Source organism: Macaca nemestrina, chromosome 16, assembly GCF_043159975.1.
Source record: "Macaca nemestrina isolate mMacNem1 chromosome 16, mMacNem.hap1, whole genome shotgun sequence".
NCBI lineage: Eukaryota > Metazoa > Chordata > Mammalia > Primates > Cercopithecidae > Macaca > Macaca nemestrina.
The window spans coordinates 70,376,368-70,520,546 of record NC_092140.1 but is presented as its reverse complement, the minus strand read 5'-3'; the positions used below and the strand labels follow the sequence as shown (position 1 = coordinate 70,520,546).

The 144,179-nt window shown below is 34.7% G+C and overlaps 2 long non-coding RNA genes across 2 annotated transcripts; both read right to left on the bottom strand.

Moving 5' to 3' along the window:
* Window positions 1-33,542: 33,542 nt before the first annotated feature.
* LOC105485591 (uncharacterized) lies at window positions 33,543-58,773 on the bottom strand. Its single transcript, XR_989699.3, has 5 exons — window positions 58,647-58,773; window positions 53,950-54,120; window positions 40,190-40,266; window positions 38,077-38,608; window positions 33,543-33,691 (listed from the first exon to the last, which is right to left on the bottom strand). It is a non-coding gene; the product is annotated as an uncharacterized lncRNA (long non-coding RNA).
* Window positions 58,774-63,280: 4,507 nt separating this feature from the next.
* Window positions 63,281-134,505, bottom strand: LOC105485590 (uncharacterized). The gene is made up of 3 exons (XR_989697.2): window positions 134,338-134,505; window positions 64,393-64,477; window positions 63,281-63,398 (listed from the first exon to the last, which is right to left on the bottom strand). It is a non-coding gene; the product is annotated as an uncharacterized lncRNA (long non-coding RNA).
* Between the last annotated feature and the right edge of the window lie 9,674 nt (window positions 134,506-144,179).

Below are 144,179 nucleotides of genomic sequence, written 5' to 3'. Positions count from 1 at the left end.
GATACTTTTACTACAGAATTGATCTCCTTATATATTCTGATTATCAGATGGATGGCTTGCAAACAGTTTTTCCCTATTCTGTGGGTTATCCCTCCAGTTTCTTGATTGTTCCCTTTGCTGTGAAGAAGCTTTTTAACTTGATGTGATCCCGTTTGTCCATTTTTGGTTGGTCGTGCATGCTTGTGAGGTATTACTCAAGAAATCTTGCCCAGACCAGTGTGCTAGAGAGATTCCCCAATGTTTTATCTTAGTAACATTTAAATTCATTTGTATAGCATTCTTCCCAAAATAGGACTGGTATAAGTAAAAGCATTTTTCACATAGTAATTACATAATATATTTTATTTTTTAATTTTAGCTTCTCTCTTGAGTTATAGAGAACAGAAAAGTGTGCACATGGCTTTAAATTACCCCCACTTCTATCATAATTTTAGAGAAACTTTGATTTCAGAGAGATTTTGCATGAGGAAGGAGATATGGAAATTGAAAAGGGGGAAACAACAGCCTTAGCCATCTATGATGCAGAAGTATATACTCAACAATTAGAAGGCTAATACCTTAGAAACTTATGCACAAAATCAGCAAGACCCTGTCAATGATTAACTAGCATGATATTATTGCATCTACCCTCATATCTTCAGGTTTAATAAATGAGTTTACAGAGAGATACATGATATCAGATACCACTAATTTAATTCAAAATGTGCACATAAATTTGAAAATATTTTAACCCTGTTATTTTATTTTTCATTTAAAAATTTTTGTTTAATGTAAATCTTAGAAATATACATTCATTACCTTAAGTAGTATTGCTTATTGTCCTGCCAGTTGACAAACTCATAATGGAGAATGAAACTCTAATTGAGAGTCATTATGATCAGAGAAAAACAGTTGCTATTGTGTTTGTTCAAAAAAGAGGTGCAGACCAAGCACAGATCACCCATGTCCATCAGTAGCAGCATTTGGTAAAATGACTACCACTTTGTTCACTGTTGCTTTTATTGGGACCATCAGGATTTACTTTTTATATTCCAACATGCCACCATCGTGTCTGTAAAGTTCATCTCGTTATATATAGTCGTTCGATAATATATGCTGAAGACCTGTAGCCAGAAGTCTTTTTCTCTCAGTTTAGCTTCATTATCAAGGCTGTTTGGTCATAAGTGGCAGCTATTTCTGTAAGATCGTATAAATTTTGGAATGATAGGATTGCTGTTTAGGAAACAGTTTTCAAGTATCATTTATAATCACACATTTTTCTTTCTGAGTGGTTTGGCTAGTCAATAATCGTGTATATGTTGAACAAAACTCTACATTTTAATAGAAATGTGTATAAACTATTGGAGTTGGGGAAAACTGGGTACAGATAGCCATGGTATTTAGAAGGAAGTTCCTGTAGCATTCTAATAACACCTCTAGAGTGGTCATGAAGGTTAAGACATTTGCACTAAAATTGAAAGATATTATGAAAGGCCTGGAAAAATAATAAGCTAAATGATGGAATTAAGAAGTTTACAATTATTGGTCTGGCTCTCATCTCACCCCTTTGATAACTTGAACTTCAGTCACATCTTCCAGTTGTGTTAATAGCCCTTCAGGTTGGAATAGTACTTATCCCAGGGTACAACTGTGAAATCCTACTTTCTATTTAGCACTCTGCTCAATACTCCACCTTGCTAATTTTCAGAGTACCTGTCAATTGTCCCCCCTCTGATAAATCAGACTATTTTTATTCTCTCGTAATATGTAGAGATATTTTGTTATTTCAAATGAGTAAACATTGAATAGATTTGCCCAGGACTTCCATGTAACAGAAAAACACTTAAATTTTGCTTGATAAATGCTGAAAAATAATACTGATATTATTATAATAAAATAATAGTTTAAATAGTTGAATAATATTTGGCATTTGTATAAAAATTACTTTGCTATGGAAGACGTTGTAAACACATTATTTATGTTAGTATACTCAATTATTACAACAACCAGTAGGACATTATTGTTCGTATTTTTCGGATGTAGAAAAGCAGAAAGTTTAAATAATTTTCTGAAGTCACAGAGTTAGTAAGTGCTAGAGGGATGATTAAGACTTATAAACCATGGTCTTAATGATTATACGACTATTAGATTTGTAATTTTATTTTTTTTTATTTTGCTAGCAAATTCTATGAATTTTTTTGATAACTGAGAGCTAATGTGTTTTAATGCATTTGTAAAACACGGTACCAGCTTATTTGTTTTAAATTGGCCAATATTATCGAGGAAAATATTCTGTTGCTATTGTAAAAACTCCTCAGAATACAAACTCTTGGTTCTGCCTACAGTTGTAACTGTTCTATAATGATACACTAAATTTTCTAATTTTGAGAATCCTACGCTATAATATTCTCTTTTAACTCCAGTCAGTTAAGTTTTAAAGAAATGAACTACTCTTACGTTTGCTTTGGAACGGATCTAGTAGCATCCAACACTGATGAGTTTCGTAATAGCATTACCAAAGTTTAAATCAAGGGCGTCACCCATCACCCATATGTCAGGAGCTCAGACGAGCGCGGGGAGAGTTGAGCTGCTGGGTGTCAGAGTAACTGAACACGGCAACAAGCCAAAAATGAAAAAGATAAGCCTTTAATCACTTGTTGCTATGGTATATATAAGAGGCTAAAGCCAGAGAAAACAGTCACTTCCCCTCCCTGACAGCTCGAACCCCCTGCCATTGTTTTGCCTGGAATGTTGAGTTGTGGAGGACCAGGAGAAGCAGCAGAGACTTGGGGATTATTCCATGGTTTTATGGACCCTGGGGTTGGAGAACGGTGAGAGAGAAGGACCCAATGGAAAAGCACTGGGTATTGATCCAGAGTGGGAGAGATGTATCAAGATTTCCCCTTTCTTCCCGCAAAAGGAAGTCTCCATCCTGTAAAGGTCCTCTGCATAAGGCTTCAGATAAAGAGACCAACCTAGGAATGAAAATACCAGGTCTAGGGAGTAGGAAGAGCCCAGCCAGGGGAGCTTAAGTCCTTTACTGCAACTGCCTTTAGGGACTGCGGTGCACTGATCGAGCACCAAGTCTTGAGGGGAGAAAGCAGCTTTCCCCTTTGTTATTGCTTAACAATCGCACATGAAATTTAACCAGGAGCTGGATTCCTGTCCATAGTAATAACAGTAAAAATAACATATACTTATGTGTAACTCATTATATTCCAATTATTATTTTAAGACTTTATATTAACTCCTTTTAGTCTTATTTACAAATCTACAAAAGTGTTATTATTATTAAATCACTATTATTAATGAGGAAACTGAGAAACTTGCTGTATAAAAAGTTACTTGCTCAAGTTCACAACCTGGTAAAAGGAGAAGCTTCAAAGATCACACATGATACTTCAAAATAAGGTTTCCTGTAATAGTAAGCACTCAACAGATTTATTTAAATTAATTAACACTTTAATATTGAAAGAAAGCACTTAAAAAAATCAGTCTGTCTTCAGTGAATTATATTTCTTTGAATCTAATCAACTATCCAAAAGTACATTGCAGAAAGACAAATATAGAAAATGTATATGATAAATTTGGAAAAGTGAATTAACAATTTTATGATTTTTATAAAACTGTTGTAGTGAAGTTGTTGCTTCACTATCAAACTGAAAATGTAGTAAGTTCAGGCCCTAGGACTCTATACAGATTATCAGATTTCAAAAATGAAAACATTATTAAATCTCTGTCAAACTACTTTTCACCCTTATATCACTAGATTAAATAAATGTGATTTTGTTCAGGAGTCACATATTACAGTCATGAGATAATTTTGCTTATTTTAATTTATGCTAATTAGGAAAACTATAGTTTAAAAAACTTTAAGTTACTACCCAGTGTCACAGTTATAGGGACCTAAGAAGCCTGGCCACTGCGGTGGCCCATGCCTGTAATCCCAGCACTTTTGGAGGCCAAGGCTGGCAGATCATGAGGTCAGGAGATCGAAAGCATCCTGGCTAACACAGTGAAACTCCGTCTCTACTAAAAATACAAAAAAATTAGCCGGGCGTGGTGGCGGGCGCCTGTAGTCCCAGCTACCAGGAGACTAAGGCAGGAGAATGAAATGAACCTGGGAAGAGGAGACTGCAGTGAGCCGAGATTGCACCACTCCACTCCAGACTGGGCAACAGAGAGAGACTCCATCTCAAAAAAAAAAAAGAAAGAAAAGAAAAAAAAAAAAAAAAAGAAACCACAGTCTTTCATTTTTGCATAACTTGAAGTTAGCTTCGTGTAGAAATACTCAACATTTTTTTATTCCTGATATAAGTTCTATTGCTTTTCCATTACATTTTGGGGATTTAACACATTCAAATTTGTATAATACGGGTTTTTAATAGTCTTTGGATAGGGGAAAACATTAAGCTCTATATTTGAATATGCTATTTGAGCAAGAAGTTATCTGAAACAACAAAAAAAAGGAGTTTTAAAAATAAGATGGGGTATTTTAAAGAATAATGATTTCAATACTTGATATCTAGGAAAGAATTCTTGGCTTTAGTTTGTGTCTTGGGCAACACGCTATTTTAAAAATATATTCTGTGTTGTGAAAATTAGTGTTATTTTTGAACATCTGATGATATTAACTGACCTCAGTTTTAAACCAAGAACACAAAATAACCTTTTAACTGAAGCTTAGAGCGGTCATAACAGAGACTTTGAATAACTTCAATTTGTCTTTGAACACAACCTTTGCAGAACGAACACAAAAATGCTCCCAGGCTCCCTTTCTATCTCTTTATCACGGATGAATGACTTAAAGATCACATCATCACAAGCCTCAGAAGTAGCCTTTAACTGAATGGTGGAAAAAAATCCACTAAAAATTGCCTGCTCAATTTTTATATGAAGTATGAGGAACTTTCATTGATTTCTGGGAATAAATGCATTATTTAAAAGTTAATTTTACAAAAAAGGTGCTTGTGAGATGGAGCAGATTCAAATAGGCCACATGGCACTCTTTTTCTTATATCTATGAAAATGTAACCAGACTTTTTTTTTTTTTTTTGATTTTTAGATTTTAGGCAACTGAAATTACTATGTAACGAATAGAAATACCATTATTGAAATAGGTTCATAAGTTATATTCAATTAAGCAACAAATAATAGAATCAATATTTCTTGCCTATAAATATTAGGCAATTTTTATTGTGAAAAATTTTAACTGTAAGTATATCTTCTTGTCCACTATAATATTCATTACAGCAGTGATTCTGATGCTTTTTATTTGTGGGTTTGTTTTGCTATTTTATTTGCTCACATTTATGAATCTGGCATTTAAACTGTACTTGGAAAAGAGCAGGTGTTTAGGTCTTATTTACTGAATCAATGAAATAGAAAATAAAATATAAAATTAGTGTTTATTTTTATCTGCAGAATAAAATATTTGAAAAATATTGATTATATATACGCCCAGGCAGGGTGGCTCATGCCTGTAATCCCAACATTTTGGGAGGCCGAGGCAGGTGGATCACTTGAGGCCAGAGGTTTGAGACCAGCCTGACCAACATGACAAAAACCCCGTCTGTATGGGCGTGATGGTGCACACCTGTAGTATCAGCTACTCTGGAGGCTGAGGAAGGAGAATCACTTGAATCCGGGAGGCAGAGGTTTCAAGGAGCCGAGAACAAGCCACTAAACATCAGCCTGGGTGACAGAGCAAGACTGTCTCAAAAAATTTAAAAAAAAATTTTAAGTACACCCTTAACCTTTTAATTTTTATTTTAGAAAACAGTAAAATTTGTCATTTTGCTAGATTCTCATAGAAACGCAACATGAATATTCAACTTAAGGTCAGAATCAAAATACAAGTACTTATTTTCCTGTGTATTAATATTTTAATGTATTTTCTAGTTAAAAATACATCAAAGTAGATAAAATTAAAAATGAAACTAACACATAATATTCAACTTAAATTTTTAGCAAGAAAGTTAAAAGATGAAAACATGTGGGAGATCCCATCTTTATAAAACTGTGGGTAGAGAAACTGAAGTTATCAGGAACTATTACATTTTAAAATATAAAACTTTAGTGATATTTTGAATATTGCTTGCCAATAACACATTATAGTTTTAATTTTCTTCTTCCTGTATGCACTTTGCTTTAAAGAATAAACTGTTCTAATATGTCTACTACAGCACTGTGCTATTATTTGTATCAATTTAAATTTGTTTTCATTTAATAAATCTATTTTTATTTCTTAATTGCTTTGAGACAGAGTCTCACTCTGTCACCCAGACTGGAATGCAGTGGCATGATATCGGCTTACTGCAACCTCTGCCTCATGGGTTCAAGCGATTCTCCTGCCTCAGTGTCTCGAGTAGATGGGATTACAGGTGCCCGCCACCACAGCTGACTAATTTTAGTATTTTTGGTAGAGACAGAGTTTCACCATGTTAGTCAGGTTGGTCTCGAACTCCTGACCTCAGGTGATCCACCGGCCTTGGCCTCCCAAAGTGCTGAGATTACAGGCTTGAGCCACGGTGCCCGGCCTATAAATCTATTTATATATGCAGAATGTTTTTTACTGTGGTGAAGATAATTGATTGCATAGGATGTATCAGTTTTGTAGTAGCTGACGAGTTAGGAAGCAAAACATTTTAAATTATCTTGGGTTATATTTTCAAGTTTAATAAGTATCAAGAAATCTAAACATATGCCTCAAAGAAAATGATTAGAAAAAGTTATCCACTTTCTACAGAATGATATGGGTCATTAATAAACACTTGGATAGTTTTCTCAGAAGGAAACTGAGTATAAAAGTCTCTGATCATATGAAACTATTGATCCAAAACTGCTAAAATCTGAACTTTTGAATTTTCTAATGATTTATTGTTGTCTTTGTTAAGCTAACTTGACACCTACTTTACTGTACTTCCTTCTATTAAAAAGATACACTTCTAAAATAACTTTTTGTTCAGGAAACATAATTGTATCCATTTACAACTCCATTAAAGCTTATGATGAAAAAAAGTTGTTATATTCTGTGCTTTTATTGTTTTTAAACTTTTCTAAATTCATCCCTTGGATAAAAACAAACACTTATTTATATCATTTGAATCCTTTGTTTTCAAACGGTTATATTAACCCTTGATATCCATGCATGATTAATAAATATTTTTTCTTGTCCTCATTAAACTGCTGGCTCACCTTTTAGAAAAATGTATTATTTTACTTTTATTATTAAGGTACATTATTTGAAGAAATATATGTGGGTTCATGTTGTGTATGTACATGCATAAATGTACATGTACATTAATTAATATAAATGATAACATAAACATTTACGAGGAAATAAATCACTGATTTCCACACCAACCAGAATAACGCATTTGAAAGTCTATCTTCTTATATCACGCAAAAGTAATCTCATATAATTATAATTCTATGGTTGCTAAAATATAATCCCCTGTCCGTTTTACCTAAAATTAAACAATAAATATTTTCAACATTATTATACAATATTGTAACTGTTCTATTTTCTTTAAGAATATGCAATAACTTATTTAGAAAACTGCATTTTTAAGGTGCTTCTATTTATTCAACGTTATAGTTACAACTAAAACAATTGCATTTCAAATTTTTGCATTTTTCATCTTTTATTATAAGATATGCTCTCTAGAAAAGATTGTTTTATTTTCATTGTCATATTTAGTAAGTGCATAGTTTAACACATTTTAACAGCTTGAAGACAAAACAGATAATAAATATAAATGTATGGTTTTCAATAGGCATATATTATATTTACAATGTATACTTTTTAAGATTACACATGCTCATCAGGCATATGCAAGTGAAAATATATGTGTGTATCTTATTTATTATATTTTTATATATTGTATATGCATATATTAATCTTATACCAAAACCGAAAATGCCTCCATTTTAAATGATTATATCATAATTTCAATATAGCATATTTCATATTATAGAAATAATGAGTACCATTCTGTATACCACTGCAGTCAACTGAGATGTTAATAACCATTTAAATAAGAAAAGAATACTTGGATATTTTTAAATTACCTTTAATAAATAATTTTGGGCTAATAAAGTAATATAAACAATTGCTACAAATGTGAATAGTATCAAAATTATTACAACACAAAATACTAAATTTTATGGGATGCAGACAAAGCTGCGCTTTGAGGTAAATTTGCCATCCCTTTCTGTCTCTTGATAAAACATATTTATAGTTTATTTTCTTGCAACAACTCTCATTATATTTATACAATATAAATTTTATTCCCTTGTTATTGCTTTAACGGATCATATTCATCCTTTCTTATACTCTACTATTTATTATTTTAAAATCTGTAAAGGAAAGACAGTGCCTTACTCATTAGATTATTTTTAGAATTTAATTAACAAGGAAAATACCTGGAATGACTATAACAATTCTTGGAAAATGTTAAACTGTTAATAAATATCTGCTATCATCAATCTTGAGGAAAATAGGAGTTAAAACTATATTTATACAAACTATATTTATAAATACAAACTATATTTAGCTACTTACAGTGCTGATTGTGTCCTTAATAGTTTATATCAATTGTTTCACATGTATACTCTGTAATATTATCTATATCCTCCTGTAATTATTAATGTTTTGCCTTCATGAATTACAACACATTTAAATTAATGCAGAACTAAATAACTATCTTAAATGCTTACCATCACAACTCTGTAGATTATATACTATTGAGGTATAATATGATCATATATGCTTACTTATTTTAGGGAACCATCTGGCTTAATATCATGTAAGTAACCTGATTTTTCTGTTCATATGTTTTTAGTGTTTTAAAATTTACATTTGTATTCACACTCACAGAGGATCTGTTTTGAAATTAGCCTCTTGTAAAAATCATGTTTTTATAGAGAAAATGTTTTGTTCAAATCAGATTTTTACAGAATAAGGTAGGTAATGATGACGACAATGACTATATGTACTCACCTTTCTGCTTTGATTTGTTATTCAAAATCGGTAATTACACATAATTTAGTGCTTGATGCTCTGACATGAATCTTCGTTATTTTCTCCATATCATTTTACTTTATTGCTACTGATCCCATGAAATTAGAAGAGCATCTCATATTTTTCCTAGATATTGCACATTTGAGCTTCCACTGAAACAAATTACTACTTACATTCTTCAATGGAGATAAAATTTTACTGCAAATAATTGCAATTCTTCTTTATTTGATAAAAATTCCCTATAGCTCAAAGTTTTATTGTTGTTTGTCGTTTATATTCCTTTTTTTTTTTTTCTATAGAAAACTCAGGTATTATTCCAAATGTATGCTTCAGTGATGTATGCATAAAAAAAGAGCTCATGCATGGACATAATATTTTTCTTGGCTAGCCAAAGAAGTAGCCAAATATCCATATTTTGTAAAATAATCAAAATTCTATATTTCTCAGTCATAGAAAATAAGGTGGTGGCTACTTAGTAATTCAGATAAGTTAAACTAATGTATGTCTTTTTATCTTCTGTTCCCTGATAATTAGTAAAACCTTAACTCCTAATGATATCCGTCATGTCTTATGAAGCAATCCAGATTTCACAGCCATTCCTAGACCCATTTCATGTTAAACCTCTCTCTGTACTTCCTATTTCATAATGAATCTGTATAATCATGAAACATCTTGTTATGTGTATATGTAAAGGGTAATTTTAATTTGATTGCATCAATGGTAAGACATTCCCTCTTAGAACCATCTCATTACCTTATTTTTAAGAATGATACCCTACCAATTATTTATCTTTGAGAGGAATTTTTAGGAAAAAAAACAAAAAAAATCAGTCCCTTTTAGAGGTGGAGCTATGTAGCCACCTATTTAAGTCTACTTAAATGACATTTTTATTTTTAATTTACAACTTTCCATATATTTTGATTGTTCTCCATTTTCTGCACATTGACAATGTACAATACACATATAGCGCCACTTAGGAAAAAACAAATGTGTAACATCTACACTTATTCATATAGCAATGTATTATAAATACGTACATTACAAAATATTTGAAGTTATAAGTATTTCATGATATTAACTTTTTACTGCTAATCAATGGTGAGCCCCATAGCCTTTCTGAACGTACAGTTTAATAGTTTGAAGAAAGCTACAATTAATTCATAGTATAAAAAAGCCTGAGTTCATGAAAAAATTTCAATTATATCATGTGTATTTTTATGGATGTGTTGAAATAAGAGGAACGAGAAGCAGTAAAGATTTTCATCAGGACTTTTATCTTTCAAACAAAAGGCATTATTTGAGTTACAGAGAAGAAAAACAAAATTTTAAAATATACACTTACCTGATTTTACGAACGTTTTACAATAAAAATTGCAACAGAAGGATTCCTAACACATTCATTGTGTTAATAGTCTCCTAAACATTAATTCATAAAATTTAACTTCTCTTAATGTGATTGTGTTTTAATGGTAGGTAGACCATGTCAACCAACATTGTCATATAAGCTTATTTGAAAGCTTGATTTTCTGCACGGTGACAATTTACAATCATCCAACAATATTTTAGAGAAGTACAAAGGGTACATCAATTCTTTTTTCTCTTGGGAGGTTCAGTTTACACACTCTCCTATATTAGCAGAGAAACTTCCTGGATAAGAGAGATTGAAAATTTTTGTTGGTTATTATTGCTTTGTTTTCTTAAACAAAAACTTACTGTGATCCTTTGATGAAGTAAGATTTCCATTCAGTCAAAGGAAAAAAAAAATGGTGTCAGGGTGAGAAGAAGATTAAAAATGAAAACCTCAAGACAGTTTTCTCCGGTACTCTTGTAGAAATAAAGGTTTTCCAACGTATTTTGTCTGCTTATTGATTATCATTTCATCTGGAGCTTATGTCCAGTTGATTTGTTCCAAAAATTTTCTCCACGTTTTCTTTGTATTGCTTGTTTTTGGACTTGTCTTCTACATTTACCTGCTGAGTTTTCTGCTAGTTTATCTTTGCAACTCTTTGAGATGTTTCTTATGTCCTGGATTTTCCTGCATTTGGCTTTACTCTGCCTACTAAAATAGTGAATTCCCTGGGAAGACTTATTTTTTGTGTGTGTTCACTGAAGCACATATGTATTTTTTCTGTGTCTAGAGAGAAATAATAGCAGTTTAATATTTGCTGAGCATCATAAGGCAGACATCCTTTTTCACTCTTTTTACAACACTTAAAATGACAGCTGGTATGGAATGTGACATAAAATGTTCTCTTTTTAGAGTTATATTGGTAAAAATTACCTTGTTAGAAGTCAAAGGATGCTCACAGATTTCTATTTATATACTGTTTCAATTCCCAATCAATTTTCACAGGCATTATTTCATTTCCACATCACAGTAACTCTGTTAAGTTGGTTAAGTTGAAGTTAGGCATGATGACATTATGTATGTTTTAGAGACAAGAAAATTAAGTCAGGGAACCAAAAAAAAAAAAAAAAAAAAAAAGTTCGCTGAGAGTCTGAGCAAGGTAATGTCAAAGTTTACGTTATAATATATGTGTCTACTTTCTAAGAACACTGGTATGGTTTTAGGTCCCTTTACAAACTCTATAGTAACAACCAATAAAAGTTTGAACAGTATTTGAAAATGCATATGATTTAAATTTTATTTAGAAGGTAGTTGTGAGCTGTTCTATTTGAAATAAATTTCTTCCTTTAAAAACATATTGAAGCAGAAATAATAAAAAGCAATATTAAAGGAGCACATAAATTTTATGCCAAGTTTCCCAGCTATTCATGCAAAACAATCAACCACCAGATATATCACTGAATCTACAAGTTTTACAGCTATTTGTGCAAAACAATCAACTGCCAGATTTATCACTGAATATAATTGATGATAAACTGAATGATTATCAGAGTCATAAGTGAAAGTTTTAATCAATTATTTTGCACTGTTTCTCTTATATTTTTCCAAAAAAATTGAAGTTTCTTTTTGTTGTTCTTTTGAACAACATAAAATGTTTCAACTGAAACACAAGTTTTTTCAAGCGGTGAAGACAGGAATGCTCTATTCTGGTCAGCTTTTATGTACCCAAATATATTTCTGAAATATACTGCTACAACCTTAAATATAGAAAGACAAATTTATTTTTAATTTGAATTTGAATATTTATTACTTTTTTCTACTAACACAATTTGCAATTAAAAATAATAATTATATATTGATACGCCCAATTAAAATTCACAGTACATAGAAAATGCTAATAGATGTTCAGGAGTGAACACAAATTAAAGATGGACAAGAATCAGAACAATCAGTAGCGTATATGCTTTGTAGATGTGGTAGACTAAATTCATGTTCACAAATGTTCACTACCCTCTCTGTGCTAAAAGAATGTACTTCTGCCCTTTAAACTAGCTTTTAGATAAATGATTTGATTTGGCTCAGTTAAGGTGTGCAAAACTGCCATTACTCGATTTTATACCAAAGTTTTGAGATTCTGAATACAATTCACCATGGTATCTTTTCCTTACTGTTGTGATCATGAAAACACATGTAGAGATGGAATCACTATCATCCTTGGTGGCTGAATGACAAAGATGAGCTTCCTCATCAAATTGTTATGGACATGTAACATATGCAAAAAGTACACCTGATTGTGTTAACAAATACTGTATTTTTTCAATTTGCTACAACAACATTATCCAACCTATAATGAGAGAAACATGAAAAAATCAAAAGCTGCTTAGGGAAAATCTGGTGAAGGGGTATCTGGACACTAAGATATGCCTATTGAGAATTAATGCAGAGTGCCTATTTTTATTAATTAAATGTTTGGAATAGTAATAATATATATTCTTGTACCTCTTAATTTAATTTAGTAATAAAATTTGACCTAAAATGTTTTTATTTACTCATAATTGATCGTGGCCACCCAAATCTATTTTTTCTCATAATTGTATAATTTATTAATTCATGATTATTCTAAAGCTGGGATTTCAGTATTATAATCTCCAGAATAGAGAGAAGTTTCTATGTCATAGTTTACAATGAAAATACGTTTGAAAGAGCTAAACTTTCTCATTAATCTGTTATTGAGACTTCATCTCAAAGGTTTTCTTAATATTTGTTTTGAATCTGGCACTAAGATCACAGAATCTTGACAATCTTTCTCTTGTCTATTGTTCCTTAGATCCTTGTTTCAGCTACTAGAGCTTAAGATGTGCAGAGAATTTACTATCCCAAATCTGCAATTAGCAGTGACAGAACTGCCATAATAAAATCTCCAATTAGGTTCATAACAATTGGGTTTTGCCTTGATGTCATGAGGTTTATTCAATAAAATTTAATTAATTATATAGAAATGCCTGTTCCATCTGCAACTGAAATATATAGTCAGGTAGCACACACCCACACCACCTCCCAAGCCCCCTACTATCCGCACACACACCTCACCTCTGCACAAAATCTTCTGAAAACTGACCAGCCCTATGAAGTATTTCAGATGTGTCTTCTCAGAAATCATTTTGTCTGTGTACAGAAAAGGTAACTTTAAAATATGAGAGAAATCAAGATAACCAACACGCAAAACACAACTCTGCTTACAATATCGACTATGATACAGCACAAACTCAGTATATTTAATTTCACATAAAAAAAAACATTATTTCAAAGATACAAGTGTAACAAGCACTCTATCGTTAATATCTGAGGAATTACCTAGGAGCCTGCAGAGACACATGCTGAGTAGCCAGGCATTTCCTGTTGTTGTCAAGGTAACACGTTATCTTGAATTCCTACTAACAGACTCCTTCTAGATTATACCACAGATAGTAAACCTGCTACCACCCACAACTAATGTGAATGTCTTGATGTTATGCACAGGAGGGCTAATCGATATAATAGTTCTTTTGAAATAGAACTAATTATTAGATAACTCAGTAAGGTTGTGTAATTTCAGTAAATGTCTGTGGTCTTAAGGGAAGTTACAGGTTCACAATAGAAATTAAGTAGAAGTCAGTAAGTCATGGAATAAAAATAAAAAAGGAGATAAAAGAGGAGAAATTGCATTCTATTTAATTTTTTTACTCAATAATGTTAAAACTTGAAATAAGGCTTTTTCCAATTTCATTTTCATATGTATCTCAAATTAATTGAATTGAATAATTTGTAGAGTTAATGATCTTCAGAGGTCGTATAAAATATTTCATTGGAAAGATGAGGAAACGGAACCTCAGGATGTTTAAATTGAATAGGTCATCAATCTATTTTAAAAGGGTCAAATTCTAAAGCCTTAGCTTTTATATGTCCTACTCAAATGTTCTTTCACATATGTAAAACCCATTTCAGTAACTCTGGAAATTGACATTAAGAAAGAAAAGATATTTTCACAGATGAAGAGAAACTTTGCACAAAAACATTGGTGTTTACATGATAAAATGCAACTGAAGGAATAAGATAAATAAAATTATCATTCCATCCTAAATACGACCGCATTGGCATGGGTCAGTTAAAAACACACTATTTTTTTTTACCTAAAAATACTACATTTCTCCTATCTCACAGATATTTTAGAAAAAATCTAATCTCCTCCTTAAATTTGTTTATTCTATAAAAAGTAAATGTGCATTGCTGTTAACTTGAGACTGCTTGGTACTGAATGAATCTATGCATCCCAAAAGTAGTAATGATGACTTTGATGCTCTTGTATAAAAATAATCATTCAGTATAATGGTTTCATATCTTTTCAAGATTTAAAAATTAGAATTTTATAGGATCAAAGACATTAGATTTTGTAGGTGAGATAAAGAGAAAGATGGAGAAAACATATATTGAATAACTTCTATATACGAGACACTATGCTAGTCATATTACATCATGTTGCTATTTAATAGTCACAATTAATAAAAGTTACAAAACAATGTGTGAATCAATAAGTACTGAGAAAATCATGCCAATATTTAAGATTGAGCAACATTTACCTTGTTTAGAAATATCCTATTTTGAACTAGGAATTTGAATCCTTTCAAGGAAAAAAATATATTTTATTAACAACATCAATTAAAGTGTTATTTCAAGTAACCACTCATACTACTTAAAAACGTTTTTAATAATGTTATGCCACATTGAAAGGCATTATATAATATGAAATGTAGGTCTGAGGAAACATGAAGAAGAGGTTATTTATAAATAAAAGTTGAGTGACAGATAACAAGATTACACAAAGCTGTAAGTTGTACAAAGCTATTTCTAGGAAACAAATACAAAGAGAAATGGCAAAAAAGAAATGAACATTATCAGATATACATACAGGAGAGTGAGTATATTGGAAAATAGCTTTCAAAGATAATTGCTGTGCTCAGATTCTGCAAAATGAAGCCTGAGAAGATTAAAAGTAAGTAAAAGCAATAAGACATGGCTGATTTTACTTTTTCTTTTAGGATTGCAAAAAAGCAAGTATCTTAAGGAATATACATCTAGTGTCTATAAACTTTCTACCTGTACCCTTCTCACTGGGAAGTCAGGATGTAAAGAGGTGTGACTCACCGGCCGGGAGGTCTACTTCTAATTTTGAACATTAAAAATTTTACCCTCACAAAGATTGCTAATTCTGTTCATGCTGATGATGAATAATTTTGCTAAGTCATATAAATCCTACCAACAGGCACATGTGTACCTTTGTTATTTTTCCTGTGGTTGCTAAATTGATTTTTTTGTTTTCGTAATTACAAAAGAAGCTGTTTCTTTGTATCTATTTCTTTTGGTGCTTTTTTACTTTTTAGCTCACTACTTAACTTTTATTCTTAACATTTTCAACAAATTTTAGATGTAGGGATCATGAAGTGACAGAGTAATTAGGAAAATAATGAGATGGTTTCATTATCCAAACAAGGGAATAAGTTGGTTGTATTTTATCTCCTACTTAGCTCTGTAGAGATCCTTCTAGTTTCTGCCTTGTTCAGTCAATATCCAATTTAGTCTCAGGATAACTCCTTGTTTGTAATAACTTCCTAATAGGAGAGAATGTTTGAATTGCCATAGATAAATCAGTGAATTTGGTGATAGAGGGAAAACAGAAACTGAATCTCTACTCTTATTCCGTGTTAGTAATAGACTATCCATGTCATTTCAGGCAACATATTAGCATGATATTGTTGCTTATATCTTGTGAAATTTATTCTTCAAGGAAGAAGATGAGGAAGTCGTATCTTCAGCATTTGTATAAGGAATTCCTGTAATATAGGGTGAGAAGAGCTTGAAAAGACCTCTTCCTATCTGATATTAGAATAAGAAGAGCTTCTCACTATTTAACAATTGCAGCTTAGCATCAGTAGCAGAGTATATTATAGCTATTAATATTAAAGATTTCCTGATCCCTAAATTGTATTTACATACCCTGTACATGGACAAGGACAGGTAATTGTTATGGGCCTTTGGCTAAAAGATGTCAGTAACTGCTGATTGTAACAGGCAGAAGTTTGGATTCTCTAAGTAGTGCTTACAATTTAAATTAAATATTGGTAACAAGACTCTTGGAGTAATTTTGAAAATAGGTCCACACATTCTTTGATATCATTTTCCTCAAGAGGTGAACCCTAATTCTCTTTTGTGTACCATCTAAACTTAGTTACTTGTGTCTAGTGAATAGAATATGTAAAAGTATAGGAGGCATTTCCAAGATTAGGTTACCTAAGACTTCAATATTCCTCTTGGATCTCTCTCTCTCTCTCTCTCTCTCTCTCTCTCTCTCTGTGTGTGTGTGTGTGTGTGTGTGTCTTTCCCTCTCTCCCTCTGTCATAATTCTAAGAGAAGCCAGTTGCAGTGTTGTGAGGGCAGTCAGGTAGTCTACACAAGGCCCACATGTCAAGGAACTAAACTCTGCAGCCAACAGCCAGCAAATGTGTGAGTTAATTCACATGCGGATGTCCCGAAACTGCCAAGAACCATATAAGTAAACTTGGGAAAGTATCCTCCCTAATTTGAGGTTTGAGATAACTGCATCCCTGTTCCATAGCTTGATTATAATCTTATGAGAGACCCTGCTCTGGAATCATGCAGCTAAGCTACTTGTAGATCTCTCATAGAAACTGAAACAATAAATATTTATCATTTTAAGGAGCAAATTTGGAGTAATTTGTTTAGCAGCAACAGATCACTAATGCAACTTCCAAACTATTCAAGACAAATGAAATAAAGATCTCTTTTCTAAATATCATAATTTTTAAATTCTAGATTTATTATGATTTAAATGGGATATACTGGTGAGGCTTAAAGTTTTCTGGAAACTAGACTAAAAACAAGATTATAACAACAAAGAAGCTCTCAGTTCTCTTCTCGTATGTGACATATATTTAGCTCCTCATCCAATTTAATTTAATGAAAGAAAAGCAATATACTTGGACTATATACATGATTTTGTATACATATATATATATTTTTAAAATTCACCTACATGTTCTCTGATCTTTTAATCACAACAGGCAATCAAGATTTTATTCTAACATAAACATAATTTCCTGTAGCTTTCATAACCCTTATTCCAATATCAAATTTTTGTGTATATCTGATGCCTTTAAAATAGTTATATGAAATATTTAAATAATTTTTCCCTCTACACTTTTTACCTTTCACTAAACAAATCTGGATATCAGATAGAATGCTGATTCAAAATAAATTATACTATTTTATTCTACTAAAATGACTAGTTTATTTCTCTTAAGAAATGAATGAGAAGAAAAAATAATATAAAGAAATTAGTGATGTGGCATTTTGGGTGATATTTCTAATTTATTTATTGGTATTTAACAAGGATTATTCAAGAGAAAAAAAAATCCTATCCTAAATCACATTTCAAAATAGGACATTTAAAGAATAAACAAAACAAAAAAGAACCAAGGAAACCCTCCTGTAAGCTGTATGTATATAGTCGTGTGCAGGGATGCTTATTATGCAGAGCAGACAAAACAGGCATGCAATTTGCTTGTCTCAAGATAGATTTGAAAATGGAGAGTTCCATTAAAATGAAAGAACAATGTTTTTGCAGTCAGGGTCCTTGAAGCATTGTGGGTGTTGATTTTCTGTTCGCAAGTCTTTTTTTCATCCGTTCTTGTGTGTCTGTGGTTTCTTCCCTCTTTTATGATTTGTCAGTGGTGCTGAATGCTGATGAAACAATACTTGGTATAAATATCCTAAGGCAATCATTTTTCAGATTATAAATTTAGGATTTGAAAACTTACGCTTTACTTTTATGGGTACAATTTTGTTCAGGTTGCTTAATTACATTTGGTTGCCCTGTGATTCCAAGAATAGTTAGGAAAGAAGCAACTATGATATGCCAAATTTAATGTGTATACAGGAAAAAATAATAAAAAGCAGACATAGAGCCGGGCGCGGTGGCTCACGCCTGTAATCCCAGCACTTTGGGAGGCCGAGGCGGGCAGATCACAAGGTCAGGAGATCGAGACCACGGTGAAACCCCGTTTCTACTAAAAATACAAAAAATTAGCCGGGCGCGGTTGTGGGCGCCTGTAGTCCCAGCTACTCGGGAGGCTGAGGCAGGAGAATGGCGTGAACCCGGGAGGCGGAGCTTGCAGTGAGCTGAGATCCGGCCACTGCACTCCAGCCTGGGCGACAGAGCGAGACTCCGACTCAAAAAAAAAAAAAAAAAAAAGCAGACATAGGAAAAATTCAGAAACATTTCAGGTAATTTTTTGTAAAATTTTCATGGAAAACAACAATGTTATATTTTGTTTAATATAAAATAAAGGTTTCAATGAAAGAAAGAATATTGTTCAACATTGATTACAGTGATTCATACAAGAAAATTAACAATATTAGACAACAGAAGATCAGACTGAAATATCATATTGCCATTTATTAAGTATGTCTTTGAAATACCACTATTTTTTCAAATACCTTCAGCATGAAAATGAGGTTATTGATAGCTACACTTTTTTCAAGTTTTTTTTTTTAATGCCAAATTATGTGATTTATAAATCTCAAAATAATCTAACTTCAAATGACAATGTTTACACAGATATCCAATAAGGTCATTCAGTCCAATAACATTAAATTTTAAAATTATAATTAAAGGTATATATGAACATAGTTTAAAAATTATACTTAATAAAATCCACCTTTTGTTGACAAAGGGTAGAATTCTAATCTGCTCCTTTCTTTTCCACTATTCCTTTTTTCAAATTCCAAGTAACATGAAACACTGTTATTTTGCCCAATATCAACTTTAACATTATCTAGTAACATCGTGTATCACAGAGGAAGCTTTACATCTTTTCTGTCAACAATTTTTTAAACCACTTTTTTTTTCCTTTTATTCAATGAGATTCATCACAATTGTTAATTAAATCTATAATCAATGCATATCTTTTAATACAATTATAGTTCACTTCTGAGCTAAAGTATGTCATATATTGTTTTTTTCACTGCATATGTCTTTATTTTTTCTAAATTTAATATTTTCCTTTCATGTATTAACTTAGTTTATAACAGTTACATTACTATTTCAGCTGTTTCACCAGATCTGCTAAACACATGCCAATATTTTCAAAACGCTTAACTGTGTAAATTGTACTTCTTCTTTTTTTGTCTTAGAGTCCTCCCTCTTGAATTCTTATTATTTTCTGCTTAATTTGGACTCTGGCCTGATGAACCACTAATGCCACGAAATGGTCCTTTCATTTTGGGGACTTTTACTTCATAAGCTCTTCGGTCGGAACTCGTGTTCACTGGTTACTTGCGATACTAGTTCCTGGTCAATTCATTGTTTGATAAGGCACAGATTGCATTAGATTCCAAGAAAGAGTGCATGGGCGATCAATTTTCTAGTATTTTACTTTAATTTTATATATTCACCTGGGTTAATAGCTGATATGGATAGTGGGTTGAATGCCAGCCTCAAAAAGATATATCTGTGCCAACCCCCATAATCTGTAAACGTGACATTATTCAAGAAACTAGTCTTTGCATATGTAAATTACACTAAAGATTTCCAGAAGAGATCATCCAGGGTTTAGTATGGTTTCTAAATATAATGACGGGTGTTCTTGTGAGAAAAAAATGTAGGGAGATTTGAGATTCAAACATAAAGGGAATAAGGTCATGTGGAGATGAAGGGTAAAGATTAGAGTCATGCAGCCTGAAGCCAAGAAACATGTGAAGCCACCATAAACCAGAAGAGACAAGGAAGGATTCTCCCGTAAAGCCATGGAGGGAGCATGTCCTTCCCACCTTGCTTTTGGACTCCTGGCCTCCATAATTATGAAGAATGCATTATTGTTGTTTAAAACCACCACATTTGCAGCTTGGTTATGCAGCTCTAGAAACAAAGTAAAATAAAAATTTTATGTAGAAAATGTTTTCAATCTTTCACCAACTATTGTATTTTACATCATTTAATCTTGTTATATCAGAATTCAACATTGTGTTTGGAAAACCCAAGAAAGTGTGATTTTCAACAATTTGTATATAATATAAATTTTGTTTTGTTTCTCTGTAAAAGCTTTAAGACATTTGCTAACTCTCATGTCTGGAAATTGAATACTAATAGCTTTGTATTACTATTATTGTAATTGAGATTGGCACTCATTGGATAACTAGAAAACTCAAATTCTTCATTCCTAGAAAATTTTCTGAATGTTCGTTTGAATTAAAAGTATCTACTAGACTTTTTCTCTTCCTTCTTTCATTCATTGTTTTTATTTGATTCTAGAAGTCATTCCTATCTCATTGCTTCTCTCAATTTTTATTATTTCTGCCTTTTGCTTTATTTTAAATTTTAGAAAATACTGAGTTTTATACATTGGATGTGGTATTGCTTTAATTCCTACCATTCTATTTTTAAAAAATAATTTAACTTTTATTTTAAGTTCAGGGGTACATGTGTAAGTTTGTTATATAGGTAAACTTGTGTCACGGGACTTTGTTTTACAGATTATTTTATCACTGAGGTATTAAGCCTAGTATACATTAGTTATTTTTCCTGATCCTCTCCCTCCTCCCACCCTTCACCCTCCAGCCTCTGAAAATCCCCAGTGTATGTTGTTCCCCTCCATGTGTTCTCATCATTTAGCTCCCACTTGTAAGTGAGAGCATGAGGTGTTTGGTTTTCTGTTCCTGTGTTAGTTTGCTAAGGATAATGTCCTCCAGCTCCATTCGTGTCCACAAAAAGTACATGATCTCATTCTTTTTTTATGACTGCATGGTATATCATTGTGTATATGTACCACATTCTCTTTATCTAGTCTATCATTGAGGGGCATTTGGGTTGATTCCATGTATTTGCTACTGTAAATTTCCAGTTCTTCAAGTCTGTGTCTCCCACACACACTTGGTTTCTTTACCTGAAGAAATCTAACTGAAAAGTGTCCCAGAAAATAAATGTTTATCACTAAAGGGTAGAAATTAGAGCTTGAAAGTGGAGGGAAAAGATTTAGAGGCCTAACCAATACCAGTGATGATTTTCTTATTTTCTTTCCTTTCCTAATACCTTAGTCCTCTAAGTTCTGAGACTTTGAAAGTTTCTACCAGTCAAATTGACTTAATTTTCCTTTGGGAACTGTTTTATAAAAACCAAGGTTCAGTTCATTTTTTTCTCTCCTTCATATTAGTCTTTGACAAGTGATCTCTAGCACTTCTGTTAAAGATTAAGTTGTGTCTCATTTATTTTGGAATATTCAGTGCTCAGCACACTTTTTGAAACAGCAGCTTTAGTATACTTACATTATGAATTGTTACAATATGTTTTGTAGCCCATAAGTCTTTAAGCTGGAAAACATGGTGTAACCAAAATAAAAAAAAAAAAATAGTTTTATTATAAATTAATTCACGTTTCTTATTTATACTTAATAATAGACTATTCAAAGAGAAATGCATGTCAAATGAGAGCCAATACATTTTTGATAATAATATTGAAGAAATAAATTTATCTAAACTCTTTTTTCTTGACATGTTTTTTTGATAGGCTTTAATGGGATATGATTTATATAATGTTATGATATTTTAAGTGTACAGTATTAATGCTTTTTAGTGTTTTTACAGTTACATATTGATATTCATAATCTAACTTTAAAATATTCCCATCATTTCAGAGTAAATTTTATCTTGTTTGCATTCACTCCCCACCATCACCTAGGCCCTAGACATCCATTAATTTATTTTCTGTCTTTCTAAATGAGCCTTTGCCATTATCCTTAGCAAACTAATGCAGGAGCAGAAAATCAAGTACCATACGTTCTCACTCATAAGTGACAGCTAAAATGATGAGAACACATGGATGTGTACAGGGGAACAACGCACACTGGGAACGTTTGGAGGGCGGAGGATGGGTGGGGAGAGAGGATCAGGAAAAATAACTAATGGGTACTAGGCTCAACACCCGGGTGGTGAGATAATCTGTACAACAAACCCTTGTGACACAAGTTTACCTATGTAAAAAATCTGTACATGTAACCCTGAACTTAAAATAAAAGTTAAAAAAATGAGGGAAAAGAAGCAGTAAACCTCAAAAATATTAAGCTAAGTAAAAGAAGTGGCTTTCAAAAATATCACATAATTTATAATAACACTTATCTAAACTGCTTCACAAGGAATATACTTATTCTATTACTAAGAATGAAAAGGTACAAATAAGTCTAAAATTTGGGAAATTATGGGATGATGTATTATTACGTACTATAAAAGTGATCTCCAAATAAAGATGCTCCATGCATAATTTAAGATTCGACAGGAATTCCACCAAGGCTTTACTAAAATCATTAAATCTACACTAAGAATCATGTAAAATCTATGCAAAATGAACATAAAATATTTTTGATTAACAATGAATGGCATGTTTTCGGATAAATTAGCATATATTTGATTTGAAATATAAAGAATAATAGAAATATGAAAAAGTAATAAATTCAACACAAAAATGTGACGTGATGAAACTTCCTCCAGTGATTCTAGATATTATGACTATTTCAGTATGAAGAAAATTATCAATGGAAACATTGCATCAATTAAGTGTTTTTTGAAAAGTAATGTAGAATTAGAGATAAACCAGAATTAAAAATGTATGGGTTTCAGAAAAAATAAAAGACTGAATTTGGTAGTTAAATCAGTTATAATTGAAGACAGAGTAAGATAAAAATATCTAAGTTTTTTTTTTTTTTATATGAGCAATAGTAATTTAAAAACCACAATAAAAAGACAACTCCCAGGCTACTTTCACCGTAGCATCATTGCAGAGAAAGCAATAATGTCAAGAATGTGGAATATATCTACTTAAAAATAGCAAATAAAATATTTCATAAGTGTCATGGAATAGTGATAACAAATTCAAATTGACTCAGATAAAAGCAGAGCCTTGTGGATATAAAACTGACTGAACTATAACAAACAAAATGTCAGCGTATTTAATGGAGTGCCACAGGGATCAGTGTGAGGGCTGATCTTATTTAACAACTTAATTAATGATCTGGAAGATGGAGAAAACAGTATGTAAATGAAATTTGTAGCTGATATCAAATTGGAAGTTTTGCCAACACTAATTAAGATAGCAAAGTTGTTTTAAAAGAGAAGGTAGAGAGGTTAGAAATACAAAGAAGTAAAAGTAAATCATATGTTGAATTTATTAGAAGAGAATAACCAATAAACTTTGAAAAAAATGAATAATATTTACCTCTAAAATACTGGAAAGAAAATAAGAATGTAAGAGAATTTTAAAAATCAAACTGCCAAAAAGTACTTTTAAAAATTTGATATTTCTTGAGGGTTCAAATAATCTAAAATATGTAATCTCTATTCTCAGATTTCAAGGTTGATAGCTCTATATTAAAGTTCAGAAAACAATATAACTAACGTAAATTCAATAATAGAAATAATGCTGAAGTTTTATAGGACTTACTTCTTTATGACAGAAACAGTAAATTTGCGAAAAACGTATTAGCAATTAATTCAGTTTAATATAGCTACTACAATATGATTTACAGCTGTATGATACATTCGCTTCCATCAGTAAATGGGTTTTTGTCCACATCAATAGAGTTTCTTTGATAGGGAATCCCTAAAATAAATTTTTCTTGAATAGATGTTTTCGGCATATAGAGTTGCATTATTCAATAAGGTATCACAAGAAGATAAAATACTTCAAATTGAGAGAGATGCATTTTTATATGAATGCTGCATACCATGAAGAAAACATCATCATCTTTCTCTGTAAATGAGATGGATATCTAAATGTATAACATTGTTGTAGAGATTAAGAGAAGCACATTTTAAAAATGCCAAATACTATGCATGTCATATTGTTGGTGTTCAATAAATATTAGCTCCCTCAGTTTGGAATTTATTCCTGCAGTAGAACCAATAAATCTCGTGGATTGCAAACTGGTTGAAAACATCAGTGGAGGCAATTTTATAACTTTTCTTACAGAACGATGTAATTGGAAAAAAATCTAAAAAATGTCTATTCAAGTAGAGTCAAAATGAACGTGTGTCTCTTTACAAGTAATTATTGAGTGGACACTATGGGTCAGGCACTATTCCAGGCATTGGAAACTCAATGGAAAGAAAATAAAACAAAAAGTATCCTGTCTTCCCAGAGTTTATATTCTACAGGAGGGAAGCAGACACAATCCAATAAGCAATCATTTACATATGTGAATCTGTAAGTGCTATGGAAAAAGTACATCTGTGAAATGGGGGTGGGGATGTGGAATTCCCACCCAGCAATGGGGAAGGTGGCTTATTTGGGAGATGCTCAGGAAGGTATCTGAGCAGAGGCCTGGAATAAATAAGCAAATCTGCAGGTATTTGTGAAGAGGAATTTCTGCCAAGATGAGAGCCAAGACAAGGACTCTGAGATAGGTAGTGTGGTGTTTCCTGGCACCTGTAAGAAGGCCAAGTGACATGGAGCTCACAGAATAAGGAAAGTGACAGAATAAGAGGGAGAATAGACTCTGCTAAAACTGGTGCTATTTAGACATTAGTAATAGTTCCATATTAATGTTGATAGTTAGACATTATTCCAAGTACAATAAAAAGCCATTGGAAGACAGGAAATGGAAGGGTGAAATTGTTTTCCTTGATTTTTTTTTTTTAATGGATGGCCTCAGCTGCTGTGTCGTAAATAATTAGAAGTAAATCATAGAAGTAAAAGTTCTAGCAGAGAGACCATTTATGAGTCAATTACAATAATGTAGGTGCCCAAAAATAATGGAGGAGGTAAGAAGGCATCAAACCCTGGAAATGTGTTGAAAATAAAACTCAAGCAATTTACGTATTTAATAGATGTGGAGTATAAGGAATCAAAGATCATTGCAGAAATTTATGCTCAGCAACTAAAGAACAGAGTTTATGTTTATTGAAGTGGATAATACAACAGAAGGAGCAGGTCGATTGCTTATAGGAGGGTGGAAATCAGCACTTCAAATTTGGTTATAATGTATTGACTTTTAAGTCATCCAATTGGAAATGTGAATGAGGAAGTAAGCTACACAAATTTGGAGTCCAGGGAAAAATAGGGCTTCAAGATATAAATTTGGGAGTTAACAGTTTATAGAAAACTTTCAAAACCTTGAGATTGACTAAGCATAGATAGATGAGAGAAGAGGTCCAATACCCTGGACACTCCAGAGTATAGAGATTAAGAGATGAGGAAGCACCAGGAAAGGAGATTCAGATATGCGAGAAAATTTGTCTCTCTGCAATGTATCATTTCATTATAAATTACGTCAAGAACACGTGCTGCTCTAGAGGCCTGGTAAAACGCAAAGGAAGAAATGGTCGAACTTTGGTTTCAAGATGGAATTTTGGAAATGGAAGTGAAGGGAGCAATTATAACAAACTTTTAATTGTCTTTTTCTATGGGGAGCAGAGAGATGAGGCTAGAGAGGTACATGGAATCAAGAGAGTTTTACAACATGGTGTGACATTACAGAACGTTTTAGGATGAGTGATTCTATGAGAGGGAGCACTTGATATCTCAGGTGAGAGAAGATATAACTTTTGACCCTGGATGTTAGTATGTGACAGGAAACAGGACTCAGTTGACAGGTGGGCAGAAGGTGGGGTGTGTGGGGAAGAAATTTGTTTGTAGATGTGGGGGTGAAAGCATATGGATATTATCAGAAAGTTAAAATGTGGCAGAATGTTGGGGGCTTGAAGAAGGAGGAAGTGTAAAATCTCATATAGAACAGAATAATCTAAGGAAATGAGATGTCATTGTCCCCCACACAAGACTTTATTAGAAGACACAATTTTGAGTTGCAGCCATGCAGCATGGCTTTACTGTTTTCTACAATCTCACTTAGCTGCTTTGGTGCAGTTTCAGAGAGACTAGGATTTAACCAGAGTTATGTGAGAAATGATAGAGGGTACAGGATATTAAGAATATATTCAGGACAATTTTTATAATGTTGTGCCATGAGCTGTAAGCAACATAAAAGAAAGGAATGATGACAAGACACAGTGAAAGCTTCTGTAGCCTTAGTAAATCTTTTTCTTACTGTGCATGCACATGGCTGTGCAATAACAAACATTATATAATGGATATAAGCATTCTGAGTGCTGTTCACAGCTGAATTATTTTTTATTTTTATAAAACTTCATAACGATACACCATAATTTGCAATACTACACATGTGCTTGCTATTGGACAAATCTAGCTAGGTATCTGAGAGACATATCATTTTAAGAAAACCCCACTATCCAACATTCTAGCTCGGTGGAATCTCTGCTCCAGATGCTTAGGAGTTAATTTATCGCCAAGAAAAGGGTGCAACCCTAAAAGGCAGATTCCTAACAGCTATGCCTATGTTGCAGATACAAAAAGAAATTTGCTGCCAATAGTTCATGAGTTACAATGGATTCAGTGAAAGTGTTTGAGGGGTTGAAGATGTGTAGGTTACATGGGAATTATAGGGAATGTACAAATCTTGATGAAGAGGAACTTGTTTGGATCATGGATTTTAAATAAAAAATATATATTTTATTTGTAGGGAATTTCTGATATCACAGCTTAAGTTCTCTGGGAAGACAACCCCAAGAGTGAAATCAGAGTGCACAACACTTATTAAGGTGCTTCCTAGTGATCAAAACCTGTGAAAATGAGGGGAAAGAAACAGGGTTGGGCAAAAAGAGAGCTCTGGCTGCAAGGCAGATCTATCAAAGGTCTTAGTTCATTCCACTATAGCCACTAGAGCTACATGATCCCTCTAGGCGCTCCGAGTTGGGGAGAAGGGTAGGCCTCTTTACCCTTGCCTTCCTTGATCAGTAATTTGTGGTAGGGCCGCCCTGTGAAGGAAACGTGAATTGGGCAAAGCAGCTGTCCTCTGTGTAGGAAATAACTAGAGAGGACTGACAGATGAGACCCATCTGCTAGCAGAACTTCCAGAATCTGGGGGGGACAAGTCCCTAATGCAGAAGAGAGATCTGAATGATGTAGCAAAGCATCCAGCACCTTTAATTTCAATGGGCAACGCCCTAGCACTTCTTTTTTTTTTTTTTTTTTTTTTTAATTTATTTTTTAATTTATTTATTATTATTATACTTTAAGTTGTAGGGTACATGTGCATAACATGCAGGTTTGTTACATATGTATACTTGTGCCATGTTGCTGTGCTGCACCCATCAACTCGTCATTTACATCAGGTATAACTCCCAATGCAATCGCTCCCCCCTCCCCCCTCCCCATGATAGGCCCCGGTGTGTGATGTTCCCCTTCCTGAGTCCAAGTGATCTCATTGTTCAGTTCCCATCTATGAGTGAGAACATGCGGTGTTTGGTTTTCTGTTCTTGTGATAGTTTGCTAAGAATGATGGTTTCCAGCTGCATCCATGTCCCTACAAAGGACACAAACTCATCCTTTTTGATGGCTGCATAATATTCCATGGTGTATATGTGCCACATTTTCTTAATCCAATCTGTCACTGATGGACATTTGGGTTGATTCCAAGTCTTTGCTATTGTGAATAGTGCTGCAATAAACATACGTGTGCATGTGTCTTTATAGCAGCATAATTTATAATCCTTTGGGTATATACCCAGTAATGGGATGGCTGGGTCATATGGTACATCTAGTTCTAGATCCTTGAGGAATCGCCATACTGTTTTCCATAATGGTTGAACTAGTTTACAATCCCACCAACAGTGTAAAAGCGTTCCTATTTCTCCACATCCTCTCCAGCACCTGTTGTTTCCTGACTTTTTAATGATCGCCATTCTAACTGGTGTGAGATGGTATCTCATTGTGGTTTTGATTTGCATTTCTCTGATGGCCAGGGATGATGAGCATTTTTTCATGTGTCTGTTGGCTGTATGAATGTCTTCTTTTGAGAAATGTCTGTTCATATCCTTTGCCCACTTTTTGATGGGGTTGTTTGTTTTATTCTTGTAAATTTGTTTGAGTTCTTTGTAGGTTCTGGATATTAGCCCTTTGTCAGATGAGTAGATTGCAAAAATTTTCTCCCATTCTGTAGGTTGCCTGTTCACTCTGATGGTAGTTTCTTTTGCTGTGCAGAAGCTCTTTAGTTTAATTAGATCCCATTTGTCAATTTTGGCTTTTGCTGCTGTTGCTTTTGGTGTTTTAGACATGAAGTCTTTGCCCATGCCTATGTCCTGAATGGTACTACCTAGGTTTTCCTCTAGGATTTTTATGGTATTAGGTCTAACATTTAAGTCTCTAATCCATCTTGAATTAATTTTCGTATAAGGAGTAAGGAAAGGATCCAGTTTCAGCTTTCTACTTACGGCTAGCCAATTTTCCCAGCACCATTTATTAAATAGGGAATCCTTTCCCCATTTCTTGTTTCTCTCAGGTTTGTCAAAGATCAGATGGCTGTAGATGTGTGGTATTATTTCTGAGGACTCTGTTCTGTTCCATTGGTCTATATCTCTGTTTTGGTACCAGTACCATGCTGTTTTGGTTACTGTAGCCTTGTAGTATAGTTTGAAGTCAGGTAGCGTGATGCCTCCAGCTTTGTTCTTTTGACTTAGGATTGTCTTGGAGATGCGGGCTCTTTTTTGGTTCCATATGAACTTTAAAGCAGTTTTTTCCAATTCTGTGAAGAAACTGGTTGGTAGCTTGATGGGGATGGCATTGAATCTATAAATCACCTTGGGCAGTATGGCCATTTTCACGATAATGATTCTTCCTATCCATGAGCATGGTATGTTCTTCCATTTGTTTGTGTCCTCTTTGATTTCACTGAGCAGTGGTTTGTAGTTCTCCTTGAAGAGGTCCTTTACATCCCTTGTAAGTTGGATTCCTAGGTATTTTATTCTCTTTGAAGCAATTGTGAATGGAAGTTCATTCCTGATTTGGCTCTCTGTTTGTCTGTTACTGGTGTATAAGAATGCTTGTGATTTTTGCACATTAATTTTGTATCCTGAGACTTTGCTGAAGTTGCTTATCAGCTTAAGGAGATTTTGGGCTGAGACAATGGGGTTTTCTAAATATACAATCATGTCATCTGCAAACAGGGACAATTGGATTTCTTCTTTTCCTAACTGAATACCCTTGATTTCTTTCTCTTGCCTGATTGCCCTAGCCAGAACTTCCAGCACTATGTTGAATAGGAGTGGTGAGAGAGGGCATCCCTGTCTTGTGCCAGTTTTCAAAGGGAATTTTTCCAGTTTTTGCCCATTCAGTATGATATTGGCTGTGGGTTTGTCATAAATAGCTCTTATTATTTTGAGGTACGTTCCATCAATACTGAATTTATTGAGCGTTTTTAACATGAAGGGCTGTTGAATTTTGTCAAAAGCCTTTTCTGCATCTATTGAGATAATCATGTGGTTCTTGTCTTTGGTTCTGTTTATATGCTGGATTATGTTGATTGATTTGCGAATGTTGAACCAGCCTTGCATCCCAGGGATGAAGCCCACTTGATCATGGTGGATAAGCTTTTTGATGTGTTGCTGAATCCGGTGTGCTGGTATTTTATTGAGGATTTTTGCATCGATGTTCATCAGGGATATTGGTCTAAAATTCTCTTTTTTTGTTGTGTCTCTGCCAGGCTTTGGTATCAGGATGATGTTGGCCTCATAAAATGAGTTAGGGAGGATTCCCTCTTTTTCTCTTGATTGGAATAGTTTCAGAAGGAATGGTACCAACTCCTCCTTGTACCTCTGGTAGAATTCAGCTGTGAATCCATCTGGTCCTGGACTTTTTTTGGTTGGTAGGCTATTAATTATTGCCTCAATTTCAGAGCCTGCTATTGGTCTATTCAGGGATTCAACTTCTTCCTGGTTTAGTCTTGGAAGAGTGTAAGTGTCCAGGAAATTATCCATTTCTTCTAGATTTTCCAGTTTATTTGTGTAGAGGTGTTTATAGTATTCTCTGATGGTAGTTTGTATTTCTGTGGGGTCGGTGGTGATATCCCCTTTGCCATTTTTAATTGCGTCGATTTGATTCTTCTCTCTTTTCTTCTTTATTAGTCTTGCTAGTGGTCTATCAATTTTGTTGATCTTTTCAAAAAACCAACTCCTGGATTCATTGATTTTTTGGAGGGTTTTTTGTGTCTCTACCTCCTTCAGTTCTGCTCTGATCTTAGTTATTTCTTGCCTTCTGCTAGCTTTCGAATGTGTTTGCTCTTGCTTCTCTAGTTCTTTTAATTGTGATGTTAGAGTGTCAATTTTAGATCTTTCCTGCTTTCTCTTGTGGGCATTTAGTGCTATAAATTTCCCTCTACACACTGCTTTAAATGTGTCCCAGAGATTCTGGTATGTTGTATCTTTGTTCTCATTGGTTTCAAAGAACATCTTTATTTCTGCCTTCATTTCGTTATGTACCCAGTAGTCATTCAGGAGCAGGTTGTTCAGTTTCCATGTAGTTGAGTGGTTTTGATTGAGTTTCTTAGTCCTGAGTTCTAGTTTGATTGCACTGTGGTCTGAGAGACAGTTTGTTATAATTTCTGTTCTTGTACATTTGCTGAGGAGTGCTTTACTTCCAATTACGTGGTCGATTTGGGAGTAAGTACGATGTGGTGCTGAGAAGAATGTATATTCTGTTGATTTGGGGTGGAGAGTTCTATAGATGTCTATTAGGTCTGCTTGCTGCAGAGATGAGTTCAATTCCTGGATATCCTTGTTAACTTTCTGTCTCGTTGATCTGTCTAATGTTGACAGTGGAGTGTTGAAGTCTCCCATTATTATTGTATGGGAGTCTAAGTCTCTTTGTAAGTCTCTAAGGACTTGCTTTATGAATCTGGGTGCTCCTGTATTGGGTGCATAGATATTTAGGATAGTTAGCTCTTCCTGTTGAATTGATCTCTTTACCATTATGTAATGGCCTTCTTTGTCTCTTTTGATCTTTGATGGTTTAAAGTCTATTTTATCAGAGACTAGTATTGCAACCCCCGCTTTTTTTTGTTCTCCATTTGCTTGGTAAATCTTCCTCCATCCCTTTATTTTGAGCCTATGTATGTCTCTGCGTGTGAGATGGGTCTCCTGAATACAGCAGACTGATGGGTCTTGACTCTTTATCCAGTTTGCCAGTCTGTGTCTTTTAATTGGAGCATTTAGTCCATTTACATTTAAGGTTAAGATTGTTATGTGTGAACTTGATCCTGCCATTATGATATTAACTGGTTATTTTGCTCGTTAGTTGATGCAGTTTCTTCCTAGCCTCGATGGTCTTTACATTTTGGCATGTTTTTGCAATGGCTGGTACTGGTTGTTCCTTTCCATGTTTAGTGCTTCCTTCAGGGTCTCTTGTAAGGCAGGCCTAGTGGTGACAAAATCTCTAAGCATTTGCTTATCTGTAAAGGATTTTATTTCTCCTTCACTTATGAAACTTAGTTTGGCTGGATATGAAATTCTGGGTTTAAAATTCTTTTCTTTAAGAATGTTGAATATTGGCCCCCACTCTCTTCTGGCTTGGAGAGTTTCTGCCGAGAGATCTGCTGTTAGTCTGATGGGCTTCCCTTTGTGGGTAACCCGACCTTTCTCTCTGGCTGCCCTTAAGATTTTTTCCTTCATTTCAACTTTGGTGAATCTGGCAATTATGTGTCTTGGAGTTGCTCTTCTCGAGGAGTATCTTTGTGGCGTTCTCTGTATTTCCTGGATTTGAATGTTGGCCTGCCCTACAAGGTTGGGGAAGTTCTCCTGGATGATATCCTGAAAAGTGTTTTCCAACTTGGTTCCATTTTCCCCCTCACTTTCAGGCACCCCAATCAGACGTAGATTTGGTCTTTTTACATAATCCCATACTTCTTGCAGGCTTTGTTCATTTCTTTTTCTTCTTTTTTCTTTTGGTTTCTCTTCTCGCTTCATTTCATTCATTTGATCCTCAATCGCTGATACTCTTTCTTCCAGTTGATCGAGTCGGTTACTGAAACTTGTGCATTTGTCACGTATTTCTCGTGTCATGGTTTTCATCTCTTTCATTTCGTTTATGACCTTCTCTGCATTAATTACTCTAGCCATCAATTCTTCCACTTTTTTTTTCAAGATTTTTAGTTTCTTTGCGCTGGGTATGTAATTCCTCCTTTAGCTCTGAGAAATTTGATGGACTGAAGCCTTCTTCTCTCATCTCGTCAAAGTCATTCTCCGTCCAGCTTTGATCCGTTGCTGGCGATGAGCTGCGCTCCTTTGCCGGGGGAGATGCACTCTTATTTTTTGAATTTCCAGCTTTTCTGCCCTGCCTTTTCCCCATCTTTGTGGTTTTATCTGCCTCTGGTCTTTGATGATGGTGATGTACTGATGGGGTTTTGGTGTAGGTGTCCTTCCTGTTTGATAGTTTTCCTTCTAACAGTCAGGACCCTCAGTTGTAGGTCTGTTGGAGATTGCTTGAGGTCCACTCCAGACCCTGTTTGCCTGGGTATCAGCAGCAGAGGCTGCAGAAGATAGAATATTTCTGAACAGCGAGTGTACCTGTCTGATTCTTGCTTTGGAAGCTTCCTCTCAGGGGTGTACTCCACCCTGTGAGGTGTGGGGTGTCAGACTGCCCCTAGTGGGGGATGTCTCCCAGTTAGGCTACTCAGGGGTCAGGGACCCACTTGAGCAGGGAGTCTGTCCCTTCTCAGATCTCAGCCTCCGTGTTGGGAGATCCACTGCTCTCTTCAAAGCTGTCAGACAGAGTCGTTTGCGTCTGCAGAGGCTTCTGCTGCGTTTGTTATAGTTTACTGTGCCCTGTCCCCAGAGGTGGAGTCTACAGAGACAGGCAGGTTTCCTTGAGCTGCTGTGAGCTCCACCCAGTTCGAGCTTCCCAGCAGCTTTGTTTACCTACTTAAGCCTCAGCAATGGCGGGCGCCCCTCCCCCAGCCTTGCTGCTGCCTTCCCGGTAGACCACAGAGTGCTGTGCTAGCAATGAGGGAGGCTCCGTGGGTGTGGGACCCTCCCGGCCAGGTGTGGGATATTATCTCCTGGTGTGCCTGTTTGCTTAAAGCGCAGTATTGGGGTGGGAGTTACCCGATTTTCCAGGTGTTGTGTGTCTCAGTTCCCCTGGCTAGGAAAAGGGATTCCCTTCCCCTTTGCGCTTCCCAGGTGAGGTGATGCCTCGCCCTGCTTCAGCTCTCGCTGGTTGGGCTGCAGCAGCTGACCAGCACCGATCGTCCGGCACTCCCCAGTGAGATGAACCCAGTACCTCAGTTGAAAATGCAGAAATCACCGGTCTTCTGTGTCGCTCGCGCTGGGAGTTGGAGACTGGAGCTGTTCCTATTCGGCCATCTTGCCATAAATCGCCCTAGCACTTCTTGATATCACTTTTAAAAAAGTAAAAGAAGGGAAAATGAAAGAAAGAAACCTGCAATTTATGATATTTTGCATGTAAATTGAAAAAACTACTTAGGTCCTTTCTGAATTCTTATGACAAAGAATCTTATGATAGATGCTTATGACAAAGTATCTATCTTAACTGGTAAATTTTTGTCGAAATACCTATTATCATTTTATTAAAAAACTAGTTGACAACAATTAAAAATTCAACTTTAACACCGCAATATTGTATTCATATACTCAAAAAGTTAGATAAATTATCTGAATATTAATTTTGGGTTTAATATTATACAACTTCATGACTCAGATTACATATTTAAATATTTTATATTTTACTGCATTTTTATCTTATTTATAAAAAGCTATTCATCCATTAGAGCTTCTATCTTCTGGCACTAGTAACTACTTTTTACAATGATAAAATACAAAAATGCAATTTAAAATTTATCTTTAAGATTGATAATTACATTCCAGATTCTAACTTATGGTAAAACTATGGTCCAAATCCCATCTTACATTCGCACATCAGAATTCATATATTTAACAAAAAGGTAAATAAATTGCTGGATATCCTGAGCATTATATCATTTTGGGGAACTGCAATAGTCATTGACTGGTCAGTATTTGTATATGTTTGTGGTTGTATTGGATGCTTTTCTTGAAGAACTAGAACATACAATTTAGAGAGGTAAATCAGAATTAATTCATTTTCTAAAATACAGAAAATGTGTGCTCATTAATTTCCTTTTTTTCTTTTTCAAGGAAAATAGCATTTAAAATTAAAATTGCTTTATGAATTGCTTAAAATATCTCAGAAAAAATAATAGCATCAAATTTAGTTAGTTTCAAATTATCTGTGGAGGGTGTTAATATAAAGCAAGATGGAATTTTCATTTGCAGTGAAGTACGCATCTATCAAAGTGAATTAACTTTTCATCTAAACAAGTACCCTTTAATCAATGGTGTTTTCTGAACATCTGTCCAAGTTGGCTTGTTATACATGAGTTTTATCCCTGCCTACAGTTGAGATTGCAAGCTCATAAAAAAAAAAAAGAAAAAAGTGCTGTGGCTATATTTCAGATGCTGCTTTTTCTAGGCTCAGTCTGCCAGACTCCCTTTGCTTTAATCTCACTTATTGTAGGTTGGTTCTGCCTTCGTATTTGTCTCAAGCTCTTTGGCTCAACATGATTGTTAAAGGTTTGACTTATTTTAGCTTACCTCACATGTAAATCCTTCCTCTGTGCTCACAATCTGCCCTGTCTTTTTGGACAGTGATTATTCATTTGTTACACAGATACTTATTACTGATAGTATTGCATCCACACTGGAAATGCAATAACGCTTAATCTCAAAGAGCTTAAAGACCATATGGAAAAAAAGAAATGTAAATAAAAAAATAGAAGTTCGCATAGAATCTTTTGGAGCAGAAAGGGCATTTGACTACCCAAGGTCCTATATAAATTATAATTTATCTATATCCTTCTATGCTTATCCTATAGAAAATATGGCCCAATCAGCAATCTGTAATCTTGGTAAAACTATTGCAACACTTCTTTTTTGGTGGTTCAGTTGGATTTAAGGAAAGCATACTGCAGATAAATACATTCTTCTGACCAAATATCCTTTTATTTTTCTATTTTATTTGTTTTTTAAAAAATAGGTTTAATAAACAAGGCTTTACCAGTCAGTAGTATAATTCTCTTTCTGGTAAGTCATCTGCTGATCTGAAAGGATCATGCTGAGAAATGCCATTTCTTTCTCATTCACTACTGTATTCGTATGCTTCACAAAATGTCTGGCACTAAAATACTTAATATGTATGTTTTTCATGTCAACAAATAACTAAATTAATGAATAAATTAACAGAAGTTTGACTTTACCTTAGAATAGCCACATCTCCAGTTCTAATGCATCACACACACACACACACACAGACACAGACACAAACACACACACACTAGAGATCACTGATCATCAATTTAGGTAAGTACATTTTCATGGTTTTTACTAATTACTATTTGATGTTGCCCCTCAAAACTTCTGAAATGGGTAAGGGAGATGTAATCACTTAATTAATTTAAAGACAGGGTCACATGTACTATTTTATGGCTGATTTGATTCGCTTATCATATTATTGAAAGCTTGAGAAAATCACAATGTTACCTCAGACATAGTGTGATGGGTGAATTCATCAATTTGCAAACAAAAATAATAGACATATTTTCCTTTATGGGCACAGGACTTTCTTAGCACATGGATGCATGAAAAATCAATACAAATAATATATCATCTTCAAATACCAAATACCACAGTCTCTAAAGAATATCTGTTCCTGAAATGCTTTTGCTGCATCAAGAAAAATAAGAATGTTTATTAAAGATGAATACAAGCAATCATGACCAGTTTGGTTATATAGATGATTTGAGACTTCATGTGCAGTGAAAGATAGAGTAATAGATGATGCAGAATCGTCCTGAGGTAATAGAGAACCAAGAAGACAGAGACCAAAGGTAATATGGAGAGGTGAACTTAAAGTTAAATACACAAAAATAAATATGAAGAAAAAGAAAGAAGCTTTAAGGAGGACCACTGGACTAAAAGTGCTGTGATGGAGTATATCTAAATTTTGAAAGAAAATGAGAGCCTTTTTGACTTCAAGAGAGATGACAGTCTATATGGACAGAATTATTTCCCTAAGGTTTTGGGAATGGTCATGTGACAATAAACCTCCTGATGGGCAATCCTTCCCACTTGAGTTTCGAGTCCACATGTTCTGATTCTGGACAGCAAAGTGAAAAGTAGAAAGTGATGCTATTTTCTTTTTAAAATTTGTTGTGCTCACCTACTTAACTTTTCTGGAATAATACCATGTACTGTGACCTATTATTTGCGGTAGCAATGTCACTAAAATATTTTAAACATCATCATTGTTGTTTTTGCTTGGGAGACATTTTTATTTATAGGAATTAAAACATTCTATACCTCAAAATCATTACCAAGGCTTTTAAAGTTTCCCTTGGGCTCTCTAAATATTTTCCGTGTGGGAATAGTGCTGTAATAGTCTTTAAAATATTAGAAAAGGCACTTGTGAGGCTAGAGAAAGTAACTGAGCTAGGAAGTGCTGTGTGAGAAATATCAGTTTCACTGAAAGATCTAGACTGCAGACCTTGTAGAATGGGCCCAGAGTCTACCTTTTATCAATTGAAACTCTCAAGCTTTGTTGTTACTGACATTCAAACATGTCAATTATCTTCCTGATCCTAGCTTTGCTCACCATTAAAATGAAAATAATGATATTCAACTTATGGTTATGAAAAAGCTGTTTTTATTTATTTATTTATTTATTTTTATTATACTTTAAGTTCTAGGGTACATGTGTATAACGTGCAGGTTTGTTACATGTGTATACCTGTGCTCCATCAGTGACAGACTGGATTAAGAAAATGTGGCACATATACACCATGGAATACTATGCAGCCATAAAAAAGGATGAGTTTGTGTCCTTTGTAGGGACATGGATGCAGCTGGAAACCATCATTCTCAGAAAAAGCTGTTTTAAAAACAGTATATGGTAAGCAGACAATACATTCATCTTGTCCCTTGATTCACAATGAAGGATTGATATTTTAATTTTTTTTTTTCATTTTATATGATGATAGCTAAGAAACCTCTATTGAATAATGTGTATGCCAGAATATTATTAGTTGGAGAGATAAAGGCATTCAGAGTAAAGAGAAAGGCATTGAGAAATTGATATAAATCTAAGGAAATGATGCAATAAAAGGACTTAGGCGTATGAGGGGAACTTAAGAAAATGTAATCATTGGAAAAGGAGAAGCAAGTATGGTAACAGGAAGAGTCAAAGGAAATGAAAGAACTCATTGCCCATCAGGAGGTTTACTGTCATATGACCATTCCCAAAACCTTAGGGAAATAATTCTGTTTATATAGACTAATCTCTCTTGAAGTCAAACATTTCAAAATTTAGAAATATTCCATCACAGCGCTTTTTAGTCCTCTGGTCCTCCCTAAAACTTCTTTCTTTTTCTACATGTTTATTTTTGTATATTTAACTTTAAGTTCACCTCTCCACTTTACCTTTGATCTTGTCTTGTTGGTTCTCTTAAACATGAAACTCTTTATGAAATTCTTAATAAAGGCACAGCTTATTTTTAGTATTCACCGCCCTACATTTCTCAGTAAAATAGTTTTATAGCTCAAAAATTATAAATTTAAAAATTCATTGTCATATTATCCGAAAACTAAATATTTTACTTTTTAAAATAAAAAAATAAAAATGCAGCTATAATTTAAAATAAACAGACAAAAATAGGCTTTTTTTAAAAAAACAATTTGCATTTATTTTGTATACCTGTCAAATGTATTCCTTAACAGGAGGCCCCTTCTGCAGCACCAAGCAACGTTTCATGTGGAGGTAATTTCTGCAGATGCTCTAGCTGTCAGGACTGCTTTTAAAAGTTGTTTTTAGGGTGTCATTCGCAGGCATTAACTTATGTTGTGATATTTTCTGCACGTTGACCTCACAACCTGCTTGATATGCAGAACACTTTGGTCTGTCTTCAGAATTTGTTGCTTAAGAATGACCTTGTCTCATGTCCTCTCACTTCACACAGTGTTGGAATGGTATGTGCATTATTCTTGTTGATAGGCTTTCTGAATTTCTTGATAGGCTCTCTGAATTTGGATGCTCAGTTTTTCTTTTTCTTTTTTTTTTTTTTTAGTAGAGGTCAGTCTTCACCAATGGTGAATTACTGAGCGCACTGACACACGTTCTCAAGAGCAGCGACTGTATTTAAACGTGTATGTTCATTTGAATTAGAGGAACTGCCTCATTTTTGATGAAAATGTGCAATTGAGTTTTACTAATAAGATTTATGACTATCCTGTATGAAGAAGGAAAAAGAGCCACTTCAAACTCATATTCTAGTCATTTTTATAAACAAACACTTGGCTTTCTTAAGGAAAATTGTATACAATGTTTACCAAAATTCTAATTACAAAAATAGATCAAATTTATAAAAGCTATGCCATATGCACAAAAAGGTAAAGATATTAAAAAATATGAAAGAAAATTTCACCTTTTACCTATTATAATAAATTTAAATGCCATACAAATAGACTCAAGCAAGTAAAGACAAAATGTAACTTAGTCCATTTAGAGATTAGTCCTGCCTCTGTGGGCAGTGGGCAGATCTAAGAAATCACATAGCATCGAGAGAATACATGTATTTGCTGAGAATCTTTATTTATGTATATTAGATAGTTATACTTTTATTTCATTATGTTGCTTAGTAATGACAAATGATAAGACACAATTTCTCCTCTTAAGAAACTTTTTATATCAAATTATGTTAAATTAAAAATACCATAATCTTCTTAATCTTTAAAGAGATGATCATTTTAGGGGGTTTTTTAAGTGTATGTTTGGCTGGAAATATAAGTCTAAACATGATTATTTAGAGATTTTGTCATGACTGTAGTTTCATAAATACTTACATTACATTTCAATGTATTGCATGTAATATATTACATTTCAGTGTATTTCAGCATTGGAATAAACTCTAAAATGCCATTTTCACTCTTTCAAAATCAGGTTAAACAAAGAGAAATCCAGTTTCAGAGCAGGAAGAAGAATACTTATTGTGTTCAGGTTACATAAATCATGAATCGCTCAGTAGATATTCTGTGTCCCTATTTTATGTCATTCTCTAAATAAGCTATCTTAACCATTTTTTTTAACCTGTTCTTACAACACTGCATCTTATATCACAGAGGCTATATTGTTAATTGGAGTTTCCTGGATCACAGTGTATAGGCATCCCTAAAGTAACCTGTACCACTCTTTATTTTAGTGAGTAGTCTGCATTCTGTTTTGTTTTTTTTTTATTAAAAGCATCTAATTAAAATAAAATAATTTTAAATGCATATATTTAACTGGAAATTCAGGACTGGTTCAAAAATTGAGAATTTAAGAAAAACTTACCACAACGGTACCTTTAGTCCCCAAAGTATTATTAGTGGACTACTTTCCAAAACAGTTATTTGTGCAATGTTTTCAAATAAAAAATAACATTAACAATAAATAAGTGATAAGAAAAACAAACAAGCTAAGCAAACTGAAAACTGAGCTCACAGGGAGAACTGCAACTCCAAATACTGGAGAAAGAGACAAACATTGCTAAGGTCAGCTTACCTGGAGCAGAACCTGTCATGTTTGTAAATTTGTGGAAATACTAAAATGGTAAGTTTGACCAATGGTGAAGTCTAATTATCTAAGTAAGAAAGAGTTTCCTAAGATCATGGACTGAGGTGTGTCTCATACACTGTCATGTGTTTCCCCTCCAGGAACTACACCATGTTCTCATGAAGAGCCAAGAAAAAAATGCCTTATGTCTTCAGCAAGGGGAGGGAAAAATGTAACCATTTTGAAATAATAGAGTGAACTATTTATAGCAAAAACCTACCCTCTGGAAAATGACGTTACCAAAGCTTATAATAGAAGGATCATTATGCAACTCCAGCCTTCATCTTCCTATTTCACCTAAAGGGGAAAGGGAAAAGCAAAACAAAGAAAAGTGTAATTAATAGAAAAAAAGTTACAAGCATGGTCTATGTGAATTCAAACGTACTAATAATTATCATAGTTATACGTAGTCTGAATTCACTAATAAAAGACACAGCCACAGTGATTTTAAAAAATAAAAGACACAACTATATGCTAATGTAAAGACACAAATTTAAAGCAAAAGAGTGAAGAAAGATATGACAAAGTAACAATAGTTTTTTGTTTTTAATAAAAAAAGCTGGCGTAGCTATCAGAATTTCAGATAAATTATACATGACAACAAGAAAATTATTAGTGTCAAGAGAAGCATTACCTAATGATAAGGGAACTAATTCTCTAAGATGGCATAACAATCTTTAATATATATAAATTAACATTAGGTCATCAAAACACATGAGGCAAAAACTTAACAGAAATGCAAGGTGAAACAGGAAGATCCATTATTATAGCTGAAATATTAAACACATTTTTTTTGGTAAATGAAGATCAAATAGGCAAAACTCAGTAAGTATGTAATTAACCTGAATAGTACTATCACCTACTCCATCCAACAATAACCAAATAAGACGTTCTTCTCATGCTCACATAAAACATTCACTGAGAATCTCATCTGGGTCATAAAATATACCTTACCAAATCTAAGGTCATAGAAAATATATGAAGTATGGCTGGTTACAGTGGAATTAAACTAGGAGTAAATAACAAAATGGTAGATACACAATCACAAAATATTTGATGATGAAATAACAGTTCTATATAACACATAGTCAAAACATAAGATGAATTATAATAATTGATTAAAACTAAAAATATATGTTATGAAAATTTGTGTGATGCCACTAAATAATTAAACCATATATATATTTATATATTATAAAAGTAGAAGAATATGAAATTGATAATCTAAATTGGTGCCTTAAAGCACTAGTGAAATAAATAAAATTTAAGCAAAAAGTAGGGAGAAGAGATTTATAATAGAATGTACAGCTACCATAAATTAAATTAAAACCTAGAAAACACTAGAGAACATCAATGAAACTAAAACCTGTTTCTTTAGAAAGATCAATAAACCTGACATACCACCAGCCAGACTGAAAAAGAAAAGTGAAAGATAAGAGAACCAACAAATTACCAATAAAAAATTGAAAAATGGGTCACCTTTACTAATCTCCATGAATATTAATAAGATAATAAAGAATTGTACTGAACAACTCTATACCTACAAATTGAAAGATTACTATTTTTTTCTTTTTTGAGAGAACAGAATCTTGCTATGTTACCCAGGCTGGTCTCAAACTCCTGAGCTCAAACTATCCTCACACTTCTGTCGCCCTAAGTTCTAGGATATCAGGCATGAAACACCATGCCTGGCTCAAATTTAATAATTTTGATGAAATTGAGAGCTACATTAAAGGAAATATATTGCCAAAACTCACATACAAGTACTACCAATCTTACTAGGCCTGCCATGTTAATTACACTGAAACAATAATTTAAAACCTACCAAAAATAAATCACCAAACCCAGATAATTTCACCAGTAAATTCTATAAAACTATTAAAGAGAAAATAGAAACTCTCTCCAAACTATACCAGAAAATACAAGCAGAGGAAATACTTCCTCACTAACCCTATAAAGCCAACAATACCTTAATATGAAAAACAGAAAAATACATTGAAAGGAAACTATCGACCAATGTTTCTAATGAACATAAATGCAAAAATCTTCAAGAATATATTAGCTAACTGAATCAAAAATATTTCAAAAGAATCACACACCATGGCCATGGAGATTCCTTCTAGGTATGCAAGGTTGATTTGATATTTGAAAATCAATTTGTATAATTCAACTGATAAAAGAGTAAACACGAAAAAGCTATGTTGTTACATCAAGTCGAGAAAAAGTATTTAACAAAATCCAACATGGGAACAGTGTTCAGAAATCTAATAATAGAGAAGTTGATAAAAATATACAAGAAACTTGCAGGTAACATCATACTTAATGGTGTGAAACTAGACTATCCTAAAATCAGGAACAACAAAAAAGATGTCCCCCTCACTAACCACTATTCAATATTGTACCAAAATTCCAATAAGACAATATAGAAAAACAGTGTATGGGTAGGAAAGAAAGAATTACAACTGTCCTTTCCATGGATGACATGATCACCTGTGTAGAAAATCTCTCAAAACTGACAAAACCTCCTGCCCAAAGACATGTAAACAATAGCAAAGGAAAGAATAAAAGTCCTCTGGAACCAATAAGCAATTACAGCAAAGTTGTAGGACACAGGGTTAGTACACAATAGCCTATTGATTTTCTGTGCACCAGCGATGAACCATTGGAATTTGAAATAAAAAATATAGCACTATTCATGATGGCACCATAAAAGGGAAATACTTAGAAGTAATTCTAACCAAATACGCACAAGATCTAAACGTGGAAAACTACGAAACTCTGGTAAAAGAAACTAAATATTTACATAAATGGAGGCATATTTTGTGACATGGGAAAAAATTCAACATATTTAGGATGCATACTCTTCCTATATTTATCAACATAAGTCAAAATTCAAGTAAGCATTTTATTAATATTGACAAAATGTTTCTAAAGTTTGTGTGGAAAGGCAAAAGATCTAGAATAGCCAACACAATGACGGAAAAGAACAAAGTTAGAATACTTTGTTCTTTGGGGAATTAGAACACTCCCCAAGTTCAAAACTTTCTGTAAAGCTATAATATTCACGATAATGTTTTATTAATAAAAGACACATTTAAAAAAGAATAGTTGGTTTCGTGCCTTTTTTTTCCCCACAAGATGGCAGATTAGAGGCTTTTAGTGTGCCTTAGCCACTTGAAAATAGCAAGATATACATAAAGATTAAGTCCATAAGCATTTCAAGAAGGAAAGCAGGAATCCACCAGAATCATGGACCCTCCAAATCCCTGATAAGAGAATGTGGGCAAACAGCCCACATGGTGGGATCTGGCTGATAAAAGTGAGTGAAGCCCCAGTACATGAGAGAAGCAGAGAGTCCCCCTCTGTTACTCACCTTTCCTCTGGGGCTGCTCTAGGAAGAGCGCTTTGTTTCTCCTAAGCCCTTCAGCTAACTTGGGGAACGACTTGGAGACACTGAGAAGGAAAGTAATGGGAAAAGCTGCAGAAATTTTCCCCGACCCAGGACCGAGAAGGACACCATTTTTAATCCAGGTGCATATAAGGTAAGTTGTAAGTTGTTATTTGGTTACATGGCAGCATAAACACCAAGGCATTTTATTCTTAAGTCTGAGATTGGAGCACTTGCTTTAGAGCAAGGTAGGGAACACTAAAGTAAGAAATGTACAAAGTACCTCAACAATAGGCACTGGGATTGTGCTGTCCCCCATCACAAGACTGAGGTAGGAGGAAAGCTACTACAACTGTGGCTTCTAGGGGATGACTTGTAGCCAAGGCCAGCATGGTGAGTTGGAACCAGTCTGTATGTGTTATTGCTGGGTGGCCCAGTCTGCTTACCTAGATTGTAGAACAACAGGACTCTTGGTGCTTCCTGCCCTGGCAGAACTCCCAAAATTCAAAGCACCCCCATGCCTGAATCAACAGCCAGAGTCACCCCACCTTTCCTGTGCATGGATCCTGGTGAAAGGGGGCCCTCTCCACTTCATGTCTAGTCATATCCCTAAGCATCTGGGGTATCCCTTCTCCTGGATTAGGAGTTTAGGCTGCCTCCCCATCTCCATGCAGAAATCTTGGGGCCAAGGAGATTTCCCAGCTCCATATCTAGTCACATCTTTGGGTGTTTGGTGACCGCTCACTGGGTTCTGCCTCTGCTCTCTACCTGTGCCTGCCATCAGGGGACCTGTAGGCAGGGCCACCCAGTCCAGATTTTCCTATCTTGCACCCACCACACTCTGGGGCTGAGCAGAAAGCTTAGACAACTGTGTGACATATGGCTCAGCCCATTGCCTGAGACAATAGAGAGCTTCTGCCAGTAAATAAGGAATAAGTGAACACTTAGCTGTGTTGGCCTTAGCTGACTCTTACCCATAATCATTATCTACTGGCTTGTAGGTAAAACCACACAGTCCAATATAAAATCTGCTGACATAGTATATAGGGCTATAGAAACAAAGCCAAAAGACCCTCTCCAACATTCTCTAGAATTGCATCTGCTAGGGAGGGAGGAAAGAGGAAAGGGGAAACAATAATATTATAGAGACAGAAAGAAAATGAAAAAAAGTCCTATTCACATAAAAATAATTACAAATAGTAGAAGTGTCAGCATCTCCAGATGAGAAGGGACCAGCACAAAAATTCCGGCACATGAAAAATATAAATGTACTGACATGGCTGAAGAATTACATTAACTTTCCAGCAAAGGTACCTAGCCAAAATGGAAACTCAGAAATGACAGATAAAAAATTTAAAGGATGGATTGCAAGGAAGGTCAAGAAGATCCCAAACAAGGTTCAATGTAAACACCAATAAACTTCTGAAGTAATTCAGGAAATGAAGAAAGAGTTAACTATTATTTTTAAAAAATCTATAGACCTTCTGGAATTGAAAACTTCAGTTAAGAAATTTCAAAATACAATTGAGTATTTTATCAATACATTTCATCAAACAGAAGAAAGAATTTCAGAGCTTGAAGACAAGTCTTTCAAACTAACTCAGTCAGACAAAAATAAAGAAAAACTAATTTTTGAAAATAAACAAAGTATTTGAGAAATATGGAATTTTATAAATAAACCTAATATATGAGTTATTACATTCCTGAGAGAGATGGAAAAACTAAAGACACCCTTCAAAACACATTTGAGTGAACAATTCAAGAAAATTGCCTTAATCTTGCTAGAGAGGTAGACATAGAGATATAAGAAATTTAGAGAACACTTCCAAAATATAATACAATATTAGCATCATCAATGCCTGTGGACACACCTGACTGCCCAAGTCAAAAAAATAAATAAATAAAGGCAGCTAGAGAAAAAAGTCAAATCATGTACAAGGGAACTCCATTAGGCTAACACCAGACTTCTCAGCAGAAATTTTACAAGCCAAAAGAGATTAGCAGCCTATTTTCAGCATTCTTAAAGAAAAGAAGTTCCAGCCAAGAATTCAATATCATTCCAAACAAAGCTTTGTAAGTGAAGGAAATATAAAATCTTTTCCAGACAACCAAGTGCTAAGGGAACTTGTTACCACCTTTATAAGACATATTAAGAGAGTGATAAATATAGAAATGAAAGAATGATGCCTACCACCACAAAACACACTTAAGCATATAGCCTAGAAACCCCAGAAAGTAACCACACAATAGAAACTACAAAACAACCAGCTAACTACATCATAATAGGATTGAAATCTCATGTATCAATATATCCTTGAATGTAAATGGTCTAGAAGTTCCACCTAAAATTCACAGAATGGCAAGCTGGATAAAAAACAAGACCCATTTTTTGCTGTCTTCAAGAGGTCACTATTCTTACATCTAATAAAACAGATGTTAACCAATAATATTAAAATGGACAAAGGGCATTATGTAATGATAGAAGGTTCAATTCAACAATAAGTCTTAACTATGCTGAATATATACACACCCAACAACTAAGCAATATGCTCATAAAACAAGTTCTTCTATACCTATGAAAGACTTAGCCACCCAATAACAGTGTGGTCTTCAATAACCTACTGACAAGATTATACAGATCATCAAGGCGGAAAACTGATGAAAAATCTCTGGATTTGAATTTGATACTTGACCTAATAAACATTTAAGAATACTCCAAACATCAACTAACCGTAGAATATGTATTATTCTCATCTGCTCACATAGTATATTCCAGTATAGATCACATTCTCAGTCATAAAGCAAGTTTCAATAAATTTATAAAAAACGAAAATTATACTAACCATACTGTCTGATTACAGTGGAGTAAAACTAAAAGTCAATACCAAGAAGATCTCTTAAATCACACAATTCAAAAGATTTAGTTTTATCTTTTTTGTTTGTTTGTTTTTGCTTTAATTTTTTGAGGATGTTTCTATGTTCTTAGCACTATTGGCCTATAGGTTTTCTTTGACATTGTGTCTTTGCCAGATTTTAGTGTCAGGATGATGCTAGCTTCACGAGTTATGGAACACTCCCATCTTCCTTGATCTTTTGAAATAGTTTTAGTAGAAGTTGTAGTATAATTGGTACAAGCTCTTTGTTTTACATCTGGTAAAATTCAACTGTGAGTTCATCTGTTCCAAGGCCTTGTTGGTTAGTAGGTTTTTATTACTGATTCAATTTTGGAAGTAGATACTGGTCTGTTCAAGGTTTCAATTTCTTTCTCGTTTAATTTTAAGTAAATGTGTTTTGTGAGAAATTTGTCCATTTTCTCCAGGTCTTCTAATTTGCATGCATAGAAGTATTCATAATAGTCTTTTAGAATTTTTTGTATTTCTGTGGTATCAGTGTTAAAGTTATCTTTGTTGTTTCAGATTGTTCTTGTTTTGATCTTCTGTTGCTTTTCTTTGTTAATCTAGCTAGCAGTTATTGATCTTGTTTGTCCTTTATAAAGGCAAACTTATAGATTCATTAATTCTTTATATAAATTTTAGTTTTCAATTTCATTCACTTGTGCTCTGATATTAGTTATTTCTTTTATTCTGCTAACCTTTAGGGTAGTTTTCTTTTGTTTTTCTAGTCCTTCTAGGCATGATGTTAGATTGTTACTTCTAGACTTTTTAAATTTTTGATGTAGGCATTTATCTCTATAAACTCCTCCTAACACTGCTTTTGTTATATCCTATAGATTTTGGTATGATGTATTTGCTTTAATTTATTTCAAAGAATTTTTTGATTTCTACCTTAATTTTGTGGCTTACCCAAAAGTCATTCAGGAGCCAGTTATTTAATTTCCATGTAATTGTGTGATTTGAGGGATCTTCTTGGTATTGATTTTTAGTTTTATTCCACTGTAATCAGAGAGTATGGTTAGTATAATTTTAAATGTTTTATAAATGTATTGAAACGTGCTTTATGACTGCTGGAAGCATTCTTCTTGAGAACTGGAACAAGGCAAGGATTTTACTCATACCACTTCTATTCAACATGGTACTGGAAGTCCTAGCCAGAGCAATCAGGAAAGAGAAAGAAGTAAAAGGCAGCCACAAAGGAAAAGAAGTTGAACTAACTATCTGGTTGCCACTGTGATGCTATACCTAGAAAACACTAAAGACTCTGCCAATAGGCTTCAGGAACTGATCAATGACTTTAGTAAAGTTTCAGAATACAAAAATCAATTTACAAAAATTAGTAGCATTTATATCACCAATGATGTTTAAGATGAGAGTAATATCAAGAAAATAAGTACATTTACAATAGACACACCCACACAAAATCCCAGGAATACATCTTACTAAGGAGGTAAAAGATCTCTACAAGGAGAACTACTAAACACTGCTAAAAGAAAACATAGATGACATAAGTGATTTAAAAGGCATTCTATATTCATAGATAGGAATAATCAATATTGTTGAAATGTCCATACTTCCTAAAGCAATCTGTAGATTCAATGCTATTTCTAGCAAACTGCCAAATACGTTTTCACAGAATTACCATAAAACCTATTCTAAAACTTACACAGAACCAAAAAGATCCTCAATAACCAAAGAAATCCTAAGCAAAATAAATAAAATCAGAAGCATCACATTACTCAACTTTATACTGTCAGGTTACAGTAAACAAAACATCATGGTACTATTACAAAAACAGACACAGAGACTAATGGAACATAAAAGATGCGTTAGTTCATTTTCATACTGCTATAAAGAACTGCGCAAGATTGGGTAGTTTATAAAGGAAAGAGTTTTAATTGACTCACAGTTCAGCATCACTGGGGAGACTTCAGGAAACCTACAATCATGTCAAAGGTAAAGGGGATGCAAGCTGCCTTCTTTGCAAGACAGCAGGAAGGAGAAGTGCAGACCCAAGGAGGAAGAGCCCCTTATAAAACCATCAAATCTCATGAGAACTCACTCACTATCATGAGAGCAGCATGGGGGAAACTGCCCCCATAATTCAATGACCTCCACCAGGTCTCTCCCTTGACATTTGGGGATTATGGGGATTATGAAGTTTATAATTCAAGATGAAATTTGGGTGGGGACTCAAAGCATAACCATATCATTATGCCCCTTGCCATTCCCAAATCTCATGTCCTCACATTTCAAAACACAATCATGCCTTTCCAACAGTCTCCCAAAGTCTTAGCTCACTCCAGCATTAACCAAAAGTCCAAGTCCAAACTCTCATCTGAGACAAGACAAGACTCTTCCACCTATATGCCTGTTAAATCAAAAGCAAGATAGTCATATCCTAGATACAATGGAGGTACAGGCATTAGGTAAATACACTTATTCCAAATGGAAGAAATTGGACAAAATGAAGGAGCTACATGCCCTAGGCAAGTCCAAAGTACAGCAGGGCAGTCAAATCTTGAGGCTTCAAAATAATCTACTTTGACTCCATGTCTCACATCCAGGTCATAATGATGCAAGAAGTGGGCTTCTATGGCCTTGAGCAGCTCTTTCCCTGTGGCTTTGCAGGGTACATTCTGCCTCCCACTGGCTCTCACAGGCTGGTACTGAGTATCTGAAACTTTTTCAGGTGCACAGTGCCAGCTGCCAGTGGGTCTACTACTCTGGGGTCTGGAGGATTTTGGCCCTCTTTTTACAGCTCCAGTAGGCAGTTTCCAGCAAGAATTCTGTGCAGAGGCATCTACCCTACATTTCCCTTTCTCACTACTCTAGCAGAGATTCTCCAGGAGGGCTCAACCCCTGCAGCTGACTTCTTTCTGGACATCCAGTTGTTTCCATATATTCTCTGAAATCTAGGTAGAGGAGGTTCCTAAATCTCAATTCTTGACTTCTGTGCACCTGCACGCTCAATGCAATGTGTAAGCCACCAAAGCCTGGGGCTCCTTCCCCTGATGCAACAGCCTGAGTTGTATGTTGGCCACTTTTAGCCACTGCTGGGACACAGTGCACCAAGTCCTGAGACCACACAAAGGAACAAGGCCCTGAGTCCTGCCCATGAAACCATTTTATGCTCCTAGGCCTCTGGATTTGTGATGGAAGGGACCACCATGAAGACCTCTGGCATGTCCTGGAGACATTTTACCCATGGTCTTTGTGATTAACATTTTGCTGCTCATTACTTAGGCAATTTTTTGCAGCCTGCTTGAATTTCTCCTCAGAAAATAGGGTTCTCTTTTGTATCAAACTATCAGTCTGCAAAATTTCAAAATTTTTATGCTGTTTCCCTTTTAATAAATTTGAATTCCAAATCATCTTTTCTGAATGCATAAAACTGAATGCTTTTGAGAAAACCCAAGTCAAATTCTGAATGCTTTGCTGCTTACAAATCTCTTCTCCCAGATACCCTAAATTATCTTTATCAAGTTCAAATTTCTGCAGATCTCTATGAAGCTGCCAGTCTATTTGCTAAAGCATAACAAGAATCGCCCTTGCTCCAGTTTCCAACAGGTTCCTTATCTCCATCTGAGACCACTTCAGCCTGGACTTCATTGTCCATATCACTATCAGTATTTTGGTCAAAGCCATTCAACAAGTCTCTAGGAAGTTCCAAACTTTTCCATACCTTTCTGTTTTCTTCTGAGCCCTCCAAACTATTCCTGCCTCTTCCTGTTACCCAGTTCCAAAGTTGCTTCCACAAATTCCAGTATCTCTATAGCAGTACCTCATTCTCTGTGGCACTAATTTACTGTATTAGTCAATTTTCATACTGCTATAAAGAACTACCTGAGATTGGGCATTTTATAAACGAAAGGGATTTAAATGACTCACAGTTCACCATGACTGGAGAGACCTCAGGAAACTTAAAATTATGGCAGAAAATGAAGGGGAAACAAGGCACTTTCTTCACAAAGTGGCCGGAAGGAGAAGTGTCACCTTAATATGGTTTGACTGTGTCCCCACCCAAATCTCATCTTAAATTCTTATGTGTTGTGGGAGTGACTCAGTGGGAGATAATTGAATCATGGGGGTGGGTCCTTCCTGTGCTGTTCTTGTGATAATGAATAAGTTTCATGAGATCTGATGGTTTTAAAAATGGGAGTTTCCCTGAACAAGCTCTCTTTCTTTTTGACTGCTGTAATTCATGTAAGACATGATTTTCTCCTCTTTGTCTTCCACCATGATTGTGAGGTTTCCCCAGACACATGGAACTGTAAGTCCATTAAACCTCCTTCTTTTGTAAATTGCCCAGTTTTGAGTATGTCATGAAAATGGGCTAGTACATGTTTGAAGTGGGAAGAGACCCTTATAAGGCCATCAGGTCTCATGAAAACTCATGAGCTTCTTTTAGTTTAATTAGAAGCAAAAGAAACTATCAGCAAACAACCTACAGAATGAGGGAACATATTCACAAACTACTTCTGATAAAGGTCTAATATCTAGAATCTATAAGAAAGTTCAACCATTGAAGAAGCCAAAAACTAATAACTCCTTTAAAATGTGGGCAAAATACATGAACAGACACATCAAAAGGAGACATACATACAGCCAACAAACATATGAAAAAATGTCCTACATCACTAACCATCAGCAAAATGTTAATCAAAGCCACAAGAGATATTTTATACCAGTCAGTGACTATTATTAAAAAGTTAAAAAACAATATATGTTGACAAGGTTGAAGAGAAAATAGAACACTTCTTCACTGTTTTGAGGAAAGTTAATTAGTTCAGCCACTGTGGAAATAGTTAGAAGATTTCTCAAATAACTTAGAACTCCCATTGGACTCAGTAATCCTGTTACTGGGTATATATTCAAAAAACATTCTATTAAAAAGACACATGTACTCGTATGTTCATCATAGCCCTATTCACATGAAATCAACCTCACTGTCCATTGATTGTAACGAACATGTGATACAAATAGACCATGAAATACTACACACTCATAAAAAAGAAAAAACTCACATCTTTTACAGCAAAAGGAATATAGCTGGAGGCTATTATCCTAAACGAATTGATGCAGGAAGAGAAACTAAATACCATATGTTCTTATTCATAAGCGGGGGAGCTAAACATTGGGTACTCATGGCTACAAAGACAGCAATAAGAGACACTCTACTACTAAAGTGTGGATGGGGAAAGTGGGGCAAGGGTTGTAACATTACCTGTTAGACACTATAATCTGAAGACCTCTGTGATGGGATCAATTGTACCCCAAACCTCAGCATCACACCATCTGACCATGTAACAAACCTGCACCTGTACTCTCTGAATTTGAAATAAAAGTTGAAATTTAAAAAAATTGAAACAAGAAAGAAAAACCGAAGAGCATGGATAGTCCAGAAATAGACTCACAAAAAAGACAGGCAATTGACCTTGACAAAGAGGCAATGACAAATCAAAGATAAATGATATCTTTTTCAATTAAAGATGTGAGGACAATTTGATGTCCATGGGCAAAAAAATAAATCTACACACAGATCTTATACACTTCACTATAGTTAAAATGGATCATAGATCTAGATGTAGAATGCAAAATTATAAACTTCTATAAGAAAACATAGGAGGAAATCTTCGTGAACTCTGATTGGTTATGAGTTTTTAGACATAATGCCAAAACCGATTCTGTGATAAAATAAATAAAAAACAAGGTAAGTTAGAATGTCTTAGAATTTAAAAACTTTTAATCTGTGAAAGATGCTATTAAAATAGTGGAATGAGAAGTTACAGACAGGAAGCAAATATTTTAAAAAGACATAAGTGATAAAGAACTTGTGTACGATATATACAAAGAATACTTAAAACTTAGCACTCAAAATGACCCAATTAAAAAAAAAATGTATAATCTATCTGAACAGACACATCAACAAAGAAAAAAAAAATAGACAAATTCCAGTTGAAGGAGATTCTAAACAAATCTGACCAATACTTCTCAAAGCTGTCAATGTCATCTAAGGAAAGTCTGAGTAATTGAGGAGCCTAAAGAAACATGATGGGTAAGTGTAATGGGATATGTTAGATGGGATGTTGCGACAGAAAAATATGTTGGGTAAAAAATTCCAAAAGTTGGTGGGGAGGGGGGAACTAAGGAAAACTTCATGAAGTATAGATTTATATTAATGATAATGTATTAATATTTATTCATCAATTGTCAATAAAAGTTCCATACTCATGTGGGGTGTCCGTAACAGGTATCCCTGTGTGAGGGGATAGATGTGAACTCTCTGTACTATATTCTCAATTTTTCTGAAAATCTAAAATTCTTCTAAAAATAAGTTATTAAATAACTACAATTTGATAGCACAACAAGGTAACTATAGTTAGCAATAATTTATTATACATTTTAGAATAACTGAGGGGAGTGTTTGTAACACAAGTAAATGATGAATACTTGAGGTGATGAATACCCAATTTACCCCGATATGATCATTACACATTATACACCTGTATTAAAATATCTTATGTACCCCATAAATATAGACATCTACTATGTACCCATAAAAATTACAAATTAAAAATAATTGGTAGGGAGGGGCCAAAATGGCTAAGTAGAAGCAGCTTCAGTCTGTGGCTCCCACTGAGAAGAACATAAATGATGAGTGAATTCTGCATGGTCAACTGATGCAGTTTCTCTCATTGGAACTGACTAAGTGGTTGGTGCTACCCACAGAGAGCTAGTAAAAGCAGGGTGGTGCAATGGCCCACGTGGGAGCTGTACAAGGCAATGGGTGCTCCCTCCCCTAGCCAAAAGAGGTGGTGAGGGATTGTGGTACCCACTGGAATAGGAGGCTTTTTCCACAGACCTTTGCAATCCACAGATCAGGAGATTCTCTCATGAGCCTACAACATAAGGGCCTTGGGTTCTGAGCACAAAGATAACTATGCAGACTTAGGGAGGCCTCTGGTTTCGGCGACGGCTGGGGCAGACACTGAGTTGCAGAGTTTTTGCATGCTCTGGCTCTCGGAACTCCTGTGAGGCAGGAGATGTTTCCATTTTCATAGGAAGGGGGCTGAAACCAGAGAGCCAAGCAGCCTTGCTCAGCCGGTCCCGTTCACATGGAACCCCACAAGCTAAGACTCACTGGCTTGAAATCCCCACTGGCCAGCACAGCAGCCTGGAGACTGCCTAAGACCACAGAGTTCCCTTGGGGAGGGGTGACCGCCAGGCAGCGACCACCATTACTGCAGCTTCAGTCGTTGGTTTTCCCCTGTCACTGCCAGGGAGACTGGGCAGTTTGGACCAGGAGGAATTCCCCATAGCACAGCACAGAAGCTGTGGCAGATCGGGGTGAGACTGCTTCTGTGGGTGGGACCTGGATCCATCCCTCCTCACTGGGCAGGGCCTCCCTGCTGGGAATTTCGGCAACTCCAGCCAGGGGTTTACAGACAGAATTGTGATCAAATTGGGATGGAGCACCTGCGGGGAGGGGCAGCCATCGTCTTAGGTTCAGGGGGCTTAGTTTTCCCTTCCTGAGAGCTCTGAGGAGTCTGGGCAATATGGACAAAGGAGAGTCCCCCCAGCTCTGCACACCTGCTCTGCCAAGGGGCAACCAGACTGCTTCTTAAAGTGGGTCCCTGATCCCCTGCCCCCTGACTGGGTGAGACCTCCCAACAGGGATTACCAGAAACCTCATACAGGAGAGTTCCGGCTGCCATCATGTCAGTGCTCCTTTGCCACAAAGGTTTCAGAGGAAGAAGCAGAAAGCCGCCTTTGCCGTTCTGCAGACTCCACTGGTGTTATCTCCAAGAGCAGGAAAGATTCAGTGGAATAAGGTCTGGAGCGGACCTGCAGCAAACCACAGCTGACCTGAAGAAGAGAGGCCTGACCATTAAAAGAAAAACAAATAAACAGAAAGCAACAACAAAAACAACATCCACTCAAAAGACCTCACAAACACCCTATCCAAAGGTCAGCAGCCTCAAAGATCAAGGGTAGATAAATCCAAAAAGATGAGGAAAAATCAACACAAAAATGCTGAAAATTCCAAAAGCTAGAGTGGCCTCTTTTCCACCAAACTATTGTAACACATCATCAGCAAGGGCACGGCACTGGGCTGAGGCTGAGATGGATGAACTGACAGAAGTAGGCTTCAGAAAGTGGATACTAACAAATTTCATTGAAGTAAACGATTATGTTCTAATCCAATGCAAAGAATCTATCTAATGAGATTCTTTGCAATGTGCAAATATTTGCACATTATTGCAACACATACCTATTTACATCTCCTCTTTGATGTTTATTAAATATATATAGGACATAAATGAGCTATTATGGGGTTGATACTTTTAGAGAGACAAGTCCCAAGTCCCTCAAAGGAAGTACATTGGAATTTTTGAGATTCTGGATGCCAAAGTCATATTGCCTTATTTTGAATCCCCACTTCATTTTTTATTACTCAGAAAATACTTATTACTAGGAAAATTTCCTTTCTCCATTTTGGTTTTCTCATTTGTAAAATGTTTAAAATAAGATAACCTAACATAGGATGAGTGTGGTGGCTCATGCCTATAATCCCAGCACTTTGGGAGGCCAAGGTGGGCAGATCACCTGAGGTCAGGAGTTCAAGACCAGCCTGACCAACATGGAGAAACCCCGCTTCTACTAAAAGTACAAAATTAGCCAGGTGTGGTGGCACATGCCTGTAATCCCAGCTACTCAGAAGGCTGAGGCAGGAGAATAGCTTGAACTCAGGAGGAAGAGGTCGTGGTGAGCCGAGATAGCGCCATTGCACTCCAGCCTAGGCAACAAGAGGGAAACTCCATCTCAATAAAAAAATAAATAACCTAACGTAAACAATTATCTCAACCTATAAGGTTGTTGAGATAACCACTTGAAGTAATACATACAACATATGTAAAATAGTTTCCAGTACATAGTGCTGAATAAGTATTAGTTGTTGTTGAAGACAAAGACCTTGATTCAGTCGTATATACCAGTACCTGGCAATGTTTGACTTATAGTATGTGTTGACTCTATGTTGTTTGAAAGAATAAGTGCACAAGTTTTAGCTCATTATTGAATGAATAAATACACATTATTCCAACACTCTTGTAGAAGAATTACAATGTCAAAAGCCTGAATTCTTAAAAAGTAAAATATATTGTGTCTTTTTATTGATGAAGATTTAAAATATCTTGACCCTTTACTGCTTTTTGTCTCTAAATAAATCCACATCACATCTCAACTGAAAAAAGATACAGGCAACCTCTCCGGAAAATTTTATGAATGGTGACATTTATGTAAATCTCGCTAATTTAAACAAATATAAGCTATAGGATCCACTACATTTTTTGTTAACCTCACAAATAATTTAGACACTAAATATGTGTGCATGTTTCTGAAGACTGAACATTGTTATCATCTCTAGTAATATTATGTTTTCACAAGTTAAGTAAGTGCTACCCATTCGTGTCTTCTAAGTAAATCTGATCAACCTGAAGAATTACAAGGATATCCTCATCACCTGAATATGAGGATAAAAAAATTGATTTATTTAAAAGGAAAATAAACAAGTTTAAATTTTGTATAATAATCTGCTAATGTTATCAGCAATAGTAAATGTCAATTCATTTTTATTGAAATTGTGTAAATATCCAGAAAGAACACATGTGGCTAATTTGTCTTGTGTCATACTTCAGAAAAGCCTTCAAATTCATCTATATGCACAGCCTTCACGTATTTTGCATCCATATACAAGAGATCCACTCTTTCTGCTTTTGTCTATTGCTAACTGAAAAACTACATAATAGATAATTTCTCAGATCAGCCGATACATTGTTTTTAAGTTAAATTCTCTTTTGAGCGAAAAAATATTGACAAGAAATAAATGAAATTGTATGGTTTGGCTAAGTAATCTGACAAATGGAGATTTTCAACCCAGGACTATATTTTAAATTAGGATAGTGTATTTGTGTCTCCAAAGAGAGGATTATTGCTTAGAATTAAGCAAAACAGGTCAGTTATAAAAGAAAGATGGAGAAAATGAGTGAATGAGTTTGAGGGAAAGTGTAGTCCTTCTTTTGTTGGTGGGACTCAAGATGACAGAGGTCAGTTAGGGTGAAGCTAATTACTATACAATCATTCAATCATGTAACCGTAAATGAGCCAATCTAACAAACAAGAAAGAGCAGTACTGTTCTAGGTAGAAAAGAGGTTCAAATTGTGTGAATAGTGATAACATTGTTCCTGAATATAAATTTATTCTCAGCTGGGCTTTTGTCTGGAAATAATATGGCATCAGAATGAAGAAGAGGATTTTGCTTTCTGATGGGCAAGAATAGATGATATATCAGGGAAGCATCCAAGAGAACAGGAACTAGTGGAATGTTTTTTTGGCTTACTGGAGAAATAGAAGGCTAGGACAGAGAGACAAAGAAATTCTGTACTAGAAAGGTAAACAGGGAATGCAAGTTCATATGCAAATAAGCATAGCAGATGAGTGATATACAAATTCAAATAGAATCCTAGAAAATAACCTCCAAAGAAACATGAATTCAAAATCATATAATTTATTTCAGTTTTTAAAAATTATATCTTTAAGTTTTTGAATATAACTTTTTTTTTTTCCAATTAAGAGTATATTTAGGCTGGGTGTGGTGGCTCACGCCTGTAATCCCAGCACTTTGGGAGGCTGAGGCAGGTGGGTGGATCACTTGAGGTCAGGAGTTCGAGACCAGCCTGACCAAAATGGTGAAACCCCATCTCTACTAAAATCACAAAACTTAGCAGGACATGGTGGCAGACACCTGTAATCTCAGCTACTTGGGAGGCTGAGGCAGGATAATCTCTAGAACCTGGGAGGCAGAGGTTGCAGAGAGCCAAGATCATGCCACTGCACTACAGCCTAGGCAACAGAGTGAGACTCCATCTCAAAATAAATAAATAAATAAAAATAAAAATAAAAAGACTATATTTGCCAAAGGTCTTAGAGAGTCTGAAGGATTGTGTTGCTGAGGCCCAACTAAAGTGATTTAAACAAGTGAGGGTGTTTATTTCTGTCATAAAAATAAGTCCTGAGTAAAACAGTACAGAACTAATCAAGTGGTTCATTGAAGATGTAGGCAACCTAGCCTCCTTCTTTAATTCCTATGCTTTCATTTGTGTCTACTTTTGTCTTCTACATTACTACATACCTGCTGCTTCTCCAGGCCTTCTGTTTAATTTTTATTCACAAAGAAAGAGGGACAAAGTCCATTTAGTCAAATAATTTGGTGTTTTTATTCATGAAAGTATACCCTGCTTTATGCACTTTTGCACATAACTCTTTGGCCCAAACTGAGTAACATGGTCGCCATTAATTGCAAGAGTAGATAGGATTGTGGTGGGCCACGTTTTAAAATGGCTCCTCAGAGCCCCACCTTCTGGTGTACAAGCCAAGTGATCTATCAACTCCTCCCCACTGTGTGGGCAGGATCTGGGAAAATTATTCTCCTGATAGTTTTTGTTTGTTTGTTTGTTTTTTGAGATGGAGTCTTGCTCTGTCACCCAGGCTGGAGTGCAGTGGCACGATCTCAACTCACTGCAATTTACACCTCTCAGGTTCAAGCAATTCTCCTGCCTCATCTTCCCAAGTAACTGAGATTATAGGCATGTGTCATCACACCTGGCTAATTTTTGTATTTTTAGTAGAGACAGGGTTTCACCATGTTGGCCAGGTTGGTCTTGAACTCCTGACCTCAGTTGTTCCACTGCCTCCCAAAGTGCTAGGATTACAGGCGTGAGCCACCAGACTCAGCCTTGATTGCTTTCTTATGTACCTGACTGAAGAAGGGCTTTCCAGCTGGCTATGAAGAAGTAAACTGCTGTGGTGGGAGAGGACTTAAGGGTGACATCTGGGAGCTGAGCGTGACATCCAACCAGAAGCTAGCAATAGATGGAGAAGCTCAGTCCTATAACCACAGAAAACTGAGTTTTGCAGATAAATGAGCTTGAAAGAGGATACCCAGCCTCAGATAAGAATGCAGCCTAGCCAACTTCTAGATTTTAGCATTATGACATTTGTAGTAGAGAACATAGCTGTGCTTTGCCCAGGTTTCTAACTTACAGAAATAGGGAGATAGTACACGGTGTCGCTTTCATCCGCTAAGTGTGTGGTTATTTGTTATGCAGCAATAGATTACTAATACAGGAATGTATTACTTTAACTGGATACTTTGCTGATCCAAGCAAAATTGCTTGATGAGAAGTAGAAAGTAATAGATACTGGGAAGCAAGGAAGCACCTGTATCTAAAAGGTTTTGTACATTTGGTTGTCCCATGTCCCATTCATAAGTGCTAAACCAAATCACTAGCCAGTGTTGGAATTTTTGTTTGGATTTTTAAGAGTTACTTACTGACATTTGAGACTGTGTCCTGTTTTTTCTCTTCATTTTTTCTGTTTTTTTGTTTTTTTTTTCTCTCTTACTGGCTGGGTGTGGTGGCTCTTGCCTATAATCCCAGCACTTTGGGAGGCTGACACAGGCAGGCAGCTTGAGCTCAGAGGTTCAAGACCAGGCTGGGAAACATAAGAAGATCCCATTTCTACAAAAAAAAAAATGTTAAACAAAAATTATCCAGGCATGGTGATACGCGCCATGGTCTCAGCTGCTTGAGAAGCTGATGTGGAAGGAGATCCTGGGAGATCGAGGCTGAAGTGAGCTGAGATCGTGCCACTGTACTCCAGCCTGGGTGACAGAACGAAACTCTGTCTCAGAATCAATCAATCAATCAATCAATCAATCAATTACCATAACCCACCTTGTTTCTTTAATGCTATGGAATTTTCCTATTTGTTCCAATTGTCATATTTTACTTGTCAATTTTCCATAGATGAATGTAATGAATAAATGGGTGAATCGAAGATTAAATGAATTTTTTTTTAAATGTCTAGGTTTATGATGTTTACCATAAAATGACAAAGCTGGTAGCTATCAGTTTTGGGTGGATAAGCTTTATGTAAGAGTTATTAAAAAGGCTAGAGACAATAGCTGATTTCGTGTTACAGTTTTATAATTATTTTAATAAACAATATTCTGAAATGATTAGTATAAGTAGCTTTAGAGAAAGCTTTGAACTGCAGGAAACATTTGTTGTCTTCTTATGAAGTTCAGCAGGCATCCTTTTGGCCCTGAAGTCAGGTGGAAATGTCTGCCCCGCTTCAGGAGAAGTGCAGCTGGAATTCTTGTGGTGGTTAATGTAGGGCACTACCAATGTAATTAGTTTAACCACTTGAGTCCTGCTGGATGAGCCTAGTACATGGGGTTAATCACTTATCAGTGGGAAAGTATAAGACACATGTGCAGGTATAGCACTATCAGCCAGCAGGTGATAGTCTGAGTTATGCGCTCTGCCCTGCCCACTGGGTGGCAGAGCCAGTGAAGCATTCAGCCATTGAATTTCCTGGCTAACTGACTCGCATACCACTCAGGACAAATTAGCCTGTGAATTTCTTCTGCTAGTTTTTCTTAAATGAATGCATCTTGTTTGTTGAGTTTTTTAAAGGTGACTTTTCTCCCAGATTTCTATTGGCACTTATTTTACTTTCTTCACTATCCTTTTAAAAGAAAAACATAAGATCATCGTTGACCCCCGGGAAATGTTAAAAAGGAAACTTTAATTGATATTTACTGCCAAGTTGTCACCAGATATAAATATATGATAATACCTTTTAAGTACTGGAAAGTGAATAAGTCTCCAAAATATTTGTTCAACTCTTTCTTATAAGATACCAATTTGGGCAGATTCTTTATGTTCCAAAAACCATTTTACTAACAGTTGTTTTGTTAGATAGGACAGCCATTGGATAATGACTAAATGCTACTTCTACTCACAAGAATATGAAATATAAAGCTGACTAATATCAGAACAGTCATTAGATACAAATACTGACACAGAGTCAAACATTGTGATATATTCAGAAAGATCAGTTTATATTTCATCAAAGGAATTCCTCCTTCTAGAATTGTTAAACCTGTTATAAGCAAATATGTACCAAAATAATATGAACATGCAAGATTTAGCATACTTGAGAGCTTGAGGGAAATTGTGAACCCTTAATTTTCACTGAGGTACACATTTTATCAATCTTGGCATGTGATGAAAGAATTGAGTCTCATCTCTGGATGTGTTTTGTCAAATATAGACAGCTAATTAGAAATAAAGCTTGTGATGATGTGTTAGACCCAAGTAACCTTTCTTTCAGCTCATCATAAAGACTATTCACTATAATCAGAGGAGAAGATTCTATTTCTCGAGTATGATACACAGTTCTTTTAATATTTCTCACTTTGTCGTGGAGTTAGAGTAAGGAATTTATAGTAAGAAATGGAATTTTCCACTTAAAACTGAGACTGATCCAGGTTGATTTTACAATTTTTATGTATCTATATATCAACTGTAGACATTAAAGTTGAGCATCGATACTCCTTATTCTTTTCTCTTCAGTTTGCTTCCCTGGCCACTTAACATTAAGTGTCATCATTTCACTGACTACAGACAATGAAAAGTGTGTAGAAGTTGTATCATTTCTGAAAGCAAACATTTAATTGTTGGGACTTGATTTTTCCACCTTGATTTCGCTGCTCCTTCAACTGGGAAGTCATTTATTATAGTCTATTTAGTTACAGTATGTGGAGTCACCAGTAGTCTGCATCGCTGACTCACTGTTGAGAAAGCTGTTGCCCTGGACATTTTCCAAATTCACAACAGACTTGAAGTTGTTGAGAAGTGAACAGTGTTGTTACTACTTTTTATACAACAAATCTTTTGAACCTTTGTGTATGTGTTACTGAAGTATACCCTATTCTACTCAGACTGATAAATTGTCAACCCTATTAAACTTCTGATTGTGTAGGGGAAAAAAGTAACTTTTTTTTACAACAGCTGGAAATGTTATTAGAAAATTTCACCATCCTAACTTAATCTGTATTCATTTTAACTTGAAATATAGTTCCTTTTTTCCATTGTTTAGAACTATCTATACAACCAGTATTTGAGCACTTGTCAGATATATTTTCTGAATGCTATTGCTGAAATATCAATCTCCTCTGAATGTGACAGAAAACAGCAATGCTTGACAAGCCATCCTTTGCAACTTAACTTGTATCTACAAGCTGACACAAGACTCTCATTATTTTGTATTTAAAAGCAAATCCTTAGTGATTGCTCAATAGATTACCTCAATCTTATTATTATTCTCATTCATTTATTACTCACCAATGTTTTATTGAGATTCCATTGTGTGTCAAAACGTGTTTTTGAACTTCGGATACGAACAGTGAAAAAGATTGACAGTCTCAAACCATGTGCTCTCTTGCAAGTTTGCCTTTGCATGCCACAGCTGTGCCAAACCTCTAGAACTCTTTGTAAGTGCCAAGAGAAGGAATGCCTGCTATGACATTACATAGTTTAGAAAACATAAAGTCATCTATTCCTCACTTGCCCTTTAAAATAATGTTGTTGTTGTTTTTTGCTATCTACTGCTTCTGTACCCATGGCATTGAACTATTTTTGATGTTTCAGACATCTGTTAGCGAGAAGGTTTTATAACCAGGAGGGTTAGACAGTGCTTTGGAAAAGTTTCAATATTTGTTAATTTTCTATCATCACTTAAGTAAAATTAAAATTACAAATCAAGAACTCATGAAGAAATAAAGGGCCCACATTTCTATGTTTATCTAGTCACTTCCTGACATTCTCCTTCCTGAATTTCATTCTATCATAATATCAAATGGCTTGTAGTCCCGCACCGACATGATAATATTCCACTTTCATTTGTCTGTATCCAAGTTGTTATCACTCGCTCTATAATTCTTCTTAGCCTGTTAACGCCTTATCTTCCCATTCTCATCTTGGGTGTATTTTCCCAATAGAGGCATTGCTGACACAACTAGGCAGAATTAAGTGTCCTGTTCTATGCCACCATTGTCCTCTGCATATGCCTTCAGCACAACAGAGTATCATATATGCAAAACTATGTATTTATCTGTTTGTAAAGTCTTATTAGATTGTAAGCAATTTAGAAAAGGCACTGTTAAAATTGTCTTCAGGTTTTTCAATAAGAAGTATGCTGAGACACCATTATTAGTCAATAAATATTTTTTAAGGCACTGCTTGATAAAAGCTCTTGTTGTTTTAAAGGTAAAAAATATATGGGTGCAATAAATTCTGAAGGCATGATTAGTCATTCATATACAAAAATTTTGGCATAACTGAACCACATTTTTCCTTTGATCATGTTGTGGTATACTTTGCGAGAGGCTGTGATTAAGGATGGAGAGAATATATATTGAAGTCATAAAATCTGGGAGTTGCATCTATCTTTCTCATATTTTACAACTTTTAGAAAGTCATTTTACATCAGTTTTGTCTTCTGTAAAACTGGAATAATTAATAGTAATAACATCCAACATGCATAACATAACAAATAAGATATGGAAGTATCTACAAATCATACTTAACACATACTAGTTTATCTTAAATTTTAAAATAATGTAAGCATAGAATACTGAGACATAAAATATATAAATTTAACATTATTAATATACTGTATCCTGTTAATCTTAATTCTAACACATTTGCCTAAACTAATTAAATTCCTTCTAATAATATTTCCTGTAAGTTATTAACAATTATAAATAGATCCATGACAAACATTTAAATATTCTCCCAGCAAGTGTTCCCAATAAACCTTTCAGGTAGCCATTAGCAATGTCATGTCTGTTTGCAAAATAAAATTGCCTTCTATAGGGCTTTAAAAATCATGGCAGGGTGTGGTGGCTCACGCCTGTAATTCTAGCACTTTGGGAGGCTGAGGTGGGCAGATCAACTAAAGTCAGGAGTTTAAGACCACCTTGGCCAACGATGGTTTTTCGTATCATTGGTTATGGTTGGGGTCCATATGGAAGCAATGACATATATTTTATTTACATTAGTAGAAACCCTGCCTCTACTAAAAAAACAAATATTAGCCAGGTGTGGTGGCACATACCTGTAGGCCCGGCTACTTGGGACACTGAGGCACTGTAATCGCTTGAACCTAGGAGGCAGAGGTTGCAGTGAGCTGAGATTGTGCTAATGCACTCCAGCCTGGGTGATAGAGCAAGACCCTGTCTCAAAAAAAAAAAAAAAGTATAAATATGAATTATTAAGTGTAACTAAAATATTATCATGATCCCACTTGTTTGAAATTTCTAGAAGAAAAAAAATTGAGCCAATTATATATAGTCCAGATGAATTGAAATTATCCTACCTGCCAAGTTAGTTGGGACACTTTTATTTATGTTTATTTTGGCCTCCGTAAAATATTCCAAGTGGTAGTTTTAGTATCTGACATTTGATTCAAGCTACTTTATCTTCCCATTTTTTTCTTGCCTGACTCAAAATCACATTTCAGGTGCTTTTAACATGTGTAAAGATCCCATTAAAACCCACTTATATGGCGAGACTCTCCATTATTAGCCTCCAGAGACCCTAGGAAAACTCATTCATTCATTCATTCGTTCATTTCTCAATTCAATAATTATTTGTTGAATATCAATTGTATGACACGTGCGGATTTAGGTATTTAAGAGAGATTTGTAAATGAAACTGATCTTCCTCCTACATTTTACATTCTGAAACATCTCTATTTGGTTCCTCACTTGATAGTATTTTGTTCTTCTTCCTACTAACATAATTATGATACCATAATTCTAATTGTGATACAATTATGATACCATAATTGTATTTCCTAAGCTGCTCACTAGGTGGCTGCAGCATGCCCCTTTTGCCATGAATAATCGCTTGAAGCGAATTAGGTCGTCCAGGAGCTAGTAGCCTAAATGTGGCACCTGTCGAGTTCTACAATTACATGTAATACATATTGGTACACTTTGATAAAAAGACAGGATGTTCATAAAGTAATGGTTGTACTAGCTACCTATTGCTGTGTAACACATTATTACAAATCATAATGACTCAAAACAACAATTGTCACTTATTATCTCAGATGGTATCGATTGTTCAAATACTTTGGAGCAGTTCATGGTTGTGTCTCAGTATCCTAAGACAGCTGGAGACTTGATTAAGGATAATGAATCTTCTCCAAGTTGGCTTACTCACAAGTCTGTTGGAAGCTGGCCTCTACTTTCCATGTGGACTTCTCCATATTGCTTCTTGAGTGTTTTATTGACATGGCGACTAGTTTCTGTCAAAGCAAATAATTCAAGATATAATGCTTTTTATGACCTAGCCTTGGAAGTCACATACCATCTTTTTTTAAATTCCCTACAGGTTACATATGACATCTCTTCATTGTGAGAAGGTATTATACAAGAGCACGAGTAAATAGGAGGTGAAAATTACTAATAGCCATTTTGTAGGCTTGTTATCTCAATTGTGATGTCATTTTTTCCCCACTATTCATCACCATTAATAATAAGGTATTCATGAAAATGGCATTACTGATAGTGTCAACAATGTGTATTGGTCAAATGGAATAAAAATTATTAGTCATCCCTTCTTTACTTTAATTCTTGAATCAGATAAATCTTTCGAGCAACTTTGAATCATGTCACCCCTACCTCTTATCCCAGCTAATACTTCAATGACCAACTCTGCATAGGTTTTGGCCAGCTTTACACCTTTACACTTGATAAATTTTACAGTTTCTCACCTTTTATTTGCATCACAAAATTCTTACTTTATAGAACCACAAACCTTCAGCTGTGCTTTCTTTAATAATACTATATCATGCCCAAGGAAAAGTGAAGAGCAATATGAATGTGTAACTCAGAATTTGAGAGAGTAAATGTGCATGGGTTTATCCTTGAAATGTGAGGGTCAGATTTATATGAATAAATGCTTTCCCCTTTTATTCTTCCAGGTAAATATTTATGAAATTCATTTCTGTGAATTTCAGAAACTAATCTGAGATCAAGCCTCAGTTTAGCATAACATATGCCAAATCAGGCTACATGCATTGGCAGATGCTTTTGGAAATGAGGTACTAATTTATCCAGTGTGTTAATTTCTAATAGTTCATAGATGCGTCCATCTCCACTAATTGTCTGCAATAGAGAAGGCTGCCTTACCCAAAAGTATGTCCCTCTTTTGAGCATATCGTATCCATTGAATTAAGGGCCACAGTGGCCCTCAACTTTGCCTGATATGGAAAAATTGTGAAAAGTCATTACAGCTTCAGAGCTCACTGTTAGACCAACTGAGACCTCTGTTGCAGCTGCATTAGAGTTTAAATACTCTTTTTATCCAATCCTCATTTGTTAAACAATTCTTAATGAAACTCTTGCATGTCAGTTTCAGAGTTTAAATATCCTCTTTCCAGAGAACACCATCTATGACATTTTTTTTACCAAGATTAGTGCGATGATGCAGACTCTTATAGGAAACTGGGTCACCTACTGGGTAGCTGGCAATGAGAACTTCACCTCTAATGGAGTTAGAGCATTGGTAGATCCTAGTATGTAATTGTTTTGAAATTGTTAAAACATTTACTAGAGATGAAGTAGGACAGAATATCAGTGGAAGGGAATGTGCTCAAATATAAACAATCTCGGGATTTTGAGAGGTATGAGATAAATAATATTTAGAAGAATATGCCGTCTAATGGCTGTTGAATTAATGGTATTTATGTAAGACAAGGGTAGGCTGAAGATAATAAATCACCAATATAAGGCAAAGCATAAATAACAAAGGACCTTTTTGGTAATATATAAAGAAACTCATCTCCTGTAGCCAGAGTCTGGAAAAAGCTGAAAACCAAGCCCAAGACTTAATTATAAGAGAAACATTGCTTCAGATAAGTTGATTCTCAATCATAAAGTTTTTAATGTATTTTTATGGAAAGAGCCTCAATGCAAAAGAATTATGGGTGAGGACTTCTTGGTGAATTAAGCTAAAAATATTCCATCCCCAGTTTTTGATCATCCTGGGCCTGCAGAAGCAATCATTTTCTCCTTGTTAAAATCTGGTAAGACCTTCTTCTCTTAAAGACATGGAAAGGCATCTGTCTTAAAGAACAGCACACATCTTCCTTAAGATCTAACTCTAACTCTTCTTCGGAAACAACATAAATATCCCATGCCAGTGACTATATATCAGAATCAAGAAAGTGCTTGGACTACTAACAGAAGAAAGTGATTAGCCAAAGGAGTTGGAGTACCAAGTCAACATGTGTTAGCAGAAGCTTGGGGACTATGTATGTGACTGAATCCTGAAATTACTGAATCAATGAGAATGGAATTTAAAGTTGAACCAGGAGAGTTTGAAATATGTGGATAGCCTATCCTGATACAGAATTTAATACCCTGGTAAACACCCTGAGAACCAGTGAAAATATGTTACTATGTTGACACTTGGAATCTTGGGAAAAGTGATGACCCATAGTAAGTGAAGGGAGAAGAAAAAGATCACAAACATGAGCATACTCATGGGTACACATTACATACGGTGAGAAAACTCATTAGTTGATGTTTTATTTTGGAAGGTACAAAAGATGCTCTGTCTACACCAAAGCAATAAGGATGCATTGGTAAGAATTTCACTAGTATCATTAAGCTCAATTTTCATTGTTCTCTTTTGATCAACGTTAAAAGTAGGAGATAGCATTATAGAATTGGACTCAGTGATTACAAAGGGCACGGTAGCATTCTAAAATATTAGAGGTCAGATAGATATGCTTAACCATTAAAGTTAAGGAGATTACAATTATTGTAAAGATTGGGATTCAGTGGTCTTGACGTATGGAGAGCAAGAGATGATTAATAGAACATGGCTTCCCAGGATCAAGGTACATTGACTTTCGTAAGAAGTCTGTTAAATCTATATAGCAAAAGCATTCCAGGATGGATGATCAGAAAGCTGAGGGAAGCCACTCCTAAAAGCAGTCAACTCTCTTTTCTGGTTTCCAGTTTTTGTTTGAACTTCTCAGATCTAGAAACTATTGACAGAAGAAAAGGATGGGACCCCATATGAATAAACAATCATGACACAGTGGCGTGTATACATGGTAATAATTTCTCAGTCATTTCCCAAAGAACATATGGACATTCACTTAGTTAACTGTGCCCAAAGGAAAGGGAAATATCCTTACATGTTTAAGAACTATGGACAGAGTCCAATTTGGCATTGATAACCTCGAATGCAAATCATCATTATGATCCTTTTATTAGAATGAGAGTCAATTTAGAGGCCAAAAGTTAAATGGATTCATAGTCCAAATCCAGGTCATAAAGCACATAGTGGTCCATAGATTTGTATATATGTATTTTACATGACAAAAATTTCCAAAGTCTGCATTTTTTTTAACAAATTTCATTTTCATTTAAGGCATGGGAGACAAACACCAGACATCTCATTTCTGCATTCCTGATCTGTTTACATAGGTAAAATTAGCTTTCTTCTGTAAAATTTTAATGTTGGATAAGATTATATGCAATATATAGCTAATATGTAAAAGATCTAAATACTGTTAATAATCTAGATTTGGTGTTTATAGAAACTACAAAAACTCATTACTTGAAATTACAAAATCATGGTGATACTGCATCTATTTATGGTATATCTTTCTGGTAATATATTCAAGAAACAAAATCAATTTGTGGATCTTGATTGGAGAAATTAAATTCATTAGAGGGTGATGAGAAGGCAGCAGTAATAGGGAAGATTGAGGGTAGTACCAGTTATTTGTTTAAGTGGGTAATAAATGGAAAGAATAGGAAAACTTTATAAAACCGTAAAGAATACAGGTTTTCTACTTGGATTGTTGTAGAAAAATAGTCATGAAAATGGAAGTTCTTAGACCCATAAAGTAGGGGATGCATTAGCAGGTAGCATATATAAAAATATGTGTTTCTGAACAAGAGATATAGGATTTAAAACAGTATAATAAGTTTAATAAATTAACATATGATTCATAAAAAAGAATACACAATCACACACTTAAACTTTCTTGTGAGTATTGCAAGTTGGGAATCAAATAGATATCTTTTGCTGTGAGAGTTAGGGTAAATACTGGAAAGTATGAATTATGAATTTGATTAGATTTGTAATTTCTAATACCATTCCCTGATTTATTAATTGCAGAATATGTGCTAGGAGTTAATGTAATGATATTGATATGCCGTTATAACATAAATGTAAACTAATTTTTAACTTGAAATTATTTTTAATTTAGCTTTCCATATAATTCAAATGATACAATTGTACCTAGTCCTGAAATGAGAGAACTAGAGGAGAATTAAAGAAGCTTTCCAGGTAAAATAAACTTTACGTAACTATTTTTCCCAAAACTTTCAAGATATTTGAAACATTATTTGGAAGCATTTTGTTTTCAAAATTTTTACTACTGCATAAATGACTTACATAGTATGTGATAAAGATAACATATAAGACTCATAAGAAAATGATATAATTCAGTTATAAAATTTAATCATAAAAGCAAATATGCTTTCATTTTGTTTGAAAACATATTTATGTCATGCAACTCTCTACATATTACATATATACACACACATACATACGTACACATATACATATATATGATCCTTTTCATTAATCATCAGAAATAATATTACAGTGGTATATTAGAGTCCTTGCAATTACCTCAAGTATTGCTAGAAAGAAATACTTGAGACTGGGTAATTTACAAAGAAAATATGTTTAATTGTCTTATGGTTCCACAGGCTGTGCAGGAAGCATGATGCAGGAATCTACCTGGCTTCTGGGGAGGCCTCAGGAACCTTAGTCATGTCTGAAGGCAGAGGGGTGGTGATCATTTTCATGGCTAGAGTAGGAGAAAGAGAGTCATAGGAGGGAGATGCTACACACTTTTATATGATCAGATATTGTAAGAACTCAGGTTTGTCAAAGATCAGGTGACTGTAGATGTGTAGTGTTATATCTGAGGCCTCTGTTCTGTTCCATTGGTCTATGTATCTGTTTTGGTACCCATACCATCCTGTTTTGGTTACTGTAGTCTTGTAATATAGTTTGAATTCAGGTAGTGTGATGCCTCCAGCTTTGTTCTTTTTGCTTAGGATTGTCTTAGCTATACAGGCTCTGTTTTGGTTCCATATGAAATTTAAAGTAGTTTCTTCTAGTTCTGTGAAGAAAGTCAATGGTAGCTTGATGGAGATTCCCTATTTAATAAATGGTGTTAGGAAAACTGGCTAGCCATATGCAGAAAACTGAAACTTGACCCCTTCGTTACACCATATACAAAAATTAACTCAAGATGGACTAAAGACTTAAATGTAACACCTAAAACCATAAAAACCCTAGAAGAAAACCTATGTAATACCTTTCAGGACATAGGCATGGGCAAAGACTTCATGACTAAAACACCAAAAACAATGGCAACAAAAGCCGAAATTGACAAATGGGATCTAATTAAACTAAAGAACTTCTGCACAGCAAAAGAAACTATCATCAGAGTGAACAGGCAACCTACAGAATGGGAGAAATTTTTTGCAACCTCTCCATCTGACAAAGGGCTAATATCCAGAATCTACAAGGAACTTAAATTTACAAGAAAAAAAAAAACCCGATCAAAAAGTGGGCAAAGGACATGAACAGACACTTCTCAAAAGAAGACACTTATGCAGCCAACTAACATATGAAAAAAAAAGCTCATCATCACTGGTCATTAGAGAAATGCAAATCAAAACCACAATGAGATACCATCTCATGCCAGTTAGAATGGCGATCATTAAAAAGTCAGGAAACAACAGATGCTGGAGAGGTTGTGGAAAAATAGGAGTGTTTTTACACTGTTGGTGGGAGTGTAAATTAGTTCAACCATTGTGGAAGACAGTGTGGCAATTCCTCAAAGATCTAGAACCAGAAATACCATTTGACCTAGCAATCCAATTACTGGATATATACCCAAAGGATTATAAATTATTCTACTATAAAGACACATGCAAACACGTGTTTACTGAAGCACTATTCACAATAGCAAAGACTTGGAACCAACCCAGATGCCCATCAATTATAGACTGGATAAAGGAAATATGGCACATATAGAACATGGAATACTATGCAGCCATAAAAACGATGGTTTATATCCTTTGCAGGGACATGGATAAAGCTGGAAACCATCATTCTCAGAAAACTAACACAGGAACAGAAAACCAAACACTGCATGTTCTCACTCACAAGTGGGAGTTGAACAATGAGAACACATGGGCACAAGGAAAGGAATACCATGCACCAGGGCCTATCAAGGGATATGGAGCTAGGGGAAGGATATCATTAGGAGAAATACCTAATGTAGATGATGGGTTGATGGGTGGAGCAAACCACCATGGCACGTGTATACCTATATATCGAAGCTGCACGTTCTGAACATGTATCTCAAAACTTTCTCTCTCTCTCTCTCTCTATATATATATATGTGTGTGTGTATATATATATATATATCTCTATCTTATACAGTAGCAAAAGGGGAATAGGGCTAAAGCTTTTATGAGAACTCTACTATCATTATCCAATCACCTCCTCCCACCATGCCCCACCTCCAACATAGGATTACAATTCTACATAAGATTTGGTGGGGACATGGACCCAAACCATATCAGGTAGTGATATAACAATTCCAGTAATTGCTTTATATTCAATATATCATAGATCAAAATGAAAAGCATTATAAAAGTTGTTTTCCTTTGAAATATGCAAATACTATGATTTTTCTTTTCACTTTATTAAAAGTAAACTTATTTTATACCTAGGATGACAGCTAACCAGGGAGGTGAAAGATTTCTACAATGAGAATTACAAAACACTACTCAAGGAAATCAGAGATGTTACAAACAAATAGATGAATATTTAATGCGCATGGATAGGAAGAGCCAATATATTTGAAATGGCAATACTGCCCAAATAGCAATTTATAAATTCATTGTTACTCTTGTCAAATATCTAATAACATTCTTCACAGAACTGGCAAAAAAATAAAAATAAAAAAACCCTATTTCGAAATTTATATGGAACTCAGAAGGAGCCCAATGACCAAGGGAATCGTAAGTAAAAAGAACAGAGCTAGAGGTATACCATTACCCAACTTCAAACTATACTATAAAGCTACCATGACCAAAACAGCATGATATGGCAACAAAAACAGACACATAGACCAATGGAAAAGAATAGAGAGTGTAGTAATAATACTACACACCTACAACTATCTGATCTTTGACAAAGTCAACAAAAACAAGCAATAAGGAAAGGACTCCCAGTTCAATAAATGGGGTACTGGGATAACTAGCTAGCCATATGGAGAAGATTGAAACTGGAACCCTTCCTTACATCACTTACAAAAATCAACTCAAAAATTGATTAAATACTTGAATGTAAAACCTAAAACTACTGAAAACCCTGGAAAACCTTAGAAATACTATTCTGGGCATTGTACCTGGCAAAGATTTTGTGACAAAGAAGCCAAAAACAATTGCAACTAAAACAAAAATTGACATGTGGGATCTTAATAAACTAAAGAGCTTCTACACAGCAAAATAAATTATCAACAAAGTGAACAGACAACCTACAGAATGGGAGAGAATATTTGCAGTCTATGCATCTGATGAATGAAAATTTATAAGCAACTTAAACAAATCAAGAAGCAAAGAAACAACCCATTAAAAAGTGCATAAATAACATGAACAGACAATTCTCAAAAGAAGACATACATGCATCCAACAAACATATGAAAGAATGCTCAACATCACTAATCATTAGAGAAATTAAAAGCAAAACCACAATTAGACACCATCTCACATGAGTCAGAATGGTTATTACTGAAAAGTCAAAAAAAAAAAATAACAGGTGCTGGTGAGATTGTGGAGAAAAATGAATGCTTATACACTGCTGGTGGGAAAGTAAATTAGTTCAGCCATTATGGAAAGCAGACTTCTCCTATTCATTTGCAATTCTTGCTTAGAGTCTCTTTTTGAGAACCTTTCTCCAATAACTTAATAAAAACATATATATCTGTGTGTGTGTATCCCTCTGAAAGATACCACACATTTTTCAGAGTTTTTATTATTATATCTCTGAAACTGAGCCCCTAAATTGTACCTCCATACATGATTATTACCATGGGCTAAAGTTCTCTATCTTTAGTTTCTTACAGAAAATTTCTATTTGAATATTATACTCTCAGCTCAAAAGAGTCTGGAATCTAATTTACAATTTTTCTCCTCAAGCCCGCACCTCCTTCTCTTTCAATAGTCTGTTAAATTCAATTGCTTCCTTAAGCAGTCAACACATTCCCTCATTTTAAAAAGCATTTCTTGAACTAGTCTCAATGCCACTAATTATTCTAGCAACTTTAATAAGCCATTCTGGTTTGCAAAAAGCCATTAATAACTGAATCTTATATAATACCACTAAAATTATTAAGTATTAATTTGGTGCTAGTAGGATAATGATAGGTAATTTTCTCTCTTAGAGAGTAGGTGAAAATCACAAATCCGCGGTTAATACTTTTGTATAAAAGTGACAGTTCAATGTAGTTCAAAATCTAAATCATTGATTTAGACATAGATTCAGTAATAGAAGTAGATATTGGAAATTGAAAAATTTATATGCATCAATATAAAAATTTTTGCTATTATATATGCAGAAGACTTCAAAATATATTTCATTAATATCCAACTATATGTCAAACATTCTTCTAAGTACTGACAGCATTACAAAAAGGTAAAAATTGAATACCAAAATCTTTGTCCTCATTTAGACTATTTCGTATTTCTAGAAATTTTAGGCAAACTTTAAAATTTAACAAATATACTTGTTAGTTTCACTTTTAAGTTTCTATAATTCTAGGGTATATTTTAGCTCTAGCTTATACTGGAAATAATAAAATACCAGAATTAATATTTTTAAAAACTATATATATATATGTTATTTAAATGTATTTTATATTTTGATTTTACAAATATCATAGTTTTATTTCAATGAATTTTTATGACAGTGAAACTGTTTTCTAAAATTTCATACATCTTATGTATTCAGTTATTTGGAACATTTGCCCTTTATAAAGGTGAACAATACTGAGGTAATTTTTAGGTTTCATTCTTTATGTGGATGATGAAGGCTTACACAGGGAAATTTTGTCTTCCAAGGGTAAAGGATATGCAACTACCTGTATGTCATTGATCATAAAAGAGGTAGATCATGAGATTCTACTTAACTTAGTGGATATCAGACCATAAAAAGTATTAAGAAAACAATTGTTCTAATGGTGCTTGGTAATTGCTTTCTTTCCAATTATCAAGGAAAGGCAGGCTCAGTTATGCACACTGGTAGTTCTGATTACTTGGAAGTCAGAGGCTGAATGATCATTTGATCCCTTGAGTTAAAGTCCAGCGTGGGCAACATAGCAAGATTCCCCCCCCCACCCACTGCCCCCACAACGCAACTCCTTTCTTTCTTTCATTTTATATATATATATATATATATACACACACACATATATATAAAAACATGTATCTAAGTAATTATTATATTACTATATAATATATATGCATTATATAATATAGTAATATAATAATTACTTAGATAAACGTTATATTACATATATATAAAACAATTGAAGAAAATATGAATGGAATAATCACATCTACTATATATATATATATATTTTTTTTCAGAGTTAGTGCCTCACTCTGTTGCCCAGACTGGAGGCAGTGGCACATTCATTGCTCACTGCAACTTTGAACTGAGTACCTGGGACTACAGGCATGCACAACCACGCCTGGCTAATTTTTAAAATTTTTTGTAGAGATAAGAGCTTTCTATGTTGCCCAGGATGGTCACAAACTGCTCAGTTCAAGTGATTCTCCTGCCTCAGCTTCCCAAAGTTCTGTATTACAGGCATGAGCTACTGCACCTGCTCAAAATTTTTCAAATTAAAAGAACTATAAATATGTAACATGGATTTTAAGATAGTCTTATCAGACACAAACACAAATATAGTATTAATAAAGTAAAACATACATCCAACAGATATAAATTGTAACAAAAATTTCCTAACATGTATGTGAATAACACTTTTTAATATAATTGCTTACATTAAATCTAAACTATAATGTGATAAAATTAGCCAGAACTTGTGTGTATGAATATTTTACTCAAGCCTAAATTTTGTATTGGACCAATGGAATTAAAAAATTAAAGCTGGCTGGGCGCGGTGTCTCACACCTGTAATTGCAGCACTTTGGGAGGCCGAAGTGGGCAGATCGCGAGGTCAAGAGATTGAGACCATCCTGGCCAATGTGGTGAAACTCTGTCTCTACTAAAAATACAAAAATTAGCTGGGCATGGTGGTGCACACCTGTAGTCCTAGCTACTCGGGAGTCTGTGGCAGGAGAATCACGTGAACTCAGGAGGCGGATGTTTAGGGAGCTGAGATCACGCCATTGCACTCCTGCCTGGTGACAGAGTAAGACTCTATCTCAAAAAGAAAAAAAAAAAAAAAATTAAAGCGACAAACTTTTTTTATAATGTCCTAATTTGTGTTTCTCATATCTTGATAATTTTAGAGTGTACTAAATTAAAAACGTAGTAAATGTATTTTAATAAACTTATAATAAAGAAGAGAATAAAATGTTCATTTTTCCATTCATTGTTCGTTTATAGAATGATTCTGAATAATAATTGCCTAAACAAGGAATCAATAAAAAACAATTTTTGTTACGGATTGTGTTAAAAAAAACCCTTCAATTTTTTTAAACTTAGACAATAATGGAAACCAAGGTCCTTTAAATTATTTATTATTGAGCAAAGATTATAAATAATTTCATTAAAACAGGAAATAAACTGGAATTTATTGTGTTTATAAACTTATTATGTTTACTTATAATGATGCAGTAAAAGCACATCAAAGTGTTCAACAACCAAGAAAAATTTATAAATAAACTTATTTATATAAATATATTTATTTATATAAAATTATTTAAATGTATTTATAAATTTAAGTTTATTTGTAAACTTAATAAGAATTATTAAGAATTCTGACATCATCTAAAAGATTACATAGGAATCTAAACAAAAGATAACATTCACCAGAACAAATATTTTTTGATTCAGAATCTTGGAAATGAAGTGTGTAAAATGTCATTTAAGTTTTTTAGAGTAAATAATACATTTTTTCTTCAGTGTTGAACACTTGGATGAGGTTTTATTGCCCAGCTACTGGGAGTGCTGTCAGGAGATAGTCTTCCACTGTCAGCCTCTTCAGAATTCACTTTGGTTGAAAGGAGATATCTCACCTATGGTTGCATCCTTTCAGGAGCAACCCACATCTAATGGATTAAACATCCAAGTAGAAAGACTCTGAGGGTGCATGATCAAGGGATGCACACATGAGAATAGATAAGAGAGAAGTACTGACTTGGGAGCATTTTCGTGAGATACGGGATTTAAGATTGTGGCAAGGACATCCAGGTGATAGTAGCATTAGAGGGCTTCTGGAAGCAAGGAAGAGCTGATGGACTAAGTTAAGTAAAATCTCATGTCTAAATTATTGTGGCAGTCTGCGGATGAATGGAATAAAAGAGTAAAGGCATGGAGCATGGGTATGCTAGAGTGAATATGCTACGTGACACCAGGAAACCCACCAGATGTTTGTTTTCCACAGGCAGGCCACAAGAAGATATATTATTGAATAGGGCTATCAAATAATATACTGATAAGAAAATGCCAGCATCATTAAGGAACTCAGTGGTGTTCCCCCCTTTGTCAAAGACTGATGGTAACAGAGGTTGTAACAGAACCAGGTGCGTTGGGAGCAACAAAATGATAATACCAAACACAATAGTAACCAGGGGGTGGAGCTTAGTACCAGAAGTTAGGTGCATGCAAGTACAACACTGCTCTACTCAACTTCTACCCTCAGAAGAAATGGAGGCTAGATGATCAGAAGAAAGATCATCTACTTCTTGATGATCCTGTTAGTGGCAGCGGCCTACTATTGATGGCAGCGGCAGCGGTCCGTAGTTGCCGCAGCCATCATGCCGGCGGCCGCTGCGCCTGGGAGGGCAAGGCTCAAGACGGGCCGCTGACATCAGCATAAAGTCCCAATGCCTCGTCCAGTTTCCAGATCCCAGTCAGTTTTAGACCCAGAACACTTTGATTGAATGAGAAGCCAGATTCCCAAGAGGAAGAACCCTGTAAGACCATGACGATTGTACATAATGAAACTTCTTTCGGCTTTATCTCAAAGAGACTATAAGTATTTACTTGAATACTGTACACTGGAGGAAAGATAACTACTTAGCCATTTCTAGGGTTTCTGACACAGGTTCCAAAGTGACAGTGATAGTCGGATTCAAAGTGCCATCACGGTGCTTGCGTTAGAATGATGACATATGGGAAACAGGGAAGAAACTGTGTTCTGGGTAAGGTCCAAATCGTAGGTAATTTAATACATTCAGAGAGGGATATATTTTATGGACACATTTTGATCCCTGAATGTATCATTGGGATAGACATACTTGATCTAACTCCCACATTAGGTACTTAGTTTATCTCGAAAGGACTGTCATAGTGAGAAAAGACAGGTAGAAGTCCCTAAAGTGCTCCTCCTATGCAAGCTGAGGTAGTAAACAAAAAAATCACGTCTTAGAGCACAGTGTAACATAGAAGTGTGTGTCACCCTTAAGTATCCAAAAGTATCTAAAGAATGAAAAGTCTTTATAGTCCTTGTCATACATTAATTAAATTATTCAGACAATAGAGGACTTTTGCCTCAGTTTCTGGTCTAATTATTAGAAGAAGCCTACAATTAGTCTCTGCAAGTTTTGCATTAAATTTTGTCTTAAAGCCAGCTTCCTAAAACATTTGGAGATTAGGAAATGCTAAGAACAGATTTATGTCTATATACAGATATATGAATAGATATATGTCTATATGTATATATATGCATATATATTCAAACTAACCTTAATCTAGTTAAGATAAAAAATCATGAATATAAATATTTCTTTAATATTTTAATAAAAATACCATTTTACTATATATTAATGAAGTACTATTATTCTGATAAATCTGGACTCCTGTAATGCGTCTGAAAATTACATGCATTATTTTTCCAAGTACTAAGGACAGCACAAATAATAAAATATATATTGAAACAATAATATGTTTTAACATGTCAAAAACTGCAATGCCATTGTTGCTACTCGCTTGTACCCAGCAGGTCAGAAAACCAATAAGTCTGTTGATAACATTATGCTTGATCAGGTAAAGGGAGTTCCAAGGATGTACTAAACTTATAAAATGACAACAATGGGAGGTTATGACAAATTCCAAATATGAGATATCAAATAAAACAAATCCAAACTTTTGTAAAAAAAAAAAAGTATTTAAAAATATTGTTGCTTTAGTGTAATATTTTGTAGTTCTCTTTGTAGAAATCTTCCACTTTTTTGGTTAGACGTATAGGTGCATAAAGTGCTACTGATTTGTGTACATTGACATTTCGTATCCCAAAACTTTAGTGAAGTCATTTATCAGGTCCAGGGGCCTTTTAGAGAAGTCTTCAGGGTGTTATAGCTATAGCATCATAATGTCAGCAAAGAGGGATAGTTTGACTTCTTTTCCTATTTGGATGCCTTTTATTTTTTAATCTTTCCTGATTGTTCTGGCTAGCACTTCCAGTACTGTGTTGAATAGTAGTGGCGAGAGTGAAATCCTTGTCATTTTCATTTCTCAAGGGGAATTCTTTCAGTTTTTGCACTCTCAGTATGATGTTGACTGTGGGTTTGTAATACATGGCTCTTATTAATTTGTGCCATGTTCCTCTGATGCCTAGTTTCTTGTGGGTTTTTCTTATAAAGTGATGTTGGATTTTATCCAAAGCTTTCTCCAAGTCTATTAGGGTGATTATATACTTTGTGTTTTTAATGTGCTGTTGAATTTGGCTTGCTAGTTTTTTGTTGAGGATTTTTGCATCCATGTTCATCTGATATTGGCCTATCTTTTTTTTTTTTTTTTTTTTTTTTTTTTTAGGTTGTGTTTTGCAAGGTTTTGGTATCAAGGTTCAAGATTATGCTGTCTTTACAGTGTGAGTTAGGGAAGAATTCCTCCACCTTGATATTTTGGAAAAGTTTTAGTAGAACTGATACTACTCTTTTTTTACATCTGATAAAATTTGGTTGTGAATACTTTTGACCTAGGACTTTTTTTGGATGGCAGTTTTTTTATTACTGATTCAGTTTTGGAACTAGGTATTGGTCTGTTGAGGGTTTTGATGTCTTCCTGATTCAATCTTGGGAGAATGTGTGTTTCCAGAAATGTCCACAGTTCTTCTAGATATAGTAGATCATTAGCATAAATATGTTCAAAATAGTCTCAAGAAATTTTGTATTTCTGTGGGATCACTTGTATTGCCACCTTTGTTGTTTTTTATTGTGCTTCTTTGGATTGTTTCACTTTTTTTCTTTGCCAATCTAGCTAGCAGTTCATCAATCTCGTTTATTCCTCCTTTGCATGGGTTTGGGTTCTCAATGTCATCATTTTTACTCTGATTTTAGTTATTTCCTTTCTTCTACTAGCTTTGGGATTAGTTTGTTCTTTTTTTTTTTTTTTTTTTTTTTTTTTTTTTTTTTTTTTCAGTTTCTCTAAGAGTAAACTCTAGTAGTTAATTTGAGATCTAACTTTTCAAGGTAGGCATTTAGCACTATAAACTTCCCTCTTAACATTGTTTTTGCTGCATCCCAGAGATTTTGGTATGCTGTGTCTCTGTTTTCATTTATTTCAGAGAATATTTTGATTTCAGCCTTGATTTCATTGTTTACCCAAAAGTCATTCCAGAAATGAGAGATGAAATGAACAAATTGAAAAAATATTCCATGCTCATAGACTAGAAAAATTAATAGTGTTACAATAGCCATAGTGCCCAAAGTAATCTAGATTCAACACTTCTCCTATCAAAGTACCAATGTCATTTTTCACAAGAGTTAGAAAAAAATTATTCTAAAATTCATATGGAACCAAAAATAGCCCAAATAGCCAAAGAAATCCTAAGCAAATGAACAAAGCTGGAGACATCACATTACCCTACCTCAAACTATACTATAAGGCTACAGTAACCAAAAAAGCATGGTACTGGTACAAAAACAGATGCATAAACCAACAGAACAGAATAGAAACTTCAGAAATAAGCCCACACATCTATAGTCACCTTATATTCATCAAAGTGGACAAAAAAATAAGCAACAAGGAAAGGACCCTATATTCTATAAATGGTTCTAGGATAGCTAATCATCTGCAGAAGAATGAAACTGGACTCCTACCTCTAACCATATACAAAAACTAACTCAAGATGAATTAAATATTTAAGTGTAAGGCCTAAAACTATAAAAATCCTGAAAGAAAACCTAGTAAATACAATTCTGGATATCAGGCTTGGGAAAGGATTTATGACTATGTCCTCAAAAGTAATTCCAAAAAAAAAAAAACAGAAGTTGACAAGTGGAATCTAATTAAACTAAAGGGGTTTTGTACAGCAAAAGAAACTCAACAGAATAAACAACCTAGAGAATGGGAGAGAACATTTGAAAACTATGCTTCTGACAAAAATCTAATATCCAGAATCCATAAGGAAGTCAAACAATTGAAGTAGCAAAATAAAAATAATCTCATTAAAAGAATGGGCAAAATACATGAACACACACTTCTCAAAAGAAGACATACAAGTAGCCAACAAACATATGAAAAAAAAGTCTACATCATTAATCATCAGAGAAATGAAATCAAAATGACAATGGCATATCTTCTTATACCATTCAGAATAGCGGAAACCATCATTCTCAGCAAACTATCACAAGAACAGAAAATTAAACACCGCATGTTCTCACTCATAGGTGGGAAATTAACAATGAGATCACTTGGACACTGGAAGGGGAACATCATACACTGTGGCCTATTGTGGGGAGGGGGGAGGGGGGAGGGATAGCATTAGGAGATACATGTAATGTAAATGACGAGTTAATGGGTGCAGCATACCAACATGACACATGTATACATATATAACAAATCTGCGCGTTGTGCACATGTACCCTAGAACTTAAAATAAATAAATAAATAAATAAATAAATAAATAAATAAATAAATAAATAATCGACAGATATTGACAAAGCTGAAGAGAAAAGGAAATGCTTATATATTGTAGGTTGGAATGTAAATAAGTTCAACTACTTTACAAAGAAGTATGGAGGTTTCTCAGAGAATTTAGAACAGAATTACCATTTGGCTTAGCAATCCTATTACTCAGGATATATCCAAAAGAAAAGAAATCGTTCTACCGAAATGACCCATGTACTTGCACATTAATTGCAGCACTATTCACAATAACAAAGACATGAAATCAATGTAGGTGCCCATCAGTGGTGGATTAGATAAGGAATATGTGGTACAAATACACCATGGAAATTTTGCAGCCATAGAAAAGAATTAAGTCATGTCTTTTGCAAGAACATGGATGAAGCTGGAGGTTATTATCCTAAGCAAATTAGTTCAGGAACCAAAAACCAAATAGTACATGTTGTTCTCACTTATAATTGGAGCTAAACATTGAGTAATCATGAACATAAAAATGGCTACAATAGATACTGAAAATGACTTGAGGAAGGAAAGACGGAGAGGGGTTTAAAACTTTAAAAGGGTTTAAAAACTAACTTGGGTGCTATGCTCAGTTAGTTATGGGATCTTTCATAGCCCAATCTCAGCACCATAAAATATACCCAGGTAACAAACCTACACATGTACCCACTGAATCTAAAATAAAACTTGAAAAATGTATATGTTATTTCAATACAGGGTGGGGTTGCTGTTGCAATAGCTGGATAGGCACTATAACAATAGAGAATGCTTTTTCTGTCAAGATGTGCCTCCATCTCAAAGTCAGGGAGCAAAGGGCTTTTCTTCTATGAGAGAAATAAACAAGGTTAGAAAGAACCAGTTGTATTGTAGGAGGGTGTAGTAGGTTATCATCAAATAGATAAGTAAATAATCGCCTTCCTTCAGATCAACTGATTCTAAGTAGGGCCTTTAAGAAAAGTTTTTATGCCTTTAAGAGCTTAAGGATAGGCCAAATTTTGGCCAAATTTCTGGGGCCTGAGGGAAGGAGAGAAGATTTAGTGAAGTTTAGTCAAATCGTATATTAATATTTTGGCCACATTGTGCTGTGTGTACAAACAGTTCAGCTAATCAGTTATGAAACAATTAATGCTGTGTTTCTCTAAGGATTTTAGGAACGGTTACCACCTAGTTTCCCAGTTCTTTAATCACAAACAGCAATTTATTCACTTCTCCTGCACAAACCCTACTTTTAAATCCATTTGCAATTATAAGAGGTAAAAGAGGGAGGTTTGGCTTTAGATATGCAATAATCTCAGCTATGATTTGACCAAGTCTCAGTATTCCTTTAAAAAATACACCAAGAACTCCAGTGAAGGGCATACAGTATGTTTAATTGAGAGTCAACAATGCTATGATCCATGTAATACTATGAGCCAATTCCCATGTACAGATGAGAAATCATGTCACTTTTATCTTTCCTCTCTTTTTTAACTTAACTTCCATAACCCATTTCCCTGATACACAAATTCTATGGCAAATTCTTTCCTGTACTGCTATAACAAGCCACTATAATTCTTATTTTTACTTTTATTTATGTCAACTGCATTGGTTCTTAATCAACTATGATAAACCATTTTCTTGCTTCTGCTTAATCAGTCATAATTCAATGACAACAAATAACATGTACTGATTATTTACTGTATGTATCAAAAACAGTTCTAAGCAATGTATATATATTAGCTCCCTGAATCTTCATTAAAAACTCTATGAAGCAGTTATGCTCATCTATATTTAAAAAACGAAGAAAGTGAGATGCAAAACTCACCAAGAATCACACAGTCAGTAAACGGTGAAACTAAAATTTTAAAATATATAGACTGCACCAGAGTTTTTACATGTAAATACTATACTACTGTACGCAAGTAACTTTGTCAATTGAAACAAAGTCAGCGCAGCATTTCACAGTTTATCTCATTTAAAAACAGGAAAAAAGAAGCATTTTTAAACACATTCACTTCATATAGGTCCTCAAATCTCCAATGCCTCCATTCCTAAACAAACATGCATCACCTTAAGTTTTATCTTAAAATATCCTAAAATTCATGAATGTCTTTTCTTAAATGCCTCTGGGGAAATTCCTTGGACATATGTTTTCCGGATCTCTCCTAGTGTGCTGTCCTATACTTACTTGTATTAGGACAGGTAATCAGTATTTCAAAGACACACTTAAATATATAAAATTTAAACGACAATGGTTGATGTCAAATGACAGAAAATTTACCGAACACAACTGAAAATCAATGAAATAGAAACAATATCCAAAAGCAGATTCTCTCAAATCGTATCTGATTGATAGTATGACACAAATTTTTTATTCTAGCTGTGAGCTAATAAAATATAGATTTGAAATACCCTGCTTAAACTGAGGATACATAAAACCAGGAAAATCAAGGGTATTCAAACTTCAGTTAGTAATTTTAATTATAATTGAGAACCTAGAAAATCTAGGAGGGTTCAATTTTTCCATGACTTGCTTAGAAGAAAATTGTGATATGTGAATTCTGAAAATACCTTTTTGTTTTTTTTTTTTTTTAATACTTTAAGTTCAAGGGTACATGTGCACAACGTGCAGGTTTGTTACATATGTATACTTGTGCCATGTTGGTGTGCTGTACCCATTAACTCGTAATTTACATTAGGTATATATCCTAATGCTATCCCTCCCCCCTTTCCCCTCCCCACAATAGACCCCAGTGTGTGATGTTCCCCTTCCTGTGTCCAAGGGATCTCATTGTTCAGTTCCCACCTATGAGTGAGAACATGCCGTGTTTGGTTTTCTGTTCTTGTGATAGTTTGCTGAGAATGATGGTTTCCAGCTGCATCCATGTCCCTACAAAGGTCAAAAACTCATCCTTTTTTATGGCTGCATAGTATTCCATGGTGTATATGTGCCACATTTTCTTAATCTAGTCTGTCACTGATGGACATTTGGATTGATTCCAAGTCTTTGCTATTGTGAATAGTGCCACAATAAACATACGTGTGCATGTGTCTTTATAGCAGCATGATTTATAATCCTTTGGGTATATACCCAGTAATGGGATGGCTGGGTCATATGGCATTTCTAGTTCTAGATCCTTGAGGAATTGCCACACTTCCACAATGGTTGAACTAGTTTATAGTCCCACCAACAGTGTAAAAGTGTTCCTACCTCTCCACATCCTCTCTGGCACCTGTTGTTTCCTGATTTTTTAATGATTCCATTCTAACTGGTGTGAGACGGTATCTCGTTGTGGTTTTGATTTGCATTTCTCTGATGGCCAGTGATGATGAGCATTTTTTCATGTGTCTGTTGGCTGTATGAATGTCTTTTGAGAAGTGTCTGTTCATATCCTTTGCCCACTTTTTGATGGGGTTGTTTGTTTTTTTCTTGTAAATTTGTTTGAGTTCTTTGTAGGTTCTGGATATTAGCCCTTTGTCAGATGAGTAGATTGCAAACATTTTCTTCCATTCTGTAGGTTGCCTGTTCACTCTGATGGTGATTGCTTTTGCTGTGCAGAAGCTCTTTAGTTTAATTCGATCCCATTTGTCAATTTTGGCTTTTGTTGCCAGTGCTTTTGGTGTTTTAGACATGAAGTCCTTGTCCATGCCTATGTCCTGAATGGTACTACCTAGGTTTTCTTCTAGAGTTTTTATGGTTTTAGGTCTAACATTTAAGTCTCTAATCCATCTTGAATTAATTTTCGTATAAGGAGTAAGGAAAGGATCCAGTTTCAGCTTTCTACTTATGGCTAGCCAATTTTCCCAGCACCATTTATTAAATAGGGAATTCTTTCCCCATTTCTTGTTTTTGTCAGGTTTGTCAAAGATCATATGGCTGTAGATGTGTGGTATTATTTCTGTGGGCTCTGTTCTGTTCCATTGGTCTATATCTGTTTTGGTACCAGTACCATGCTGTTTTGGTTACTGTAGCCTTGTAGTATAGTTTGAAGTCAGGTAGCGTGATGCCTCCAGCTTTGTTCTTTTGGCTTAGGATTGTCTTGGCGATACGGGGTCTTTTTTGGTTCCATATGAACTTTAAAGTAGTTTTTTCCAATTCTGTGAAGAAAGTCATTGGTAGCTTAATGGGGATGACATTGAATCTATAAATTACCTTGGACAGTATGGCCATTTTCACATATTGATTCTTCCTATCCATGAGCATAGTATGTCCTTCCATTTGTTTGTGTCCTCTTTTATTTTACTGAGCAGTGGTTTGTAGTTCTCCTTGAAGAGGTCCTTTACATCCCTTGTAAGTTGGATTCCTAGGTATTTTATTCTCTTTGAAGCTATTGTGAATGGGTGTTCATTCATGGTTTGGCTCTCTGTTTGTCTGTTACTGGTGTATAAGAATGCTTGTGATTTGTGCACATTGATTTTGTATCCTGAGACATTGCTGAAGTTGCTTATCAGCTTAAGGAGATTTTGGACTGAGATGATGGGGTTTTCTAAATATACAATCATGTCATCTGCAAACAAGGACAATTTGACTTCTTCTTTTCCTAACTGAATACCTTTTATTTCTTTCTCTTGCCTGATTGCCCTAGCCAGAACTTCCAACACTGTTGAATAGGAGTGGTGAGAGAGGGCATCCCTGTCTTGTGCCAGTTTTCAAAGGGAATTTTTCCAGTTTTTGCCCATTCAGTATGATATTGCCTGTGAGTTTGTCATAAATAGCCCTTATTATTTTGAAATACGTTCCATCAATACCAAATTTATTGAGTTTTTAGCATGAAGGGCTGTTGAATTTTGTCAAAGGCTTTTTCTGCATCTATTGAGATAATCATGTGGTTTTTGTCTTTGGTTCTGTTTATATGCTGGATTATGTTTATTGATTTGCATATGTTGAACCAGGCTGCATCCCAGGGATGAAGCCCACTTGATCATGGTGGATAAGTTTTTTCATGTGCTGCTGTATTCGGTTTGTCAGTATTTTATTGATGATTTTTGCATTGATGTTCATCAGGGATATTGGTCTAAAATTCTCTTTTTTTTGTTGTGTTCCTGCCAGGCTTTGGTATCAGGATGATATCGGTCTCATAAAATGAGTTAGTTATGTTGGCCTCATAAAATGAGTTACTCACCCTTTTAATCTATTTAAACCATCCCCATTATGAACTGAAAGTTTGTATCATCCTCCAAATTCATATGTTGAATCTCTTACCCCCAATGTAATAGTATTAGGAGGCAAGGACTTTGGGAGATAATTAGAGTCAGATTAGGGCATGAAGATGAGATTGCCATGAAGGGATTAGTAAACTTACAAGAATAAGAGAGAGGGAGGAGAGATGGAATTGTGTATTCCATAAGTGGAATATATATATTCCACAATGAAATTATGTATTACATGGAATTATATATTCCATGATGGAGGGAATAAAGTCCCTATCATTCTGTCCTTGAAATTGTAGCCTCCAGATCTGTGAGAATATACATTTCTGTTGTGTAAGTCATTAAGTAAGTCTATGGTATGTTATGGTGACCTGAGTTGATTAATTTATTCCCCATTAAATCAATATATATACTGTCTTCTAACCAGACAACTGAAATAGAGAGGATATAAATGGATTAGAACATAGGATGAATGTGTGTGAATATACACATATATTTGTATATCAATCTCATTTAATAAATCAATTTTAAAAATTATTTTATAATCAATTTAAAAAATCATTTAAAAATTATATTAAAATTTTTAATTATATTTTAAAAATATAGCTATATAAATTATGTATATGATTGTATAATATATTTTTTTAGACTACATATATGTAATTTATTTATTTATTTATTTATTTATTTTTTAAAATTTATTTATTATTATTATACTTTAAGTTGTAGGGTACATGTGCATAACGTGCAGGTTTGTTACATATGTATACTTGTGCCTTGTTGGTGTGCTGCACCCATCAACTCGTCATTTACATCAGGTATAACTCCCAATGCAATCCCTCCCCTCTCCCCCCTCCCCATGATAGGCCCCGGTGTGTGATGTTCCCCTTCCTGAGTCCAAGTGACCTCATTGTTCAGTTCCCACCTATGAGTGAGAACATGCGGTGTTTGGTTTTCTGTTCTTGTGATAGTTTGCTAAGAATGATGGTTTCCAGCTGCATCCATGTCCCTACAAAGGACACAAACTCATCCTTTTTGATGGCTGCATAGTATTCCATGGTGTATATGTGCCACATTTTCTTAATCCAATCTGTCACTGATGGACATTTGGGTTGATTCCAAGACTTTGCTATTGTGAATAGTGCTGCAATAAACATACGTGTGCATGTGTCTTTATAGCGGCATAATTTATAATCCTTTGGGTATATACCAAGTAATGGGATGGCTGGGTCATATGGTACATCTAGTTCTAGATCCTTGAGGAATCGCCATACTGTTTTCCATAATGGTTGAACTAGTTTACAATGCCACCAACAGTATAAAAGTGTTCCTATTTCTCCACATCCTCTCCAGCGCCTGTTGTTTCCTGACTTTTTAATGATCGCCATTCTAACTGGTGTGAGATGGTATCTCATTGTGGTTTTGATTTGCATTTCTCTGATGGCCAGTGATGATGAGCATTTTTTCATGTGTCTGTTGGCTGTATGAATGTCTTCTTTTGAGAAATGTCTGTTCATATCCTTTGCCCACTTTTTGATGCGGTTGTTTGTTTTTTTCTTGTAAATTTCTTTGAGTTCTTTGTAGGTTCTGGATATTAGCCCTTTGTCAGATGAGTAGATTGCAAAAATTTTCTCCCATTCTGTAGGTTGCCTGTTCACTCTGATGGTAGTTTCTTTTGCTGTGCAGAAGCTCTTTAGTTTAATGAGATCCCATTTGTCAATTTTGGCTTTTGCTGCTGTTGCTTTTGGTGTTTTAGACATGAAGTCTTTGCCCATGCCTATGTCCTGAATGATACTACCTAGGTTTTCCTCTAGGGTTTTTATGGTATTAGGTCTAACATTTAAGTCTCTAATCCATCTTGAATTAATTTTCGTATAAGGAGTAAGGAAAGGATCCAGTTTCAGCTTTCTACTTACGGCTAGCCAATTTTCCCAGCACCATTTATTAAATAGGGAATCCTTTCCCCATTTCTTGTTTCTCTCAGGTTTGTCAAAGATCAGATGGCTGTAGATGTGTGGTATTATTTCTGAGGACTCTGTTCTGTTCCATTGGTCTATATCTCTGTTTTGGTACCAGTACCATGCTGTTTTGGTTACTGTAGCCTTGTAGTATAGTTTGAAGTCAGGTAGTGTGATGCCTCCAGCTTTGTTCTTTTGACTTAGGATTGTCTTGGAGATGCGGGCCCTTTTTTGGTTCCATATGAACTTTAAAGCAGTTTTTTCCAATTCTGTGAAGAAACTCGTTGGTAGCTTGATGGGGATGGCATTGAATCTATAAATCACCTTGGGCAGTATGGCCATTTTCACGATATTGATTCTTCCTATCCATGAGCATGGTATGTTCTTCCATTTGTTTGTGTCCTCTTTGATTTCACTGAGCAGTGGTTTGTAGTTCTCCTTGAAGAGGTCCTTTACATCCCTTGCAAGTTGGATTCCTAGGTATTTGATTCTCTTTGAAGCAATTGTGAATGGAAGTTCATTCCTGATTTGGCTCTCTGTTTGTCTGTTACTGGTGTATAAGAATGCTTGTGATTTTTGCACATTAATTTTGTATCCTGAGACTTTGTTGAAGTTGCTTATCAGCTTAAGGAGATTTTGGGCTGAGACAATGGGGTTTTCTAAATATACAATCATGTCATCTGCAAACAGGAACAGTTTGACTTCTTCTTTTCCTAACTGAATACCCTTGATTTCTTTCTCTTGCCTAATTGCCCTAGCCAGAACTTCCAGCACTATGTTGAATAGGAGTGGTGAGAGAGGGCATCCCTGTCTTGTGCCAGTTTTCAAAGGAAATTTTTCCAGTTTTTGCCCATTCAGTATGATATTGGCTGTGGGTTTGTCATAGATAGCTCTTATTATTTTGAGGTACGTTCCATCAATACCGAATTTATTGAGCGTTTTTAGCATGAAGGGCTGTTGAATTTTGTCAAAAGCCTTTTCTGCATCTATTGAGATAATCATGCGGTTCTTGTCTTTGGTTCTGTTTATATGTTGGATTATGTTTATTGATTTGCGAATGTTGAACCAGCCTTGCAACCCAGGGATGAATCCCACTTGATCATGGTGGATAAGCTTTTTGATGTGTTGCTGAATCCGGTTTGCCAGTACTTTATTGAGGATTTTTGCATCGATGTTCATCAGGGATATTGGTCTAAAATTCTCTTTTTTAGTTGTGTCTCTGCCAGGCTTTGGTATCAGGATGATGTTGGCCTCATAAAATGAGTTAGGGAGGATTCCCTCTTTTTCTATTGATTGGAATAGTTTCAGAAGGAATGGTACCAACTCCTCCTTGTACCTCTGGTAGAATTCAGCTGTGAATCCATCTGGTCCTGGACTTTTTTTGGTTGGTAGGCTCTTAATTATTGCCTCAATTTCAGAGCCTGCTATTGGTCTATTCAGGGATTCAACTTCTTCCTGGTTTAGTCTTGGAAGAGTGTAAGTGTCCAGGAAATTATCCATTTCTTCTAGATTTTCCAGTTTATTTGCGTAGAGGTGTTTATAGTATTCTCTGATGGTAGTTTGTATATCTGTGGGGTCGGTGGTGATATCCCCTTTATCATTTTTAATTGCGTCGATTTGATTCTTCTCTCTTTTCTTCTTTATTAGTATTGCTAGTGATCTGTCAATTTTGTTGATCTTTTCAAAAAACCAACTCCTGGATTCATTGATTTTTTGGAGGGTTTTTTGTGTTTCTATCTCCTTCAGTTCTGCTCTGATCTTAGTTATTTCTTGCCTTCTGCTAGCTTTCGAATGTGTTTGCTCTTGCTTCTCTAGTTATTTTAATTGCGATGTTAGAGTGTCAATTTTAGATCTTTCCTGCTTTCTCTTTTTTTTTTTTTTTTTTTTTTTTTTGAGACGGAGTCTTGCTCTGTCGCCCAGGCTGGAGTGCAGTGGCACGATCTCGGCTCACTGCAAGCTCCGCCTCCCGGGTTCACGCCATTCTCCTGCCTCAGCCTCCCGAGTAGCTGGGACTACAGGTGCCCACAACCGCGTCCGGCTAATTTTTTGTATTTTTAGTAGAGACGGGGTTTCACCGTGGTCTCGATCTCCTGACCTTGTGATCCGCCCGCCTCGGCTTCCCAAAGTGCTGGGATTACAGGTGTGAGCCACCGTGCCCGGCCTCCTGCTTTCTCTTTTGGGCATTTAGTGCTATAAATTTCCCTCTACACACTGCTTTAAATGTGTCCCAGAGATTCTGGTATGTTGTATCTTTGTTCTCATTGGTTTCAAAGAACATCTTTATTTCTGCCTTCATTTCGTTATGTACCCAGTAGTCATTCAGGAGCAGGTTGTTCAGTTTCCATGTAGTTGAGCAGTTTTGATTGAGTTTCTTAGTCCTGAGTTCTAGTTTGATTGCACTGTGGTCTGAGAGACAGTTTGTTATAATTTCTGTTCTTGTACATTTGCTGAGGAGTGCTTTACTTCCAATTACGTGGTCAATTTTGGAGTAAGTACGATGTGGTGCTGAGAAGAATGTATATTCTGTTGATTTGGGGTGGAGAGTTCTATAGATGTCTATTAGGTCTGCTTGCTGCAGAGATGAGTTCAATTCCTGGATATCCTTGTTAACTTTCTGTCTTGTTGATCTGTCTAATGTTGACAGTGGAGTGTTGAAGTCTCCCATTATTATTGTATGGGAGTCTAAGTCTCTTTGTAAGTCTCTAAGGACTTGCTTGATGAATCTGGGTGCTCCTGTATTGGGTGCATATATATTTAGGATAGTTAGCTCTTCCTGTTGAATTGATCCCTTTACCATTATGTAATGGCCTTCTTTGTCTCTTTTGAACTTTGATGGTTTAAAGTCTGTTTTATCAGAGACTAGTATTGCAACCCCCGCTTTTTTTTGTTCTCCATTTGCTTGGTAAATCTTCCTCCATCCCTTTATTTTGAGCCTATGTATGTCTCTGCGTGTGAGATGGGTCTCCTGAATACAGCAGACTGATGGGTCTTGACTCTTTATCCAGTTTGCCAGTCTGTGTCTTTTAATTGGAGCATTTAGTCCATTTACATTTAAGGTTAAGATTGTTATGTGTGAACTTGATCCTGCCATTATGATATTAACTGGTTATTTTGCTCATTAGTTGATGCAGTTTCTTCCTAGCCTCGATGGTCTTTACATTTTGGCATGTTTTTGCAATGGCTGGTACCGGTTGTTCCTTTCCATGTTGAGTGCTTCCTTCAGGGTCTCTTGTAAGGCAGGCCTAGTGGTGACAAAATCTCTAAGCATTTGCTTATCTGTAAAGGATTTTATTTCTCCTTTACTTATGAAACTTAGTTTGGCTGGATATGAAATTCTGGGTTTAAAATTCTTTTCTTTAAGAATGTTGAATATTGGCCCCCTCTCTCTTCTGGCTTGGAGAGTTTCTGCCGAGAGATCTGCTGTTAATCTGATGGGCTTCCCTTTGTGGGTAACCCGACCTTTCTCTCTGGCTGCCCTTAAGATTTTTTCCTTCATTTCAACTTTGGTGAATCTGGCAATTATATGTCTTGGAGTTGCTCTTCTCGAGGATTATCTTTGTGGCGTTCTCTGTATTTCCTGGATTTGAATGTTGGCCTGCCCTACTAGGTTGGGGAAGTTCTCCTGGATGATATCCTGAAGAGTGTTTTCCAACTTGGTTCCATCTTCCCCTTCACTTTCAGGCACCCCAATCAGACGTAGATTTGGTCTTTTTACATAATCCCATACTTCTTGCAGGCTTTGTTCATTTCTTTTTCTTCTTTTTTCTTTTGGTTTCTCTTCTCGCTTCATTTCATTCATTTGATCCTCAATCGCTGATACTCTTTCTTTCAGTTGATCGAGTCGGTTACTGAAGCTTGTGCATTTGTCACGTATTTCTCGTGTCATGGTTTTCATCTCTTTCATTTCGTTCATGACCTTCTCTGCATTAATTACTCTAGCCATCAATTCTTCCACTTTTTTTTTCAAGATTTTTAGTATCTTTGCGCTGGGTACGTAATTCCTCCTTTAGCTCTGAGAAATTTGATGGACTGAAGTCTCCTTCTCTCATCTCGTCAAAGTCATTCTCCGTCCAGCTTTGATCCGTTGCTGGCGATGAGCTGCGCTCCTTTGCCGGGGGAGATGCGCTCTTATTTTTTGAATTTCCAGTTTTTCTGTCCTGCTTTTTCCCCATCTTTGTGGTTTTATCTGCCTCTGGTCTTTGATGATGGTGATGTACTGATGGGGTTTTGGTGTAGGTGTCCTTCCTGTTTGATAGTTTTCCTTCTAATAGTCAGGACCCTCAGCTGTAGGTCTGTTGGAGATTGCTTGAGGTCCACTCCAGACCCTGTTTGCCTGGGTGTCAGCAGCAGAGGCTGCAGAAGATAGAATATTTCTGAACAGTGAGTGTACCTGTCTGATTCTTGCTTTGGAAGCTTCCTCTCAGAGGTGTACTCCACCCTGTGAGGTGTGGGATGTCAGACTGCCCCTAGTGGGGGATGTCTCCCAGTTAGGCTGCTCAGGGGTCAGGGACCCACTTGAGCAGGCAGTCTGTCCCTTCTCAGATCTCAACCTCCGTGTTGGGAGTTCCACTGCTCTCTTCAAAGCTGTCAGACAGAGTCGTTTGCGTCTGCAGAGTTTTCTGCTGCGTTTGTTATAGTTTACTGTGCCCTGTCCCCAGAGGTGGAGTCTACAGAGACAGGCAGGTTTCCTTGAGCTGCTGTGAGCTCCACCCAGTTCGAGCTTCCCAGCAGCTTTGTTTACCTACTTAAGCCTCAGCAATGGCGGGCGCCCCTCCCCCAGCCTTGTTGCTGCCTTGCTGGTAGATCACAGACTGCTGTGCTAGCAATGAGGGAGGCTCCGTGGGTGTGGGACCCTCCCGGCCAGGAGTGGGATATGATCTCCTGGTGTGCCTGTTTGCTTAAGGCGCAGTATTGGGGTGGGAGTTACCCGATTTTCCAGGTGTTGTGTGTCTCAGTTCCCCTGGCTAGGAAAAGGGATTCCCTTCCCCCTTGCGCTTCCCAGGTGAGGCAATGCCTCGCCCTGCTTCAGCTCTCGCTGGTCGGGCTGCAGCAGCTGACCAGCACCGATTGTCCGGCACTCCCCAGTGAGATGAACCCAGTACCTCAGTTGAAAATGCAGAAATCACCGGTCTTCTGTGTTGCTCGCGCTGGGAGTTGGAGACTGGAGCTGTTCCTATTCGGCCATCTTGCTCCGCCCCCATGATTGTATAATATAATTCAATGTATTCATAATATATTTGACAATTGCCTGCAATGTCATCAACACAGATTTGTAGAAACTATTTTTCAACATGAATAAACATCACATTTTTCATCTTTAGGTGACACAACAATTTCAATAAAATCTCCTTGAAATCAGTAACATTTCATTTGATTTCTCAACAGAAGAATATCATTATTCAATAACAGTGACTTGAGATATTCTGTCTCAAGGCAAAAAACTAAAAGTGTACTTATTGCTCTGCTATTTACTAGTTTTTCTGGACAAGTTACACATAACCCAGAACATCAGTTTTCTAAACTTAAAAATGGAAATGAAGTACAGTTACACACATTTCACAGTGTATCAAGAAATAGTTAAAAGTAGACAATGAATATTTGTGATAATAACCAAGTTACCCCCAGTACTTCCTTAATTTTTCCCCCTCTGTTCAGCTCAGCATTCAATGTTGCAAACAGCTAAGTTCTAACATAGCAAAAATACAGAAAAAGGGGGAAATGTTACTAAAGTTGATTATTCAAACTCAAGCTATAATGACACACGTGAAGGATCTTGAGCATTTGCAGCTGAGGCACTGTCCTAAAAACCAGGAAGAAGAGAATGTCAGTCATGAGTTTACTCTAGCTTCTCAGATAGCATTGGGAAATTAGAAAATAAAAAATATATATATACAGTATGGGAATTTTTCAGTGGGAGATGATGTAACACAGCAGTCCCCCACTACTCAAATACTTCATTCAGTATGACACTGGAACTGTGGAGTAGTTCAAGTTTCCAAAGTTGTCTAGGATGGTTGGATAAACAGGGGAGAACAGTGAAAGTTTTCTATCGAGAAGATAACATAATTTAGGTGAAGAAGATCATGAACATTCCAAAGGAGACTCATTATTATAATAAGGATGTCCCACCCCTTATAGTTTTGTTCATTGTGCACTGCATTATTTAGGAGGCAATTTTAACGCTATGAACAGAATCCTAGGTAAGTTTATATAAGGATATAAAAAAGGCAAAGGAAAAGTGATAGGTGGTAATATCAAAGGAGTGTTTGCCTCTGTGAGTTGACTAATTCATGGAGTTGGAGCATTAGAGGGCGTGAGCAAGAAAGTAGATGGTGGTTGAAGATTGATATGACTAAAATTGATTTGATGTGGGAATTTTATTGATGTTAATAACAGGGTCTCACGTATGACCAGGGGAGTGACTGTAGCAGAGTGGATAACGATATCATTAAAGGAAAGAAAGAGGGGAGAAAGAAGGAGAATAAGAAAGGAAGGGCAAAGAAAGAAAAGAAGAAAAGCCAGAAAATTCAAAAATTCAACTGGAGACCAAGTGCAGTGGATCATGCCTGAAATCTCAGCACATTGGGAGGCTGAGGCAGGCAGATCTCCTGAGGTCAGGAGTTCGAGACCAGCCTGGCCAACATGGTGAACCCTGTATCTACAAAAATACAAAAAATTAACCGGACATAATGGCGGGTACCTGTAATCCCAGCTACTCAGAAGGCTGAAGCAGGAGAATCACTTGAACCTGGGTGGTGGAGGTTGTAGTGAGCAGATTGTGCCACTGCACTCTAGCCTAGGCAATAGGTTGAGACTCCACCTCAAAAAAACCCATTGGATATTAAAAATTAGCAGGAATTATGAAGAAGTACTATGGAGAATGATGATGAGCCAGGGATAAAATTTCTTATCAATAAAGGAAAGTGACCCAGTTTACATTTGATGAGCCTTGGAGAAAGCTGTCCTATATTTTAGTACTTTGGATACATACGGTAATTTATGTAATGCTCTACTGGCAAAAAAGAATGTATAACTGACATTTACTATGTGACTTTCAGTCTCTCTTGATGGAAAGAGAATGTTTCCTCCTCCATATGTCAGGTTTAGCCCTGTGACTTGCTTTGGCCAATGAGAAGTGAATAAGAGTTATTATTGCTTCCAAAGTTTTAGATTATTTCAGCTCTTGTGTTTTTCCATCTTAATGAGAGAATGGGATCTTAGATAAGGGCTATTCTTTCAATGTTCGTTTAGAAAAATAATGTTCAGGAAACCAGGAATAAAAGGTACATGAATAAATCTTGTGAAGGACTATCTGTGGACTCAAGAGTTGGCACCAAATTTAATGGTGATTAATTTTCCCTTAAGATAGGGAAAAAAGGAAGGGTGTTAATTTTGCTATTTCTATTTTGTTGGAGGTGCTACCTAGTGAATTATTTTAAAAAATAATTAAATAAGAATTGCAAAGGAAGAAATTGATATGTGAATTAATAATTCATAAACAGCATAATTAGACACATAGAGGTTTCAATGTAATCTAGAAACATACTATAAAAACTATATTTAGTAGAACCATAATCTGCAGGCTCAATTAGGAAAAATAAATTATGTTTCTATGTATTTTTTAAAAATGAAAAATCACCCTGGGGATGATATTGATAGGATAAGAGCGAAACGTACTTTCTAATGTGAATGCTCTGTAATATAATTCATATGATAGTACCATAGGTGGATACATTTGATGAAACTCATTAATATTTTACACTTTAAAAAAGCTTGTTTTACTGTACAATATACCTAAGTGGTTTGTAAAAGAAAAATGTTTTAAATTCAATGAATAGTGAAATTAAAAGTTTATATTAAATAAAATGAGTTTTTGTACTAAAGCAAGTAGGAAATAGATTGGACATTAATGATCTCATTTATAGTACCAGAGCAGAAAATAAAATATTTTGGTTCAAACCGAAAAACTATATCCCAGTATCCGACAGTGATTATTTTTAAATTATTTCTAATCAAACTAAAAGTTTTGGGTAATTCAAAATATATGTCACACTCATGTGGCACATACGTGCATGTGCACACACACACACAAACACACACCTCTGTAAGACTTTCCAATCCATCCAACAACATTTATTTTAGAACTTGACAAGAAATTACCTAAACTTGTCTTCCTGAAGAAATAAATATGTTATTATAGGCCACAAGAAAATTTTGAAAAAAATAATGATGCCAGAGGATACCTATATGTTAAAAGATGTTATTAAACTATTACAAGTATTTAAAAAACATTCACAACTATTACAATAATTTACAGCGTGATATCATTAGGCATTGCTTAAATATTTGTGAAGTGTGATAAGCTGAAGAATGCTCCACAAAAGAAAGTCCTAATTGCTTGAATTTGTGAAGATATTGAGATGGAGAGATTTTTTCCTGGATTTTCTGAGTGCATCTCAGGTAATCACAAAAGGTATTTATAAGAGGGAGATAAGAGACTAAAGTGATACTCATATTCCATGTAGTGACAGAAGCAAGAGATAAGAGAGAAGCAAGGAAGGGACCAGGAGGTAAGGAATAGGCTGGAAAAGGGAGAAAGTACAGTCTTCCCTGAAAGCCTCCAGAACAAATGCAATTTGGACACAATATTGATTTCAGATGTCTGAATTCCAGAAGTATGAAAGAAAATTTTTATTTTATTTTATGGAAAAGTGTGTAGTAACTTGCACTGCAGTAGTAGAAAACTAGCACAGAAAGTTTGTATATTTTAACATTTCTATAGCTTAACAACAACTACAATAATTATAATGATGCTTATGTTGAAATTTCTTTTCTCAGTATATTAGATTACCATAAAGCATTTTAAAAAGAAAAACCAGCCAATGCTTATGGCAAAACTGGCCACTTTAAAAAATTTTGCAGTGGCAAGTGTGGTGTTTTTTATACTGTTTTCTTCTATTTTATATTTTCATTGAACATTTTATAATACAATGATTCAATTATGTATCCTAAATAATTTCTACTATTGAGATAAATGGAGGACTCCTTATAAAGAATAGGATAAATAATCTTAGGTATGGTTATAAGGGTCAAGAATAACTCTTAGAAAAATGATAGTTAAGTTGAAGAAAGGAGAAAGATGAGTGTGTCAAGTTAAAAACCAAAAAGGAATCTAGGATTCATAGGGCATAATCAGAAAAGCAAAGTATGATAAACATATAAATGGAGAGATTATTAAGGGCCAGATAACATCAGGATTTGAAGACCATGTAATAAGATATTTGAATTTATTTTCAGTAGTATGTGAACTCACTGAAGGGTACTTTTTAAAGGAAGAAGAAAGACAGCCGTATTTATATTTTATCAATTATTATACCTGATATGTGATCAGCTGTGTATGAAGTGAAGTGAACTATGGATGGAATTTGGGAGTCTGTTTCAGCACTCTAATGAAGAGAAGACGTCAGCTGATATAAGACTCTGCTGAAGATGAAAAATAAATTTGTGCACATGTGAAAAATTTGACAGGCTTTGCTGATGGATTAGATGTGGGACTGAGGGAATGGAGCAGAAATAATATGTCTCTCCTGAAAATCTTGTCTTCTTTCTTTATAAAAATACTTGAGGAATTTGGTTTGCTGTAATTATATTTTTGCTGTTAATTAAAATCAGAAACAATTTTTTTTTCTTATTTTTATTTTAATCATTGGATTATTTTGTTATGGGTATATATTTTAACTGGAATTTCTTCATGTATTTTGTCCCTTCACTGGTTCATTTACAAAAATATTTAATAAACAATTATTATTGCTTGACTGTAGTTCTCCAGACAATATAATGTAAATACAAGTCTTGGTTCCTACTTAACAGAATAATTCACTTTTCATTGAATAATTTTTGGGATCAATGAAGCTTCACTTTGATTATAAAGTCAAAATAATTTAACTTATTGGTAGCATATGTAAGATATATAAAAGCTATACCCAGATTTCATAACATAAGATTTCCTTGACTGGGTGCCGTGGCTCATGACTGTAATACCAACACTTTGGGAGGCTAAGGCAGGTGGTTCACCTGAGGTCAGGAGTTTGAGACCGGCCTGGCCAACATAGTGAAACCCCATCTCTATTAAAAATCCAAAAATTAGTCAGGTGTAGTGGGACATATCTTTAACCCAAGTTACTCAGGAGCCTGAGGACAGAGAATCATTTGAACCCGAGAGGCAGAGGTTGCATTGAGCCAAGACAGTGCTACTGTACTCTAGTCCGAGAGACAGAGTCAGACTCCTTCTCAAAAAAATAAACAAATAAATAAAAGATTTCCTGTTTCTTGGTATCATTATTTACTAGAAGTTTCTTAAGTTTTCTGCTATTTTTTTAAAAGTAATCATTTCATTAGAGTGGCATTATGAATCTGAAAAATTGGGAATGTTCAATGTAAATCAATAACAATTTAAACTTTAAATAATACATCTGAAGGGCCGGGCGCGGTGGCTCAAGCCTGTAATCCCAGCACTTTGGGAGGCCGAGGCGGGTGGATCACGAGGTCAGGAGACCGAGACCATCCTGGCTAACACGGTGAAACCCCGTCTCTACTAAAAATACAAAAAAACTAGCTGGGCGTGGTGGCGGGTGCCTGTAGTCCCAGCTACTCGGAGGCTGAGGCAGGAGAATGGCGTGAACCCGGGAGGCGGAGCTTGCAGTGAGCCGAGATAGCGCCACTGCACTCCAGCCTGGGCGACACAGCGAGACTCCGTCTCAAAAAAAAAAAATAAATAAATAATAATAATAATAATAATAATACATCTGAAATCATTTAACTATATCAGCAAAACATTTTTGGACATGACATGTCTGCCATATTTCTATAACTTTTAATCTTTATGACCTTACAGTCACAAAAATTTTCTCTCAAGTGTTATCGAACATCTGTGTCCATCTCAGCAGCACTATGCTGAAGAATTTTTATCAGTATTTTCCATTTTTTTTTTTTTAGGAAGGCGAATCTTTCTATCAGCTTCAATATGTATAAAATTAAATGAAGCCACAATTTACCAATTAAAATTTGTTAATATAAGCTATTCATGAAAGTACCTAATTCATATCTGTGCTCTGCCTCATTTTGTATGGGGAAAAATTAAGCTGAAGGTAAAGTCTAGTTAAAAGAATTACCAAAATTATATTAAAATAATTTTAAATGGGTACAGACTAATTAGTTCATTAAAATCATTAACATGTCAGTAAGTTAAACATAAATCTGACATTTACTTCCAACAAAGTTTTGAAAAAAATTGATTGGAAATTCTGAAGTAACTATATTCAGAAATAACAAACTGAAAAATGTTTGGAATTCAAAAGTCCTGTCTTTCTCTATTACTGGTGGGTCTGTCAATGTGAAATCACAAATAAAGATTGAATAAGGTCATGTATGCTTGACTCTCCCACACGAACTTTCAGGATTGTCTTTTATGTTTTTGTGGAAGCGCTATCACTTCATAAAACATTTCTTTTAATTTCCAGAGGCTAAGATGGTAAACTTCAATTGACAATACTGGAAGGAGGGAAGGAAGGAAGGAGGGAAGAAGGGAAGGAGGGAAGGAAGGAGGGAGGGAGAGAGGAAAGAAGGAAGGAAGGAAAGAAGGAAGGAAGAAAGGAAGGAAGGAAGGAAGGAGGCTAACAAGTTAAAATTCACAAAAAGTAGTATTCTAGTATTCTTACGGCAGTAAATAAACACATCATAACTTTTATATGTGAACATAGTGAATGTCAAGAGCTTAAAAGCCTGAAATTGTGCCCCACTTACATGTTAACAAGTTAGCCTTTCATAGTTTCATGGATACTGGCTGGAGATACACAGCTCCTGCATCAGAGATGAATTACTTCATTACACACAGCAAAGCTGCCTTGTCTGAACTTCGTGTTGCTACCAGTTACTCACATCTCAAGTCACTCAGTCTTAAGTCTTGTCGGAATCATGCAGATGCAGGTTTAAGTGAATTCTATGCATGTAAAGCTTTTGATTCACAGTTTAGAAATTCCAAGTTTAGTAAACTCCAATCTTTTAAAAGGGACTTTAAGCAAATATGTCCAACCTTTGGCCCAGAGGGGACATTATCTTTATTATAGTATATAGCAAATGAATCCATTCTGTGCTCCAGATGAAGACGCTATCATTACCTTTCACGATTATTTGCTATGCAAGCACATATTCTTTAAAAGACAGTGAAGAACAGAAGCTGTCATCAACACATCTTCTTACAGGATTTGCAGAAATATGTGTCCATGGACAATTTCCTCAATTAGAGCTACTTAATAAATGGACATATACTGGCCATTAAATATATATATGTCACACAGGATTTGTGGAGATTGTTTACATAGTGACACTGTTTCAAGGGATGTGTGTAAAATCTTAGCTTCTATTAGTCCTATGGAATTAAGCCAATTATTGAAACTTTGAACCTATTTTCTTCACATTTAAAATAGTATGTCCTCTACATCCCTAACAGAAATATAAAAATCTACTCTGATAATGTAATTGAAAAAGTTATATAAACTTTAAAATATGGTACGGTTTTTAGTTATCATATTAATTAGGGCTGATGTGCTTTTATGTTTTTATTCTTAAAAAATATTTGTTATAGTAACGGTTAAATGTCTTGTATTTTATAAAAATAATTTTGGATGTTAAACTTTTGTAATTTTTGCTTATATGATTATGTATTAGTCCACTTTCACAGTGCCAATATAGAAATACCAGACCGAGATCGGGCAATTTACAAAAGAGAGAAGTTTAATGCATTCACAGTTCATCATGGCTGGGAAGGCCAGACAATCATGGCAGAAGTTGAAAGGAATATCTCACATGGCGGCAGACAACTGAAGAGCGCTTGTGCAGCGAAACTACCTTTTTTTTTTTTTTTTTTTTTTTTTTCCTTGAGAGGGAGTGTTGCTCTGTCACTCAGGCTGGAGTGCCGTGGTGTATTATGGGCTCACTGCAAAGCTCTGCCTCCCGGGTTCATGCCATTCTCCTGCCTCAGCCTCCCAGGTAGCTGAGATTACAGGTGCCCACTACCAAGCCTGGCTAATTTTTTTTTTTTTTTTTTTTTTTTGAGACGGGTCTTGCTCTGTCACCCAGGCTGGAGTGCAGTGGCCGGATCTCAGCTCACTGCAAGCTCCGCCTCCTGGGTTTACGCCATTCTCCTGCCTCAGCCTCCCGAGTAGCTGGGACTACAGGCGCCCGCCACCGCGCCCGGCTAGTTTTTTTTTTTTTTTTTAATTTTTAGTAGAGACGCGGTTTCACCACGTTAGCCGGGATGGTCTTGATCTCCTGACCTCGTGATCGGCCCGCCTCGGCCTCCCAAAGTGCTGGGATTACAGGCGTGAGCCACCGTGCCCAGCCTGGAAACTGCCGCTTTAAAAACCATCAGACCACTGGGCGCGGTGGCTCATGCCTGTAATCCTAGCATTTTGGGAGGCCAAGGTGGTTGGATTACCTGAGGTCAGGAGTTTGAGACCAGCCTGGCCAACATGGTGAAACACTGTCTCTACTAAAAATACAAAAATTAGCCAGGTGTGGTTGTGTGCACTTGTAATCCCAGCTACTCAGGAGGCCAAGGCAAGAGAATTGTTTGACCCTGGGAGGTGATGTTGCAGTGAGCCCAGATCATGCCACTGCACTCCAGCCTGGGTAACAAATTTAGACTCTGTCTCAAAAAATAAATAAATAAATAAATAAATAAATAAAACCATCAGATCTTGTGAGACTTATTCACTATCATGAGAACAGCACAGGAAAAGCCTGCCCCCGTGATTTAATTACCTCATACCAGGTCCCTCCCACAACGCATGGGAATTAAAGATGAGATTTGGGTGAGGAAACAGCCAAACCATATCGTTCTGCCCCTGCCTCTTTCTTAATCTCATGTCCTCACATTTCAAAACCAATCGTACCTTCCCAACAGTCCCCCAAACTCTTAACTCATTTCAGCATTAACTCAAAAGTCCACAGTCCAAAGTCTTATCCGAGACAAGACAACTTCCTTCCACCTATGAACCTGTAAAATCAAAAGCAAATTAGTTACTTCCTAGATGCAATGAGAGTACAGACATTGGGCAAATACAGCCATTTCAAATGGGATCAATTGGCCAAAACAAAGGAGCTACAGGCCCCATGCAAGTCCAAAATCCAGAGGGCAGTTAAATCTTAAAGTCCCAAAATAGTCTTCTTTGATTCCACAACTCACAACCAGGTCACACTGATGCAAAAGGTAGGTTCCCATGGTCTTCGGCCATCTCTGCCCCTGCGGCTTTCCAGAGAACAGCCTCCCTCCTGGCTGATATCATGGGCTAGCATTGAGTGTCTGCAGCTTTTCCAGGAGCATGGTGCAAGCTCAGTGGATCTACCATTCCGGGATCTGGAGGATAGTGGCCCTCTTCTCACAGCTCCACTAGGCAGTGCCCCAGTAGAGACTTTGTGTAGGGGCTCCAACCCCACTTTTCCCTTCCACACTGCCCTAGTGAAGGTTATCCATGATGGCCCTGCCCCTGCAGTAAACGTCTGACTGGGCATCCAGGCGTTTCCATACATCTGAAATCTAGGCAAAGATTCCCAAACCTCAACTGATGTGCATGCACCCACAGGCTCAACACCATGTGGAAGCTGCCAGTGCTTGGGGATTCTACCCGCTGAATGAACAGCCCAATCTGTGCCTTGGCCCCTTTTAGCCATGGCTGGAGCAGCTGTAACACAGAGTACCAAGTCCCTAGGCTGCGCAGCGGGGCCCTGGGCCTGGCCCATGAAACCATCTTTTTCTCCTAGATCTCTGAGTCTGTGAAGGGAGGGGCTGCCAAGAAGACAAACATGCCCTGGAGACATTTTCCCCATTGTCTTGGGGATTAACATTCCTCTCCTCATTACTTATGCAGATTTCTGCATCTGGTTTAAATTACTCCTCAGAAAATGGTATTTTCTTTTCTATTGCATTGTCAGGCTGCAAATTTTCCAAGTTTTTATGCTCTATTTCCCTTTTAAAGCTAAATGCCTTTAACGGCCCCCAGATCACCTCTTGAATGCTTTGCTGCTTAGAAATTTCTCCTGCCAGATACCCTAAATCACCTCTCTCAAGTTCAAGTTCCACAAATCTCTAGGGCAGGGGCAAAATGCCTCTAGTCTTTTTGCTGAAACATAGCAAAAATCACCTTTACTCCAGCTCCCACAAAGCTCCTCATCTCCATCTGAGACCACCTCACCCTAGATGTCATTGTCCATATCATTACCAGCATTTTGGTCAAAGCCATTCCACAAATCTCTAGGGAGTTCGAAACCTTCCCACATTTTCCTGTCTTCTTCTGAGCCCTCCAAACTGTTTCCACCTCTGCCTATTACTCAGTTCCAAAGTCGCTTGTACATTTTTTGGGTATCCTTTCAGCAGTGCCCCACTATACTGGTACCAATTTACTGTATTAGTCTGTTTTTACGTTGCTGATAAAGACATATTTGAGGCCAGGCGTGGTGGCTCACACCTGTAATCCCAGCACTTTGGGAGGCCGAGGCAGGTGGATCACCCGAGGTTGGGAGTTTGAGACCAGCCTGACCAACATGGAGAAACCCCCTCTCTACTAGAAATATAAAATTAGCCAGGCATGATGGCGCATGCCTGTAATTCCAGCTACTCGGAGACTGAGGCAGGAGAATCACTTGAACCTGGGAGGCAGAGGTTGTGGTGAGCCGAGATCACGCCATTGAACTCCAAACTGGGCAACAAGAGTGAAACTCCAACTCAAAAAAAAAAAGACATACTTGATACTGGGCAATTTACAAAAGAAAGAAGCTGATGCTAATGCACTCATAGTTCCACATGGCTGGGGAGGCCTCACAATCATGGTGGAAGGTTAAAGGCACATCTCACATGGCAGCAGATAAGAGAAGAAGATGCATTATGCGGGGAAACACCCATTTTTGAAACCCTCAGATCTTGTGAGACTTATTCACTGTCACAAGAGCAGCATGGGAAGGACCCTCCCCCATGATTCAGTTACCTCCCACCAGGTCCCTCCCACAACATGTGGGAATCCAAGATGAGATTTCAGTGGGGATACAGCAAAACCATCTCAGATTATTTATAATAAAATATTCTATATTTATTCTTGGTTATATGTACTTTTAAAAATATTAAACTATTAATATTAAACTATTAATCTCAGAATAGTCCTTCAATGCTATTAACCAACACTGCTGCTCAAATATACAAAAATTTAACTGTCAGAAATTGTTTTCTCTGAACATATATATCTATGCTTTATTTAATTATATATATTATCTAATTTTACTGAGGTAAAATTTGAATTTCAGGTAGACATTTTATTATCAGGAAAAACCCAATTTCTAACAATTTCCTTTCAGAAAAGAAATCCTACCAAATTCTTAAAAATTCAAGGTCTAGATTCACTTGAAAGGGTAGATCTACTTGTATTTCTAATTTATTTCTCCCAACATTGCATCTTTAATAATTTAAGCCTATACAAATGTTGTAAGCATAGTGTGGAATCATAAACCAAATATACTTCCTCTAGCTTCATCAGTTATCATGGTTTTGTCCCAATTCCTCTACACACATGCATCGTTTTCTAGTTCATTGTAGACAGAATGCTTCATTCCTATCGCCTATGGAAAATAGCATCCTATTACATCATAACAATGCCCATATATGTAGTACAATCAACCAATACAACATTTATATAATATTGTAATCTACAATCCACATTCAGATATCCTCCACCATCCCATTTATATATTTTATGTTTATTTTTTTGTTGTCTGTGTTTATTCTTTTCCAATATTGCATCCACAATAGATTATGCTCTTTTGTTTTTCATCTTAGTTGGCATCTTTCTTGAAGAAATGTTTTTGCAATACACCTTTGGATTTAAAGTCATCACAATTCACTGAATTTTTTCAGCCCTGTTTTCTTTAGTCTCTGGGTGTCTTTTTTTATCCTCTGCTAGAAGTTGAATACAGGGTATAAACTTTCAGTTATAAGACGAATAAGTTTTGAGGGTATAATATATAGCATGATGACTATTGTTAATAACACTGTATTTTATACTAAAATTTGCAGAGACAGTGATCTTAAATGTTCTCACCACACAAACACAAAAGGTAGCTACATGAAATCATAGATGTGTTAATTGTCTTTATGGAGTAATCATTTCACATTGTATGCATATCTCAAATAATCACATTATATACTTAAATATATATAATTTTATTTTTATTTATATCACAATAAAGACAGGAAAATATATATGTTTCTACAGAAGAGTGATTAGTGTTGAGTCAATTAGTTTTGTTTTGTTTTGTTTTTAAGAAGAACACTCCTTCCCACTAAACGGTAACCAGAATAGGTGAGTTTCACATATTATTTTATACTTTATACAAGTGAAATAATACAGTACATACTCCTTTATGTCTGGCTTCTTTTTCTCAGCATGAACTCCCTAAAATTCATCCATCCTTTTGCTAATTCTCTCACTCCCTTGCTTTATGCATTTCATTGTGTAAATAGACCACACATTATTTACCCATTCTGCTACTTGTGGGTGTTTAGATAATTTGAAATTTGTTCCACCATAAATACTTATAATCTAATCATCCTACTACTTGACATTTTGGTGAATATATAAAGAAAAAACCAGAAGCATGACAGCTTGAACATAGAGTATGTCAAGGTTTTATTGTAATAGGAAAACCCAGAAATATTTTCTCAAGTGACCATAACAAGTTACCCTTCCTCCCGCAGTGAATAAGAGTTGTGGTTGCTTCCTATCCTTACCACATATGACAGTTTCGATATTTCGATTTTAGCCATGCTGCTAGGTTATTAGTTGTAATATATTGTAGTTGCATTTTTAACTTATTCATAATCTTGAGCACTGTTTATATTTTACTAACAATGAAACAGTGTTCCTGTTGTATTGTCTCAATTTTTAGTCATTAGTAAAAATTCTCTGTCTTATGGGTTTGAGTCCTTCCTTAGATATACATTTCCAGTAACTCTTTATACTGTTAGTAGTTTTCTTTATTCTTATTGCTTTTGTAAACTAAAGTTCTTAATTTTAATATGATCTAATTTATAGTTTATATTTTTATTAGTAGTACATTTTTGTCATATTTAAGAAATCTTTGTATACTTTAATGTCATCAAAATGCATTAAATTTTTCTTTTCCTTTTCATCGAAACTCATTTGAAGTTGTGTATGTGTGTATAGTGTAAGATAGGGGGCATAATTTTCTTCTTAATAATATTATATTGATCCTAATCAAGTGGCCGTTTATAAGCAAGTGTACTTCTGGAATCTCTATTCTGTTATATATTTTAGTTTCTGTAAACTTACACCAATACCACATTATTTTAATTACTATAGTTTGATGGTAATTGATATCTGATTGTTCAGTTATTATTCATCTTTAAGACTGCTCTATCTATATGCAATCTGCATTTTGCTATATATTTTTAGAATAAGATTAATTTGAAAAGAATTAACACACAATACCAAGTTCTTCAATCTATGAATATATTGATCTTAATATTTTTTAAGTCTTCATTAGTGATGTTTTGTAGTTTTCTATGAAGAAGTCATATATCATACACACACACACACACACACACACATACATATATATATATATATATATATATATATATATATATATTTTTTTTTTTTTTTTTTTTTTTTTTTTTTTGAGACAGAGTCTTGCTCTGTTGCCCAGGCTGGAGTGCAGTGGTGCAATCTCGGCTCACTGCAACCTCCACCTCCCAGGTTCAAGTGATTCTCCTGCCTCAGCCTCCCAAGTAGCTGAGATTACAGGCACATGCCACCATGCCCAGTTAATTTTCATATTTGTAGTAGAGACAGGGTTTAACCATATTGGCCAGGCTGGTCTCAAACTCCTGACCTCGTGGTCCGCCAGCCTCGGTCTCACAAAGTGCTAGGATTACCACATCTGGCCATATTTTTATTATTTTTCTAATTATTTGTTAAATTTAATTACATTATAAAAGCAATATTTTTAATTTTAATGTCCATAATCTATTACCTTTTATATTGCTGGTTTTATTGGTAAATATACTATTTTTACAATTTTTGTCCCTACGGACGTCTCTTTCTTTTCAGTGTTTTTACTGTGGTTGTAATGAACACAATTATCATAATTCATGCTAACTAATATTTTCAAAATTTTGAAAAACATATCTAAACACTTTAAAAAATAAAAATATGAAATGATTACATTTCTAAATATTTAATACAAAGTAACTGAGTAAAATATTTGGACATATAACGTTAAAAAGCAATAAACTATAGAAAAGACAACACACAGATTGAGAGGAAATATTTGCAAGCCATAGACTCAATAAGGGATTATATCCAAAATATAAAAGGAAGTCAAATAACTCTCTTTACAAAAACAAATCTGGCTTAAAAAAAAAAAGGCAAAGGATCTGAATAGACATTTCTCAGAAAAAGACATATAATGCCCAACAGATATTTGAAAATAATATTTAATAGATCTAATCGTTAAGGAAATGAAATCAAAACTACAATATTTCACCTCACACCTATCAGTAGGGCTATCATCAAAAAGACAAAAATTACCAACTGTTTAAAACGATATGGAGAAAAGGGATCCCTTGTACACTGTTGGTGGCAATTTAAATTAATGCAAACATTATGGTAAACTGTATTAAGGTTCCACAGAAAGTGGAAAAATATAATTATTATATAATCCAGCAATGCTACCTTTGGGAATTTATTCAAAAGATTTGGAATCCATATGTTAATGAGATGTCTGCACTTCCATATTTATCGCAGCACTATCGCCAAGTTATAGAATCAAGTCAAATGTGCATCAACAGATGAATGGATAAAGAAAATGTGTCATATATACACAAAAAAATACTATTCAGTCTTAGAAAGGAAAGGAAATTGTGTCATTTGTGACAAGGTGCATACACATGGATAACATTATGTTAAGTGAAATATGTGAGGCACAGAACAGCAAATTCCACATGTTCTCGCTTATATGTGTAATCTAAAAAAGTTGAATTTATTAATGAAGAAAATAGAATGCAGTTACCAGAAGCTGAGGATGTGGGGTAAGTGATGAGATGGTAGCCAAAGGTTGCAGCACCTCAGTTTAACTATAGGAATAAGATTTGTTTATTTGAGATCTATTGTGCAGCATGGTATATATAGTTAATAATAGTGTATTGTACATTTCAAGATTTCTAAGGGCAAATTTCACATGTTCCCAATACAAAAAAGACAAGTATTTGTGGTGATGGATATATCAATTACCTTTATTTAATTATTTCATATTGTATTCATGAATCATAACATCATTTGTACCCCAGAATTTGTCAACTTACAATAAGAAATTTTTAAACACCTTCAAATTGAATAACCATAAGGCATGAAATATCTATTTATATAAAACTAGTAAAACTGGGAATTTGGAAAATCAGCAAATTTTAATCATTTTATTTATGAATAAAAAGTTAATTTAAAGAGAATAAGAAAATAATTTCCTATTGTAATCAGATTTAGCCAATTCCCTTTAACATGATTTATAATTTCATTTCCAAAACTCATATATTTTAGAAATCTAACTATTTGCAAATCAATTATGTTTATATTATAAATCATCACTTAGTTGGATAACTTTCACATTACTTAAGGAATACAACTTCTTCTTTAATTTGTGAACTAGAGTTACCTGGGGATCTTTAAATATAATAAAATATAATGTGTTATCTGTGAAGATTTGGAAACAAAATACCAGTCCAGTTTTCTGTGGAATCCTTTCTCTTTTTCACACCCACACATACCCACCCACACCCATACACAAGTCCTTTAGCTGCACCCAGGCAAGAGATAAAGGTTTTGCTTTGTTTTGTTATGTTTTGTTTGAGACAGATTCTGACTCTTTACCCAGGTTGGAGTGCAGGGGCATAATTTTGGCTCACTGCAACCTCTGCCTCCTGTGTTCTAACGGTTCTTGTGCCTCAGCCTCCCGAATAGTTGGGGTTACAGGTGCTTGACACCATCCCGGCTAATTTTTTTTCTATTTTTAGTAGAGACAGGGTTTAACAATGTTGCCCAAGCTGGTCTCAAACTCCTGACCTCAAGTGATCCGTCAGTCTGCCTCAGCCTCCCAAAGTGCTGGGATTACAGGCATGAGCCACCGTGCCCTGCCAGTATGGTTTATTTTTTTACAATTAAGGAACTAATGTTTATTCCATATTTTGTCAATATTTCCAGTACTGTTTTCTGTTCTAAAATTCCATGTAGGATACCATTTTGACTTTAGTTTTCATTTATTCTTAGGCTACTCACAGTAGTGAGAGTTTTTCAGATTTCTTTTTTTTTTTTTTTTTTTGACCTTGACAGTTTTAAAGAAGACTGGTCAAGTATTTTGCAGAGTGTCTCCCTAGTGGAATTTGTCTAATTACGGATTTATTTAGTAATTAGACTTGGTGGATATGTTTTGGGGAGGAAGACCATAGTGAAAAGTACATTCTCATCATAGTATAGGGTACATGCTATCGATATGATTTATCACTGTGAATGTAAACCTTGGTCAACTATCTGAGGTACTGTTATTCAGTAGACTTTTATATTTTACTTTCTCTTTGCATACTGTTCTTGTTGGAAGAATTGTACTCTTTAGAATTCTTTTGCTTAAGTGATTTTTCTCTTCTTCCCTTATTATTTTTCAGTCATTTATTTGTATTGATATGAATACTTGGATATATACTTTATACTTTGGTATATAACCCAATACTACTTTATTTATTTTACTTGTTTTATTACTCAACTGGTTTCATCTTTGGCCATTGAACTCTTTTATTTGGCTACTGTATTCTTTTGATATACTCTCATTACAGTAGCTTTATTTTTTTCCTATAGTGTTTGTTTGTTTGTTTAACTTTCTAGTACTACAGTGTTACAATGTTTCAATATGGTTCCTTCAACTGAAGACTAGGATTAGAAATCAACATCTGGGCTCTGAGGACGCTCTTTGCTACTGGTTCATTTTTGACGATCTTATATGGACATATACATATATGTGTGTCTACTAACTTGTATATATACATATATATAAGTAATTCTATATATAGCCATCTGTATCTATATTAAGAAAAATGTCATTTTTCAAATATAGATCATTTTAGCCTTGATGATCTGTAAATTATTTGTCAATTGTACATCTTCTTTGATTGATGTCTGTTCAGATATTTGGCCCATTTTGAGTAGGTTGTTTGATTTCTAATTTTTTATTTAAAGTTCTTTGTTTATTTGGACACACATCCTTTATCAGAACTTGTACATAATTTATTAGAATAATATCTATGTTTTTCATTTTATTGTAATATTATAAATGGTTTCATGATTTTAAATTTCAAGTTCTAATTGTCCATTACTGATATATAGGAAAAAATGGTTTTGTAAAATAACCAATGTTGATAGTATATACTTTTGCTAGTATTAAGTATTTTCTGTCCATTGTTTGGAGTATTCTATATGGGCAATTGTGTGATTTAGAAACAGGCACAGTATTATTTTTCCCTGTGATATATGCATACTCATTATTTCCCTTTCTTGTCTTATTAGACTATCAAGAATTTCCAGTACGGGCTTGAATAGGAACGGTAAGAGAAAACATTCTTGCCTTCTTCATGACCTTAGGGGAAAATCTCTGGTTCCTCAGCATTAACTATGTTAGCTATAGAATTCCTTGAGTTGTGCTTTATCAAGTTTAGGAAGTTTTCCTACGTTCCTAGTTTGCTGAGCATTTTTTTTTTTTTAAATATTCAATTTTGTTAAATGCTTTCTATGAATCAATGTGACCATAAATGTTTCTTCTGTAACTAGTTTATGAGGTAGATTGTGTTGATTTTATTTATTTACTTTTTTTTGGCCATGTGAAATCAGGTTTGCATATTTGTAATAAATCTCCCTTAGTCATGGTGAATAATTAATGTTCTACATTGTTAGACAGAATTACCACACATTTTGTTTAAGTGTTTTTTGTTCTTGTATTTGTATTTGCTTATTGCTTTGGCATTCATAGTTGTAAGAGAAGAAATATAGGTTTTTGTTTTTTTGGGTTTTTTTTGTAATGTTTGTGTCTGGTTTTGGTAATAGGGTAATGCTGGCCTAATAGAGTGATTTAGGAATTGCTTCTTCTGCTTCTATCTTCTGGGAGAGATTGTGCAGAATTGCCACTTTTTTTTAATATGCTGTTTGAACAAAATAAGGATTTGTTTTCATCCTAACTATATTTATCCCTATATGTTCACCAGCTGGACTTTTTGCCAAAATGAGCTAGATTATATTAAGAAAAAAATTAAGCTATTTTATCTTTTATCATTTACATTTTTAAACACATGTATTGACTCCATACAAAATTAAATATCTACATACTGTTAAATTTAATTAACATAATAACTACATTTTCCTCTTTCATTAAAATATTCTCAATGCCTCACTCAATAAATAGTACACACTCAGTAAACAGTCATTGCCTAATCATGCCTCTACACACACACAAAGGCATTTGGCAAAAAAGTTTCAACAACTGAAAAATCAAGTTGTTGGCTTATTATAAAGAATAATAATCTTATATATTTTTAATGCTTAATGAAAACAGTAGGAAATCACTAATCGTAGATAGATAAGGTATGGTGAAATATCTTATGCCAATTTGCCTCCTACAAATTAGCTAGCTAAAACAATAATGGAACTGAATTGTCCCCATATGTTATGACATATAAATAGCCATACACTTTAAAATAATGTCCTATAATATGAACTGCGTTGTTGAAAATGATAAGTGGACATTGGCATATTAACACTATAAAAAGGGCACCAGTTTTTAAATTGTTAAAATTCTCATTGTCATACAGCTAGATAATCAGTATATGTCAATGTCACATTTAACACATTAATGAGAGAACCAGCAGAATGACAGGGCTTATTAAAATTTAATATGAGAAACTGGGACTTACATAGTGTTGAAATAAGATTGCTAATTTCAAGAACTGTGAAAAGTGTGAGAATTTTATACTACTTTCAGGCCTGACACAGTTTCGTGGATACTTGTAGAACATACGAGATTCCTGGGTCAGAGACAGATGACAGTTAATCACAGCAATATAAATAATCAGAATATAGCATTTTTGTTTTTGTTTTTACTTTCGTTCAGTTCCATGATCTTTAATACCTATAAGGCATTGGAATATGTCAAAAAATTGTAGTAGACCAATTAAACAGACAAGGTAGACTTTATTCACAACTATTGCATTAGCAGTGAACAAGTCATTTTCAAACTAATTGCTATCTGGAAGCCAAAGGGTTTCTTCTGTGTATTCCTCCTTGTGAAGCTGAAAGACCCACTCCACACAATCCCTAGACAAGAAATTAGGAAAAGTAGCAAGATTATAACAGTCAAGGAAAGAGACTGACCTCAACTTCACTGAAAAAGGAAACAGAAAAGAATAGTTTTAAAGCGCTACAGTGAATTAGTAGAAAAGTAATGGAGAACATTATCAGAGAGGTGTTTAATGTGATTAAGACATCTGTGTTTGTTAATTTGTGCTTATCTGAGTTTGGCTCCTACCCTTCTACAGAGACAAGACTACTATCTTTCCTAATTATTATATTTAAAAGGGATGGCTGTCACTTTCTTATAAGACGTTCCTCGCCAGGCACAATGGCTCACACCTGTAATCCCAGCACGCTGGGAGGCTGAGGCAGGCAGATCACTTGAGTTCAGGAGTTCGAGACCAGCCTGGCCAACATTGTGAAACTCCTGTCTCTACTAAAATTACAAAATTTAGCGGGGCGTGGCGATGTGCTCCTGTAATCCCAGCCACTTGCGAGGCTGAGGCAGGAGAATCTCTTGAACACGGGAGGAGGAGGTTGCAGTGAGCCGAGATGGCACATCTGCACTCCATGTTGGAAGACAGAGCAAGACTCCACCTGAAAAAAAAAAAAAAAAAAAAAAAAAAACTAGCAAGAGGCAGAGGCCGGCGGAGAAGGGGAGGGGCGGGGGTGCGAGGGGGAAAGGGAGGGACGACGGGGGTGGGGGGCGGCGGGTGTTGGGAGGAAGGGGAGGTCAGGAGGAGGGAAGATTTACATCTCAAAGGAAACAAAAAATAATTTATAACTACACATTTTCTAATATAAAAGGTCATCTCATAGTAGGAGGGCATAAGACATAAGTGAGTGCGCAAGAGAGAAATCAGGCCAAGCTCATCTTTTTTGTCAGGAGCTCACTGTCAGTGTAACTAACCCACTCCACAAGAACAGCATTAAACCATTTTTAAAGCTTCCACTTCCCAGTACCACTACATTGATAATTAAATTTCAACATGAGTTTTGGAGGGAACATTCAAACCATAGCACATTTTTGCTGCGTTGTCAATAAATTTAAAAGCATAGGGTATTAGGTTAAATAGTTAACTTCTGTCTTGGGGCTTTACAAAGCCGAGATTAAAGTCATTTACTTGGTCTAAGGCTAGGATTCCACAAGCACTAGAAAAGCATAACATTAATTACATCAGAAGACTTTGTAAGCATCTTTTTCACAAAAGAAGTGTAATAATTGTAACTGAATAGTGGACTGTATCAGAGAAGTACATTTAAATTAGCATTACTGGCATATATATATATATATATATATATATATATATATATATGCATGCATGTAAATTATGGTTATTCAGTTGTGTGATGGTGGAAATGAGGATTCATTTTTCTTTCTTTTTGAGACAGGGTTTCACTCCCGTCACCCAGTCTGGAGAGCAATGGTGTGATCCCAGCTCACTGCAACCTCCACCTCCAGAGCTCAAGCGATCTGACCACTTCAGATTTATTTTTATGACAATATACTTATTTACATATGTTTAATCTGACTTAAATCTTTTTATATGTTATTGGTCATTGCTTGGAAAAGTTGGCAGATAAAATAAGTATTTTTTTTTCTATATTCTGAGTAGTTTTTTTCACATTCAGTAAATGTTTTCTTATAATCTATGTTAATATTTCTCATATTTCACAAGTCTTGAGAAATATGATTAAACACAATGCCATTTGAAGAGGGTTTTACTCTAGTTTTTACACTGTATCTGCTAAATTGAGATCAAAGACAAGAAATATTTACTTAAATGCTCATCCAAAAGTAAAGTATTAAAAGTAATATAAGATTATTTCTTGAGTCCTTGCTTTTTATGTGACAAGGAAAAGAACAATGGTCATACCGAAAAGGGTGGTGGCCATGTGAAGCCCACTTGCTAAGCATACGCTGCCTGCTGAACACTGGAGGATGTGCCCATTCAGTCGCTCAACACATAGAAATGACAAATACTCAAAGTGATGGACATCTCAAATATTCTGACTTGATCATTACACATTCTATGCATATAAAAGTATCATATTTTACATAAATATGTAACATTACATGTATCAACAACAAAAAAATAAAGTAGCATGGAAAAATGTGTTATTCGAAATAGAGTAGAGACCATGACCTTCAAATCCCCAATATCAATAACTAAGGGCATTTGTTTCTTTCTTTTATATGTATTAATCACATATTAAAATGCATTATGTAAAGGAACATAACTATACTTACATCTAGTTGCTACCTTAGTATTTATTTCTATTTTCTTTCTTATCTATGATTAAAGATTAATCTATTTAAATAACTTTTTTCTGTAGAATGCATGAATGACAGATTTGGATGATTAGGTAATTTCCAAGAGTTTCTTCCAAATCTGTTCACAGTTACATATTATTGCAATTATAAACACAGCATTGTAATTGGCTAATTAATCTTCTTCTTTGTGAAAGAGGTAAAAGCTTTTCTTCTTTACAGATAACAGACAAGTACTAGCAATTTCAATCTACATAAAAATAAACATGCGTGCAAAACCTATAAGAAAAACAAAAACACTTTTAAAGAGAAAGAACCCTGAAAATGTATAGTTGCACGATTTGTCTTATATAAATTGTTACCATTTTTCACATTCATCAGAAATAATTTATTTCTCATTCACTGTATTTTGCCATGTGCAAATGAAAGAATTCCTTATATTAAGGGTAAACGTGGTCATAAAACTAACAATCTTATTATTCTACTTCAGCTGGGTTGTTTTGGCTAAAATCCTACTCTTGGAGATATCTGACAATGTTTGGAGACATATTTGGTTGCCACAGCTAGAAGAACTTGGGTGTAGGGTTGGAGTATCACTGACATTTTGTGAGTAGAGGCCAAGGATATGGTGAAATATTTACATTGCACAGGATAGTCCCTAAAATAAAGAATTATACAGCCTAGAATATCAATAGTGCCAAGGGAAGGTTAACAAATCCTGCCCTACTTCATGTTTTCAAAGCTACCATAGACTATTAGACAGAAAAACTGTTTTTGTTTTTGTTTTTGTTTTTCACACCCAGAGACCTCATATTAAATGTCTGGCAGCTAATTGAAAGATGGATGTGGTGCTGAAGATTTTCACTCTTAAAAACAGTATTCAGATCTTATCAGTTCCCATCTGAAACACATGTAAGAAACATATTTCTCAGTTGGTGATTTTTCAAAAGCAAACAGACCTTAACTAGATCAAATAAACAGGTGAATAATGATCAGATTTTGATATTGGAGATTCTGAAAATGAACTTATACATTTATTTGTCTCAACAAAAGCTAATGTATAGGTTAGAGCAGTTAGGGTACAGGAAAATTAGGATATGAAAAAAAATCTTAATTTTTTTTTCTGTTTTAGTGGACTGCAACTCAGCAAGCCCATCTAGAACATTACTACTTACAGTCAGCTTAACAGGCTAAAGAAATGTATTGTTCTTCAACATCTACAAAAGATAGAACACTAAGGATCCCAAAAGATAAAATCTTTCATACTAACTCATTATAAGGTTTAGCCCCATTCATTATTACACAGGGTATTGATATATGAAAAAAAATAGGGAGGATAGAGAGAGAGAGAGAAATATACTGAAAAGGTAAGAAATCTTCACGGTTCAAAAAACACCAAAAAATTTAAAAAAACAAAAAGACTATATGTATTGCAGAAGCACAGTTTAAGCATGTAGGTTTAATGAAAGATAATGATAAGCGTTCATTTAGGTGAGTTTGCTCTGGAATGTGATGGTGATGGCAAGAAACTGACATATTTTTATACAAGTTTTTCAGTATTTTTTTCTTAAAATATTGTGCTACTTAATTATTTTTGCATATTGATAAGTTATATGCTACACAAATTCATATAAGACAGACATATGCATTGTTAAACAAAATTAATAACTTTCTGATTTTTTTCTGGATCATCTTAGCATTATTTGTACTATAAATGGCCCATGAGTATAAAAATTAATACTTGTAATACTTTGTTATATTCTAAAATACCTAGGTGCTACGTCAAGGGCCTTAGGTAAGACTACTGGCTTCTGGTGAGACTCAGTACATTATCAGCTATGGTGGCTACAGGGCAACAATCCCACTGCTTGAGAAAAGTGGAGGAAAAAGGAAAGGGGGCTTTGTCTTGCACCTTAGGGATCAGTTCAGCCACAGGGATGTAGAGCAGAAAGCAGGTTCTTGAGGTCTTTGATTCCAGGACTTGGCTCTCGGATGGCATTTCTGGATTTGCCCTGGGCTAGAAGGGAGCCCACTCTACTGAAAAGTGAGTCACAGGCCAGACAGCATTCACCACATGCTGACTGAGGAGCCCTTGGGCTGTAAGCAAACATCAGCAGTGGTCTTGCAGTACTCCTCATGAGCCTGAGATGGTTGTGGCCATAGGATGAGGTTCCTCTGACTCTGGAAAGGGAGGGAAGAGTAGGAAGAACTGTGTCTTCTGGTTCGAGTACCAGTTCAGCCACAGTACAATAGAACACCAGGTAGACTTCTGAGGTTTTTGACTCCACTCCTTGGCTCCAGGATGGCACACCTGGACCCCTGGCTTGGTGGAAATTACCACCCTGAAGGGAAGGACATAGGTCTGTCTGGCTTTGCCACCTGCTGATTGTAGGGCCCTAGGACTTTGAGCAAACATAGGTAGTAGCCAGGAAATGGTTATAACAGGCTTTGGGTGAGACTTAGTGCTGTGCTGGCTTCATGTCTAACCCAGAACAGTCCTAGGGGTGGTGGCTTCAGTGGTGCTTGTGTCACTCCACCACCAGCTCCAGGTGGCTTAAAACAGAAAGGGAAAATCTGTTTGTCTGGAAGAAAGTAAAGGAAGATAACAAGAGTCTCTACCTGGTAATCCAAAGAATTCTTTCAGGTATGTTCCAAGACTATCAAGGGAGTGTGCTGTGAGTCTAAGGGAACCACAGTATTCCTGGGCTTGGGGTCCTCTAATAAACAGATGCAGCTCAGATCACAAAACCTAGGTCCTTTTGAATATCTGGAAACCGTTCCCCCAAAGAATGGGTAAAATCAAGCCCAGACTGCACAGACTACAATAAATACCCAGTTATTCAATGCCCAGATACCAAAGAACATCTGCAAGTATCAAGATGATCAAGTAAACCATGACCTCACCAGATAAACTAAATAAGTCACCAGGGACCAGTTTTGGAGAAACAGAGATATATGAGCTTTTAGAAAGATAATTCAAAATAACTGCTTTTAAAAAACTCAAATAGGCCAGGCATGGTGGTTCATGCCTCTAATCCCAGCACTTTGGGAGGCTGAGGAAGGCAGATCACAAGGTCAGGAGATCAAGACCATCTTGGCCAACTTGGTGAAACTCCATCTCTACTAAAAATACAAAAATCAGCCGGGCATTGTGGAGTGTGCCTGTAATCCCAGCTACTCAGGAGGCTGAGGCAGGAGAATCACTTGAACCAGGGAGTCGGAGGTTGCAGTGAGCCAAGATTGCGCTGCAGCACTCCAGCCTGGCAACACAATGAGATTCCATAAAAAAAAAAAAGAAAAAAAAAAAAACTCAAATAAATTTAAGATAAGACCGAGAAGAAATTCAGAATTCTATCAGTCATATTTAACAATGAGATTAAAATAATTAAAAAGATTCAAGCAGAAATTCTGGAGTTGAAAAATGCAGTTGCCATTGTGAGGACTATATTAGTCTTTTAATAGCAGAATTGATCATGTAGAAAAAAGAATTAGTGAGCTTGAAGACAGGCTATTTAAAAATACACTTTCAGAGGACACAAAATAATAATAATAATAAAGAGAAGCACATGTACAGGATCTAGAAAATAGCCTCAAAAGAGTAAATCTCAGAGTTATTGGACTTAAAGGGGAGGTAGAAAAAGAGATGGCATAGAAAGTCTACTCAAAAAAATAATAACACAGGACTTCCAAAGCCAAAAGAAAGATATCAATATCCAAGTACAAGAACATTATAGGACCTCAAACAGATTTAACCCAAAGAAGACCACATTAAGACATTTAAAAATCAAATTCCCTAAGGTGAAGAATAAAAAAAAAGAAAGAAACAACAGACAATGAATCTTCAAATGGTTGGCAGCAGACTTTACAGTGGAGACCTTACAACAAAACGTTTACCCCAGAATAGCATATATGGTGAAAGTATCCTTCAAACATGAAGGAGAAATAAAAACTTCTGCAGGAAAAAAAAAAAAAAAAAAAAAAAAAAAAGCTAAGAATTTCAGTAACACTAGATCTGTCCTATAAGAAATGTTACAGGAGATACTTCAACCAGAAAGAAAAGGACTTTAATGAGCAACAAGAAATCATCTGAAGGTACAAAAGTAACTGGTACAGTAAGTACAGAGAAATGCACATAATACCATAACACTGTAAGTGTGCTATGTAAACTATTCTTACCTGAAGTAGAAAAACTAAACAATAAACCAATTTGAAGTAATATCTACAACAACTTTACAAGATATAAACAGTATAAGAAGATATAAATAGTAAAAAACAAAACTAAAAAGCACGAGGATGAGATAAAGACATAAAGTCTTTATTTTCTTTTTTGTGTTTGTTTGTTTATGCAAACAGTGTTAAGATATAATCAGCTTAAAATAATGGGTTTGAATATAGTATTTGTAAACTTAATGGGAATCTCTAACTAAAAAATCAGACTGACACACCCACACTCAAAAGGAAGAAACTAAATCATATCACCGGAGAAAATCACCTTCACTAAAGGAAGACAGAAGAGAAAGACAGAAGGGAGACACGACCACAGAATCACAAGAAAATAAATCAGAAATTGGCAGGAATAAGTTCCTACTTATCAATAACAACATTAAATGTAAAGAGACCAAATTCCCCAATCAATAGACACAGAGTAGCTGCATTGATGAAAAAATCAAACCCATTGATCTGTTGCCTACAAGAAACACACTTTACCCAAAAGGACACAAGTAGACTGAAAATTAAGAAATAGAGATTCTATGCAAAGGAAAACCAAAAGAGAGCAGTAGTTACTATTGTAATATCAGAAAAAAAAATAGATTTCAAGACAAAAAGTCTAAGAAGAGACAACAAAGGCCACTGTATAATGATAAAGGGGTCAATTCAGCAAGAGAATCTAAAATTTGAAATATATATGCACCCATCACTGGAGCAAAAAGTATATATATTTACTTGATACATAAAGTAAATATTAATAAAGCTAAGAGAAAGACTGCAATACAATTAAAGCTGTAAACTTCAAGTTCACTGTTAGATCTTCCAGACAAAAATTCAACAAGGAAACATCAGGCTTAATCTGCACTATAGACCAAATGGTTCTAAGAGAACCATTTACAGAATATTTCCTTTAATGGCTCAAGAATACACATTCTTTCTGCTAGAACATGAATCATTCTCAAAAATAGATCATATATTAGGTCACAAAACAAGTCTCAAAACATTCAAAATAATATCAAGCATCTTCTCTGACCACACTGGAATAAAACTGGAACTCAATGACAAGATGAACTTTGGAAACCAAACAAATACATGGCAATTATGCAATATGCTCCTGAAAGACCAGTGGATCAATGAAGAAATTAAGAAGGAAGTTGAAAAATTTTTTTTAAAAAAATGGTAATGGAAATGAAACATACCAAAATCTATGGGATACGTCAAAAGCAGTAATAACAGGGAATTTTACAGCTATAAGTGCCAATATCAAAAAAAGAAGAAAACCATTAAATAAACAATTCAACAATGCACCAAAAAGGGCTAGAAAATCAAGAGCAAACAAAACCCAATATTAGTAGAAGAAGAAAAAACTAAAGATCAGAGCATAAATAAATAAAATCAAAGTGAGGAAAATACAAAACATCAATGAAACAAAAAGTCAATTGTTTTGAAAAGTTAAACAAACTAGACAAACCTTTAGAAAGACTAAATAAGAAAAAAAAAAGAGGAGATCCAAATGAATAAAATCATTGTTGAAAAAGGAGACATTAAAACTGATGCCACAGATATTCAAAGGATCATAAGTGTCTACTAAGAACAATTATATGCCAATAAATTGGAAAATGTAAAAGAAGCAGTGTAGAGGGAAATTTATAGCACAGAAGCCCCACAAGAGAAAGCAGGAAAGATCTAAGATTGACACCCTAACATCACAATTAAAAGAGCTAATGAAGTAAGAGCAAACACACTCAAAAGCTAGCAGAAGTCAAGAAATAACGAAGATCAGAGCAGAATGAAGGAGACAGAGACACAAAAACCTCTTCAAAAAATCAATGAATCCAAGAGCTGGTTTTTTGAAAGATCAACAAAATTGATAGGCTGCTAGCAAGACTAATAAAGAAGAAAAGAGAGAAGAATCAAATAGATGCAATAAAAAATAATAAAGGGGATATCACCACTGATCCCACAGAAATACAAACTACCATCAGAGAACAATATACACACCTCTATGCAAATAAACAAGAAAATCTAGAAGAAATGGACAAATTCCTGGAAACATAAACCCTCCCAAGAGTAAACCAGGAAGAAGTTGAATCCCTGAATAGACAAATAACAGGCTCTGAAATTGAGGCAATAATTAATAGTCTACCAACCATTTAACTCAGTCATGCCATTTGTGGGTATATATCCAAAGGATTATAAATCATGCTACTATAAAGACACATGCACACGTATGTTTTTTGTGGCACTATTCACAATAGAAAAGATTTGGAACCAACCCAAATGTCCATCAATGATAGACTGGATTAAGAAATGTGGTACATATACACCATGGAAAACTATGAAGCCATAAAAAAGGACGGGTTCATGTCCTTTGTAGGGACATGGATGAAGCTGGAAACCAACATTCTCAGCAAACTATCACAAGGACATAAAAACAAACACCACATGTTCTCACTCATAGGTGGGAACTGAACAATGAGAACTCCTGGACACAGGAAAGGGAACATCACACACTGGGGCCTGTTGTGGGATGGGGGGACGGGGGAGGTATAGCATTAGGAGATATACCTAATGTAAATGATGCGTTAATGGGTTCAGCACACCAACATGGCACAAGTATACATATGTAATGAACCTGCACATTGTGCACATGTACCCTAGAACTTAAAGTGCAATAATAATGATTAATAATAATAATAATAAATTATTTCAGAAAAAAAAGAAATGGACAAATTCCTAGACACATAAAACCTACTAAGATTGAACCATGAAGAAGAAATTCAAAACCTGAACAAACCAATAATAAGTAATGAGATTAAAGCCATAATAAAATATCTCTCAGTAAAGGAAAGCTAGAGACTGGTGACTTCATTGCTGAATTCTACCAAACATTAAAAAATAACAAATACCAATCTTACTCAAAATCATTCTAAAAGATACAGGAGAGAATATTTCCAAATTCATTCTATGAGGCCAGTTACCAAATTAGACAAAGACACAACAACAACAAATAAGAAAACTGCAAGTCAATATCCCTGACAAATATTGATGTAAAAGTCCTCAACAAAAAAATTAGTAACCAAATTCAACAATAACATTAAAATTATCATTCATCATGAGCAAGTGAGATTTATCCCAGGGATGCAAGGATGATTTATTTTGGCAAATTAATTAATACAATACCTCATAGCAACAGAATGAAGGACAAAACCCATATAATCATTTCAAATGATGCTGAAATAGCATTTGACAAAATTCAACATCTCTTCATGGTAAAAACCCTTTAAAAGCTGGGTAGAATACCTTAACATAAGAAAAGCCATATATTACAGACTCATAGCTGGTATCATACTGTATGGAGGAAAACTAAAAACCTTTCCTCTAATATCTGCAACACAACAAAAATGCCCTCTAAAGACTGTTATTTCACATGTGACTTGAAGTTTTAGCTAGAGTAATCAGAGAAGAGGGAAAAAAAAGATAAAGGTCAGCTAAATTGGAAAAGAATAATTCAAATTATTCTTGTTTGCAGATTATATAATCTCATATTTCAAAAAACCTAAACTCCACCAAAAAATATTAGAACTAATATATTCAATAAAGTTGCAGGATGGAAACTCAACATACAAAAATCAGTAGCATTTTTATATGCCAATAGTAAACAATCTGAAAATAAAATTTAAATACGTAATCCCATTTACTATAGCCACAAATAATTAAATATCTAGAAATAACCTAGCAAAATAAGTGAAAAATCACTATAAGGAAAACTATAAAACACTGATCAACACAAAAAATTGAAAAATATTATATGCTTATGAATTGGAAGAAGCATTTTAAAAATGTCCATACTACACAACACAATCTACAAATTCAATTCAATCTCTATCAAAATACCAATGACATTCTTCACAGAAGTAGAAAAACAATCCAAAAATGTATTTGGAACCACAAAAGAATAGACAAAGCTATCCTAAGCAAAGACAACAAAACTGAAGGAATCACATTATTTCACTCCAAGTTATAACATGGAGCTATAGTAACCAAAATGTTATGGAAGTGGCATAAAAACAGACACTTAGACCAATGAAACAGAATACAGAACCTGGAAACCAATACACACATCTACAGTGAGCTCTTTTTTAGCAAAGTTGCCAAGAACATAAATGACAGTCTCTTCAATAAATGATGTGGAGAAAACTGGATATCCATATGCAGGAGAATGAAACTAGACCCCTATCTCTCACCAAATACATTCAGATCAAAATGTATTAAATACTTAAATCTAAGATCTCATATTATAAAACTACTAAAATGAAACATTAGAAAAACTCTGCAGAACATTGAGTCATACCTCATAAGCAGGGGCCACCAAAGCAAAAATGGACAAATAGGATCACATCAAGTTAAAAACTTCTACACAGCAAATAAAATAAACAACAAAAAATGTAGAGACAACCCAGAGAATGGAAGAAAATATTTCTGTCAAGGAATTCATAACCAGAGTACATAAGGAACTCAAATTACTCTACAGGAAACAGTCTGATTATCTAATTTAAAAATGGGAAAAATAATTGAATAGACATTTCTCACAAAAAAGACACAGTTCACAAAGAAAAACATGAAAAGGTGCTCAAGATTATTGATCATCAGAGAAATGCAAATCAAAACAATAATGATATATCATCTCACCCTAGTTAAAATGACTTATATCCAAAGGACAGGCAATAATAATAAATGCTGGTAGGATGTGGAGAAAAGAGAACCCTCATACACACTGTTGGTGGGAATGTAAATTAATGCAACCACTATAAAGAACAGTTTGGAAATTCATCAGAAAACCAAAAATTAAGCTACCATATGATTTAACAATCCCACTGCTGAGTATATACCCAAAATAAAGAAATTCAGTACATTGAAGAGATATCTGCACCTCCTATGTTTGTTGCGGCACTGTTTCCAATAGTTAAGATTTAGAAGCAACCTAACTGTCTATCAATATATGAATGGATAAAGAAAATGTACTTATACACCATAGAGTACTATTCAACTATTAAAAAATGACATTCTGTAATTGCAACATGGATGGAATTGAGAGTCATTATTTTAAGTGAAATAAGCCAGGCACAGTAAGACAAACATCACATTTTCTCATTTATTTGTGAGATCAAAATATCAAAACAGTTGAAACCATGGAAATAGAGAGTAGAAGGATGGTTACCAGAGTCTCGGAAGGGTTGTGGGCCGTGGGAGCAAGGTAGGGATGGTTAACAAGTACAAAAAAATTTAATTAGAAAGAATGAATAAGGCTTAGTATTTGATAGCACAACAGGTAACTACAATCAATAATAATTTAATGTATATTTTAAAATACATAAAGAGTATTATTGGATTGTTTGTAACATAAATGACACATGCTTAAGGGAATGGAAACCCCATTTTCCGTGATGTGATTAGTACACACTACATGCCCTTATAAAAACATCTCATGTACACCATAAATGTATAAACCTAATCTGTACATAAAAAATCTTAAATAAAAATTATATAAAACTGTTAAAACTGATAAACAAATGCAGTAAAGTTTCAGGATACAAAATCAACATACAATAATAAACCAATGGCATTTCTATATGCCAAAAGTGTACAGTCTGAAAAATATAGTAGGAAAAAATTCCATTTGCAGTAGCTACAAATAAAATTAAATAGATAGGAATTTACTTAACCAAAGAAGTGAAAGATCTCTATAACAAATCTTTAAAACATTGATGAAAGATATTGAAGAGGACACCAAAAAATGGGAAGGTATTCCATGTTCATAGATTAGAGAATCAATATTGTTGAAATGTCCATGCTACCTAAGGAAATATACAGATTCGATGTAATGAGTATTTTGATACATAAATTAGTAAAACTGCTGGGGAGAACAGTTTGGAGTTTTCTCAAACAACTAAAAATAGAGCTTCCATATGAACAGATTCAATGCAGTCTTCATCAAAATACCAATGGAATTCTTCACAGAAATAGAAAAAGCAATCCTAAGGTTTATATAGATTCTCTATCATATATACCAATAGCATTCTTCTCAGAAATAGAAAAAAAAATTCTAAAGTTAATATGGAACTACAAAAGAGCCAGCATATCAAAAACTATCTTTAGCAAAAAGAATAAAACTGGAAAAATAATCAATTGCCTGACTTCAAATTATACTACAGAACTATAATAACCAAAACAGAATGGTACTGGCATAAAAGCAGACATATGGATGAATTAAACAGAATAAAAAATCCAGAAACAACCACACATCCATAGTGAACTCATTTTTGACAATGATGCCAAGAACATACACTGGTGAATGAAATTTCTCCTCAATATGTGGTACTTGAAAAACTAGATATCCATATGCAGAAGAGAGAAACTAGATGCCTATCTCTCACCATATAAAAATATCAAATCAAAATGGAATAATGACTTAAATCTAAGATCTCATGCTATGAAACTTCTAAAACAAAACATTGAAAAAACTCTCCAAGACATTGAACTGGACAAAGATTTATTGAATAAAACCCCACGAGCACAGGCAACCAAAGCAAAAGTGGACAAATAGGATCATATCAAGTTAAAAATCCTCTCCCCAGCAAACAATCAACAAGGTGAAAGGTCAACCCACGGAATGGAAGAAAATATTTGCAAACTAACCATCTGACAAAGCTTTAATAGCCAGAATATATGAGGAGCTCAAACAACTTAATAGGAAAAGAAACCTTATAATCCAATTAAAAATGGGCAAAAGATGTGAATAGATATTTCTCAAACTAATACTTACAAATGGCAAACAAGTATACTGAAAACAGGTATATTGAAAATAATCGAGGTTATTGGTTATCAGAGAAATGCAAATCAAAACTACAGTGAGATATAATCTCACCCCTGTTAAAATGTCTTTCATGGTAAAGCCAAGTAATAATGAATGCTGCTCAATATGTGCAGAAAAGGGAACAAACCCCGGTGCACTGTTAATAGGAATGTAAATTAGTAAAACTGCTTTGGAAAACAGTTTAGAGGTTTCTCAACCAATTAAAAATAGAGCTCCCATGTTCTCATGTGACCATCAATCCCACTGCCAGGGATATACCCAAAAGAAAGGAGATCTGTATATCAAAGAGATGTCTGCACTCACATGTTTATTATAGCACCATTCGAATACAGTCTCCAAGAGTTGGCAGCAATCTAAGTGTTTGTCTATTAACAGATGAATGGATAAAGAAAGTGTAGTACCTATGCACAATGGAGTACTACTCAGCCATTGAAAAATATTAGATCTTATCACTTGCAATAACATGGATGGATCTGGATGTCATTATGTTAAGTGAAATAAACCAGGTGCAGAAAAATAAACTTCGTATGCTCTCATTTATTTGTAGGAGCTAAACATTAAAACAATTGAATTCATTGCGAAAGAGCAGAATGATGGTTACCAGAGGCTGGGATAGGTGGTGGTTAGGTAATGGGGATGGGTACAAAAATACGTTTAGATAGAATAAGATCTAGCACTAGACAGCACAACAGGTGACTACAGTCAACAATAATTTATTGTACATCTAAAAATTAAAAAAGTATAATCGGATTATTGGTAACACAATAGAAGTATAAATGCTTGATATGATGGATGCTCCATTTACCCTGATGTGATTATTATGCATTGTATGCCTGTATCAAAATATCATACATACCCCCTAATTATGTACACCTATTATATAAGCACAAAAATGAAAAATTTTAAAATAGATAGTAACCTAACTGTATGTTAAATTTGGTGTGTACAAGAATAAATAAATTTATTCTAGAAATATTGACTTCTGAAATACTTTAACTGGTAAAATTTATAATTCATATTAAAGTATCCCTTATGCTGAGGTGATACATATAAGAATAAATTAGAATATTTTGGGATCTGCACAGATTATCTCCTGTTGATAGAAAATATAGTTCAAATAAATTTATTTTACATAATCAAAGATATACACACTCGTTACCATTAAAAATCTTTTAGTTAAGCTGAACTCCTACTCAGAATAGCACAATATCTCATTTTCTATTCTGTTGAGCAGATCTTGGATTTAGAAATTAAATTTTAAAGTGTGACTAATGCATCAGAGTCCCAATTCTGCCTGTGTCTCAGACACACTTATCATCAGTGTGCTTCAAATTTTTTATATCTAAATATAGCTTTAAATAATTATCTGAAGAAACACTTATTTTTATTTAGTAGAAATTATTGAAAAACAAAGATAAATGATAATACTTTTCTGACTATTGATCTTAAAATTATTTTTGTGGGTACTACGGTTAGGAATTCTTTCATGATATACAGTTAATGTGATGATTTTAAACAGAGAAAAATATTTCATATCATTCTTCCCTTCTTTTCACAAACAAGAGACAGCCAAACTTAAGGGAAATGTCTTTGTTGTTGTTGTTCCCATGCTTTCCTCCAAGTTCTTAGGAATGTCACTTAACTTTTAGTGTTCAGTGTCACACCATCCCTGGAACTCACTGAGCTTGGCAGCCTTGGCAAGAATCCTTGACAACTTGTCGAGTCCAAGGCAAATTCATGTAATCTTCCCTCCTAGTAATTAATAATTAATTAATGTTCATTAATCTTTAATGAATGGTGGTTTTAAATAATCTAGTCTTGAAAAAAAAAAAGAAAAAGAAATTGTTATTGCAAAAGAAACTTTTGCTCAGGACTTTATCAAGTGAAATAAATCCTGGGGCTAATTGCGAAAGTCAATGAAATAAAGCACATAACCACGCACAAAACCAGTGACACTATAATCATAGGACCTCTAAAGAGTTCCTCTTCAGATCAGCTGTAAACTCTTCCTGAGGTCTAAATCACAAAGCACAATTACCTTCCAAAACAACATTTTGATTTCTAGAATGGCAAGTTTTCTCTTAAGAACCTGAGTGGCTTTCTGAAACACTGACTAGCAATTGCTATTATCTACTCCGTCAGAGATAATTTTTCTGGGCAGTAGAAGTCTGATGGAAAAAAAAAAAAAAAAAAGAGGAAGAAAAAAAGGCTGATGAAATCACTTTTAAAAATATGAATCATTAAATATTATTTGTGTTCAGCTTTGTTCTACAGGTATTCAAAGTGTCCCGAGTTGTAATGACACCGTGCTGAGTATTTACTTGATGGAGAAAAACTGTAATCACTCTTTCTTGACATTTGAAGAAACGGTGAAAAGAAGAAAAATGTGTGCCTTAGAACTATTGAAACTAATGACATTCCCCAGTGCTGGGGAAATAATGCTACTGCTTATATAGCAGTCATTTCAGAATTTCTCAATGCAGGAAGAAGATAATCCTTTCACAATCACTATGGAAATAACAGAAGAGGTAACTACGCTTATCATACATATATGAATATGCATCAAGGCTTGTAGATACAAATATACAGTTATTCCTATCTTCTCTGGCTAACATCATACACAATGTTATACTGGAATATATAATTCAGTCAGTAATATTGTACTGAACAGAAGGATTAAATCCTTCAGGCTCCTTTACCTTGCAAATCTTAGCCTATTCAGTTTTGCATTGTAATGTTCACTTTTCCACCTTTGCCAAATGTTTTTTTGGTTGATATCCACCTTCAAAACCCCTACTCTCTGCAAATCTTTCAAAGTCTTATATCTTAAAAATTTACATCAAAATGAAATTATTATTCATAGGTCAATTTAAGAATAGCAATTTCCTCTTTTCATTTTGTTTGTCCTCTTTTCATTTCATTTTCATTCATTTCCTCTTTTCAAATAATAAATAAAAAATAATGTAAAAAATGTCATTTTACCCTATCTAATACATTGCCTTTAATTTTCCTAAAGACGGACTTTTTATTGTAATATATATGTGTGTTGTGTCTTTGGGCAAATCTTGTGTGGTATAGAGACAAATAATAGAGTTGAACGAGATTGGTGGTGGTGGTTTTTGTGCTGTGATCTCTGTAGATACTTTCTCTATTAATGAATGGAAACCACTTAATCTTTCTAGATGTCATATCAACTTATGAGGTAACAATAACTCAATAAAATATAAATAATGAAATAGTATAATGTATATTAAAGCACTTGTAGTTTGAGAGGCAAAACAGAAATGATCTTTGCACACTTTTCATACATCATTGCTTTACATTGTTTTAAAACTCAACCTTAAATTTCCATGGAGTTAGATAAATCATATTAAACATACATCCACTCTAAAATTTAATTTTAATAAATCATGGGTATGAACAAGGAAGCTAGGTTGCTGATTAAGAATTTGCCAATTTTTGTCAAAGGTGGTAGAAGCATATTAGCAGCAATTCAAGTCCTGTTTATATTTTGTATTACTATTAAAGCTAAACAACATTTGTAAATGTTTATTAGCTATAAAAACTTAGGGAAACTGTTGTTTGGTTAAATTATTATGACATATCTATTTTACAGACTAGTAAGTGAATATTCTAAACTTATTGTAAGATTATGAACATACATTGCTTGGGGAAGATGTAACCAAAGAATTTTATTACTAAATGTAGACTAAGAAACAACTTTTTCAATATAAATATGTTGCTGTAAATTGCACATATATATATAAACACTAAAAAATGTTATATGAGTGTGATGACAATAATAATTTCATGTTTTTATTTTGCATTTGTACTTACGATTTTTTCACTATGCATATTTATAATGACTAAAACATTAGAAATCAATGGTACGTGGAAATATTTAGAGCAAAATATCAACAAATTATTTCTCTTTATTAGGAGTTCTGATATTCTAATGTAATCATTCATTGTTAACAACTTTTCTGATGCTTTTAAATTACAAAAATTAGTAAAAATATTTAAAATATAGTTTTTGAGTCTAAAAGGTATAAATAACTGGGAGATTATGTGAATTCACTTGTAAAAATCTTGAAAGCTTTGGAGTGAGAACTGAAAATACAGGCATAGTTCTAACCAATTTGTATTTGCATATACACTGAACAAAATTTATTATACATTAATCAATAAGGCATATAAATAGCAATCAAGGCACTAGAGAAATAACACACCTTTGTAAAGGCATTTAATAAGACAATTCTACTTGTATTGCCTTTTCTTGTGTGCACATTATTTCTTATTTTAAATTAGAAGCTTTTCAGAGAGACATATTGGTCTAGTATTTCCATCTTCCATTATGCCTGTCCCATTGCTTTGTATCTGTAAGATAGTCAATTACACTGTAATTGGTTGTCTTTTTATGATTTCCTTTTTAAAAAATTCTTATGTACTTAATCAGATACTTTTACATAAATGTAATTAAAATAGAAGATTTTTCAAATTTGTCTCTGAGGTCACAATCTAAGAAAGAAATAATAAACAGACCCAGGGATCCTTTATTCTAAGATCCTGAATTACCATTTTTTTCTAACCATGAAAAAATAATCATGTGTTGTCATCTCTCATGGTAAAATAAAATATTTGTCTTTTGTTTGTAACAAAAATAAAACATAATTTTCTGTGCCAAACAACTGCTTACATGTTTTAATTGTTTTTATACATATTGTAATATTTGATCCTCATATAATCATTGTCAGCTAGACAGGACAGGTGCTACTGGATCTATTTTTTTATGAGAAAACTAAAAGATTATATGATTGAGGTAAGAGTGCTTATCTCTTCACTTATAAGAAATTTGTAGTTATTACAGACTTACACTCTTTCTTCAACTGCAGTAGCTTGTGGATATTACTTGTGCCACTGTTAACAGATATTTACATTTTATTACTCTCTCAAAATTAATTATAGATCATTTTATATGATAAATTGAATACTCTTACAACATTGAACCTTATATGACTATTTGAATTGAGAGGCTTATGGTCAATGCTAGAAATGAAATACATGAATCACTTTGTAAGATAAATTAAATCCTAAAGCCACATCAAATTTTATAATGTAAATTGAGCTGAGGGATTAAAGTGGAACTGTAAATATTATAATCAAAATAATATTTTACCTATTCATTTATTTATATATGCATTCTTATAAATCATAATTACAAGTATACTTTTTAGGAACTTGGTCCATTGAACAAAGTAATAGGTAATATTGATATGCAGAGAATAATAATGAATGTTATTAACTACTTTCACAACAGATAGATCACTGTTTAGAAGTTGGGGAATAAGATTAAGAAATACAAGGAAAATAACAATTTAAAAAATTCAGAGTTTTGTATCCTCTATTTACAGCATTGTGTCTTTCGTTTGTTAAATTGGAAGATAAAATCAAGAGAGCAGAAAGCTTTAAAACAAATATTGCCAAATAAAGACAGAAAAGTAAAAGAAAGATGTCGTAACATGACTAAATTTCTTGAAGAACTTTAAATATAATATTCCTCATATTTTTATTGTATATACTAGAATTTATCTTAAATTGAGATGGCCTAATAAGTTTGACTTTAAAATTATATCCCTAAGGCATCCATAAACAATTCTGCTATTTTTTTTCTTTCTATGTGATCACATTGGTTTTGTGTAAAGCATTAAAATATGACATAAAGTATCTATTTCTACTTTTATTGGAAAGATTATAATTTAAATATGGATGGGGGTGGGCTACGCTGTGTTGCACCTGGGGACCTCACAGGGACAGAAACTCTGGGAGCCTGGAGGTAGGACAGGTAAGGAGTTCTCCCAGTAGCCCCAACTCTGGGGACATCCTCACCTCCCCTGTATGTAACCATGTGCCTGACACTGCTCCTATCTCACCTTTTGCCTCCTGCTAGCAACACCATGAGCCTGGCGGTCTCCTTCTGTAGGTAGAGAAACATTTGCACAGGGCATTATACTGAATCCAGATCCAAAGAGCACTGTTCCCAGAAGCACGTCCTAAGAATCAGCAGAACAGTCATTGCGCTGAAAATAAATAGCTTTCACCCTCACCTGAACTAAAGGTTCAGGATCATGTGTGATTTTTTTTTTTTTTTTTTCATAATGTGTGATCTTACTCCTTGCAATTTAAAATAAAGACAAAGACAGCGGCCAGAGAGAAAGCAGATTGGTTTCTTCCTGGAAAAGGCCTCCATCTGAGCTGCACCCACCGAGACTGCCACTCAAAGGTAGTGGATCAGCAGATCAATGAGCGACTGACTGATCTCCAGTCTGCAAAGTCTCAAAATGAGGTCCTGAAACAGGTTTAGGAGGTCCTGTAGCAAAAAGCTTCAAAGTGCTGGTCTCTGATGCAAGGTCAACTTGACCTGAAAAAAGCAATAAATTCAATATGGTTGCTCTTGAATGAAAATATATCCCTGATCTGAAAATGTATTCCTTTTTTCCTAGTTCAAGTTTTAAATAAAAATGAGTGGACCAATATGTCATTATACAATAAGTGAATCAATGTGTCCTGAGAGGAAAACTGAATTTTAAAATTATTTTTGCATTGTCACTCATGTAGTTACAATAATTATAATTTTGCCACAAGACAGTTAAGCAGAGGTTAGACACTGCTTGGAGTTCAGGAGTTTTTTTTGTTGTTTTTAATTATTAAATATTTATTTTAAATTCAAGAGTACATATGCAGGTTTGTTATTATAGCTAAACTGTGTCATAGGGATTTGTTGTACAGATTGTTTCATTACCTAGGTATTAAGCCTAGTACATATTAACTATTTTTTCTGATCCTCTCCCTCCTCCCAGCCTCCTCCACTCTAGAGTAGGCCCCAGTGTGTGTCTTCCTTGATGTATCCATGTGTTCTCATCATCAAGCTCCTACTTACAATTGATAACATGCAGTATTTGGTTTTCTTATCCTGAGTTACTTTTCTGAGGATAATAGCCTCCAACTCTATCCATGTTCCTGCAAATGACATGATCTCATTCTTTTTTATGGCTGCATAGTATTAAATGGTGTATATGTACCACATTTTCTTTATCCAGTCTATCATTGATGGGCATTTAGGTTGTTTCCACATCTTTGCTATTTGATTTCACAAGGTTTTACATGTACTTATGTGTGTGTCTATGTAAGGTCTATGAAACTCAAATATTCAAGTGATGAAATTTCATAGAACTATATATTTTAAATAAAATGAACAAAATAATCTACAAATAATCGTGATTCTTCTTCTTCTTCTTCTTCTCCTTCTTCTTCTTCTTCTTCTTCTTCTTCTTCTTCTTCTTCTTCTTCTTCTTCTTCTTCTTCTTCTTCTTCTTCTTCTTCTTCTTCTTCTTCTTCTTCTTCCTCTTCCTCTTCTTCTTTTTCTTTTGAGACAGAGTCTTGCTCTGTTGCCAGGCTGGAGTGCAGTGGGATGATCTGGCTCACTACAACCTCCACCTCACAGGTTCAAGCAATTCTCCTGTCTCAGTCTCCCAAGTAGCTGGGATTACAGGCACACGCCACCATGCCCAGTTAATTTTTGTATTTTTAGTAGAGATGGGGTTTCACCTTGTTAGACAGGATGGTCTTGGTCTCTTGGTTTCATGATCCACCCACCTCGGCCTTCCAAAGTGCTGTGATTACAAGTGTGAGCCCCTGCGCCCGGTCAATCGTGACTTTTTTTTTTTTTTTTTCCTGAGCTGGAATCTTGCTCTGTCACCCAGCTGGAGTGCAGTGGTGTGATCTTAGCTCACTGCAACCTCTGCCTCCCAGGTTCAAGCAATTCTCCTTTCTCAGCCTCCCCAGTAGCTGGGACTACAGGTGCGAGGACCACGTCTGGCTAATTTTTGTATTTTTAGTAGAGATGGGGTTTCACCGTGTTGGCCAAAATGTTCGCCATCTCCTGACCTTGTGATCCATCTGCCTCAGCCTCCCAAAGTGCTGGGATTAGAGATGTGAACCACCGTGCCCAGCCCGTGATTTTTTTTTTTTAATCAGGTTATTTTCATGCTGTTGAGTTGCTATAATGGTACAATGATGGTCACCAGGGACTGATTGAGGGTACAGGAGTGTTTGGAGAAATATTCATTAAAAGATAACAAAATTTCAGTTAGATAAGAAGAATAATTTCAAGAGATCTATTGTGTAACATGGTGAATATAGTTAATAATATATTACAGTCTGGAAAAATGTTAACAGTGAATGTAAAGTACTCTTAGTACAAAATGAAAACTATATGAGATAATGCATATGTTAATTCGCTAAATTTAGTCATTCCACATCATATATATACTTCAAAACACCATATTGTACACAACAAATATATAAAATGTTATCTGCCAATTTTAAAAATAAAAATATATCCTCCCAAATTAGTTTATACAAATAGTGTAAAGAAAATGAAATTTGATTTAAAACTACTGAAATAAAGCATAATAATTATGCTAAATTTTTGACTTATTTGGTGTGAGATAGGAATTATATTTAATGCTAAATAGGCTACAGTTACCTATGTTGAGATAACTACTCTGTATTACACTAGGAAGTAAAGCACTAACTTTTGTTGGATCAACATTATGGTTGCTGATTACAATTAAAGCAACCTGGTACACAATGTAAAAGAGAATGATGTAAAATAAATAATTTGTGATGTTAAAACTTCAGCATAAATTTTGTCACCCTTCACCAAATCTATTTGCCAATCAGAGACTGCATGTCATACCCTAGATCTCATTTGACAATATTTTGCTGTAGGAAAATATATTGTTTTCTATTACAAGTTTAGTAGTATGAGTGAGAATTTCTGGAAAGAAAGAATTTTAAGAGAAAAATTGAATGGGGAATGAGCATGAAGTGCCAGACATTGATTACTCTAACAAAAGAACCAAATTAACCAAGGTGGTATCTTTGTAAATCAAAGATTTGTATGTTATTCTAACCATGGCATATGATTGTTTTGTTTTCGGAGAGGGTAACAGAAAAAATTAATGTCTTAGTGTCTATGATTTATTTACATACCTAAAACTATCCCTGGAGTCCAGTCTATTCCAAAAATCATGTAAGAATTTTTGGTGTTTCTATAAGCGATGTATGTATTTGCTCCCCTCCAGGCCTGTGCTGATGTCTCTCCAGCGTCTTTCTGATAGTCTGAAGCAAAATCAACTTTAGACCTTTCAGAGAGCTCATTATTCCCTGACATCTTGGATCCTTGTAAGATTCCAGATTCTTGTTTCTGTTTCTCGTTCTGTTGCCCGGGCTAGCGTGTAGTGTCACAATCACAGCTCACTGCAGCCTCAACTTCCCAAGCTCAAGCGAGGCCCCCGCCTGAGCTTCCCAAGTAGCTGGAATCAGAGGTGCCTGCCATCACACCTGGTTAAATTTATTAAGATTTCAGTTTCTTCGTAACAGTTTTTCTGCAGCTTTTATATTGTGGAAAAGTATAAAATTATTGTTTCTTATTTTATTGTCTTGAATATCTTCTAGAGGTTACTTTATTATCTTCTGTCATAAGAGATGCTGTCAAAAATGATAATGATTTCATTTTATCTCATTTCTAACTGAGTTGACATCATTGTCTGGAGGCCAAAGAAAATTAACTTTTTCATTAAAATCTAATGATTTTACCATGGTATTTCTGTTGGCCTTCTGGGTCATTTTCCCTCATAATAGTTTGTTTTTCATTATGTATTTTCCGGTAATATTTTATTTCAGAAAAATTTTATTGAATCATAGTTTGTAGTACTTGTTCTCTTCCATTGCATTATTTTTTTCCGTGAATATTGCTATGTAAACATGTTATGTGTCTATTTTGTGTCTCTTTCAATATATTCTCTTTTCGAATAATCTGTTTTTCCTTTTATTTCTAATCGACGTAATAATTGTATGTAATATATGGGGTGCAGTGTGATAGTTTAATGTGTATACAATATATAATGATCAAATCAAGGTACGTAACATATGTATCATCTCAAACATTTTTGGTGTTGTGAACATTCAAAATCCTTTATTCTAGTTTTTTGAAATATACAATACATTATAGTTAACCATATTCACCCTATAGTGCTGCACAACACCAGAACCCAGTTGTCCTATCTAGCTGTAACTTTGTATCACTTGATCTTAGCCAAAAGGCCAAGAAATGATAACTTTGCATCATTTAACCAATCTCTTCTCATCCCCCTCCCCCTACCCTTCCCAGACTCTACATGATTCTACTCTTCCCTTCCATGAGCTCAAAATATTTTTTTAACTTCCACATATGAGTGAGAATATGTGGTTTTGGAGTAGGAGTAGCAATGAGAGAGGAGCCCCCAATTTTAAGGAAAATACGTAAATTGGAAAATATTTGTGTATGTTTGTAAGATAATAAAAACGAACAGACAGGAAGAAGTTGAAGTCATGGGAGAAATGCATAATAGTTATCCAAGTCAAATTTGTGATGATGGAAGGAGATGGTTATGAGAGCTCAGAAATCGGGCCTGTGGGTCTTAAACAGGAGGAGCCATCACGTCAGAGTTTGAAGAAAAGGCAGTATGAATGTGCATATGTGTGCATAAATTTGTAGAAAGGGTCAATACTTTGAAATAATTTATACTTAATGACTAGACAATAAGATCATCTAAATGATACGTTAGTGAAGAGGGATGGACAGATAAGGAGAATGATGAAGATTCTGAGTAACCTACATGTAAATAGGGAGAAAAATCAGAGGAAAAAAAAATTGAATGGTTTTCAAGTGTCAGTAAGAACTCTTTTATGATTCAAGACAATTAATTTATCCCAGAACGAACCTGCATTGTCAAGAAATTAGCTCAAGCAGCACCTAAAAGCTTAGATGTAGTATGAGATAAAATATACTATAGATCTGAAACATTTATAGATAAAATATATGATCATCATAGGAGTATAATAAGTAACTTCACCTTAAGTTTATTCTTAATTTATTTGCATAGGTGCCATTGTTCATAATTTTTTAAAGTATGCTCACATTACCTGTCTGGTAATATGGTAAAGTATGCTCATATACCTATACTTTGGGTTTATTTTCTCAGCAGATTATTCTATTGGAAAATGACTTAAATAGACACTTATTAAAACTATATTTTATTTCCTGAGGAAGAAAGGAAATTAATTGTCTAAGTCATTATTCATATGCCTTTATATAGCTTTATAGACTAATTATCAAATGAATCTATCAGAATGACTTCATCACATCTTCAATTTTGAACCGTAAAATATTCTTTTACAGTTTAGGCATAAATACAGGTTATACTACATGGTTAAAACACCATTATGTTTGGCTATAGATCTATAAATACTGCACTTTGTATAACTACCACAATGAGACTTCCTTCATGATGAGTGTAGAAATACTTTACAATGGTAATTTCTCATTTAATCTATAATTAACCAATAAATATGACAGAAGACCATTTTACTTGAATGCCAATAATTAGTGATTTTATATTTATATGATTTAGTAAATGAGACAGATCATCTACTGCTAGTGATAATTTCATTCTAGAAATTCGGCAAATTTAGAAGCTTATAGCTCCTTTAGAGTCACTAAACCCTGTAATTTATCACTTTCAGCAATAATCTGGACACCATAATGAAAGAATCTATTGGGAGAAGTAAGCTCACTTTCAAAAGTAATCTGTGACATTAGGTTAATTAATCGAGGAAGAAGATAAGCTTACTTGATTGCCCTTTTCACCTATGCCTCTCAGCTTCATTTCTATTGGAAAAAGAAAGTGTGTACTCACCTTAAGATCGTTGAGTCTACATATTACAGCTCTCTCGCTCTCTCTATATATACGTATATTTTTCATTTCAACCCATTTTCTAGGCAGGGAGTCTGATAAATATATAAATGGTTTTGACTTCTGGCTGGCATGGTGGTTTTAAGCCTGTAATCCCAACACTTTGGGAGGCCAAGGCGGGCGGATCACGAGGTAAGGAGTTTGAAACCAGCCTGGCCAGCATGGTGAAATCCGGTCTCTACTAAAAATACAAAAATGAGCTGGCTGAGCATGGTGGCGCACACCTGTCCTCCCAGCTACTCGGAAGGCTGAGGTAGGAGAATCGCTTGACCCCAGGGGGCAGAGGTTGTAGTGAGCAGAGATTGTGCCACTGCACTCCAAAGTGAGCAGGACTCCATCTCAAAAAACAAACAAACAAACAAACAAAAAAACCGTTTGGACTTCTAAAATAAATATGCTCTCCGTGTAGCAGAGATTATTTTATATGTTCAAAATCTTTGCCAAACTAAACATGTTATATGAAGGCAGGAGATCATGTTTCCTTATTGTTTAGCTAGAAATAGGGATATGGTTCAAATATACCCTATGTTATGTATTGCTTTATACTACATGTGTCTTTTCCTTGTGATGTAGTTTACATATACATCTATAACATAGCTCAGTTTTTAGAATTATTCTATTTGCATTTCTATTTTGCAACATCTGTTTGACTTTGCCATCTCTAAACTACAATCTCTTCACTGAAGTAAGCACATATGAGTAGATTCACTGTACATGGTTGTGGCAAATTTTAAGTCCACTGTCTTGTACAGAGTTACCTACCAAAAGATGTCAATAATAAGTATAATTACTATACATGCCAATCAATAAATGTAATATTTTCTCTTTTTAAAGCAGGGTTTTTCTCTTGGTGTACGTCATGAGGTATCATGATACATTGCTATTTTATAAATAGATTAACTTACACACATTTTCTGCATATAATTCTACAGTCTCAAAAATGTAGAATACGAAATGGTTAAAAATACTTCTCATAGTTTGAGTAATTGGCCCGTATAATTGTGTGAATCAGTCAATACAAACATTGTTAAAATGAGAGATTTCATGCAGAAATTAGACCTTTCGGAAATGCAGGAGGAGCTGGGAGGTGAAACCCGGGAAAGGGGAATCCGAGGATATGAGTAACAGCCACCGAATCTGCTGGAAGCATTAACAGTGGTGAACAAGTTGGAACTTGTGGGAAAGTCTGAGAAACCCTGCATGTCTGCAAGTTAGAACAGAGCCATGAAAGAGGAACTTGCGAAGAGGTCCATAATTGCCACTTTTAAGAAATCTGCTTCCTCTGTGAAAATCAGTGCCTCTGGGGGAACTGTCATTTGTATAGTTCAAGACAGCAGGCTTTGGGCTGTAATTTGTCAGCACTGAGAGCAGTCTAATGCAAACAGAAGGAAATATGTTATAGCTGTCCGTATTTGTCATCAGGTATATGTACCACAACCTACCAAGAGTACTATAATAATTTCTGCTTCCACTCTGCCTTCCAAGTCTTGCTAGATTTCTTTCGTGGCCAAGTCTAACATAGGACAATATGAGCGGGAGTTGGAGGGAGACTCTGAAAAACATATTTGCCAGCCTTATGCTGACAACATGCCTCCATGTTTTATTAAAAAGGGAAAGTCATGTGCCCTTATAATCTGAGCATGGCAATCGGAAAAAATATGAAAATTATTCTGTCCTAAAGTAATATTAAGTACACATGCTTCCCAAAAAGTCTGCATAAAATGCCTCAAAGACTGTTTTCAGGTAAAGCACTAGGTAAAACTGCAGTGCTGTAAAAATACATATACCACTTCCATGCAACACACAACTTCAACAATCAGTCAACCTAGGATATTGGCAGAGGCAAAGCTGCCGTATCAATAAAATTGATGAAAATTATTTTTTTGTTGACACCAAATTAAATTCATCATGGTTAAAAACTACAGACATAAACATATTTTCTCCTTTTCTTAAAATTTTAACTAGAAATGAGCTTTTAAGCAAAATATTATAGACCACTAGTTTGCGGTAATAATGATCTGAAGGCAGAATAGTACCAGCAATAATTGTATAAATACAATCAACATCATATGAAAAGAGACACTGCTTCTGTCAGAAGATGTATTTATTCAAAATGTAAAAAAAACCTAGGACTACATACAGAGCTGTGTGTTGGTTCCTTACATATATAGATATATTCATATAAAATAGAATATTATATACAGAGAAATTTCCTTCTAAAATATTGATTAACTCATTCTCAATTTTTTTTGGCCATTGATCATACATTTACTCTTCTGGTCTGAGTCACCTTCTTCCCTTTTCAGGATTATTAAAATATATTTTTCTCCTTTCTTTCTGTGCTTTTACCTTTGCCTTCCTATTACAGGCCTATTTTCAGCATATCAGTCAAAGTAATCTTAGAAGCTTAAATCAAATCGTGTTATTTCTCTGCTCAAAATTCTACCATGTGCCACATCTCACTCCTAGTTTTTATAATAAAAGACAAATATATAAAATGACAAACTTTGTCTTATACCATCCAACAAATGCTCTCAGATGTATTTTTCTACTGATTTCCCACGTAGTGAGCACGAAAGTGGTCTTCCTGAATTTTTTTTAAACATTGCAGGTATGCTCATGACTCAGAGTCTTTGCACTTGCAGTTTTTCCTACTAAAAATTTATCCCAGATATTCACAAGCTGTTCACTCAACTCTTCAGGGCTTTATTCAAATATCACTTTCTTCTCAGTGTGATCTATTCTAGACCCCCTAAGAAAAATGACCATTAAACACTCCAATTGTCCACAGATCTCTGTTACACTCCCCTGGTTTTTCTTTCTCTTTAGCATGTTTCAACGTGTGACATACGATGTCATTTACTTTTTTGTGTGCTTATTTTGTGGAGTCTCAACCTAGATCATAAAAATCTCTGAATTCTTGGACTTTCTCTCCTTTTGACTATTATATCACCAACAGTAAGAATAGTGTCTGGGCCACAGCAAATATTTGCTGAAGATTTGCTGAATAAAGAAATGAGTATCAACAAAAGGTTGAAAATTTTGGCAAAGTATCATATTATCATCTTAATAGATGTTTAAAATATTTGCACAATAAATATTTCAAATAAAAATAAATAATTATATAAATTTAAAATATTTACACAATAAATGATAGTTTCTACACCATCATATTAATAGTGAAATTCAGGTACTCTCAGGAAAAAAAAAAAGTTTTGCTCACATAGACTCTTTCTACACAAATCTGAAATCAGGTCATAATAATCAGATTTATTACTTCTGAACAGTTACAGAGATAGATACTTCTGTCATTTAAAAATTCACATAAAATATTGTGTTTGGTTTAATAAAATGGTTCCAATATGTTTCTGTTAACCTCTTTATACCAAGACAAATGTGGATAAGCCTTCAGTCTAAATTAAAATGAAAAATTTGAGCAGGAATGTCTCTCTACCAGAAACAGGTACTATCAGGACTAAACTCAGTAGAAATTTTCTATTGGAAGCTTCAAGTTTGAATGTATAGAATGTATAAAAATGATAATAACTTTGACTGCTAATTTAAAAAATAGACAGTAGAGAAAATCATTCAAATTACCTTAATTCAAATGAAAATATCAAAAAGTAAAATGTACATAAACAGTTTTATTCTCTGGTACAATATATTACTATATAGTTACAGGGAAAACTTACTGGATACTTTATGTCCATTTTTATAGACAAATATTCTATAAGCCAAAAAAAATGCTCTACTTTAGCCACAAACTATAGCTTAAAATGAAATCTAAAATGGTTATTAGAGAAATACATCTACTTCTTTTACAAAAAAGTAATTGCATTTTAAATTATGATATCAGCAATGAAATTTATTATGTGTTTAAAATGCATGGATACCTTCAAAGATGAAGGTGTATTTATTTGGGAAGAAACTACGTCATCATCTCAAATACTGATATTTAACATAATAATTTAAGATTGCTCTTATGTTACTTTTCTAGATTTTTTCAAAAGTATTTTGTTGAGAAGAGAAAGTTAAACAAATTATTTATTAATTAGCATTTATTATATGTTTTTAACATAAGTTATATGACATATAGGCATTGTTTATTTTATAAATGGACATAATGGTAAAAAAGGCATGTAAAACCAAAATTACATTCAAAGTTTCTGTTACTTAATGCATACTACATCCATGTAGGAGTGGTTGCAGATATAAAATTACCTGCTTGTATAAATGAAACTGGTTCAAAATAAACGTCTAATACAATTGTAACAAATACGCCACTGTGATGATAGTTTGTGATAGTGGTGGTGGCTATGTACATGAGGGAGTACAAACATATGGAAACTTCATATTTTTTGCTCAGTTTTGCTGAGAACCTGTGCTGTGCTAAAAAGTAAAGTCTATTCAAGGAGGAAAATCAATTATTAATACTACCAGAATAATGACAGAATAATAAAGGACCTAATTTCATGATGAAAGCTGAAATCTTGTATTTATATAAGAAGATTATTTTTGTTTTTCATGTTGAATACTTGTTCTAACTCAAAACAACTGAACTCCATTAATGTTGGTAGATTAACAAAAATGTTTCTATTTGGTATGGCCTTTATACATGGCCTTCATTAATTCTATGAACTTATTTTTTGTGTTCTTGAGCTTGACTTATATAGTATATTACCTAGATGAGTGATTTCACATCTTTCTAATGCTTCAACTACTTGGAGAGTAATTTGACATTTGACATGCTACAGTATGACATGTTATCAGCCATGTATTAGAGAAAAATTAAGTAGTTAAAAGAATAACAACATAGAAAAATAAAGTACATATGTAGTTGTGTTTTCAGGAGTGATAGCAATGGCACAAAAAATTGCCAAGTAGAGAAAGTTTAGATTTAAAAAATTTTAAATAAGCTTAATAGACATCTTGCCAACTGTTTTTTTCTATAATAACATTATAAAGGAAGTAAATCTGATTCACGAAATGTACCCAGATTAAAAACTGCATAAATCTGATAATACTTGTTGACAATACGTGCATATTGGAGATAATGGATTTTTTAAAAAGATGACAAGAGTAATCATACATTCAATGGGTTTGAACTGAAACAAAAGATTTGAAGTTTTTATCTATAGTTTTGTTTCAATTTGGTTTCTTATCTAGCCCTATTGTAAGCGGGTATCTCTAAAATGAAGTCAGAATTTGGCATTTTCTAATTTTAGACTTAAAAGAAGATAGTGCATTGTACATAGGCTACTGCTATGAAAATTGTCTTTTTACTTAAAAAATTAATCACAGTACAGTTTATTTGATTGGTTAACTCACTGTCATTGCTGATTGTTTGGCAAATATTTTATTATAAAGAACCTTATCAGATGCATTATGAATGATTTATTCTGCTTTGCCAATGGAATTATGATTTTTAATATGCTGTTATATATGCTTATTTTAAAATATTAAATAGGATTATTATGTTTGGAAATGAAAATTTATACTAAAAGGACTTTGCACTATGTAATGCAAAAAAAGTAGGAAGAAAAGAATTTTAATATGGTTGCAAAAGGTTTATTCAAAATTGTAAGTTCCAGAATTTCTCACCCTGGGACCGCTAAAGGCTCACAACAATTTACTTTACTTTCCTCTTCTTAATTGTGAACTTCTTCAAGGGCATACTTCATTTATCATTGTATTCCCAGTGCCTAACTCAGTACCTGATAGAGTAATTGTTTAATTAAACACTTACTAAATAAAACTGAATGATCTTAGTTTCTTGGGGATATTATTTTTATTTCAGTAATAAATGTTTATAACTGAAGGCGAATCAGAAATGTTTAGAATTTCTAAACACAAATATTTCACAATTCTAAACAGCAAAACACAGAAAGTGTTGGAAATGAGAAATTATAAATATTAAAAATTATATTGGTTAACTGTATTTATATAGAAAATTATATTAATACAATTTAGAATGCTTTAAAATCATAGAAATGGAAAAGATTTTGGTTGCTCCTTAATATCCTTTGCATATCTGAAGTTTTAAATATGCCATACCATTTTCCATAGGTGGAGTTTGAAAATAATTACCAAAAAAACAAAAAAAAAAACAAAAAATACATGTCTTCTAGATATTATTCTTTCTTGCCTTTTCATTGATTCACAAGCAATTACACTTTTGGGGTAATCTGATTTGTGTGATCATGAGATGAGGCCAATGCTATATTATTTCAATGTAATATACAAAATACATGCACAGAAAGAAATATGCAAACAGTAATTAGAAACTACCATTATTTGAATGCACCTAAAAATATGTGTCATGGATGTCAGTGAATAGCTGACTAGGTTGCTTCAAGGACAAAATTCTTCACACACATACTGAAAAATTCAGTAACATCTGTCAGAATCAACTTTGTCAGAACTCTGAAAAATAGTAAAAACTTTACAGCAACTGAGAGAATGCTGTATCAGAAAAAGGCAACTAAAAATACTAGGAAACTTTGCAAAATTTGTACTTGCTCTTTCACTGCCAGGATCCCTGGCTCAGCATTAATCTTGAAGATGGCTACTCATGTTTCATTTTGGAGCCCTTATATTATTGGTTCTGGAGAGAACAGAGAAGACCTTCTTATACAAAAATTGTGCTTGTCTATTCTAACCTAAGAACTAACTGAAAAAATGATTCAAGGTGCTACCATTTGCTTCATTTACCCTAGAATCTCTCAGAGTAGAATGGCAGCTTTAAAGAACACATTACTCAAGAACATTGTAAGACTAAAGAGTAACCTATTTTTGTCTAGAATAAAAGCTGACAGTTGAGGTAAATAATAGGTGCAGCAAATATCTAGAAGCTAAAGCTGAGAAGAGTGTTTCATTGGAATATTAGGGTAAATATTTTCATTCATACAGGGGAATTTAGAAATCCATATGCATGCATAGGGTAGAAAACATGCTTAGAAAAGACTTGAGAAAACCCCGTGTATTAACTTCTGGCCTATACTTAGGCTCAGCAAAAGCAGGAAGTGAAGGCTAAGGCAG